At 42.4% G+C, this 144,179-nt stretch overlaps 2 protein-coding genes across 6 annotated transcripts; both read right to left on the reverse strand.

Moving 5' to 3' along the window:
• Positions 1-20,359: 20,359 nt before the first annotated feature.
• On the reverse strand, positions 20,360-77,348 carry LOC128781606 (neuronal acetylcholine receptor subunit alpha-7-like). Its single transcript, XM_053931287.1, has 10 exons — positions 77,270-77,348; positions 61,210-61,349; positions 48,160-48,204; positions 46,378-46,487; positions 43,931-44,010; positions 42,593-42,760; positions 40,734-40,928; positions 39,349-39,435; positions 26,701-26,810; positions 20,360-21,409 (listed from the first exon to the last, which is right to left on the reverse strand). Exons 1-10 carry the CDS (start codon positions 77,346-77,348, stop codon positions 20,888-20,890), a joined length of 1,536 nt encoding a protein of 511 aa, XP_053787262.1. The 3' UTR covers positions 20,360-20,887.
• Positions 77,349-89,425: 12,077 nt separating this feature from the next.
• SLC49A3 (solute carrier family 49 member 3) lies at positions 89,426-119,430 on the reverse strand. Of its 5 annotated transcripts, none has more exons than XM_053931290.1 (10): positions 119,261-119,430; positions 110,786-110,947; positions 109,697-109,916; positions 103,821-103,897; positions 103,566-103,703; positions 102,896-103,012; positions 101,180-101,332; positions 99,198-99,355; positions 98,069-98,181; positions 89,637-89,716 (listed from the first exon to the last, which is right to left on the reverse strand). In XM_053931290.1, exons 1-10 carry the CDS (start codon positions 119,387-119,389, stop codon positions 89,706-89,708), a joined length of 1,278 nt encoding a protein of 425 aa, XP_053787265.1. In that variant the 5' UTR covers positions 119,390-119,430; the 3' UTR covers positions 89,637-89,705. The 5 variants fall into 5 exon arrangements, with proteins under 5 accessions (XP_053787267.1, XP_053787265.1, XP_053787264.1 ...); XM_053931289.1 differs by lacking the exon at positions 89,637-89,716 and adding an exon at positions 94,592-96,661 and having other exon boundaries at positions 110,786-110,944; XM_053931288.1 differs by lacking the exon at positions 89,637-89,716 and adding an exon at positions 94,592-96,661.
• Between the last annotated feature and the right edge of the window lie 24,749 nt (positions 119,431-144,179).

Consider the following 144,179-nt stretch of genomic DNA (forward strand, 5'->3'; position numbering starts at 1 on the left):
TTTACTGCTGTCCTCTTTGAACTCTACCATTATCTTGTCTACTGAGTGTGTTGGCCATTACCCAGCTGATTATCTCGTTCTTGCTTTCACAGAAAGAGCATCCACAGAGAGAATCTTCATGTCATTGCAGAGCAGACAGCAGCTGTATGCTCTCACCCTCTGCAGCAGGAGCAATTGACGATTGCTTGACTTCATACCTCCATGACATTCGCAAAGAAATGCTGTCTGCTTATTTTTATGTCTGAAGTTTTCCCTCCAAGGCTGACCAGGCATCTGTTCAATGTATTGAGGGAATCAGTGGACAGATTTAGACAATTTATTTCTGCCACCATGGGTTACTGAACAGGGCATTCACAATATTTCAATGTTTTCTACAAGGTTATTACAGTTTTTCACTCTTACAAATATCTCTCTTACATTCCATTCTAGAATTGGTGATGTATTACTCATTAGTCTTCATACCTGGTACTAAATTCAGGCTGCTTAAGACTGTGTCGTTACTACCCCAGCTTCCACTGGAGTCATAGCTTCCACCTATGATTGTAATGGTAAGGGAACCAAGGTAACTGTGTGTAGTATAACAGAGAAAAATGGCTGCAAAGATGAAGCAGAGCTTCTATCCAAATGTCTCCTTTCTGTTGAAATATGAAAGTGCTTTCTTTGCCCAATACTATATATTTTATTTAGTCACCTTCCCTATGTGCTAAAACATACAAACCAAAAGCTAGGCATAATGTTCTGAACTCTTTTGCAAAGAATTGAGATAAAGACCCTTATGTATTTGTTGAAATAAGTGTTTTCAAGCATCCTTCCTAAGCAAAATCCATTTTGATCTGCAGAATGCAGCTCACTATGAGTTTCAAAGATTCATTCTTTGGCATAAGAGAGTAAATGCTTGTTTAGATTGCAGATTTTGTTTGGACTACAATCATGTAATCACAGAAAGGTTTGGATTCGAATGGTCCTTAAAGATCATCTGTTTCCAGTGCCCCCCACCATGAGAAGGGACACCTTCCACAAGACCAGGTTACTCAAAGCCTCATCCAGCTTGGCCTTAAACACTTCCAGTAATGGGCTATCCACTGCTTCTCTGGACCTGCCCCAGTGTCTCACCACCCTCACAGTAAATATTTCTACCATCTTTCTACCACATAAATGACCCTCTTTCAGTTCAAAGCCATTCCCCCTAGTCCTGCCACTACATACCCTTGTAAAAAGTCCCTCCCTGTACAGATCTCTAGTAGCCCCTTCCAGGTACTGGAATATGCCCTAAGGTCCTCTAGAGTCTTCCCTTTTCTAAACTGAACAGCCCCAACTCTTTTAGCCTGTCTCTGTAGGAAAGGTGCTCCAGCCCTCTGATCAACTTTGTGGACCTCCAATGGACTTGCTCCAACAGGTTCATGTCCTTCCTGTGTTGGGATCTCAGGATAGTTGGACACAGCTCTCCAGGCAGGATCACACACAGAGAGGCAGATTAATCTCCCTTGCGCTGCTGGCCACTTGTTACACACAGCCCAGGATGCAGTTGTCTTTCTGTGCTGCAAGTGCACATCAACAGGTCATGTCAAGTTCCTTGTCCAACAACACTCCTAAGTACTTCTCCTCAGGATTGCTTTCTATCCATTCCCCACTGAGACTGATTTTGTGCTTGGGATTGCCCCAGCCAAGGTGTAGGACCTTGCACTACACTAAACTTCATGAGGTTTTGCACAGACCCACCTGCCCAGAGTGTCAAGATCTCTCAAGATCTTGTGTCAAGATCAAGTGTCAAGATCCCTTCCCTCCAGTGTGTTGACTACGCGCCACAGCTCAGTTTCAGTGGCAAACTTGCCCTCAGTCCCACTGTCCATGGAACAAAAAAGGTGTTGATGCCAATTCCAGTACTGAACCCTGAGGATACCGCTGGTCACTGCTTGGACATTGAGCCATTGACCACAACACTTTGAGTGTGACATCCAGCCAATTCCTCATCCACCGCGTGCTCCGTCTGGCAAATCCACATCTCTCCAGTTTAGAGACAAGGATGTTGTATGGGACAGTGTCAAACACATTGCACAACTCCAGATAAGTTCAGTCGCTCTTTCATCCACCAACTTTGTAACACTCTCATGAGAGGCCATCACATTGCCTTTGAAACTGTTTTACTATATTAGAGAGAGCATATACATTAAATTCTGATTATTCTAATGATTCTTGTGCAGAATTAATTGTCTCTATTCAAATTTTTTTCTTTATTTCCTTTTATTTTGTTCCTTTCCCTTATGAAATATGAAATTGCAACTGTAATGCTTTGGTATTATGTAGCCCTGACTCCTAAAAAATTCTAGAGAAAAAAGGTAGATTTTCTAGATTTTACCCAAGGATTTCAAAGAAATGTGACATTCATGAGAATATCAACTCTGATAATCTGGTTTTCCATTAATTGCCAGACTCTTAAAAATGAAAATGCTAACAACAACAACAACAACAACAACAACAACAACAACAACAAAAATTGCAGAAACCACAAGGTAACACAGAATTAGATTCTCAGATGTAGATGTATTAGCCCTCGAAGACAAACTCTGCAAAACATCCCTATGTTCTAAACAGACGATATAAGGATTTCTTTTTTTATTCTTCTTCTAGCAGTCGTCTTGAAACAAAAATTAATTCTATTCCATTTAAAAGACATGGCATTTCTTTAGCACTTTCATATTCACTTTATTAACCTTTACTTCTTTTTTACTGTATCACAAATATTTGCATTTTGAGATAAAAGTCAGAGCACATAATACCTGACATAATTTTTCTTGTTCCCTTGAGAATGTTTCCACTTTTCATTTGACAAGCCAAATGAAAATGCATTTTGTGTCTTTCAGAAAGTCTCTTTGTGTGCCCATGTGTAATCAAATAGTGCCGATACCAAGTTAGTCATAGAAGGTTTGCATGTCTAGGAAGTTTCATTTATCTCTTACTAAGAAACTAGTATTTCCATATAGAATTCAAAACCCTTTCATCATTATCTGAAATTAAGACAAAAATAGTTTATGTATATTGATGTTCCCACTAAAGATCATAATTTGAAGTTGCAAGTGAAGAAATTGAAAACAAATATTTATTTTGCACATGCATTGATTCTGTTCATATAGGAAATTGTGCATGTATACAAGTAGATGACCCAAATTAGCTGATTGTTCATATGGGTGATGAGGCAAATAAAAGCATAAGTATGCAGCTGCACCCATGACCATGTTCAGGTCAGGTATACAGTTGCTTATGTATGATGTCCAATATTCAATGTTTACATCATTTTTACTGTTTGATTTTATAATACTACCAGTATTGCTTTATACTTTAACAATTGAAAAGAACTGATTCTGATATGAAGGCACTTTCACTTTTGTGCACATGACATGAAAAAAACATGCTAGATCAATCAGAATACTCAGAATATTTAGAAATATTAAATAATATTTCTTTGTGCATTTTTATGTTCAGCAGAAATCTGTCAATACTGCATCTGAAACTGCTTCAGCCTTTATAAAGTCTTGAAGATACATTTTTGCTGGCACATTGAAACATGACAAATATACAGAATATATATAGGTACATATATTTCAAGGAAAGAATGAAAATATTTCAGTTATCTGACAATCTGAGTAGAATTATTTATTCAGACTTAGGTATTATGTTTGTACTCCATGAATGTGAATAGCTGTGTGTTTTCATACCTGTTTTATTTGATACAGAGAAGCAATAATCTTCATCCAAGATCAAGCTGACTCAATGCATCTAAGCAATATGCTAAAATTCTGTTCTAGTCTTCACAGGTTTTTATGTAGAAAACTATTATTTTCTATGGTGAATTATTGCTGATGTCCTTCATTTTCAATATGCAAAGCTTTCTGATCAGCAGGCAGAGTTGCAGGGAGGCATTCTTGACCCAAGTTTGGCGTTACCTAGCAATATCTATCTATGAATCATGCTTGTAGATTATTTGAGCATTACTTTATTAAGCATTATCTGCAAATACATAAACTGACCTAATGGTTTTATTTAATTCCTTCTTCATGTCAAAGAGCAGAAAAGCAATAAATAAATTCTCTCCCTTTCAGTGACCACCTTCAGGTGATTCACTTGGCTCTCTTTAGCTGTGTGATTTAATTTTCGATGCTCAAACTTGAAACAGATTTTGGGATTTCTAAATCTTTTTTTTTGTTATCTGTGTGTTGCTTGCAGAACAGTTGGGGGATGTGTGTGACACAGTGGCAAACTTCAGATTGTCCTCTATAGTCAAGACAGAGTATTCCAGAATAACATCTGTGTTTTTAAATGGGAGCAAATCCCTCAATTTCAAGGCTCCATTTGAGGCTGTCAAAAGCTGATACTGATCTGTCCACCACCTATGTAAAAGTTTGCCATCCGTGTCTTCCCACTGATATTTTCTTATGGTGAATTACATATCTCTTCATATACTTCAAGGAAAATCCTTGGTTTATTTTGATAACATATGTATAGGCTGATGTTAAATTTTACCTGTATAATTAAAAAGAAAATACTGTAATATGGATGTTATAAATATATGGATGTTTCTGCAACAAGAGTGTACATTGCTCAGTGCATGGCAATTGCTGAGACTTTAAAGAATACATTGAAACCTTCTTTTGAGTGTAGAATCAGGATTCCTTAAAATGCCCAGAAATGCCAACCTAATGTTTCAATTTTGTGGATTTTTATTAAATACATTTCTAAAATAGTTTTGTTAAATGAATTATACTTTGTTGATTAAAGGGCGAATTTGATTTAACGATCACAGTTTGTTAAGCATAAATAATGAGAAATGGCTGTGCTGCTTGTTAGATCTGGCTTCTCTTGCATAATAGAGGATTCTTGGATGTTCTCTTCAGCCCATTTCCTACCAACTCAGGTTTTAATAAATAACTTCTTAATATTTATACATTTTACGTTCTATGCTACTATATATATTATCCATGGCTTTGTGCAAATCAATCAATTTTTGTGGGATAGTGGTTTTATACTTTCTAAATTCACAAAGGAGCACTCTGAAGGAATACTAAATAGCTATTCATATTCAAGTTCTCAATATTATATTTTTTTAAATCCTGTTCATTTTTCCTACGGGTACCCTAGTAATTCTCTAAATTCTTCTTAAGCAGGACATTTATAGCAGCTGAATCAAAGTAATATTATATGCTTAGAAACACACAGGATAGGAATTTTGAGACCTTAAATACAAACTAATGGATGCATTAACAAGAAGGAAAAAAAATCTAGTTTATGCTTAAGGTTTTTGGGTAGAATTGCAGGCATTTTGTATAATTCTTGATTGTACTAGAGACCCCCTGGGTAAGTAATTTCATCTCTTTTTGTCTTTGTTTCTGCTTATCATAAGAGATGATAAGATATGCTTTCTTCTTATACATGTTGCATTTAATAATGACCACTCTTGACTTTAGAAACACTGTTACATTCACATTGTATCATTCTGAGTAACCTGACCTATAAATCATTATTCTGCCATTTGTCTGACAGTTTCTACAGGATTTTTAATTATTTAAGTTCTTATTCTTAATCCATTAGGCAACAAAACACATACCAGTTCTTTTGGGAAGATGGTATCAGCTTCAGCTTTTAGAAGCAGTTTTTGAACCAAATCTATATATGGATCTCATAGCTCTCTATTTGGGGAAAAAAAAAGAAAACTCCAGTATGTGTGTTCATAAGTTAAAATTAGTTATACCAACTAGGCTTCTGTAGCAATAAGGTGAAGTACTAGCAAAATAAAGGAGAACCCTTCCCACAGAAAATAGGGAAGATAAATAACACAATATTTAATAAACTTTGTTCCTCTGGGCTTGCAACAAGGATTTAATAACATTTAAAACTAAGATAATGAAGTAAAATAATTAAAATTTTAACTCATTTCCTCATGTTTAAGGTCTCATTTAATAATATATATAAGGAGTTTAATGGTCAAATTAGAAACATACTGAGAAGAATAAGCTTCTTTATGTAGAAATCAGTGAAAATTGTCTTTAGAACGATCAGCTTGAAGTGTTAATAAACACTTTAATCTGATTATAAGCATCTATTTTGAATTTAAATAGAATTCCTAGTCTGCAATTTAATGGACTAGAATGGTGCAGAATTTTAAAAAATACATTCTATTTCTGGGTATGAAATTTAGGAAATGCATTTTTCCTGTGTAGGTATTCTTTTACTAAATAGCTGAGAAAGTTGGTGCATAACTAGAAAGTTGGTGCAGAATACTAGACCTAAATTCTGGAGTAAGCCGTGTAAATAGGATCATAATCCCAAACATTCCATGGAAATGTGTCCTAAGAACAAAGAAAAAAGAAAAGACAGATGAAGCTTCTAAAAAGTTCTCTGAAGGATGCCTATTTTTTCTTCTTTCTCTTCTCTCTACAGCATAAAGAGATAAATACTCTAATGGAAATAATCCTTGAGTTGCAGCCATGAACAAAAGCACAGGGATCAGGAAAAAACAGGGATGAAATTGTTCAAGCACTGGCTAGTACAATCTTGTCCAAACCTCTTGGTATGACAGGTTCACTTTCATCCTTCCTGGTGCTGCTGTTCTATATTGTGAATATTCTTGATTGAAAAAAATGAAAATGGGTTTTCTCTTCAATAAACTTACTCCTAACAAAAGTGCACTTGTGGTGATCCTGATCTTACTTAATGAAATAGTATCTATACTTATAGCATAAAAAGTTTCTAATACTCAAGATTTTTTTTTTGTACTTTGAATGTTAAAAGGAGAAGAAATCCCAATCATAAATCATGGTTAATCAATGAAAGTTGTTATATAAAGCATCCTTGAGCATGAATTCTCATTTGTGCTTTGAACATCTTCACAAAGACATTTTGACTGGTGAATATAAAGCATATATTATTAAGCAAAACACTTTTTTTTTTTCTTTAAGCTAAAGTTCTTTTGCTAAGCATAGACAGGTGATACACGGCATAAATATTAGGAGTTATAACTCAAGTGCTTAAAGAAATAAGATCCCCAAACAGTAATCATTGTTAAGACCGATGCTAAAAAACATACTGCTGGGACAAATTGTAGTGCTAGCAGCCTCTTGCCGGTGCCCCATGCTGGCCAGTGCTGCAAACCACTGTATCGGAAGAGATGTCAGAGCAGGTGGGTGGGATAAACCATTTAAACCAATAAATTAAATTGTGTTGGCTCCTGCTACCTTGCTGCCCTCGCAGGTGCAGGGTGGAGCACTTTGTCACCAGCAGATCACAACTCATAAAAGCAGCAGGACAGAATCCCAGGTTGTGGTAAATTCAGCTAGTTAAGTATCTACTTTCAGGATTTCCTCAGGCTCTCTAACCAGAAAAAAAAAAAAAACCTCTTACACTTCATAAAATATTTCTTGGAAAAATGAAGTGCATGAAATTGAGTTCAACCTGGGTTCAGCTCTTTCTCTAGCTGAGCTCTTCCCATTTCTCCTTTTTTCTAGAAACTACTGTTTGATGGGCCCACCACCTGTATGGGAACAGGAAAGAGGGACCAGACTCCTGGGGTCACAGCAAACACTGGACATTTTGTGGTAAAATACTGAAAATCTCAGGGCTGGATTCAGACAAGCCAGTGGAACTTTTCTCACCAAGTTCACTGAGACTGGATGGTGACAAACACCAACCCTCTTCAATACATCAGTGTAAGTCAAGGCAGGCAAATCTTTTCACCGGCTCTTCTTATGGGTGATCATATAATCAGCTGTGAGATTTATGCAATTTAAGTGATGTGTTAAAATTTTCTTTCAGAATATAAAATGTGATAAGATATAAGGAATATGAAATGTAAGCTGTTCACCAGAAACAAGGTATTCTCCCTAGTGGAACAAGAGTTGCATATTGTTGCTATGATACCTCATCAGGAAAATTTATTTGAGCAATAGAGATGATTTTTCTAATCACTTAAGACTTCCAAATCCTTTTAGAAATACTGCTTTATGTTTCCAAATAGGCATTGCAGTAATATTGTGCACTTGATACATAAACAAGGCCAATACACTCACTCTCGTGTCATGTTTTTCTCAAAAACACTTGCCCCTGTTTGCCTATAGGAATACTATTATTGGTATGACTATAATTCTGAGGGCATTTAATTTATTTCTGTTTTGTAGTATGTTTGAAAGGATGTTATCTAAACATTGTTTTCTGAATAGAACATGATGAAAAGCATTGTGACTAATAATTATTAGACTGCATTATACCCAGCTACCCAGCTAACTGTATGATTACACAGTTAATAATTTTCATTAAATCCTTATGTTGGAAATGTTTACTACATTGTAGTGGAAATCACAATTGCCCTGAAGTGTATTATGGTTTTTTTCTTTAAGAGATGTCTCTCAATATTTAGGACATCTCTGATGATGGCTCTGAAATAGCTGAAAAGCAAAACAGATAGTGGAAGTAACTTTTGTATTATGCTGCTCTTACACAAATCTTTCTGTTGCTTGTAATTTGAAATCATTGTCTTAGCAACTTATATGTCCATCATACACCAAGAGTTCTTTCACCCAGTCCATATAACAAGTGCAGGAAGAGTTCAGTCTACAGCTTTCATATTACACAAATCCTTTAGCTTGTACTTTGAAGTGAATCACCAAATGTTCCAAGTTAATTTTAGAAAGGTGAGCTTGCATGGGGTCCATAAGTTGTTGCTGAAAATGCAAGATGAGTGTTTCCATACGAAACTATAAACGAATCCCAGCATATTTTATGGAGGTCAAAGCACTTGCGCGATTTGTTTATGTCTGTGGAAAGCAAAGGTTCTGAAGATGACTCAAAACAATGACAATCTGCATTTAGATGCTGAGGTGTGAATGCAGACACCTGAATCAAAGCTCTCAATCACCCTTCAGATGCCCTTGATAAAGGAAAGCAGGGATCCACATTTAACTAGAAATATGATTGTGCTCTGGTATCTAGAACACCTCAAACTCAAAGCTACTTTAGCAAACCTGCTTGTAAGCAACAAAACCATCAGTATTTCATTACATTCATGCTATTGGTAAGAAGTGTAGAGAAGATGTGCTGGTAGTGTTTCTTAGAATAGAGCAATTCAAGAATAAATTAACTGATACTGAGAGCTTAAGCATTCTTTCAATCAGTAAATAAAAGTAACTTCGCAGTTGCAGCCTTTTTACTAAAGTCAGATCTAACTAATTCTTCTTTGAGTATAGGCAGCATGGTTTTGGGGGTTTTTTTGGACAGTCAGTCTGTATCAGACAGCTCCAGATCTGTCCATCAGGAGGCATCCATCTCCATTAAAGCATCACGATGGGTCGCTACGGCAGACTCTTTCAGAGTTACCTTCTCCATGCTAAGTACAGAGAAGTGCACAACTCCTGTAATGGTGGTGCCAATGTCGAGAACGGGACGTGCCCTGGCTTGTCTGGCCCCTGGTGCTGGACCAAATAGCGGCAACTATGGTGTTTCACCCCAGACACACTTTTGGCTAGCTGGATGTTGCAGCTGGGCACATGGAGAGAAGTCCAGGCAAGCTGGAGCTCAGGTGGTGGTGCGATGGAGCCTCCTCTCACCAAGGGTCCGCTCCTCAGGTTTCCTGCTGCTGGAGAATCCTTTAAGGCTATGGTGAAGGAAAGGAGTCAGTTCTGATGGAGGGTTTAATCCAGAGCTTTTATTCTGACCCACAGGCCTCTGAATGTAGCAACAGCTCCAAGCAGGACTCTGAATCCTATCACTGCTCCATCAGAACTGCCCAGACTGCGTGGTTCCCTGGGGGAGGGGAGGGGGGAAGGGATAGGGAGCCCACTGACCAGGTACCTGAGAGGAGGTCTCAGGGGACAAAGGACACCTGGATGGCCCAATGCCCTCTGGGGGTGGAGGGCATCTTTTGAATCTGCCCAATCACTCGACACCCTTCTTGAATTCCAGGAGTGACAGACAGTGCTCAGCAGGGGTCAGGGTGGGGAAGGGAGGAGTGATTGACACACCTGGGAGGACAACTTCAAGGGAGAAACCAAGGTTCTTGGGAAACCATGAAATCACACCGCAACACTCCTGCACTGCAGTCAGAAAAGAATATATGTGTTCTACTTCTCTGTATGTTGTGGAGAGAATAATTCCCTGACATCTACCACCAGGAAGCACACCAGTGATTCTTACCATAAGGATGTTTATATGTTGCACTTCTGGGAAGGGGCAATAAAATATTTGCCTTCTGTCTGTTAAAAGTGGTGAACACTATGGCAAAATGATGCCTGTGTTGAAGACTAATCCCCGAATGGCTGTTTCTACCACTGGACAAATTCCCTGTTTCCTTTCATTTTTCTTTTAGGGAATCCATGACACAGACTTCAGTTGTGTCACCTGGAAAACCCTATCTCAGTGGAGAAGTAATCCACAACCTGTCTGAGTGAAGAACTGATTGTCATCTTGCTAAGAAGACACTACTAGAATGTGGTAGAAAATGAGATACAAAAAGCTGGAACTATTTTTTTTATGGTTGGTCAATGAGATAAAGGCCAAGCTCTTTTGTTGTGTCCATGGGAATGACAAAAGTTACTATATTATAGTATTTTTACATCAAAATCATCAAAATTACACACTTAATTGCTGTCTAACTGTAAACAGTGCCTCTGTTTCCATCTTTTAACAGCCATGGAAGAAGAGCATGGACACATGTGTGGTTTATTTTTTGCCTTATCCAGATTTGGAAGATCAGTTGGTTTTTATGTCAGATGGTCTTCATGCATCCCCAGGAACTATGGAAAGGACATTTCTCCTTACAAACACATCTCTTTCTCTCTCTCACCACTGAATTCTGACAATTTCGTAGGAATCTTTAGTGTTTTGCAGATGCTTGTCATTGACCCTTCCAAAAGCCTAATTTTTACTTGGCCATCTTGCTCATGGTATAAATCTAACTGCTTTTTGCTATTGAAAAACTCCTTCAAATAGTAAAATATCAAAAGCTGAGATTGTTATATTGTTGCATAAAAAGCATGGTATTATCCTGTGGAAACAATTACAAAAAACCAACTATGAGTAAGGGACAAGTGATCCAATTCTGATTTTATGACAATGCTTTTAAGTCTTGTTTTTAGAACTCAGGGGGAACTCTCAAAAAAGGTAATGCTAGTTTTTTGAGTATGTAAGAAGAGATGCAGAACTTCTATAGTAGTTTTCTAAACAATCAGGTTTCTGATCTGTCAGCCAGTGCAGCATATCCTCTGAAGCCTTTAGGAAGCTTTGTACAAGATTCACCTCAGGATAGCCATCCTAGATGGCACATGCTGAACCTGACCTTTCTCAGCTTTAACTAGGAGACCTGTCCAGAGATATTAAAGAAAAGGCTGGCCCAAATTTCCTTTGTATTCCTTTCTCCAAAGGTAATTTGGAATTAAAATCTTAAATTCACACAGCTGACTGAAAAGTCTGTTAGTTGAGGCTTTTCCTGGACATCTGGTTGCAATCTGCTGCCATTCTTCAAGACAAAGACTTCTGGGCAGTGGGGAGAATATGCTGAAACACAGACCTGGTGGAATACGTGGTAGTCAGCACCTCCACAGCATGAGCCTTCCAGGTCATTGCACTGCATCAGTCTCTGAGATAGGGTCATTCCCTTCATCTGTCTGATCTCTCTGGAGCTATTGTTTCGTGTTCCACTTTGAATATCATGTGCTTAATGCCATTTTCTTAGGTGTGTGGTCTAGAATGTTTCTGGCAGCAGTATTCCAATTAAGGCTGAGGACATCTTAACATAATTAGAGAGAACTAAGTCTCTAGGTGTCCTACTCATTGCTACAAACACTAGTTGCCTTTAAAAAAAACTCCTGCTGAGAACCTGAATCTCTGGCAGTCTTTTCTGCTGACCTTAGATCTGTTTGTGGGGAGTATGCTGTGACAGTTAATCCCAGAGCATGTTCATTTTAAATTCAGCAGCAGCAGGAATTTAGTGGAGAGGTTTGCTGGAGTGGTAGTGTTCAGTGGACACATCTTCAAAGAACACCCAAGGGACTTTAACAAACACGGCATGTCAAATTTTATGTTTGGAGTTGAGCTAGTGCTTGAGATTATGTATTTAGCATAGTCCTAAACCCTCAATTTCTCCCGTTCAGAATTTTATGCACCCAATAACTAATGCAGAAGATTCTTTCTTGCCACTTCCACTTCCTTCTGCTCATTATTGTATGCCTATGCATATGTAATATGTAATAATCACATAATTTTGCAATAGGATTTTGACATCTGGTTGCACATAATGATAAAATTGGAAACTTTCTGAACTGGCCAAAAAATATGCTTCAGCTCTGACTTCCTTGTGAAGTCAAGGTATCTTAGCATTCAGAGTGCTGAGAAAATTCATTATTTAAATACTCAGGTCATATGTGGAGATGATCAAATTAACCATAAACATGTTTTATATTCTCAGTTCTTTTCAACACATAATATGTGGTCTTTTATTTCCTCAAGTACTGCTAGCTGCAAAGCTGTAGGAACGAATTTCTGTTTAGGAAGGCATAATCAGGTCATAGAAATTGTTGGGACACTGGTCTAGAAGGACATGTCATCATCACACTATGCATAATTTAGGTATGTTTCTGATGGGCTGAACTTAGCTGTAAACTTCCCAGTACAGTTTAAGTACACAGTGTTAAAAACGGCAAATTACATTCAGTAAAATTCTCTGAGTTTGTAGTATCATGGTCAAAAATGTCACCAAAAGTCTTTCTGTTCCCTGATTTTGCTTTTCCCCAGGGATTTTTGACAGGTTATAAAAACCCCATCAACAATCCAAAACTAAAACCAAACCAAAACAACAATAAAAAACAATTAAACAGCCAAACAAAAACCTCACAACAACAACAACAGCACCACCACCAACAACAAAAGCAACGCAGCACCACCTCCAAACCAAACAAACAAAAACCAATGTCCTAAATGGAAATACATTTGTTTGCTACAGAGTTCCAGAACATGGATGTTAGTTGTTCATATGTCAAGATGTCTCCTTTTCATTTCCCCTAGATAAAAGGAAAAAGGGAGCCGTCACCTGTAATTTTGGATAGTCCTCATGGCCAAGGTTAATTATGCATCACTCTTCTATTGACTATAAAGTGAAAAATCTTGGCTTTTGCTTAGCAGTAATTTTTCTTTATACAATCAAACTAACAGTGCTAGCAAAATAAAAATGAATTGTTAACAACTAATCATATGCCTTCTCAAAAGATCATAAAAACTAGTGAAAGTTTTTCATCAGAATTATTTGTAACTAGAATGAAATTCAGAATAATACTGGTACATCTATTATTAGAGTTCTGTGTGGCTTTGACCTTATCTCTTCCTTCATGAACTTCAATATTTTATGCTGTGTGGATTCTCGATTTCTGGTTGTTTTTTCTTGTCTCTGACATTTTAATGATTATTTTCACTTTCTGATGTTCTTTTCAGTGTCTGTGTCCTGAGGATATTCTATTGGTTCATGGAATGTTTTTGACTGCAAGTCCTTAGGATAATGACAGCACTATATGTTGGTTTTGGATTTGGTAGGGTTAGTTTTTTCACACTGTCAGGTATGGTGCTGTGTTTTGGATTAGTGCTGAACACAGGATTGATAACAGAGATGTTTTTGTTACTGCTGAGCAGGGCTTACATGAAGCCAAGGCCTTCCCTGTTTTATCCTACTGCCAAGCTGGTGAGGAAGCTGGAAGTACATGGGAGGCTGGGGAGAAACACAAGCTGACCGAAGAGATATTCCAGACCGTCTGATATTCCTGCTCAGTATTCCAAGCTGCGTGCAAGAAGGAGGAAGGAGGGGACATTTGGAGTGATGGCATTTGTCCTCCCAAGTCACTGTGAGGTGTGAGGCTGCCCTGCTGTCCTGGAGATGCCGAACACCTGCCTACCCATGGGAAATGGTGAATGAGTTCTTTGGGGATTTTTGCTTGTGTGTGTAGCTTCTGCATTCCCTATGCAACTGAATTATTCTCCACCTGTGAGTTTTCCAGCTTTTACCCTTCCAATTCTCTGCCCAGTCCATCCTGCTGCTGGGTCATTGTCTGAGAATGACTGTCTGTGGTGCTTGGTTGCTGGCTGGGGTTAAACCACAGCACACAGTCACAGGAGAATCCTCATCTACACAAATGAGTCTATTGGTCCCAGAGACCTGGAAATGCAGAGGAGCTGTGAAGCTGATCTGGAAGTGTAACATTCAGCATACATAACCAGAGAAGGTACCTGCCAATGACAGGCAGATAAGGATTTCTTTGAAATTCCATTTTTCTGTTCAAAACCTTCACTTGTTTGACCTGGAAAGTGAACATTTGAATGCATAAAAGATGGAATCTAAACCTTTGCTGAGTGAAAGGTTGCATCAGTGTGTACTGACATAGGATCATTGAACCATAGAGTCACAGGATCATAGAATGACTTGGTTTGGAAGGGACCTTAAAGATCATCTAGTTCTAACCCTCCTGCACTAGACTAGGTTGTTCAGAGCACCATCTGAACTGGCCTTGAACACTCTCAGGGATAGGGCATCCACAACTTCTCTGGGAAAGCTGTTCCAGTGCCTCACCACCTCACAGTAAAGAATTTCTTTCCAACATCTAATTTAACTCTCTTTTTGTAGTTTAAAACCCTCCTGCATTTTTTCCTGCATTTTAATTGTATTTGTGTTTGGGTTTTTTGTTTTGTTTTGTTTTGTGGTTTTTTTTTTTGTTCAACACATTTTTTCCTTCAATCAGACAAGTCTATCTGGTCTATGTCAAACCTATGTTGTACTTGGAAAGGTCTTCATCAGTTCCTTCCACTAAATGAAAACCTACAGGGCAGTGTGTTGACAGCCTGTGTAACAACTCAGAGCCTTCCATTCACAAAATAAATTTTCTATGTGTTGAAGAACTAGTAAACTTTCTTTTCCAAAATTGTGCCTGTTACATGAACAAGGTATTCCCAACATTAAAAAAACTGTGGCATGATTAGGACTTTGATTGCTAATAATGATCATGATTATCACCATAAATATTTTTTTAATTCATCCTTAATCAGCTAACAATCTTGACATTTTGCTTTGTCACATGAAAGGTGGGTTTTTAAAGTTACTGAGATGACTAGATTCATTTATATGCTAGATATTAACAAGGAGTAATAAATATGCCAATAATTTATCAGGGAAATTGAATTCTCTGTTATTGGAAGTTAAGCACCTTTTGAAAGCACTTGAGATACAGCCACTCTTGCTCCCATACTGGGACAAGAGAAAAATGGTGTGAATTATTTGCATGATTAACAGACTTGACAAGGAGTCAGAGATCTGAAGACCATCTGAAATGGTGTTAGGAAGCAGTTGTGATGGAGTTTAGCTTTAGCAGCTGCAGTATCAAGCAGAAACCCAAGATGCTCTTCTACTCTTGTCAGTGCAGAGCTGTTTGTATTTTCTAGATTGTTCATCTAGAAAGAAAAGGAGGCAACATTCTGAGCACATGCTTTCTTACCTATGCTGAAACTTGGAGTTTCCTATGTTGCATGTCCTTTCTTCCTTAGTATCTTTGTTATCAATGGGAAAAAAAAAAAAACACCCCAAAAAAAACCAAAACCAAACCAAAAACCAAAACAAAAACAAAAAACAAACAAACAAACAAAACAAAAAAACCAAAACAAAACAAAAAAAAAACAAAAAAACAAACAAAAAAACAAACAAAAAAAAAAACACTAGAAAACTTGTTTAGCATCTAATTCTGAACTGGGTATGTAATTCTGGAAAACATTTCAGCCAGAGGATCACTGCTTAGCTCAATCTCTTAACCCAGATGTAACCTCACCAAGTGTTTTAACAGAATTCTAAATTTTTGTTCCAAATTCTGCCAAGAGGAACCTCACAAAAGGGAAGGAATTTCAGCCTTCAAACCCTAAATATTTTGCCTTTATTTATTTCTGTAGGGATTTCACTGTATTTGGGGATTTCTCAGTATTTGACATTCTTAGTGTCTAAAATCCCAGATTAGTCCTGTTCTTCATTAACTTTCTTCTCATTTATAGTGTCCTCTTCTCCTAGGCACTTAGTAATTCAGATTAATGTGTTTAGATCATGATCTTTATCACTTCTTTATTGTCATCAATACTGAAATGTTAATTTCAAATGAAAGAAGTATGCAACCTTACTGTAATATAGAAATACTTGATATTCACTGTTGGAAGTTACACAGCTGCATTTCTCATGGTGGCAGATAAATTAGAAAACCTGCAAGACAAAAATGTTCTACCAAAAAAAAACAAAAACAAAAACAAAAACCCACAGACTTTCATGTGTATATCTAGATATATTGAGATAATTAATGAGTCAAAAGTAAATAATATGTTTGATTATATGAACTATTGTTTATGTTTGAATTATAAATCAGGGCAGATTCTCATCTTGTTATGCTGAATAGCTTCATAGCAGAAACCTATCATGCCTTCTGGGAAATAAGGTGCTCCTCAGCAAGATAAAGTGCACAAGGACCTTTACTATCATGTTCTGTGTTAACAGGGGACAGTAAGGTCACCACTCCTTGTGTAACATTTCTGTAAGTGCCTGGATTTTGGAAAGGATATTGTGGGTTAATTTCTTGATGCCATTTAACCTTTGCAATCAATTTGGGATTTTTTCCTTCTCTTGGAATTAAATACACCACGACACTAACTGGTGATGCCATAAAGAGCTGTGAATCAGTATGTATCAATCTTTCCAAGTGTACTGTAATTCTCAGGAAAATCTTAGATTGGTTCACATTTTATTCTGCAAGGTTCTCGATGCACAGTAGCCATTTTTCTGTGCTATTTTACATAGATTGTTCTACGAATTTTGTGTAACAATGTTATTACCTTTCAGAAGGTCAAGTGATAAGTGGATAGCAAAAGGATCTGTCTCATATGCAATCTGAAAGAGTTATCAGCAAGTAGTTTCACTCCATTGTAAAGAGTTGTAAATTGCAATTTCAGTTTTAGGACATGTCTATAAGAGCCAATCCAGCCCTGGCAATCTAACAGTACAAAGTCATGGCCTAGAATTGGAATTTTTTTTATTTGCATTGACTTTTATATATGAAAAAAAGTTATTTAAAGCACTTTTTCACTATTGCCTTCAGATAGTTTCCATCTTCCTTCTGATCCTAAGGTCTATGCATTGAGTTAAAAATACTCTTAAACAACAACTCATTTCATGTAAGGGAACAATGCTTTGCATGAGGACGCTAAGTTATTTTGACTGTGTGATTTTACCCTTTTTATCCTGTCACTGAAAATTGCTTTCAAAAATGCTTTTTAAGCAAAAATATTACTGGTCCTTGAACAAGTGCTCCAAAGTTCATTTAGTATACTTCATCACAAGCTACAGAAATAATTGGATATTTAGATTTTTAGCTAACAGAAAAATGAAATTAGTATTTCAGCTGCTCTCTAAGAGAAGAGCCAAACCCCCAAAATAATCCTGCTCTTCACTGAGGTTTTAATATTAGGAAAAACCCTCCTGAATTATATTCTGTACCTCAGCAAGGACAATTTTGTAAGCAGAAGCAGCAAAATGTGCAGGAGAAATAACCAGGTATCAGGAGTTTTCTCCTGCAGGCTTGGAGTTAGTTAGAGCACTAGTGCTCCTATAAAGAAGAGATCTCTCTGAAATATGGATAGAATTTTCAGTAGGGGATTTTACCACTGTTACCATTTGGAGCTGCATCTGCAGCTGAAGTAACCAGGAAAACTATGTGAAATATAAAAAAGGTCACTGTAATTAGGACCTTCCTAAGTTGACCTCCTTAGGTGCTTTTTTGAACACAACTCCAAGAAGTACGATAAATCCATGGTTGTGATGATCTAATCTTACTGCTACAGAGATTTAACATTCAAAATAGTGAAGTCTCTGTTTAAAGCCAGTGATCACCACCTAATAAAGGCCATAGTGGAAAAGCTAAGAGATCTTTTCCTTAAAGAAATAGTAGCATATTGCTTCAATCTGTAGAACTACCAGTTTCACCATCCATTTTAGATGGAAGTACTGCCCGTTGAGTAAAATCATGATCATATTCTTCCTCTCCAACAGTGATGGTGGGTAGGATCCCATCATGCAAATAGGGGAAATGTAAATGTTTTACTAACCCTGGAAGAATAGGAAGTTGAAAAGTCAGCCAGAGATGAAAATAGATTCTTATTTTTTTCTAGTGTACATTCAGAGAAGTGTTGTGTTACTCCAAAGGGGAAAAGTGTCTACATCAGACCATGTTCTTTTGTAGCTCTACAGTGGTCAGTAGGGAAAATAAAATCATGCAACAAAGGCATCATTCCCACCCACACTATTGGGTAGAAAAAAGTTGATATTGAGAATAGTGTGTTTTTCCCCCCTATATTCCAGGAAGTGGTATACTTCAATTTTGTTTTATTAACACATAGACATTATATTAGAGAATATTTAGGGACAGAAAATTGACAATAAACATTGATACATTAAAGCTGAGCAAAATAAAATTAGTCTTTTATGCACTCCTGTTGTGGTTTGACATGGAAGTGAATTTTTTCCAGGAAGTTGGGTCAAACCAATCAGTGGTCAAGTTTGGATATTGGCACCTGGAGTGACCACTGAAAGTATGGACACGCCTCTGAGAACACAGGGGGTTAAAAGCAAGAACTCCCAGGAGAACTGTCTCTTTGGTTCCGGTCGTCAGAGTGTGCAGACTCTCTCCTGCCCAGCCACAGGCTGGGTGGTGGAGGGGAAGCCATGCAGCTTTGTCCAGGTAGGCCGAGGGGCTGAGGGTCTGGAACCGAGCCAGCTCCTGCGGACGGAAGGGTGGAGAGAAGCGGAGATGCCTTTGTTCCCCCCCCACACAGAGGGAAAGTGACAGAGAGCCTGGCGGCACCTGGAAATTTGCTGGCAGAGGAGAAGGAGAAGGGGGGGGATGATGTCCAGCGTGGGAGACGGAACGCTGGACCGAGATATCAGCCGTCCAGGGAGTCTGAACTTTTAACCCTTTCTGGGAAATGAGGGCTTTGTAAAATATTACTCCTCCTTGATTTGTAGTGGAAGAGAGACAGTCCGGGACCTGAGATGTTAGAAGAAGAAATATCTAGGTGGGACGAGATGATGAAGTAGCTTTTGGCTGGACTTTTCTTGTTAGCCATGGACTGAACCAAAATCTCCTGCAATAAAGACTGCATTTTAGGGGGATGCAGTGGTGACCCAAGGAGACCTGCTTCAGCTTCTAACAGCACAGGAATGGCAAGAACAGAAGAAAGCTGAGGAGGGAATGGTGATGCCCTCTGTCTTCGGGAAGAAGATGATTTCTGTTCTTGGACCCTTGGCCCCAGGGGAAAATGGGGGGGACTGTAGTCCCAAGATGAGAAACTGAACTGTTGTATCTTTGGGTCCGTGGCAAAGCATCCTTAAAGGAGCCCTATGAGCAGTCTGTCCATGCACAGTGGTGAGAGCACTTTGACATGGAAAGGAGAGTGTCACACTGGCAGATTTTCTCTGGGCGGTTGCCATGTGTGACAGGGAAACACAGGAGGTGGCAACTGTGTTTCCTGGGGGGTCTGTGGTGCAAGAGAGACTTCTCTCTCCCTTGATAGCTTGAGTATTGATTATCTGAAGGGTGGTAATTTGATCAGGAATCCCGGGTGATGTTTCATGGTGGGTGTTTTTGGAAATTGGGAGGAGGAGGGGTGTTTTAAAAGGTCTTCATCCTGGATTTAGTTTATGTGTTTTCTGTATTAGTAGTAGTTTAATAAAGTTTTTTTCCCCTTTGTTATTAAGCTTGGGCCTGCTCTGCTCTGTTCCTGATAACATCTCACAGCATTTATTTAGGGAAGGTGCATTTTCATGGGGGCGCTGGCATTGCGCCAGTGTCAAACCATGACAACTCCTTTTAACAAAGCCTAGTGACCACATAGAAACGAAATTGTACTAATAGAATTTAAAAAACAGAGACTACTTTGTTGATGGTATAGGAAATCTGAGCCAAATTAAATCTGTGGACTATTTCCTAGATATTATGGAGCCACAAGATTCTGCCCTAATTGCACAGAGTTAGTCAGTATTAGGTTGGCAACTGTGTTCCAAGAGAGCAGTGATATTTAAATTAAGCTGACTTTCAAGGTGACAGAAACAGTTAAGCAAGGATTGTAAATTACATATATGATTGTCAACAAGGAGAAAGAATTTTCTTTCCAATGTCACAACCAATATTTCTTAATAAAAATTTTTAAAAACCAACCAACCAACCAAACAAACAAACAAAAAAAACCCACAAAGTGATTTTCTGGGAAAGACACATTCCTGACAAATTTACCAAGAAAGCATCCCAGTCATTGTGCTAGCTTGAGGTAATATGAGGACAGTTTATTTTCATAAATACAATATACAGCATCATGAGACTGTGGAGATATGTCTTTCAAATCTGAGAAGTGCATGTCACAGCCACACCAAACAGTAATTATAAAACACAGATATACTGAAACCAATAAAATGATGCAAAAATTATAGTCTTCAATGGTCATTTAAATTACAATATCCAAAAGTTCACAAATTCAAAGTAACACTTTGATATTAGTGTTAACTTGTAATACACATATTATAGTATTGTAATGTATTGAATTCTTGTCTATCACTTATCACAGATCATGACATAATGTGGCACTAGTCTATGAAATAAGTAATGGAGTTCAATATATTTACTATTCAGTAGCTACAATCACTAACATCAGGAATAATTATGTCCTGAAATTATTTTAATCCCCTTCTGTGTATGTTAGCACATATAAGTACACTTCTCTATTTGAGTTAAATTATCTAGTAAAATTACTGGCAATATTCACTTTTTTATTATCATGCTCATCTTTGAAAACCTTATGCAAAATCCTTTGAAACAGCTTCTATAAAATTTGGAGCAGACATGAGTATTGTAAATGTGCAAATGATGGCAAAAAGGGTAAATGCAACCAGACATAATCTGTCTATGACAGCAGCTGCAAACTTCCACTCACTGCAGATCTCTTCACCCTCATCTTGTTTCCTGAACCGCATCGCTATGAACTGGACTTCCTCCAGGATTTTCACAATCACTGGAAGAGTGTCCATTAAAGCTTTCTTTTGCACAAGCTCAATATCTTCTGCTAAGGGACAAGTCATCTTTCCACCCTTGCTGCCCAAGTTGTTCTGCTGTGGGCAGCACGGGCTCTCCATGGTGTGGTAGCTGTAGATGGTGTTGCCGTTGCTGGACTGGTGCCCGGGAAGGACATTCACTTCCATGCTGTTTACACTCAGCTGCTGCTTGGAATAGCTGTACTTGCAAGAGAGGGACTTTATATTTTCCCCAGGTTTTTTCATTCGTAAAAACCAAGCACACCAATTCAGCAGGATGACACGAACCTGAAAGAGTTACCATGGCAGAAATACAGGACACTCTACAGCATTTTAAAAGTTTTTGTGACTATTATAGTCAGTCTGCACAGTTTCTTAGAAATACTGATGGATTTCTGTGTTCTCCAGCTATCTGCTTTCAAAATGTTTCTTAGAGGGTCTAATTTTTTACCAAGGATAGCCCCTTTTTGGATCTCTCTTGAACATAGGGGTGTTCAATGCCCACTTAGCTTATAAAGCAAAAGAGATGTAAAATCTTACTTTACAAAATGGTCTTTGGAGACCCATCTTTATCAAACACTCCGAGATCTCTGCAATTGAGCAGATAGCACAAAATTGGCTGTATGGTTTTCAAACATTTCTCAGATTGTAAAGAAGGAGATGCAGTTGAATACTTTTGGGGGCCAATGTTTAGATTTTGCTGAAAAAAATCCCTATACAACAGATTCTAGAACATCTCCCATCCCCATTGCTATTGTTTACATCTAAATAAAAGACCTTGGTCGGGTTTTCGTGGTTTTTTTGAAAGCTATTTTATACTCTTTTGAAAGCTATTTTATACTCTTTTGAGGAGTTCAACCATGTAATACAGCAGTTTTTTTTTCAAAAGAGTAAATGAATTACATTTAGCAGCTCAAAATCTAAGTGCCACTGTTAACTGTTGTCATTGCCCTGTGTGCTGATGCATCACAAGATGCTCTAATGTGCACACAGCAGATTGTGCCTGGTATGTTTCTTGTCAAGGTCATTAAGCGAGCTAACTCCTGAGAGTGCTTCCAGAATTTTTTTCCAGTGAACTGACCTTCAGATGTTTGATCTGAGTCTGTGCCTGAGCCGGCTGGAATTCCTATTGGTAACATTGTTAACTGCGAAAAGCAGGAAAAAAAGCTGTGGATTCAGTAAGGTCTTGTGTGAAGACCAGCAAACTAAATTTGCAAAATCTTGTAATTATAAGATACTCTAGGTGTTATGCATACAAAAAGGGCATTTACAATGTGCTTGAGAGGGACCCTTCATACAGATAGGCCTCTTTGATAACTGCAAGCCAAATAAATTTGGCTGCAAGCCAAATAATCTGACATCAAGGAGGGAACAGATGTGGCCTCTGGTTTCCCTTTTGAGGCTCTACTCACAGGGATTCCCTGTGTAATCCTGCTCCTGTTACTTTGGTTGTGTTTGACTCGGGACCACACTTTGCCTCCAAAGCTGTTTTAGATGCAGGAAAAGTTGACTCCTGTGTTTGCACAGTACAGATACAGGAATGGGGAAATTACAGCTAGCACTTGGAGTTACTGCTGTAATGACAAGCATAATTTCAGAAAGGAGGAAGTCTTAGTAATCACAGATAGGAATAATAATAATAATAGCCAAAACCAATGACCAGTGAAAAGCAGTTACACAATTTTTTAATTCTGCAATGTGAGCTCTTCTATGTCACAATCCTGTATCATTTTCTGTGAGCCACTTTACTTCTCTCCCACTAGCAAATTTTTTGTTCTTCATCATTGTCATGGTTTTGGCTGGAGAGAGTAAATTTTCTTCCTAGTAGCTGGTACAGTGTGGTGTTTTAGATTCAGTATGAGAATAATGTTGATAAAATACTGATGTTTTGGTTGTTGGAAAAATAGTGCTTACCCCGAATTAAGGACTTTTCAGTTTCCTGTGCTCTGCCAGTGAGTACGTGCACACAATGCCATGAGGAAGCATGGCCAGGACAGCTGACCTGAACTAGCCAAAGGGATCTTCCAAAAGTATATAAAGTGTGGGGAGTTGGTTGGAGGCTGTCAATTGCTTCTCAAAAATAGGCTGTGCATCAGTTAGCAGGTGGTGAACAATTGCATTGTGCATCACTTGTTTTCTTGCATTTTATCACTCTCTCTCATCCTTGCTGCTATTATTTTTTTATTATTGTTACCCATTACTATATTATTATTATTATTATACATTATATACATTATTATATATACATTATTATTATTATATTATTCATATTATCATATTTTATTCTGTTTCAATTACACAACTGTTCTTCTCTCAACCCACAAAGTGCTGCAGTTCTTATCTTATTCTCACCATCACAAGAGAAGGGAGCTAGGATGCGAGCAAGTGGCTGTCTGGTACTTAGGTGCCAGCTAGATTTAAACTATGAAAGTCCTGAAAGACTGTTTTCCATTATTCATACTATTTTGCTTTAAATATTTCATTATTTCCCCCATAGTCCCCACAAACAGTTACCCACAGCACTGCAGTGTAAAAAACTGATTATGCCTTTAATTGAACTTACTTAATTATAATGTGCTCAGACTGCTCATGGACACAAAATGGGACAACATGGAACAAAATAAAGATCTTAATTGCTAGCAATGTGTCAACCGTGTCACTTGCAAAGGGGAGAGAGAAGTTAATTCTCTAGAACTGTGAAATTACAAAATACTTAGTCAGGCAAACTTTCTTATTAGAAAATGTTAATATGTCTGCCTTAACTCTGAAAGGAGATGTGAGGTGAAAAAGCACTTTTATATAGGAATGCTGCTTGTTCCTTCAAGACAGAGTTTTTATTCCTTAGGGAAATTACATTTATAACTACAGTCAAACCCATTTCCCATAGAAGAATAAATACCCAGAAGACAGTAACACAGCTTTTAATTAGCTTGGATTTCAAATGCCCTATTTCCTTGAAAAGACAGACACTCAGACATCAATCTGTTCTTGTCATACCAATTAATTCAAGAGACAGCTGCATCATACAGGTTTTTGGATAACAGCTGAGTATGATAATATGAATCTATATTCTCACCTGTATTGTCATATATGGATTTCTATGAAGGAAGTACACAAGTACAGCTGTCTTCAGAGGTCAACAACCCTTCTGTGAGCCTCTCCTAGCTATAATACAACTGTACTGCCAGCCTGGCCTAGTCCAGAGCAGAGAGTCTCCAATTAAAGCTCACTTGATAAGGGACATCTGCACCTGAGCAGAACTGTGCATGTCCAGGTCTTAAGTATATCAAAAGAGAATCCTGAAACATAACAAACCTGCCTTAGGCACAACAAAGGGCCAGAGTTCTCTTGCCTTTTCCCACAAAACCCCTTCTTCCCTCAGTGCTTGGTCTCTCCATATCTCTTCCCCATGAAACAGTCTTGGCTGTCAGCAGAGAAAGGTCAGTTGAGCTGTAGTCCATACCTGATGTTATTCACTCCCAAACAGCTCCTTAGCTGGGCCTTCTTTACTGTTTTTTTCCATGCTAGCTCAGAAGACATTACCAAAAGTGTCCACCAGCCAGCAGCTCTCATTTCTCAACTGAGTAGCCAACAAATGCCCTGACTGAACAACTTGGATTTAAATTCCTCCCTTGGAAAAAGCTGGTTTGTAAGTCATCCAAGATTAATAGAAAGGAAGGCACAATTCTAAGCAGTGGAATAATGAAAGTGAACACCTACAGAGAGGATAAACACGAACAGGCACTCTCCTCCCTCTTCTGTTGCAAAGCGCAAGGACAGACCCCTTGAGAAACAGGCAGGGAAAATAAATTGCTCTACAGTAAATAGTTTAGAAAGCAGCTGTGTTTAGGAAATGCATCCACTCAAATCTTCTGGGTCTGCAGAAGCTCCCACACATGCCCAATTGTCCAATGCCTTCCCCTGCAACTGACTCCAGCAGACAAATCCATTTAAGCAGCAGGTGAGAACAATCGTGTAACAATATCCCATTAATCAGGGTTAGAGTTTGCAATAAACTGAGGCCTGGCTTTGACATGAAGAGAACATTGTGGAAAGCAATTAAATGGTAAGGGCAGCAGCTGGTACTGGAAATGCAGAAAAATGTAATGCAAAAAGTTTTCTTCTTTCTTAAGTTACGTCTTCAGATTTTTTTTTTAACTGAGCAAAACTCATTCAAGGTGTCTCTGTAAGAAACACCTGACATAGGTGGACAGGCAAAACTGAAAAAAACCCAAAGAAACCTCAAAACAACAACAAAAAGAATAGAGACGAACATGAATTCTAACAACTGAGCTTTGGCCATGGCTGGTAGGGTAAAAGTGCCTACTTTTGTGGGATCAGCCTCTTCCCTACACACTTGGCATTCACTCTTTTCCTCCTGAGATCTTTCAGCCCTGTCAACTTGTCTGGTCTATACCTTTTACAGTCTATGATCTGCACTTCCCAGTAATGCTTTCCACAGTTTTTGCTTCCTGATGGCATGTTTTGTAATGTATGCCAGTTCAGCTGTCAGGCCACTGAACAAGGTTTCTCCTGAATGAGAATTTCCTGCACATTGCGTTTCCAGCCAAGAAAACATGAGTCTGGTAGAGAGCAAGAGTTGATTTGCAGGGCCTGTGAGGAGGACTAACATGGGCCATTGTGTTGGGCTCCTCAAAAAGCAATCAAATAGGTTCTGTTATACTGCTGCAGATTCTATCCATGAAGATATCTGAAGCATGTTTCCCAGATTTGTGCCCTCAGGTTTTGCCTACAAGCAGGTTCATCCAGAATTCACATTCTCTGCTACCTTGAAAGTAAGAGGTTTTTTAATCATACAGCACTTTGGGAAATAATTGGGAAATGTCAAGGTAATAGTGTAGCATGAAAAATGTGGTAAACAAGATATCAGAGGATGTTGTACAACTGGACTCCTACAAACAGGGTGGTGTTTGTCCCTTTTCATTCTGTAAACAAAAACATACCTTGCTTATTCTAAAATCTATTAGAAAAAAAAAAAGAGAGGGAGAAAGAACATAATTTTCTTTTAACTTGAAAATCTAAAGGAAACATTCCATTTGAAAGCCAACTGGCATTGGTGCCAGACCTCACTGAGCTGACAAAGTCTGCTGCTGCAGAAAAAAGAGGGTCCACATGCTAATACACTGGGAAGAGATCAGATGGCAGTAGACAAACTGCCCAGTAGAGACTAGCATTTGTTTAGCACATTCTGTCAGTACTGGTGTCTGCTGGATATGAAATTAAAGGTTTGCACTTGCAAAGTAGGTGGTGAATGCAATAACTTTGTAATGACTCAACCACTCCATCATGAGGTTGAAAACAAAGGCCAAATTGTAGAAACTACTTTAAATAATAAGAGAATAAGAGAAACTGGTTTTAGTGGGAAAGCACATTTAGTTTCCTTGTTCTTCCCCTTCATTTGCAAACATAAGCATCAACTATGTTGTTTGTAACTAACTCTTCAGAGTAATGGAAAACAACTTCTGCCTCTCACCTATAACAAGTTCACTGTAGTTTTTAGATAATTTTCTTTTCTTTCCATAGTAACCTCCTGAATGTTTATAACCAAAACTGCTTACCCATTTGGGCATCTTTCCTGCTTGGGGGTCATGATGGTGAAACTGCAGAACCAGCACTGTTACGACCACAGACAGACCAACGATGACCATTATACTAGCGAAATACTGAGCTGCAAGCAAAAGGAGGACTTGGTTAAGTGGGGGGAAATACAAAGAGCCCATAATATTCCTTGGCCATGTCCTGAGATCTACATTTGGAAGCACTGCATCAAATCTGAACATTCTCTTCTATGGTCTGCTGCACTGAAGCATTTGAGGTGTGTATCTGCTCAGCTCCATTCTCTCCTGTGAGGGAAGGCCTGGAACACATGAAAGGTGAAAACTGTTTGTTTTTTGTCCCTGAAGAAGAGTGTAAGGACTCACAGTAAGAACACCTTTGTGCCTGCTGTCAGGACAGTGAGAAGTTGAGCTGACAACACCCACTGAACACCAGCATTCCCAGTCCTAGGCCTTCCATGATACCAGCAGAGGTGTTGTAGGGAGATGCTCTCATCATGGTGCCTCTGGATCCCTTCAAAAAGTGTCACCAGTTCCCCACCTTTGCCCCACTACTGCTCCAGGTGGTTAGGCATATTTCTCATTACTCTTCTTAGCCCTTAAGACCACTTCTTCTAGTTCATATGAAAGTACACTACAGCCTCCTTGAATGTTAAATTTAAATCTGCTGTCAGGAAAAAAAACAATATCTTGAAAGCCAGAACTGAGGCTTGAAGCCACATCTCCTAAGTGGCTGTACATCTTCCTCATGCCAGGAGTAAGGTTTATGTGCTGGAGTGTAAAGCAGAATTACCCACAGGGGTAATGGCATTTGAAGGCTTCAGTGGGAAAATACCAGGGAGCATTACTTTTGGCTGACATAATGGTGCAATGTGGGAGAGCACATCACACTGCCCCAGACTGCAGCCTCCTGCAACCCACAGCGTTCCCTCCTGCAGCTTGAAGGAAAAGAAAAAAATTAAATCAAAACTCCAAAGCAAGTTTTGTTTTGCCTGTGTTTCTTAATACCGAATCCCACTGCTTCAGCAGCAAAAAGCTTCAGGAGCAAAAATCTACAATAATGAGATTCTAAGGCCTTCCTGAAAACAAGGCTGCGATTTCTTCAAGAGGTATGGCTTTTCATGACAAAATTAAATATGTATCTAGATAAGAACAGTCCCAATGGTGAGATGAATTTAAAAGTCTCTATTGCACTTATTCACAGAGAGGAGAGTCAACAAGCAGGCAGAAGCAGAGCAAACCAGGTTTCATGGAAGTTGTTACATGCCCCATGTAAGAGAAACACAGTACTGTTGATATTGTTGGTTTAATTACTGCCATGAGTCAGTAAACAACTTCCTTAAACTCTATGAATTTTGATACCGCCAGACTTCAAATGCCTGAAATGGTCCATTTAAAATGGCTTTAGCTAAGATTTTTCACATACCCTTGGAAAATTAGTCACCTGGTTAGACTTGGAAGCACCCTGATGATATCTGACTCAAGATCCTAACCAATGATTAGCAGAGGAATTATGCTCCCAGTTTTGGTTTTTTTTTTTTTTTTTTTTTTTTTTTTATGCTGTAAACACAGGAACAGATGTCAGGAAAGTGCTGTATAGAAAAGCTATTAAATAGAAAACAGTTATTTCCAGGACAGACTGGGAACCAGAGGGGAGCCAGGGACCCATAAAGAAAGATATTTTATAGTTTTGCCTGGTGGTAGGCAAAGAAGAGGCTGGAGATGTGTCATCTGCATTTTGAGGGGAGGAGTAGGGTGCTCCTGTTCAAGGTACACTGAAGTCTTCAGTTGGAAAGTAAGGATGGAGGACATAGTGCACAATACTTGAGCCCTGTGTGTTAGTATGAGGCAGTCAAATGTGTACAAGATATCTCTGAAATCTGGCAGTTAGATCTATGCCCACCTACTGGGTAGGTGTAGGTGCTGTATTCAGAGAGAAAGTCGCAAAGTCCTGGAAATGCCCAGGACTGCTCTAAGGCTGGATTTTGCCAGTCCTGAAGAGACAACAGTGAAAGTGGAGGGAAAATATAGCAATGACTGGCACAGCTGCTGGTCTTTCACATCTCTAGCTGGAGATATGTTAAAGGCTGTTGCCTCCTTTTGTGAGAGAGGAGAAGGTAGAACTAATAGCCATTGATCACAAAGGAATTGCTAGATCACATGCCCATGCATCTCCTTGATTGAAAACCTGACTGTCCTTACAATCTAGAACCAGGCAGGGATGGCCAAGACCCTGGGTCTAGACTCAGTGACCATTCCCCTGTAAGGGAAGAAAAGGCCTCAAAACTCAGTGGGTATGTCCACAAGGCAAAAAAAAAAAAAAAAGTATATGGTGTAGGAATATGTCCCCTGTTGATGGAGTAAACAAGTTACCCTTTGTCTCCTTAAAAAGGAAAAAAGCCTAGAAGTTTCTCTTCTCAATTTGGTTAAAAGATACCTTATAGGATCTTGGGGACTCCACCTCAAACTTAAGGATAGCTAATTGGACAGGAGCCAAAAAGTCCTGCCTAAGCAATTCACTAGAAAAAGAAGAGAACAAAAGAAGTAATTGCTTTTGTGAAGTGCTTTAGCAGGAGCAAGAACCTCTTGCCCTGGCTTGGTTTTTCTCTGTAAAGAGCTTTTTTATTTTGCCTTTTATTAAAACTTTTTGTTTCCAACACTGTCACAGGAGCCATCCTGCTTCTTTTATGCCACCTGAGGTAGCTGAGCTATCAAGGTTATAATGCTTATCTCTGAGAGCTTATAAGACCTGGCTTGAGGAGAAAAAGCATTAATATGGCTCTGAAATTATATCTTTACTTACTCAGCATTTTCTGATCTTTTCTTCTAAAGGTTTAATCCTACATCCTCTCCTTCCTGGCAGCAGAAAAACATAGTCATACTGCAGCAGGAGAACTGTTGAGGAGAACTTCTGTGCTGTCCTCCGTGAACCTCCTTAAAAGCATGGCCTAATCTTCCAGTCTGCTCATTTCTGTTCCTGACAGTCTTTTAACCTTGCACCAGCAAGGTCAAACCCATCACTTGGTCACAGCTGCAAGGGCTGCTGTCCCTGTTCACCCGTGAGAAGCCAATTCAGTTTTGTTATGTCTCAGCAATGGTTGTCAGAGGCATGCAGGGGAGGGGTTGTACATGTGCTATGTCCAGGAGACAGCCACGAGAAGATGGAGGAAAGCCTTGTCTCTGAGGAGACTTTGCCTGGCCACCAGTTCATGTCCCACATGGGACAGGCAGTCAGCAGGGGAACACTGAAGACCCTGTACCCCAGAGACACTGCGATCAACAGCAAAAGGTCTCTGCCAATGGACTGCACTGAGACATCGGACTGGGCCAATGGTCTCCTGTCAGCAGGCAGACTTCAGCAGGATCTGGAGGCATAAAAAGTAACTGCATCATAAGCCTTGGTGGCTCTTTGGGGTCTGTTCTGTCCTTTGCCTTTTGTCTTTTTGGGGATTTCTTGAGGCTTACACTTTTGCCCTGGCCCCAGCTGACCTTTTGGCTCTCCCACCCTTGCAGCTCTTGCTAACCCACACATCTGTCCTGCCTTCCTTTCCTGCTTAACCTGTGTGTCCCGCCTGGGCCACCTGCATCCAACCAAGCCTGCCCACCACTGCGATTTTCGCTGCAACCCTGTCCAGACTTCTGGACCTCCTGCTGGATCCTCCCTCACCTTGTGTCCTGCCGCTGCAGGAGCTGTCCACAGGCAGGTAGCGTGTGCAGCCCCACCTCGGGACATTAAGGGCACTCCCCAATCTGTGGAGGTAACACCCTCTTTTTTCCTCTGTCTCCTCTCTCTCTCCCTCCCTCCCATTATTCTTCCTCTTAATCTGTCTTCTCTAGCCCTCTTCAGTCAAGTAAATCTTTTTTATTTTGTATTTTTGTTACCAATAAATGGTTCTCAGACACAATGTTTGCCTCGTTTGGCTTAATTTAGTTCCTAACCATCCATTATTAAAAGAAATCTTCGCTGTTCCCCACAGTGGAATGCAACATCACTTCTGGCATCCTCTCTGGTTATGACTATGACTCAGCCTTCTCCAGCAACCCTGTGACCAGAGAAGCCTTGCTGCTGAAAGGATCAAGCTACAATGCTCATGGATAATACTTCCTTTGGAGCCACAGGACTTCAATCTTCATTCATTCTACCCTAGCCCCACACTGCCCTGAATTAGCAAACTCTATTTCTGGGTCTCCACTGATGTTGCTGAGCACAGAAACAGAATGCTGTCCTGTGAGATGGGGCATGGAGGGGACAAGTAATGAGCTTTGGTCTCCCAAGGAACAGCCTTGGCCTAGCCACCAGACCTTTCTGGCAGTATTTTAGGAACCATTCTAAATCCTTTTTATTCATTTAGTGCTTTGAAGCTGCTGCTCTCTCAAAGTCCTACACCCATGTGTCTGTTGGTAGAGGTAAAGGCAAATCTGATTTTACAAAGAAGCTCAGCCACTCTCACTTAAACTGCAGGAGGAAAATGCTTAACAACTCCCACTAAACATCCCTCTGTGTCCTACTTGTAACTCCTAGTTACTAGATTAGCTTGGAATCTTTAACAGTTCCCTTCACTGTGGTAAGTATCAGGAACAGCAATCCCAGATCAGGGTGTATGTGAAAGACCAGGGATCTGGTTGCTGATAATTCACCAGCTCTGAGGCAGAGCTTGGAGGTGTCTGACACCATCTGGAGAGGAAGTAGCTCATTTACACTCTGCCTGTGGTAGCTGCCACAGGCCAGAAAAATGCACCAGAAGACCTGTGTTTGGAGCCCCTCAATATCCCTGACTTAGACAGCAACATTCCTCAGGGATACTGAGGTCTGTACTGATCATTTCTAAATGCTCTTCATAGGTTTTAAAACCCATATGATGCTTTCTTCAGCAGAGATGAGTGAGCAGAACAGCTAGTTTGGGTGCTTGACTGATCTTCAAGAAGTACGAAATATTTGCTCTTGTACAATTGATTTTTTTTCATTTTCTTTGCCAGAGGCATTATGTGACATACTATCTGGACAGCAGTTTTAACATCTAGGAGTTGTCATCATCTGTCCCAGGACAATCAGAAGATGATCAGGCGCCATTGTCATAACAAATATGGATCTAATAAAACCACAGATAGTCAGAAGGTCTTCTAAAAAGTCAGTGAGACCAGCTATTTGTTCTTTGCAGGCATACTCTGATGTCACCTATACCAAACGGATAGCAGTGATTTGCAATTAATAATTTGAAGAACATTCAGTACCATTTTTGGATGTTTTGTGTCATTATCTGATGTTAGAGAAGCACCTTAGGATTATTTTAGAGATATTTTGGAAGACATACTGCTGAAGTGAAACTGGATTAACTTCAAGGACTGATTAGGGACAGGGTAAACAAAACAGAATCGCTAAGATGGATGTTTCACCTTGATTTTGTCATGGAACAGTGATATCATTATATCATATCATATCATATCATATCATATCATACCAGCAGTTATCATCTGACCCTGATTTGTTAACATATTCAATCACAAGAAAGACAGTGTATCTGCACTATGACCAGTCACAGTCTTCTTGTTCCTGTGAAATACTAGGGGAAGGAGAAAAGTGTTGTGCTCGAGTATTCACATTGATCAAGTTGGATGTTGGATGTCTCCCACTGGTGTTCCTATTTCTATTCTATCTTTTCAGAAAACATCAGGTTTTGCATGTGAAATGAATAAGTGGGTTAGAGCCTCTCTAAGTCCAGTAATTTCAGTCATTCAGGGCTGAATGCTTTGTGCTTCTTTGAGCTCAGAATGTGATATTTACTGCTCCTCCTTCTGGAAATGGTCCAGGTGAGAACTAAAGCCTGTGTAGGTTGATGAAAACCTCAGATACCGGCAGAGGGGCTTACAATCACCCTTCTTCTTTTCTCCTATGGTAGGGACCAGGCCTGGTGCTGGGCAGATGCCGCGACAATGGCAGAGGTACTCAGAGACCAAGAAAATCAAAAGATAGAGGAGAAATGTCTTTATGACTTACTGTTGTACACAGACAGCAAATAAATACATAATACATACGATTATGGTACTTGTGTTTTGAAACTCTTCTCCTTCCACATGCTTTTGAAGAATAGAAATGGGAGTTTGAAAAGTAAAACTGTTCTCTTATTTAGTTTGATTGTATTTTTCTGTAAAAAAAAAATATCCAAGACTCTTGGCTTTGGGAAAAGCATCACTGATCATGGGGAATGAAACTGTAAGAGCTGCCATGAATGAGAATTTCTGTTTCATGAAAGAGATTGAGTAGGGGCCTGATTCTGACAAGGTACAAGGCAGGACCATGAAAGGATATAGGAGAAAAGCACTCCAAAAATTCAAACAGGGACAGAGTAAAGTGGGATGGAATCAACTGAGAATATACTGTAAGATGACAAAAATGTAATAGGGATTAATCTAATTTTCTCTCTAGTCAGAGCAACTAATGCCTTATGTTCAAAACTTAAAACAATCTGTAACTCCTGAAGGTGACAAAGCACCACATTGCTTCCCTGTCCTAGTAATTTCCAGTCCCATTTGCTGTATGGCTAAATGCAAGAAATCACCCCAAGCATCTGCTGCAAAGGTACTTAACTACAGTGCAAAGTGTTTGTGCTTACTGAAATGGCGTAGGCATGGTAAGGAACAGCAAGGAGAGGACACAGCTGGAAAATATCATCATAATGGAGCCCTAAGCAGTAAGTAAGTTGTGATTTTTAAAAAAGCAGAGTAGCTTAGCAAAATACGACAGAGAAAAGCTGCCCCGAAAGTTTTGCCTCTCTGGAGGTGATATTACAGGCCGGGGAAAAGAATAGTCAGGACAGTGTACTGTGCTTGGCCTAAGTTTTCCAGACCAATGGCTTTTGGCCATGTCTGACTTAATATGGGCTGTGGATTGATCTGTCTTTCTGAAAAACTGGCAGATTTTGGTAGGAACTAAGTATTACATTAGGAGATTAATTTTTTTAAGTCTATGAGTTCAACGTAGCAACTTATCCTGAGGCATTATTGAAGACTTTCCTACAGCAGTGCATGATAAATTTGATTCTGGTCACTGCTCTATTTGGTACCACTGGATGTGGGACCACATGACCACCAACTGTGTAATCTTAAGGAGGCTCTAGCCAAAGGATAGTAATGAAAGGTAGTTAGGAATCTGTATTGACTTTGATGAATTTTTTCCTTAGTGACTTCTTAATGCATGATTTCCTAGTCTTAATTATAAGGTTGCTTTAGGATAGAAAACACAGTTTTATGAAACAGATCAGGGATATGAAGACTTAAAGGAATTCAGGTGTATATCTATTGCCTAAGGAAAGAACTCATCCTTTCCTGAGAAATGGTCATATAATCATTACCAAACCAGATCCTTGCCCACTATTATTTACCTAGAATAATAGAATCATTTAGGTTGGAAAATACCTCTAATATAATAGGTTTCAACCATTCACCTAACATAGATCACAATGTTATTATAAAAAAAAATAGTCCTTACAGTGTAGAGCTAAATACCTCTAATATAGTTTTCAGACGAATTACAAGTCCTTTAATTTCAAAAGGCAGAAACTGATCTTGTACAAAGGCTCTAATTAAAATAACAGGACTTGTTAATAACAATATTTGTTTAATTTTGATTTATTTGCTGAACCAGGAAATCAACACACTGGGATATGGTTACATCTTCCTATGTAATGCACTGGATGAGTTTGATAATAGGGACTGGAAGGTGCACAAAGTCCACATGAAATTACTGGCATTTATAGTGCAAAACACATCTGCATAATTACATAGGTTTTTAGAAAGAGAAAAAACAATAGTGTTATACCTGAGCTGTGTCACGCAGGCTTTATGATTTTACCCAGTGATTAGCACAGTCAGACTAGTAATTTAGTTGTGTAGCACATCTGGAGTTCTCAACAGTTCTGTACATACTTTTAAGTAGTGAACTCCTGTTTCCTGGACTCTTGGTAAAAGTAACTTTAAAGAGAAAAATTAAAAGCAAGTAAAATGACGACTGCAGCAAGATACACTTCCCACAAGCCATGATTAAGCTACAGTAGGAAGGGTAAGTAGGGTAAGTTTAAGGACACAGTTGCTGTTGTAGAGCCATGGTCTGAAAGTCTTTTAAGAGCTACACTCTAGAGGCTTTAAGTGCCAGGAGGGACTTCCAGTACCCTGCAGAGAAAGAATCTTTGTTCATAAATTTGACATGTGCTGGATTCTAGCCAAACAGTTGTGTTTGTAGATGTCATGGGCCTTCAACTCTTTTGATTTAAATGGTTGAACTTACTGCTATGCTAAGGGTGAATAATGTTTTAAACAGAAAGAGACATTGTTCCCTGGTTTGGCCTTCTCCTTTCATTGGCATCTCTGTGGAAGGGCAGAATTCAACTTTTGAAATATTGTGGTGCCTTTCCTTGCATAGATGTGTGCTGTTGAAAACTGGGCTTTGAAAAAAAAATTTTTCCCCAAAAGGGAGGGTATGCTAGAGAAGGATGGAAGCCAACATGCAGCTGGGCAAGGAGCTACTGATGTGGATGCAAACCCCAAGAAAGCTGAGTGAGAGCAGGTGGCCAGCCTGTCCAACTGGAACATACAAAACCTCTATGAAAGGTTCTGGTGCTCTAAGGTACTGAGCAGCCAGATACTGTTTCCTAGGCCAAGTCTTATCACTTGCTCTTTACAGAAAAAGAAGTTTACCTGTTTTAACATATATTAACATGATAGTTGGTAGGCTGCTGAAAAATGGGAATCTCTCATCTGGGGAAGTTGGATGTGTGGAGCAAGAGACTCTCTGCTTTGGGTAGCTTTATAAAAAGACAGAGAACGAAGTGCACGTACCAAGGAAGGGGTGACCCACTTTGCAAAGGTACAAAAAAGCAACTGTCTTGTCCCACTTGCATCCTTCTGATTATTTAATCTGATAGGTGCTTTGTTTGTTATTAATACAATTTGAGGTTCCCCTTAACTAAGAGGAACTAACTTATGATTTCCACATTACTCTGTAAATATGTTCCAGATTGCAAAAGCTAATACTTTTCTTGGTGTCATGTTAGACCAGTTCTCCTTTGCTACCTCAATAAAGACACTCCAACAGTGATATTTTTCCATATTATTCGAGTTCAGTAGTTAAAGCCAAGGTCAGAAGGAGAAGAAAGTACAGCATGTTAGACATTAGTGGCTTTGAAATAGCAAAGGCTGTGAGAATGCATGCAGACCCAGAGAGGTATGGATGCATGTTTGTTTCTAAAAACTCAGGCCCTAAAAATATAATGCAGATTTTTAAAGCATGTGGAATCACATTTTCAAAGTATCTCTGCATCCACATGCACGAAGACCAGTAACAGTGACTCTTCAGCAGATCAGCAAGGGATCTTTCTACTCCAAGATCAAATTATCTGCATCCTTCACAAATCACATGCTTTGGAAGATTTGTTTATTCCTGAGACCTTCTGCTAACCATGCTGATTCTTCAAAACTGGAATGAGGTTTCCAAATGTACTGCTTCTCTTCGTATTAATTCTGAGGATTTTAACTGAACTAGAGATCACTCTGAAAAAAACTGTGACCATGAGCTGGCATATTCAATTCAGCAGCTAAAATATCCTTTGTGAGATCACCTGTAAGATCACTATGAGGAAAAGATGCTATGTCACTTTGTTAGACTAAGGATAAGGTTTTCAGAACTCAAGATAATATAAAAGGGCACAGACCAGCTTTGAGCACTTACTGAAAAAGGGCTGTTTGGGTGCAGAAGCCAAATGGATAAGCAGTCTCCCTGCAAATTTGGAGTGGAGCAAGAAGAGAGGGGCAAGGTTTTAAACTAGAAATAATGTTGAAGGGAAATAACAACCCAAATGTAAATGCAGAAGTAGCAGGCAAGGATGGAAAAAAATGGTATTGGGTAGTCAGAGCAAGAAAGACTTCAAGAATGGTGAAACAAAGTGGAAGAGCTCACTTCCAGAGTGAGAAAATGCATTAAGTCTGAGGAATATGCAGGATCAACTGAAACTCTGCACATAGCTGTGAAAAAATAATGTTACTGGAAAACTGAGATGTTGTGGGACATTTCTCACTACCAGAAGCTCCTAAGGAAAAGTTGTATGAAGGAGCCATTTGGATGTGAGGGGTTTCTGTCTGGATGGATGAGAGCTGCTGGAGAGTTTGTGGATCAGCTTCAGTGAAGAGGCCAAAAGGAGTGATTCTATGGTGGAAGTGCATAATCGACCATCCAAAGACAATGGACATGGGGACTTCTTAAAACAACTCAGGGAATCCTCTGTCTCACAAACTCTCATTGCCATCAGGGGCTTGATCCACCCTGATGACTGCTGAGAAGGTAGGACATATATAATGTATAACCAGCAGGGGTGCACATTGTGCTTCACTACCAATGAAAACTGTTCGGGAACATAATAATCAGTGGCAACCTAGGCTGGAGTTATTGTGAAATAGTGAAGCTCAGGACCATCAATTGAGTGAGGACTAAAAACAACAGAGCATAGACCTTGGACTTCAGGTGAACAGACTTGTCATTTTTGGGGGGAACTAGTAGCTGGGATCTCACCAGGGAACGCTCTGAAAGTAAAGCAGCACAGGAAAACTGCAAGGGCTTAAAGCACAGTGCCTCCAAATGGAAGAAATAGGTAAGCACACCAGTAGATGAATGTGGCTAAACTGTGAACTCATGGTAGGGCTTCAGTGGAGAAGAGATGGAGTTGTGGGAAGCAGAGACAGGCTACAAAATTAAAATTTGGAAGCATTATCTGGGAATTATGGCTGGTGTCAGAAATCTTAAAACTCATTAATTGAGGCTGGTGTGGGAATCAAAGGCAACAGGAAGAATTTCTATCACTACACAAACACTATACAAACAGCTAAACAAGGCAAACACAGACTTGCTGCTGAAAGTAGGGGATGATTTAGTGACAGTGAACAGTGATAAGGACAAGAGAGTGTATACTTTGCCTCAGTTTGCATCATCAAGATCTTTGACATCTCTGTGTTTAGAGATAGTTCAAGGATGAGGAACACGACCAGCAATAGGTAAGGAAGGACTCATGGATTGATTATGAGATCTGAACCTGCCCAAATCCATGGGATAACTGAGAATCCTAAAGGGATCATTGCAAGACCAAGGAGATGGAGAAAGACAGATGTTGCATCCACCTCTCAAAAGGACAATCCAGAGAACAAGAGCTTTGTAGTTCTGACTCTGTCCCTGGGTAAATCAGGCAGCAAGTCCTCAGGGAATATTTCTGGACAGATGAGGAAGTAAGTGGGGACTGGGAATAGCCATCCAATGTTTCATATGAATAAATCATGTCTGACCAACATGATTGCCTTCAATAACAAATTCAAATATTTGCAGAGAATGAGAGAGTAGTAGATATCATTTACAGCAACTTTAGGAATTCTCTGATAAGCAGAAATTGTCTGTTATTACAACATCAAAGTCCAGAAAAATACATAATTATTCATAGCTTTTCTTGGTACAAATCCTACCTTCTATCATAGAAGACTGTATTAGTAGAAACTGTTCAGGTTAAAGCTAGTGGACTGGCCATAGGCAAGTGTACCCCTTTACAAATTCTAAATGGGATTTGTTATGTATTATACGCAGCAAAGTTATGTCAACAGTAGGTCAAGATGGCTTGTGTCTCCTCCCTGCATACAAGTTTCTCTTAGAACTGTTTCTGTCTCCATTGTGTCCCAGCTATATGCTCAGAAAGAGATTTTATTAGTTTTTTTGGAAGTTCCTGTATGACTCAAAGCCAAGAGTCCTGCTGACTTTCACTAAGATGTGTAAGTTTTTTGGAAGCTTTCAGAAACTCTTGCCTGTGGCTGCCATTGTCCTTACTGTTGCGTGCTTATTCTCCTTCCTCAGAGTCAGGCCTAGTCTTAAAGCCTTGAAGAGAGATAATGAAGCTGTCTGAGTAAATGCTTTTTTTTTTGTCCTAACCATTATATAACTTTTTTAAGGCTTTCATTATACAGTTGTGGGGTGCATGGTCCATCAGCACATAGATATATTGTTGACTATTTTGTTCATATCTGCTGTCTAAACGTGTACTTTAGTTGTGATTTGTACTTACAGGTCTTTCAGGTAGTGTTCATTCTTTCTTACTTTGTAAAATAGGACAGGTTTATTTTCTCTGCCCTGCAATCAGGCCCCATGAGACCAAGGTAAAGGGGCGGTCCTATAAAAACAGAAGCTGTAACAGTATCTGTCTGGCCCACAATCCCAAGATGATGATCTGTTCCACAGTTTTCAGTACATTTTAAAAGTGCTCCAATTGATATACTTGAATTTTGACTGCTGTATCCTGACTTGCTCTTCAGATTGAGAGGGAAGGCAGGAAGGATTTGTGTCATAGAAGGGAGGAGGTGTGATACAGAAGAAGAAAAATTAATTTTCTGAAGTGTTGATTCTGTGTCCTCTCAATCCTTGCAGTTACCTGCTTATCTAATATTTCCGGTGCCTTTCTGTAACCTCATGTAGGTCCTTTTCATACATGCACATGGTGAGGTCCAGGCTGACATTCCTGACATTGCTGAATACAAAACTGGAGTAACAAAGACAGTCAGTCCTCAAATTGATTTTGAACAGCTCTTGAGAGGCATCATACAGGGTGCACAAAGCAGTGAAAATCAACTTACCTATTAGTGGGACAGAGTCAGAAGTTGCAGGCATGATCTCAGCCACAAGCAGCATGAATACAGTCAGGGAAAGAAGGACAGTAATACCTGAAGGGAATTAATATATTTGTGAAGAATGAGGAAAATGAACTCTGCAGCTGCTCTTCTGATGTCTTTGCTGTTAAATATAGCATTGTCCTGATATATAGCTAAGCCAAACCCATGACTTCATGTCTGTCAATGAAGATTAGAACTTCCACAAAGTGCAAGTGTTTTTAGATGCAACTCTATCCGCTCTCTTTCACTTTTCTCTAATACACACAAACCCTTGCTTCTCTCAAAGTAACAGAGAAATCTTTTTTGCTGAGTGAAACAAAGCTTGCAAAACTGGTGAACTACAGTGCTTTCCCAAAACATTGCACAAAGCTCAAATGGTTGTTAAGGGCTAGGAGAGACTTGCACAGACAGCAGCCTAGGTTTTGCTATCACATATTATATAACATCCCTCAAAGACATGCAGTCTGTTTTAAAAGAAGCTCTTTATTCTATCTGGAAAGGCTTTTGCTAAATCTAACCATCCTGATACTGAGAAATCAAAAGGTCAATGCATGAACATTAGCTCCTATTTTTATGTCAGCATTGTACTTCAGCTCAAATAACTCTTTTCTGTATCCCCATCCTATATTTCATAGACAGCAATTGTACCCCCAATAGCCTGTGTTTTACTTGTAAGGCAGGCTGCTCAGATACTTTTTTTAACAAAAAAAAAGTCCCACCAAAGACACTTCATATGATTTAGAAGTCCCTGTCCTGAGACAGAATCATGCACAATTAACTCTTAAGATCTCATCTGGCCCAATCTGGTGTATTTACAGCTCTTCCCTATCTCCCCTTAGAAGGAGACCCTTCCCATTTTTATCAACACACACAACAAACAGTAAATCTCATTTCGCCCTTCCATGGCTGTGCTCACAGGGGACACATGGCTAGGTGTTTGGGAGCTAATTTTGAAGGTGAAAATCCAGTGCCAAGCTGCTGCTTGGCAGCCCTTCACAGCCCTTCACCCTTTGCTTCCTAGTATGTTCCATCTGAAAAAGAGAGTCAATGAGCTGTGAAATGCATTGAGATGTACTAAAGTAGATAACAACAGGCATGACAGAATATTATCACTGCCACCTGTGCCAGCAACAAGTTCAGCTTCCTCTCAGTCCACAAGATATTATATGTGTAGCAGAGGATGTGTAAATGCCATACAGAAAGCTGTTATCCTCGTTCCTGTAACCAAAGAAGTACTTCTATTGCTCTTCTACTGAAATCTTTCTTCATCAAGCACCATAGTGCCATGAGGTATTTATTTTCCTATTTCATAGGATGCTTATAAAATAAATGAATATTTTAGCACTTACCTAAAGAAATCTTCTCCCCTGAATCAGCTGGCAAAAGGAATACAAGCAGTGCTAAGCCAGATATGAGAACACAGGGAATGAGTAAGTTCAAGCCATAGTAGAGGGTGCGGCGACGAATGATGATGGTGTACGTCACATCTGGGTATGGTTCTTTGCAGCATTCATAGTACATCTCATTCCTCTTCCCTGGGACACCTACAGAGAGGGTGATCAGAGCAGTGGAGAGAGGTGCAGGATTTCTAGTTGCCTCCCTGAACTGGACTAAGTTTATGAGCAAATGTGTGTCATCTCTGCTATTCTTGTTTCACCTTCTGTGTTTTCTAGGGTTTACTTTCATGCCTTCTGAGTCATTCAAACCTATTAGCTTAGCTAATAAAGCTCATCTGAGCCAGAACAAACCAGTCCTGGGCATCACAACCTCAACAATGTGCATTCTGCGTTTCTACATTCTGTGAATGGCAACATACTGTTGATGTGATATTCACTAGCACATGCAGTGTGCTAGTGTTTCTGCGTGACAACTTGTCACTTCTTACTTTTCTGTGATTCTCTATATATATTTGCTCTTTTTTTGTCAGAAAAAACAGACAGCCTTACTTTTCAAAAAGGTTGCCAAGTTAAGCTCAAAGTCTGTCATATCTGAAGTTAAGAGACATAGCTGTCCAATACAGATGTACTGCAGGGTTGCCCATGGTGATCCCGCTGCAGCACATTGCCTGATATGCTGCATGATGGGACTGCAAGAGCACTAGAAATGTCAGGAGAGCTGGAAGAAGTCAGTACCTTGTACTTTTCATGCCAAAATTCCTCACTTCTCCTTTGATAGATGATATGACAATGTGTGCATTTTGGCAGAGGCTCAGCAAATGTTTTTTTAAAGGATATAGCCATGGCTTGCCTGAGGTGCTATTTAATGCTTTTGCTGTATGAGCTAAATAAGTCCCTGTTTTGTTCTCCCCGGTCAGGGTTGAAGGCAGATAAACCACAAACTCTTAATCAGATATGCAAAGTTATTGGACAAAAATACCCACTGTAAAGGAGGACTGGAAGGGAGTATTGCTCTGAAATAGATGGAGTTTAGAAGACTTCACTATGGAGTCTTCTGGCTTCTCATAAAACTGAATATAATTTCTCAGATGCCCTGAATGGTAAAAATACTGCATGCAGCTGGGCCCAGTTCTGATTTCCTTGTCTGTATATCCAGATCAGAAGATAAAATGTACTTTTTGTAACCTCTCCTTGCAGTTGTCTAAGTTCCATCAATTTCTGTAACATTGCTTGTGACTTACAGCTACATAAATTAGTTCAAAATAACTTACTAGAAGTTCTCTGAATAACTAGTTCTGGACATAAGTTCTTTTGAAAATACTGGTATCTTCCAAAGCATAGAAGAGAGACATACTAATCTGTGCATTTTATGAACTGGCAGACACTTTGATGCTTTTCTGGGTGATGAAGATCCATTTATGTAAAAGAGTTGCTGAAATACTTTTTACACCAATCGATTTTGCAGATGAGTTAGAGTAAATGTGATACTAGTGTTCCACGCACCTACATGAGACACATCCAAGTTTAGTACTGACAAACTGCTCAGAGGTGTCAGGACTAGTAGTTTATGTAGTAGTTCATTTATGTAGTCAGTGGCAGGCATTTGCTTCAGAACAGTGTTTTCAGACAGTTCAATGAACGTTGCTGAAAGGCTGTCTCTGATATATGATTTTTTTTCTATTTTTTTACTTCTTCTTAGATCTATATTTTTAATATCTGTATTCCATGTCCAATTGATTGATTATTTCTATATATTTGAAATTTGCCTTTGAAAATTAGACTATTGAAAAATTGTAGATTGCCCAATTTACCCACTAAATCCCATTCTCCATTTGAGATGTAGTTGGAAATATCAGCCTCAAGCATCTGCAGGTCAATCAACCAGCCACTGTGAGTCCAGGAGCCAAACTTCAAGTCACACTTCTGCACGTCAAAGGGGAACCAGCGGACATCAATGTAACATGTGCTCTTCAAAATGCCTGTAGATAAAAATCAGTCACGATCAAACATGTGCAGGGTGCATTTCATCTTACCCTTATCGGTCTCTGATTGTGACCAAGTTTCCTCTTCAAAAATTCTGTCTGATACAGTCATGGGGTAACCAAACAAGTGGAAGTGGATATGCAGGTGGAAGATGCTCCCATGAGTGGAACAACCTCCCTTCCTCCACTAGTGAAGATCTCTCTCACTGCATCCTTGAGGTAGGTTGCCTGGGACACTGTGGCCATCCAGGAGCAGCCCAGCCTGTTTCCCAATGCCAGCTGGCCCTGGCAGTGCTGCTTGGTGTGACAGGAGCAGAGTACACCCCAGGGACTTACTGTGTTGTAATCAGCTCTTTGAAAGGAGTTCCTGGACAGACCATGCCTCAGACCCACAGTCCTTTGAAAACACATTGTTATCCTAAACCTTGCTCAGTGCTGGCCTTTATCATCTGTGTGGTAACTGAGCCTTGAATTTAACTCTGGATGTGCCTAGTTCATGTTCTGGGATGTTTTAAGGGGTCTAATGGGTAGGGAACAACAGGGGAGCAGCCATCAGGGAAGTCATTGCTGATCCCCACTGGGCCCTATGGACCTGCCTGGGGACAGTGCTATGCTATGACACAAAGTCTAGGAATTTTTTGTCCACCACAGTGAGCAACTGTGGGATAGCCTCTGTGTTTGCTGGTCAGTCCTGGATGCTGGACCATGCAGTCATGGAATCAGCAGCACAGATTAAAAGAGACTGAGACTAGGGCTCAACTGGCTGAAACCGATCCTGGTTTGCCTTTTCACCTGGATTTTTAGGCTTAGCCTGGCAAGAAGGGCTTCAATGCTGAGCGAGTGCTGCTCTTGGGGTCACCTCTGCTCACACACATCTCCACACAACAGAGACCTAGCAGGACTACACATGAAACATGATGACAGGGTGCACAACACCTTAGGTGCGACTCTGAATGTTCTGAACAAACTGCTCAGGAGAACATTTTACTACTTCATAAAGTGTAAATGCCACTGATAGTGGACTTAAATTTTCTTAGTGGGTCTGTCCCATTATTAGACTGGTTGCAAATTTCCACAGATGGCTTTTAAACACCTTGGTTTCATTCATGAAGGAAACCTGCTTGAAATTACTTGATTAAAAGTAAACAAATACTCTCTGTGCCCTACCTGGAGGAATATATTGGCAGGATCCAGAGTAGTTCACCAGCACATTTGTGTGAAATGTTGCATCAAATCTTTCATCTGCACTGTAACACAGTATAAACAAAACAGAGCAAAATAAAGAAAAAGCAAGCTGATGTGTGAGTAAAGATTTAACTGTCAACATAGAAATAACCTTTTGGCTGAATTAAGTTCCTACATCTGGGTGAAGTATCTACTCTTGATAAATATTCTTGAAGTATCTACTCTTGATAGGAGGAACTCAGTTCCTCCTAGTTACTGTCAGCCTGCACCTGGGCAGGCTGCTTGCATGCTGCAATGTTCTCAAAGAAGTGAGAGGCAGAGTGTTGCATGTCTCAGAAAAAGGGCAGAAGGAAAAGAAGCAAAAGTGTTACATTAGCTGTATCCAAAAACCGGACAGTTGCAACAATGAGGCTTTTATAGGGCACCTGTCAAAATGAGGCAACTCACCACATAAATCAGGTTATCTGTTACCTTACCCAGATATCTGTTGTAACAGATACATGGTAACTGCAATGGTGGTCTGACATAACAATTCTGCGGTCTCCTGAGATGCAGAGAGGACAAGAGCTTGCTTCTAGCATTGGAAGAAACCACTGGAGAGAAGTTATTTTAGGGACTTTAGGAGGAGATTCATTGAAACTCCAAGAGCAAAAGGGACCAAGAAAAGAGAATTTCTTTACTATTACAACAATTCTGAGAAAATTAAAGGGGTAATGAGCCAGACAAGGACATGGTTCTTCAAAGAAGCAGGTCTGGGGGCTGGTTCCAGAGGGTCTCTTAGGAAGAGATTAACCACAGAGGGATCCCCTGGCTTGTAGAGCCTTTCCTGTAGTGGCTATGTGTAGGTCTATATTGCATGACTACACCATCCTACATACCCTGTCTTTCAACCAGATTTTAAAAATTCAGAGCCTCCATTACTCTTCCGATATGCTCTTTATCCATGTCTTGAGTCCTCAGTCCTCAGTATTGTCCCCAACACAAAACAAAGAGGATGACACTGAAGAGCCTAAGTCCAGAATGAGTGATAATTATCAAAGACATAAAAGACAACAAAAAGGGTTTTTTTAAGTAGAAAGGGACAAGGAAAAGAGGAAAGGAAGGGAAAAAAACAACAGGGTGAAGAAAGCTGCAGTATCCTGTACCCTGTGTGCCTCACTCTTTGCAACTCATTCTCACACAGTGTCAGGAATCCATGGCAGAACAGGGATGAAAAGGTTAAGGAAATGTAGATAAGACAGAGTCTACTCAGCAGAGCTGATGAAATTTACTCTTGAGAACTGAAAGGATGGGCTGAAATACCCTCCGAAGCATTAACAATTATCTGTGAGAGCTTGTGGAGAAGAGGGAAGGGCATGGTGAATTAAGGGAGATCAAAGAGAATTCTGACTTCTTTTAAAGGTGAAATTATAGACACATCAGCCTAACTTCAAAGAAAATGGGGTGAAACATCTGGCACAGATTTGTGAAGGGCCAACTGCATCAAATCAATCTAATTTTCATACTAAGAGGAGGCTGGTATCTATCTGAATTTCAGCATGTTCTTATAAACTATAGTAATATGGACCAAGCTGTATGCCTCCTTTTTAGAGATTGAAAAGGAATAAAGAGACAGTAAGAAGCAAAGCTGAAATAAAGAAGAACACTTAAACATTCTAGGTCTTTCCAGGCCTCCCTTGGATATCTTGTAATGAGGGTTTAGAATGGAATATAGATCATGGTGAACTCTGGAAATTAACAAAATGAAATTTAGTCTAGGTAATTAGAAAGTATTACCCTGCAAACAGTCAGAGAAAAACATAACAGGGAAAATCTAGTAAGACAGCAGAACTGAATGATAACATCTGGGGTTTGCATTAGATCAAAAAATAAGTCCAGAATCCCATGTCCAAAAGTACAAAGTACAAATAAGTACCAAATCCCCTTCTCCTGGAAAGCATTAAGGAAACAGCTGTCTAGAAAGTTTCCACTTCATTCAACACTGCAGCAATGCTGTCTAGAGAGCTAAATTCATCTCTGTAGAGGGAAAAACAGATTAGAGAATGTTCAGAGTAGAAGAATGACAGAGAGGTTTATAAAATATGTGATAACAAAAGTGAGATGAAAATCCATTTGTTTACTTCAATCAGAAACACTATGACACACATAGGACAGTAGTTCTCCTGCAGATATGGTAATTTTGAAAAGACTGTAATAGTTTTCTCTCTGTGTTCACTGAGAAAAAGTTAAAGAAGACATCTGCAGAACTACAGCAAGGAAGAATAGACTGGCTATTAGAAAAATCTGTTATCTGATACTTGCTTGTTTTTGTTACTCTTAAGAGTGAGACCAAATCCATAGAGGACAAAAGGCCCATAGTATCAGTGAAGCATGGCTGATTTTCAGCACATATTTCTAGTTTCCTACCAGCCATTTTACATCTTGCTTACCTGTTATACAGAAGAATGTCTGGTACCCAAATCTGGTCGGCAGGAAATCGCAAGTTCTGCACTCCTGGGTATTCATATTGATCCCAAGACAAGTAAACATCAACCCAGGACTGTTGACGAACACATACATCAGATTATATGAGCTTTTAAAAGTCCTCTAAGTTCTTTGGAATATTATGGAACAGAATAGATTTTGACAATAGCAAAAGCCGCAGTATGATAATAGTTAAATGCTCGGTTTTAATTATTAAGAAAGGCTGGCATATATTGAGGAAACAACAATGTGACTACTGAAGACAGTGTTTAGCTCTTCATCTTGTGGCCAGAAGTCAGACATCCCAAACCTTTCCTGGTGGGCTGGCAGAACCACTGGCAGTAGGTACCTCCATGAGCTCTGCTGGCTCTGAAGTGGTTTTTCTGAAAAGGTAGTTAGTGGTAGGTGGACCATGGTCTGAGACTCCCCATTGGGTGGAAATAATTGAATCTATTACAAAGGTTGGGTGACTATTTTACTAACCACCTTGCTATAAGAGGTAGGCAAATGAACTTCATATGCCAAGGGGCTGTTTCTGATCCCATCTCCTCCACCTCAACACAGTTAATTTGGGAAAGGTGCAGGAACAGCTTTTGGGAAGAACCTTCTGACTTTCAATGAAGCTCAATGGGAGGCTTGCAAGGGAAACCTTAATCAGTGGAACATCTGAACCTGTGGAACATCTCTGCAAGGCACAGGACACCCACAGGCTCTGACCTAACAATCCTGTAGTCATACAGGTTTGTCTGGGTTAGCTTTTGCAATATAAAAATGCTAATTTCTGCTGCAAATCCCAGCAGGTAGCTGAGGAAAAACCAGCCTGCTCAGCTGAACATATTAATATGAGATAGTGTTTGGCTGTGAAAATCAAAGTGGAATTAATTTAATCATTCAAGTCTCCCACTGGTTTTTCCTTCAAGAACTGCTTCTTTCCTGACCACAATCCCTTAAGGAGATTTGTTTGTGCAGCATAAAAAAGAAACACTGTATCCCTCACCATAGGCAGCCAGGTAGACCTGATAGGAAATTCCGTCCTGCAAAGGAGGTCCCTTCCCCTAGTGAAGTTTTGCTTATTCTGTGTGAGCATTCAGGTGAACCCTCAGCTGGAGCAGGTTGCAGAAGAGGGAGGAGGAATGTTTATGTAAGAGGTTTGTAAAGCATGAGGGAAGACAATATCCCAGAGAGCTGCCTGGGTGCTGCCAGCAGCAAAGCAGCATCAGGCCCTCTGTGGTCCCTGGACTATCCACCACCCCCTATGAGTAGTCTGCATGTGGTCTAGTGACCACATCCATGTTCAGGGACAGATGCCCTGGCTCCTAATTTCAGGCAGAGATGGGATTTTCCCAGAAGTGGCAAGTGCAGGTGCCTGTCTTACTGGGTGTTTGGCTCGTTTGTAAGTCCCCATCACTGGTTATGGAGAGGGCCTTGAGCCTCTTGAAGATTCTCTTCTTAGCTATGACTCTTCTTAGCTTAGTCCCTAATGCTGGACTGTTTGTTACTAGATCACTACATCCACTGCCAAAACATGCTCAAAAGGTCAACAGGTCTGTCCAAAGGATTAGTATAGTCTCCTGAATTTAATTTTCTATTCTAAAAGGTGCACTAGGGAAATTTTAAAGGACTCAAAATCCCTGCTTATATTGCATTATACATGAGCTGTAAAATAGCTGTCTTGCTTTTCTGCTAAGAAACCACATTCAGTAGTTTTCAATTAGAGTTTCTTTACTTTACTGACAGAGGTTACTCACCATCTGCAGCCAAGCATTGGTGATCAACACCTGATTCTTCTCATCCTTTGAACAAAAGAGGGGAGGGAAGAAAAGACAGGATAAAAAGGATTGAAACAGTTTGATTAGAGATGGAAGAGTTTCTGTGTCTTTTAGAGAATCCAGACTTTTGGGGTACATAAACCAAACTCCATGGAGTAGATTATGAGCTCACTAGAGCACCACTATTTGGCCCAGACAATAGTGGCTCTTCTTCTTATCTTTTAAACTACAGACTCCCTGTGTTTATCATAACTGATCAACAATAGAAAGGAAAGTAAGAGATGATTTCTCTTATTTTTCTGGGGATTAACTCCTTACCAAGTTTTACCTTCTAGCTACTTGCTCAAAACAAGATGTTCTCCTGTACCACACTGCATATCACAGCTGGAGAGATTTTATGTTGTATTTGCTGCCACTGCAAAGCAATGGTGAAATAATGCTGGAAGTACTGTCCTTTTCAAGTGCCATTGCTATGTAACTTAGCTTTGGCTAAAGGAAAGAAAGGGCTGGCCTTGGGCAGAAGCTATCACTTGGGTAAAAGGACACAAATGCTGTGTGAGAGGGAGCTCACACAACACCTACATAGAGCGGGAGTCTGCAGGTTCATTCCTGCATGCAGAGGCCATGGGGAAGAATCTCTTAGACACAAAGATGCTCTCACCACATAGTTGGTAACCAAGTTTTTTGGGGAGTCACAAGGTGCCCAGTTTTCTGCAGTTACTCTACAGGTGCAGGACCCTGCACCCTGGGGATAGAGAAGCAAGGCTGCAGAGTCACTGTGGTGCAGATACACAGGTACACAAACACCACCATAGCCACGGCCCTGCACTTCCCAGGAGCTGAGGCTGTGCTGCTCACAGGGACTGGCTCACTGTATGCCCAGCTGTCCCTGTGTGTGTCTGTGCCCTAGGAAGCTTACATGGTTGTCTGCAGCGTTTCAGGTGGGAGACATTGCAATTGCAAGCTGCTTGGTAGGCATTTAAACTATACAGAGTTTCTCAGACATGCATGCCCTCTCTGGTCATGTCCTTATTGCAGTACTTACTCTCTAATAAGGTAGAAAAACCTAAACTCCCTTATTCACGAATAATGAGGTCTGCTTGAGGTCTGCTCACCTCAAGCTACATTCATTCTGCCTTTCCTCCTCTCTTCCCTTCCTGAACCTTGTTTGCAGCATGATCTCCTCTTCATACATTTGGATTGTTGCAGCTTCAGAAATACCACAACCTAGAAAGGGAGTGTCATGGTTTGACACTGGCACAATGCCAGCGGCCCCATGAAAATGCACCTTCCCCAATAAGTGCTGTGAGACACGATCGGGAGCAGAACAGAGCAGGCTCAAGCTTAGTAATAAAGGAAAAATAATTTTATTAAGCTACTACTATGATAAAAGACACACACTAAATTCAGAATGAAAACCCTCCAAAACACTCCTCTTGCCCCCACTCAAACTCCAACAAACCACAGTGAGACACAACTTGGACCCTCAATCAAGTCATCACCCTTCAGGTAATCAATACTCAGTCCACCAAGGGAGAGGGGAGTCTCTCTTGCACCATAGACCCCCAGGAAACACAGTTGCCACCTCTTGTGTTTCCATGTCACACATGGCACCGCCCGGAGAAAATCTGCCAGTGTGACACTCTCCTTTCCATGTACAGTGCTCTCACCATTGTGCATGCACAGACTGCTCATAGGGCTCCTTTAAGGATGCTTTGCCAAGGACCTAAAGAACAATAGTTCAGTTTCTCATTTTGGGACCACATTTTCTTCCTCCCCTGGGGCCGAGGGTCTCAAGAACAGAGATCATCTTCTTCCTGAAGACAGAGGGCACCACCACACCCTCCTCAACTCTTCTCTGTTCACTCCATTCCTGTGCTGGTAGTCACTGAAGCAGGTCTCTTGGCTCATCATTGTACCCCCCTAAAAATGCAGTCTCTGTTGCAGGAGGAATTGGTTCAGTCTATGGCTAACAAGAAAAGTCCAGCCAAAAGCTACTCTATCATCTCCTCCCACCTAAAAATTTCTTCTTCTAACATCTCAGGTCCGGAGACAGTCCGGGGACTGTCTCTCTTCTCTTTCAAATCGAGGAGGAGTAACATTTTGCAAACTTTAATTTCCTAGTAAACGGTTAAAAGTCTCAGACTCCCTGGATGGCTGAAATCTCTGCCCAGGACTCCAACTCCCACGGCTGAGCACTTTTCCCCCCACTTCTCCTTCCCATCTACCAGCAAATTCCAGGTGCCATCAGGCTCTCTGTATCTTTCCCTCTGGGGGGGCAGGGGGACAAAAGCATCTCAGTTTCTCTCCACCCTTCCGTCCGCAGAGGGTCCACCTGGTTCCAGTCCTTCAGCCCCTGGCCTACCTCTCCCAGGCCACATGGCTTCCCCTCCCCCACCCAGCCTGTGGCTGGGCAGGGGAGAGCCTGCACAGCACTCTGACCAGAAGCAAAGAGAGAGTTCCACTAGGAGCTCTTGCTTTTAACCCCCTGTGTTCTCAGAGGTGTGTCCATGCCCTCAGTGGTCACTCCAAGTGCCAATATCCAAACCTGACCACTGAGTGGTTTGACCCAAACTTCCCGAGAAACTTCACTTCCGTGTCAAACCAGGACAGGAGACATCATTGACCTGGAGGATTCCTGATTGTTTTGGCACTGTGGCGAGAGTTAGGCTCTGCCACCAGGCTCCTGTCTCCAGGAAAGGTAAACTTCAGACATGAAACAGGTCTTTGCCATAGTGATCCACACCAAACTCTCTACCACACTACCTCCTCTTGAGCCCCTTTGAGACCTGACTGCACTGCTTCTGCTGCTATGAGATGCCACACAAAAATCAGATGTGAGTTTATATTGTTATACTGATCATACATTTCCCTTTCTCCTCTCGGCTGCTCCAGCAAATGTACTTCTCTCTCTATGTAAACTACAACCCACCTCCAGAGGCCTGGTCCTTCTGCACCCCCTTTTGTTCCCTTGGTTGCTGTGGTTGAAGGATTGTAAGAAAATCTGCATAAAAATAAGAAAAGGACTGTGCTTGTTGAGACAAGTTTTTTAGATGCTGAAGGATTCAAACACCACCTTGAAAAATAAAATTCTAAAGTAAAGAATAACCCCAGAGCTGGTAATTGAGAGACTCATCAGAGCTATCTGTGTCCACTGACCTGTAAAATGAAAGCAACCCAGAAACACAGCGGTTGTGTCCCAGGGATCATCAGAGGCTAGCTATCAGCCCATCTGACTGATGCATTCCTGGCCACCAATGACTCCTGAGGTGTCCTGTAGGGCTGGCAATCATGATGGTCATCTGAATTGCACATCACGTATTAACAATATTTTGTGTTGTTACCAAATAGTGCTTTATACTTGTAAGCTGCACATGTCCTCCTAACAAGACTTTCTGTGTAGTGTTAAAAGAGCTTGAATAACGTGATTAAAAAGCTGGTCAGCAACAATCAGCCAATGCCGTTGCTGTACAAAAACTAAGGATTTTCCCCATCCATACTGAAACCTACAGGGAAGGAGAAGAGGGAACATTCCTCATTTTGTCATCTACCTATGTAAACCTTACGGGAATGTGTTAAAATCCAATGTACATCTGTGAGGCTGGGTGTTTCCAGCATATCAGATGCCTTCTATCAGGAGCCTTTCATATGTGGCTCTGATTTACAAGGAAACTAATTTTTTTCTGGCACAGTAAGTTTATACTTGACAGCTTGCAAAGGAAGATATCTCGGGCTGACTTCTGTATTTCACAAAACTGTTAGTTGTCCTTATCTGTTTATCTGTGTGTCAGATACTAATGATCTGGCTAATCAGCTTTGATTCCAAACAATTCATCAGGCAGGTATTTCAGGTAGCATTAAATTTACTGTCATGGGTCTGCTTTGCCTGCTTTTCACAGGGTTACTGTGCTTAGATATGTTTTGTAGTCAAAGCAACACTTACAGTTTTGAGTTCTGAAATGCTTATCTAGAGAGCGACAATGGTCTTCCTTGTCTGGTGTTTAGATAGCAGCAAAACCACAAGGTCTAACTAGGGCTTTGGACTGCTTATGTCTCTCTTAGCTTGGATGAAAAAAAAAGTCACTTCAGGATGTTTTCTTGGCCATTCAGAGACTATTCCCATCCTTGCCTTTAGGCTGGTGAGCTCTTAAATGGCATCTGACATTTTGGCAAAACACAGAAAATGCTTCCATATGTAGGCCTGGTCAACAGATGCAGCCTGATAGGTCCTTCTCATTGCACAGCAGAACAAAACATTTTCCAAACAAGGATCTGAGTTTTCCAGAAGTACCTGGTTTGCAGAAGCAGCAAAGCTGACTTTACACTGGGCAGGCATTTGTCCAGGTGCAGCTCTCCTGCTAAGTTCTTTCTAGAGAAGGACCCTGAGGAACCAAGGAAAAAGTGCCTGCTGGGGCTGCCGAGGAGATGAGGGCCATGGGAACCTTGAGTCTGAGTCCACCCCCGGTTAGAGTGAGAGGCATTTCAGAGCTGAGGTGTTTATGGAGCTTTCGATCTTTGTGGTGGTCTATTGAGCCACGTAACTTTGCATTCTCTAAGGAAATACTTCGGCCTTTGCAGTGGGCTGGTTACCTTGCCTTTCCAGGGCTGCAGAAGAATTACAGCTCCTGCCATCTTCATCATGACCTGTGTGCAGTACGCACCTCTAAAATACCTTGGCATAGAAGGGACTGTATTTTTCTGTTACATGGACACTCACAAACAAATAACATGGTGAATGTGTGTGCTCTCTGTCTCAGGAGATAACCGCTCACTTAGCTTTGCTTAAGTTAAACGGTAATTATTGAGCTTGGGAAGTGCTGGAGGCAGTTCCCTCATTCTTTGTCACTGGTTTATGCAGAGGAGTTTAAAGGTTAGTTGAGAGGATGCCTTTCCTCCCAGGAGAAAACTTGAATAATCTATCACACAGATTTTTCTGTTCAAGATTCCTATCTTGGCACTGTCAGCCTTGGGGATGGCCTTCCCTCTGCATTGGCCAGCTCTCAGCTCCCATTTTTTTGTGTAGTAAAGCATTAAAAGCAGCCCTGCAAAGATTCCGGGTGAGGCTGAAAATGATCAGCTCCCAGAGGTGCTTTTCCATCATTCTCTTGGCAGTTCTGTTTTGCAAGTGCTCAGCTCAGACAAACAATTTGCTTCTAGTATTTAAAAATGCTGGAAAAGCTGTGGTCACTAGTGAGTGCAACACTTGTTCTCTAAATCCTTCCTGGATTTATCTGGGTCATTTTCTCCCCTTTCTATCTCTAGCCTGACTCCAGTTAATCCTCTGCCCTGGATATCTGCTTATTTCTACAGCCACCTTTGACCCATGTCAAGTGACAGTTTGGTTTGTTCTAGTGCACATGCTGTGACATGTGAATGTTTTAGTTTGGTTTTCTTTTCCCTGGCCTAAATTCAAAGCTTACAATGTATGTACATCTGCCCGCATTGTGCACCACTGCCTGTCAACAGATTCTCCCTTGCCAGGTCAACATCTAAATAAAATATAATTGCCCTTAGCCACATAATTACCTGGGTCATATCACCTGAACAAAAAAACCCAAAACCCTTCCTGGTTCAGTTGTCATACCATATGATTACATGTCATCAATGTAGCAAGGCATTTGTTGCCAGGTTATCAGCAGGAATCAATAATTCTTGCCCTCTCACAGAGCCACAGAAGTGGGAGTAGAATCAGCCACTGAATTATTTCAAGACAATGATCAGAAAAGTCCCTAATTGAACAGGTAGCTCTCAGTGGTCATGTGCAACTACTTTGGTACTACTTCAGGTAATTTTAATTTTTTTTTCCCAATGTTTTTGTACCTGAAGATGAGAAGGGAAACAGTCAAGTGACATGAAAATATTAACATGGAGAATTGGAAAGTTTTGTTAGCAGAGACACTGATCTTTGAGTGGGATCTTATTCAAAATATCCAAAGGAATTGATCAAGCTTTCAAATGCTTGTATGCTCAATCTACAACAGCACAGGCACTCCTTTCCATTGCTGAGCCACCAATCCACCCACAATTTTCAGCTGATTATCTAAAACTCAGCTCAAATGCATTGAATGATTGAAGGATCACAGACACAGTAATTTTGAGGAGTGCTCAGGTTGCCCTGGCAACATTCAAGCATCGTTGGGCAGCCTTTGTATTTCAGGGCTCTCATTAAAAACCTGAAATAAACCTTTTCATTGTAACATCAACTATGTAGGGATAACTTAAGTTTAAATACTTCATCTCAATCCCTTTAACAAAGCACCCTCAGGAGGAAGATGGAAATCAGACAGGAGGGCCCAGGGTTAAGGTGAAAGACTGGGGAGAAATACAAAAATACAGAGGAATAACAAAAGAACACCTGCTGAGTATTTTGTTGCCCATCAAGATGAAGATACATCTGGGCAAGTGCTCATAGCTGGACATTTTCGTTGCTCAGGATTTCCTCCTCTGAATGGTTGGAAGTGATGCTTAATAAGTGTTTTATAATTTTGAATCACACTCCCATCTGATGCCACTGGCTTCTCCTTGAGGTCATGCTTCTCCTTGGCTTCCCTCCTGTCTTGAAGAGGAATGTGTTCTTTCACTGTTGACAAGAAGTGCAATCTGCCTTTGGTCTTTCCACTGTGTAGCAGCTATTACAAAGGCAGCGTAGTAGGCTGTGTAGGCTGTGTGGTCCCACTGTCTTTAACCACCCGCATTCTTCTCCCCCCAGTTTGGGGGCAGTACCATTGCATCTCTATCTGCTGCTTTCAGCAGAGTCTGTTCACTTGCTTTTGGGACAGGAACTTTAAGTATTGGAGGTTTTGGCCCCTGTCAGATCACACTCCTCCCCTTACAAGCCCCTGAGCAAGGAGCAATTATTTGTGGTGACAGTGGAGAGTTTAAAACCTGTACTTAGAGAAGCACAGCATTGAAAGAGGGACTGTGCCAGAGAAGCCAGCAAACACAGGGATGCCAGCCATATTCGTTAGGCTGTGTAATGCATGGTTATAAAAAGTCCTCAGGAGGTATTCCTTGTGAAAGCCTTGGCTTCCTGTATGTCAGAGACCAACCAGACATGGATGTTAAATGCAAAGGCCTGGAAACAAAAGTCATTGCAGCAAGTACTGAACTCATGCATTCCCCAAAGATGAGAGTAGAAGTAAGAAATAAGGAAAGAAATGCCAGTTTCTGTTGCCAGTCAGGGCCTCAGAGTAGACAGCCCTCCCATTCACTGGCACAACTGGTGACTGAGAGTGTCCCAAGCCTACTTGATTTGTGTCTTACTTTCCTTGCCCCCCAGCATTTTCCAATTTTACAATTTCCATTGTGGTGAAAAAAGGCAGTCTTGTTCTTGCTCTGCACATGCAACATGACTTCCAACTACTGCCTGGGGCTGTAGGTACTTGACTTAGGAAACTAATTTTATTTTTCTAGGTTGTGGCTTTGCTCTAGTCCCTGAAGATTAGGACTGGTGTGAACTGTGACACAATGTAGCCTCACTGGTCTTGAGAGTTCCTCCACAAAGACCTGCAAACGGCAGGACTCCCTGCCCCCAGAGTTCTCTGGGATCCTGGGAAAAGTGAAGCCACCAGCTTTGTCCCTCCATTTCAAAGATAATTCTCATGGAAACCACAGAAGCTAGGTCAGAGTGCCTCACATGGGCTTCCAGCACAGTGCTGCTCTCTAACTGCTTGGATAAACTGACATACATGCTTAGTTCCTGGGGGAAAGGGTGTTATGTCACCATACAAAAGCTGTCAGTCCTCCATTAAAATCCCAAAATATCCACACATAGCATATAGGTGGTTTTTATATTCTTCAGGATGGATACCTCCTCCTGAAATAACCCTCCATGTATTTTGTGCGCAGTTGGCAGGTGCTTCAAACAGACAGGATTAGACACAAATCTTTATTCTAGGATATTAATTATTAATTGTCTTTTTCAGCATTTGAAGTCACAAGGAAAACAGCAGAAGATTGTTGAGAAAGTCAACCCTGAGTACTTATCCAAGACTCACACTTAGTCTGTCTGCAAGGTTCCCTTTGATTTTTCTTTCTTTATTTGCATGCTGGTGTGACAGCACAGCAAAAAATAAGGGAATGTAGGTATGTTCCAAAGCTCAAGTGACCTCTTAAAGCCTGTGATTAGGGATAGAAAATGGGGGGAAAGGTTTTCACTCAGGAGCTGAACTCACTGTCTCTCAGGACTTACTCTCAGAGAACTCAGAGAAACTAAGAAATACTAGGTTCAAGGTTACCCCAACAGCTTTGGCTTAACTGTTTTACTGCAAATCTTTGATGCCGCAGATTAGTTATCCAAAATTAAGGAATATATATGAGCTCAAGATTGAAATTCCTACATCTACAAACAGCAGAGTACAGTCTTTTCACCATTCAGACAGAAAATTGTTTAATTATCATGAAATGCCCAAGCTGGATGACCACAACCAAATATCTCAGAAGGAAATCAGACTTTCTTTTGTTAGAGCCACTGCCACTAAGTACAACTTGGGGAACCAAGATGAAAGAAAACAAACCATGGCATTTCTTCTCACTAAGTGAGCTGCCTCCACTCTGAGCTGAGCAGAGCAGAAGTCATACAAAATAAAAAGATGCCAGTAAGGTTCAGGTAATTAAAACTCCATCATAATGTTTTATGCAAGCATGTGCAAGTAGTATTAGTCAGGAAGCCATACTACCCATGGCACTTAACTTCATTGTGCTAACAAATTCAGATGTTGCATGTTTAATTGGTTTAGTGAAACTGGCATTTTAATAATGTCTGGCACATAGGGGACAGCCAAAATAATAATTCATGGCTCAATTAGCCTTGAATTTCCGATTTTCACTATCCTGCCATGCAAATGGAGAGGAATTTTATTTTTTCTTCCTGGAGTTGAAAACTGGTCACACTAAATGAGTTCTGTCACCAAGAGAGATTTTTGGATTTAACTCTAATGAATCTCTGGGTCTAGAATCCTTTCTGTAATTTTTCTGTCCGGAATTTTAATGATCATGATCATGAATTGATTTTCAGCTTTTATAATGGAGTCGAGTCTGTTTTTCTTCTCAGTGGCACCATTTTGCATCAGCCTTGCTGCTCTGGTCTGATCGAATTGTCTCTTGCAAGATAAGAGTGAACAAAACTTTCCAGAAAGATATGTGGTTTGGTAGAGTAGGTCTTTCAAGGAGAAACAGAGTAAACATCGCTCAAAAAAGCTATGCAGGAAGCCCACAAATAATATAAAGGCATTATAAGGAAAGAAAAAAGAAAAAGATACTTTAATCTAGAAGAGCTGAAAGAGTCAGTTGAATGGTCAAGCTTACATAGTTGAAGATATCTATCTGTAAAAGATTTGTACAGGATGTACTATAGGGATTATGGTTTAATCTAGTAAATACTGATACTATATTGGGAATAACAAATGAATAGGTGCTTATGTGCACTGCATATTTTTGTTTCCTTGAATAATTTGTCTGTTGATCTGGGTTTCTTACATAACACCCAGCATAGATTTTTGTATGTGTGAGAATGCTGGCATGAAAGGTGGGAGGGAATGACCTAGTAAAGTCATTTTAAGAAGGAAGAGGTGAATTAAAGCTAGAAAATAAACTTTGAACTTTCTGGCCTTTCAATACACCTGCAGAATCAGCCCTAGAAAGCTTATGAAACAAAATAATTTAAAAGCAAAGATATCAACTGCTAAAGGAATTCAGATCTGACAGAGATTTTGTGAAGACCCAATAGTAGGAAGGCTGTGTCAGAAAGGATGCACCCCAGGGCCAGGCATAGCCTCTCCTCCTGCTTTCTCACCTTTAACTTCTGGCACAGTATACTGACAGGCAGCCTCTAGTTCTGGCAACTCTCACATAGAGAACTCCCCAGCAAAAAAGGTCTGAGCTCCTGAGGACTGAGTTCAACAGCCCTACTATTTGATGAACAGATCTCCTGTGAAATGTAATGGGCCTGTCATGGCTGCAGTTATGAATTAATATAATTTTGGGAAAAAGTCCGAACCCCAAAGTCCTTCATTTGCATTTGTCTACCACAACTATGACAAGTAGAGAATGTGTTCTTCTCAGCTTTGAGTATGATGGCTGGCTTTTAATCCTAAAAAACATACATATCCTGTGTAGTTAAATACATGCACAAAGAAGCAGAAAAACATAATCCAAAGGAGTCATGCTTTGACATTTTCTTTGATGGGTTTTAAGAAGAGGAGGTGAGATTTTAAGTAGTTACTTCTACTACTGCTTGGAAAACTACAGCGGTCTCAGAGTAGTCTTTTCTCTCTATGTAGCAGTGTGCAACTAGATTGTCACCAATGCTGTTTTCAGCAGCCTGTCAGCAGAAGCTGAATTTAGGATTCATCACATTTTAATATAGTTTGTGTAGGAAACAGACTTATGGAGGCATGTGATGAAACCTGTCCCAGGTAGAAGTGCTTTAGATGTGATGCCAGGTCTTGGCATGGGTAAGGCACAAGGTTCTTTGAGTATCAGTGGCAGACCCCTTCTCAGATCCATGCTCCAACAAAACAGATTTGTTTTCATCTTCTTCACGTTGTTTTCTCCTGTAGGGAAACCAGAATAGGGTCTACTGTCTCATGCTCATTGCAGTGACTGCTTGCAAAATATCTGAGTGAGTCCAGCAATGATGTAGTATGCCTTGGCACATGACACTTTTCTGAGCATGGAGTGCTTTTCTCCTCCCCAGGGAGTATTGTGTAAAAAGTACCCTCATGCTGGGGCCCTGCCTAGCACCCTGCTCTTTTACAGCAATGGACCACACCAGACACACAAGTCCTCAAAAAGAGCAGTTTTTCACTTTGTTAATGCATACACCGTTGCCAAGAGTCTTTCCTCTTCCCAAGGTGAAGAGCTGTGCACCAGCTGCTTTGTCTTCCACAGGCAGGGCAGCTGAGGAGGTAGAGTCTACTCACCCCACTCCCATCTGATTGAACAGAGATGGCCTCTTGGTTTGCCTCATGGTGTCTCTGCTGATAGAGGTTACCTGTTCCTTGACTTCTTCTTGAAGAAGATTGACTTCTTCTCTTTACATCACTGTGGCTATAATGAGCCTCCTTTTAAACAGATATTTACTTCAACAGCTGGAGCAGACAGATACTGTAATGTGTCCAGCCAGCAATGGAGGATGAGGGGCTCACAAGTACAGTGCTTGTTGCTGGCGTATTTCTGCATTGATTCCTGATTTAAGGACCCAGGGAATCAGGACTTTCAGGTTGGTTAGTTTATGTTGATGCCACAATGACATTTTCAGTATAGGGATTCAACTGCAAGTGATATTTTATCCTCCACTGAGGAGACTGGCACCTTTTCACATCATCTAAGATAAAAATTTCAGGTAACGCTGTGTGTTTTTTAAAACACTTTGGGTGCAGTTTGCAAGACCATAACTGTAGAACAGGCTCTGATTAAAACAGATTAGCATCTAGCATCTGTACTGGGTACAAAGATGCACGGAAAAAAGATGTAGGGAAAAAAAGCTTCATTTTTGAAAGGTATGAACATCTAGCATAGCTATTGTGGACAACCAAAAGGGAACACTGGAACTACATTTCTTATAATAGACATTGATCTAATGTAGATAAAATACTTCAAAAAAATACCAATTTCCTGAAAGGTTTGGTTTCATATATGAATGTGAAACACAGTTGAAAATTGTTTTATGTAACTCCTCCTGACTTTGAAAATGTACAGTTATGCCCTATGGCCCTTTAGTACCACCAACTTTCAAATTAGGTTGAAAGAAAATGCCACAGATAAAGAAGGACTGAAGGAAGATTTTTGGAGCTGACACCTCTGCTAAACCTAGAATTGCTTGCTGAAATTTAATTGAAATTAGCTGCAGGAAATCTTTGCTCTTTCACTCATGTAGAGGCCTTTGGTTGACAGTACAGATCTCTTCTCTCTTCCAGTTTAATGCAGTTGGTAACATTTCAAAACAGAAAGATGCATACCCTATCTGAGTGGCTCCTGCCTGCCTCCAGGAATACCACAGCTGACTGGACCTGCCACTTGCATGTTGGGGGGCTACACCTTCAGGGTCCTGCTTGCCTCTCCAGGGAGAGTACCTGGTGTACTACACATTTTCAGAAAGATTGCGAGAGCTTTAAAAAGTTTAAATATTTGAAGCTCCTGTTAAATTGCTTTGCAGCTGCACAAATGTTTTCACATCTCTCTCTCTATTCCTCATTCCCTCCATGACAGTGACAGTGTATTACAAACCAGCTCCAAATACTGTTTGTGGAAAAGGTAGGATGAAGATAAGAGCACTAGTGTGTTCATCTGTTTGCTCTGCTGACAGGGTGAAGATGGTCAAAATTGTTCCCCTGGCTTGTTTTTCTTACAAGAGGAAAGAAATCCTGTCTATATATAGAATGGTTTATCATACAGAATCCTCTTCATGATGAAAAAAAGGATTTTCATTATTAAGTTAAAACTTTCCGTGGGTCAAATCTCCAATTCTGTAAAAGCATGTTGCAGTCAAGACAATTAGAGGGCTGTGCATCCAGGTTTTACTTTTATGTATTTCTAAGCTCATCTCAGGGCAGACTCATTCAGTTGCAGTGCATGGTAAAAATATGATGGGAGAAGAGGCCAATGCCATTATAACATCTAATGAAAAAGTGTAAGTGCAGTGATGGTAGCTTTGAATGCTGCACACGGTCTTGAGTAACTGCATCCCAAACAGCTCTGAGAAGAATGTATCATGAATAATTTGAAGTAACACATAGCTTCTAATTGATTGAATTCTTTTTTTCTGTTTAAAACAAATTGAAAAAAAAATACATAATTCATCTCCTTGCAGCTCATGTTGTGTCAGAAATGGCTGTGCTTTTAGGACAATATTCAGTCCTCTAAAGTGTCAAAGCATGTATTCCAGCATTATGGGAGGATGCTTAGCAAAAGACAGACTGCTTTCATCTCTGATAGCCTGATAAAGAGGAAAAATATGTTTCCTAGATGAGAGATCAGATTTGTTATGCTGAATGGGTGCCACAGAGAAGAGAACAGCAAGTAACTTACCACGTCAATTATCTGCAGCAAGGAAAGCTGGAGTTCAACTATGAGTGGTTGGGAGTCATTCACAACAGGTCGTTCCAGACGACTATAGTTCCGCAGCAGATCTCTGTACAAGCGTCTCTGGCTTTCCCCCTGCTGAGAGACTAGAGGAAAAGAAAGAAGGTGTCTGTCATTCACATTGTCACACAGCCACCATTGCTTGTCTGTTTTGTTGAAAACTCCCTTTTACCAGGTTTGTAATTAGAAAGCAGTTCCTAAAGGTATCACCCAAATTCTGCACATGGATGTGACAGACACAGCTTTTCTGCATATGTGAATGAGAAACTCTCAAAAGAATTAACTACTAACACTCTAACTCATTAGGAACATTCAGATACTACTGAACAGAATATGGGGCTCTGGCCGAATGTCCCCATTCTTTGGAGTCCCTCCTGATGATAGACAGTAGAGTAATGGCTCCAAAACTACCAGACAGCTTCCTAGAAGGTAAGCAAATGAATTAATTAATTTGCTTGCTCTTATTTCCTAGACACTGGCTACTGTGAGCCAGCACTGGTCTTACATAGCCATATTGTGTTTTTACCAAGCATGGATAAAAGGTACTAATTTCTTGGAGCTGATGTATCAGGCCTTTTTCTATGCTCAAGAAACAGTAACAACTGTTCTTCCCACCCTCATCAGTTTTGTGCAGCAGTCTTTCCAGGTTTTGGGTTACTTTCCTTAACTTTTTTCCATCTAATGGCAGCACACTTTTTTAACACCTACACCTACTGAGGCGGTGGTATGAAGGCTAGAGTATTTAACAGTTATTATAGGGATATTGAATTTCTGGTGGTACACTCTTAACTCAGTTTGCACTGGGAACAGACTCCACGCTGTCTGTCATGCAAACAGCTGAGCATGTTAAAGATAACCAGAACTTCAGTCTAAGCTTAATTTCCAAGATGCTCTAGTTCCCTTCTTTGGGGTGGGTGAGCATCCGTCTGACCTGCATGCTCTCCGTCATCAGAGAGCATCCGTCTAACCTGCATGACCAGGTTTCTTTGCCATGACAGCTATAGATGGTAAAGGTTTGGGTATCCTCCCTCAGCAAAGCAAGAAGTTTGCTGGGATAAACTGCTCAGAACACTAGTTTCCCCAAAACTGTGTCAGTCTTGGTGCTGTGGCTAGTGGCAGCCTGAGCTCTACTTAAGAGCTGCACCTAAGAGAGGGAAGGTCATGGACTGTAGGTTCCCTGAGGTCAACCAGTCCTGTCAACATGAGTGTGTATTCTCTGAACTGTATAAATTCAATCCCTGGGAGAGAATCTGCACTCTAAATCATATTACTTTGGACTGACGCAATTTTTATCCACTGCAGTTCCCACTCGCTGTATATGATGGTTTTTACTTCTTGATCAGAGCTCTGCACATTGAGACCAAAATTTCTCTCAGAGAGATTGTGATGAATATTTTCTTGACAGGGCACTCAAAATATAACAACTCGTTCTGCCTTCCCAGTCTCTTACAATGCTTAGCAAACTCTTCAAGCCTGAGACAAGCTGCCCTACAACAAAGCAGCCATGCCTTTTAAAACTAATAATAAGTTCAGTTTATAAACACTTCATAGGTGTGTTTAACTTGTGTTCTTTTCATTTTTGCTGACACTCAAGGGAGCTTGTGATTTTCTAGCATGGAAGTGCCTAGTAAACAAGAAAGAAGAGTATTTTGTTTCAGTTTAGTAAATTATACCAATTTCACATCAATTTCATGGGCCCTTTCTCCTCTTGCATAATAGTCAACATGATCACAGGCACCCAGAGGAGCAAATGCTGTAAGCAGCCTCCAATAGCCCTTGCTGACACCTCAGTATTGGCTGCTGTGTTTTCACCAATGGCAAAGATGAGCTCTGACCACAGTATCCCTCCTTCAGCATCTTAAGTAATCTTCCCTGCTTACTTAAGCAGAGATTTAAGTTCTCTGTTATGGCCTTAGTACCTTCCAGTGCCTCAGCAGGACTAGACTCCATCATAAAAGTCTTGTGTGTGAAGGAAACCCGTGAAAATCACCACATGTTGTCCTATGGAAAGAGGCTCTGAGTTTGGAGAAAATTTGCTGTCCTTTCACTCACCTACCCACCCACGCTCCTGTGCTTTAGGGAAGAAATTACTTCCTGAACTATTGCTCACATCTTGAGTACTTACATAACACTTGCCTTCAACCTTTCTTTTACTAGCTGCCTCAGCTTTTACAAAGGGAAAAGCACCCTTCACCAGTCTCTGGACCAAACCGGGCTGCTAGGCTGCCCTGCTACCTCCCTTGTCGGGATACATTGAAGCAGCCCCCCAAGGGAGGTCTGACTTGCAAAAATCTAAGCACAAGCCTTTGCTCTAGGCTTTGGAAAGCTGTTTTTACACTGTGTGCTTCATCCATGCTGAAGTCACACCTCTTTCCCTGTTAAACTTTGTGAGGTGAAGTAGCCGAGAACTGCACCTAGTTTTCCACCCTTTCTTCAGCTCTCCTCTCTGTAACGTGATCCTGATACTTTGCAATCTCTTGTATTCAAAACTGTTAACATAGTCGTAGCTGATCTATTCCTAGTCTGCCGAGTTGGCATTGGCAACCACGTATTTGTGTGCTGCATGGTTTTTGCTTACAAAATGACATATATTTAGAAGCGATGGAGCCCTGGCAAACTGCCACAGCAGCTGCTGGTACCACAAAGAGCTGGCAAGCCTAATCACACTGCCATCTCTCTGCTACAGCTGCTTTGGAGAAGGGAACTGAGGTCGAAGTCTAGTCTGACTTATATGTTCACAGACTTTTTCCTTAAATTATAATTTTCAAATATTTAATGTTTCATACTCCAGAGAGATTTCTGCTTTTTTCTCCTATAATGTTTGTGCTAATGCATTTTGACACTACAACTCTGTGTGCTAAATGGACTGCTGGTGATGGGGAAGCCTGAATCTCTCAGGACTAGTGGTACAATAAGCTTTACCACTGACTACCCCTCAGTAACAGCAAGTTTAACCAAAAGCACTGACACTGGTTCATCTTTTAAACTAGGCTAGATGATGGGTGTCAATATTTAAGGCTGCCAAGTCAGTCTCCCAAAACCAGTGCCAGACTTGCTTGCCTATGTTACTGGTAAGTAAAAGCAACTGGCAAAGGGCATGTTTTCTAAGGAAACGATCTGAGAGTTCTGATAACCCACTGCCTCTGATAGTGTTTCTCTTGTCTCCAAAATATCTTTGAAGCAGTAGGAAAACATACAGAATCATTAAAATTTGAGGGAAGAGCAGTGTAGAATGTTTACCTCAAGTTTAGCAAGACTTGACACCATCTCTGAAAAATTCTCACACACATTTGTCTATGCCTTGCAGACTAGATAAGTGAACAGTGGACAGAAAAGTGGCTGAACTGTCAGGCTCAGAGGGTTGTAGTCAGCAGCAAAAGGTTCAGCTGAAGGCCAGCCAGTGGTAGAGTACTCCAGGGATAGATACTGGGAACAATGATATTTAATCCTGTTATGAATGATGGGACAGAGTGCACCCTTAGCAAGCTGGGATTATTTTTCAGATGGTGCAAAACTGGGAGGAGTGGCTGATACAGCACAAGGTTTTCTGCTACTCAGAAGGACCTTAAAAAAACTGGGAACCCCATTAAGTTCAATGTAATAAAGTATAAAGTGTCCTGCACCTGAGGAGTAACCTCAGGTACCAGAACAAGCTGGGGGCTCACTGGCTAGTGAGCAGGATAGCAGAAAAGCCCTGAGGAACCTTATAGTACCAAGCTGACTATAAGCCAGCAATGCACCCTTGTAGCAAAGGTCACCAGCATCCTGAGTTGCAACAGGAAGAACCACACAAGCAGATCAAGAGAAGTGATTCTTCCTCTCTACTCAGCACTGGTGATACATACCTGGAATGCTGGATCCAGTGCTGGGGCTTATCAGTAGAAAGGAAACATGGAATTACCAGATCAAGGGCTGGATTGTTCCTCAAGATTTACTCTTTAATAATCTGAAGTGTTCCCTAAACTGCTCCTGAAATTTGCAGACAACTGGGAAGCACAAGGCAACCAATCCTCGGATTGGCTGTGAAGAGCTCTATGGAAAGCAGCTACTCATGCACTATGTTAAACTTTTAAACACCTCTCTGAATTCCTTCCAAGCTTCTGCATGTGCAAAGAAGTCTGCAAGAAGACTTCTTGCAGAAGTCTTGATTGAATGATTTATATAAACTATAAATTGCTACTAATCTTTTGAGAATAGATGCTATCATTGTATTTCATGTTTCTTTCCAGGATGTAATTGCTGAGAATTGCACAGCAAGGGAACCTGCAGCTAGGTCTGGCCAGACTATCCATATGGCATCCCCAGGAAGGATAGATGCTCTCTTCTTTCCAGAAGCTGTGCTACCATGTCTGGTCTTGGCTGGCTGATTTTCCTGCTCTGCTTTGCTTGCCAAGGTCCCCTAGCTATAAGGCAAGAGTCCAGTCCTTCCAGTTCCCCAGGTTTGTTCACAAAGTAGTTAGCTTCTTAACTGAGAACCCTGGTGTGAGACACATTCTGGCTGGTTGTGCACAGTAAAGAATAAATAATGAAATATTGACAAGATGATAGGTAGCAGAACATGGGTTTCCACTAGTTCAGCAATGATACCTGTATTATCAACCATTCTATCTCTGTTTCATAGTGTTCCCTGGTTTTGTTTTCATAATCTCTCAGCTTTTTGAGAGGGGGAGCTTCTAGCTGTTTTCTAGCTGTTGCTCATTTCTTTAGGCAGACACCTGAGTCTGAATACACAAGTTATGACGTTATTCATACAAGATTATTGGTACTTAACGTGATGGCTTTCGGACAAAATATCCTATTCTTTCCATATCACTTTATATTAACATATATGCATGCTAACATGCCTCTGAATTACAAAATGTCTCTTTGTTTTCTTCTTCTGTTTTCAAAGACAGTTCCTAGAATCACTTCCATTTATAATCTTTTTGAAGAACATGGTAAGTTACAATCAACAGCATGTTTCTGATCTGTCACATTGTTGCTTTTATATATTTTGCCCCCAATACCTCATGAAAAGTCTCAAAATGGAGTGATACTGAGGTTGTGACATTTTTTCACTCCCCTTGTACCTTCTGCAGGTATTTCACCACATCTATGTCACTTTTTTCTCTCTGCACTGTTACTTTGACATGTATCTTTTGTTTTGGTTTATTTATTTATTATTTGTTTTGTTCGTTATTTGTTTCATAAAAGAAAATGAGATAAGTTCTGGCATTTATAAAAAACAAACACAACAGTGCCATTATACTGTCAAGTACTGTTAAGTTTAGTTCTGTAATGATTGTATTTAATTTTCTTATAGCTGGAATATTTACAGAGGAAAAATCCATTAAAAACTGGTTATTACAGTTAAAACCTAGAACTTTAAACTATTTTCCTAAAACCTTCCTGCCACAGCTCCTCTTCTATTATTTATTTTCATTTTAGTTTATCACTGTACTCTTGCAGTGATTTTTAGCTATTGCTGTCAGAATCCAAACAGAATTATCACAGGAAACATACACACACACACACATTCTACAATGCAATAATGAATTATGGGGAAGCAACATGAGAAGTATCAGGAAAAAAGCAGGTTGTTTCACAGACAATTTCATTTGCATAAAGAACTGCAATGGCAAGAACATTTACAAAATGAGGCATGTTCTAATTATTTGGTAGCTATAAAGAAAACAACTTATTTTGAATATTTTGCAGATTTTTGAGAATGTAAAGCATGTCACTGCCACATGTCACTTAATCCCCAGAGACACAGATGTGTCCCATCTGCTTTTGTTCTTACGTGCAGCATTGTTACTTTTATCTGTGGCTGCAAATGCACCATTTCTTTCTATGCCCTTTGATTTGAAATGTATGCCATCATGCCTTCAGGGAAGCGGATTCACATAACAAACAATGGAATCACATCAGCTACCTCTACCCTGTGTGTGTCTGTGTGTGTGTGTGTTTTTATGTGCCGTGTATTTTAATATTTCTCTTATTTAAAAGCTCATTTTAATCTACTTCCCTTCTGGGTAATCTTTGATTCTAATCTTTGTCTCTTGCTATGCAGATTGTTTCTGCATCTTACACACAAAATTCATCAGATATCCAGATGAATGTGAGAAATTACTTGATTTCCTAAGCAAGAAGGGCCTAATATTCCTGACACTGGTAATTTCTGTTCTTTCACAGCAGATAAAGACTCCCCAGCAGTGATAGGTATCAAAAAGGTATGCAAGGAAAAGTTTCTTCTTAAAGACTCTAGGCCCGTGACAACATGCTAAAACTATATAATGAAAGAATGAGCTTATAGTTTTGGTCCTACTGACTTGGTTGCAGGTGTTTTAAAGGTTGAGTAATGTGTGTAAGGTAGAGAGAGGTTTAACAGTGTATTAACAGTGGGATACCTCTCAATTATAGTTATCATCATTATCTAAACTGCCTCATTACTCCAGGTCAGAAACCTAACTAGCTACAGCCAGTAAAGGCAAAAAATGTACTTTTGGTGTAATGATAGTTTACATTAGCTATATGCAATAAAAGTGTCATTGCTACAATACTAGATGCACAAGGAGCAGAGGAGGAGGAATCTGGAGCAGTGATGAAGACATGCTACACATTACAGAGTGCTATGGCTGTCTGGAAGCAAGTCTTGCCAGCCCTCCTGGGATTTGTGGAGAGGAGTAGTAATGGAAGCCAAAGGAAAGAAACAAAACCATAAGATAAAAGCAAGATACCAGTGCTACGGTCATCAGTTCACTGTACTGGCCTTCTGCACTCCCTGCTTCCACTGGCTTGTAGAGCATCTTGTCACATCCCTTCATCTCTATGTATTTCAGCACCCAAAGCAGTTAACCCAGGGAAAGCCCTTCTTGGGAAAGCACTATGAGCTTCACCCTCTAAGTGCCATCAAATGCAGCAGCCATGGCATAATGGACAGCATTAATAGATGGCTCTGAAAAGCGTCAAGTCAGTCTGCACCTCCCCATCAAAAGCCCACTCTACACCATGCCAGGCACATGTGGAGAGCTCAGATCTGGGGAAGTCATAAGTGAACTGACAGGTGTAATAATGATTTCCGTGGAAACAGACAGGCAAGTCTGATTAGGCTGAGAAAAACAATAGGTAAGAGGAGTTCTTTTTCCTAAACCAAGTGCAGATAATAGCAGTGGTGGAGCCTTCAATGATGACATGGTTTAACCTCACACTGCAACTGAGTACCATGCAGTCAGTTGCTTACAATCTCCCCTCCCCCAAGGGGATGGAGAGAATAATTAGAAAAAAATTACAATACCATTAATGAAACAGATTAATAATAAAATGTAATGAAACATAGTAATAATAATAATGAAAAGGGAGACAACAAAAAGAGAGACAGAAATAAAACCCAAATTTGAGAAATTATGCACAACACAATTGCTTGCCACTCACTGATCTGTGCCCAGCCCACCCCTGAGCAGCAATCAGCCTCTTCTGGTCAGTTTCCCCCAGTTTATACACTGAGATATACTAACTTCCCAGGAAGAGAAACGTAATGATTTTGTCCCAAGATGTGAAGAGAGCAAAGATTCCAAGAGCTATTCCTTAGTCACAGGCATGTCTTTAATAGGAAAAATAGCTTGTTCCCTTTTTTATGGTTCAAACATGAGGGAGAGATCTTGCTCTAAACCATTGCCTCAGTGTGTTGTTGGTGAAGTAGGGGTAATATGGTTTAACTCCTCTGGGCAATGCAGAGGACAGGCTGGAGTGGAAATGATACAGACAATAATACTGTGAAAAGGAACTGCCCAGTGTGCTCAGAGATGTTACAGTGCTTCTCTCAATTTTTCCTTCTGCAGTGCTCATCAGCTGGTTATGATCCCAGAAACAGCTAGTTTCCCAAACTATGACTTTTGCCTTGCCAGCCTGCCACCTGTACTTGCACAGCAAAGCTAAGCAGCAAAGGCATTGAGGATGCAATAGGCAAGGCTAGAAATGGCTTCTCCTGCCTTTTTCCCTCATCACTCAAGTCGCAGTTGTTGCCCATGAACAAAGTGAGAGCTCCACTTGCTGCAAGGCACAGACAAGACACAAATATCCTTACTGAACACGGATCTGAGAATGCAAAGAAAGTTCCAAGTTTGTCTTTAAAATACCAGAAGTCAAATGATGGATAATGAGAAACATAGTGGAAGAGCCCTCTGAAAGGGATGGGGGTTAGTCTGATGACAATTTTGACTGCACCTTGAATGACTCCTAATTTGTTCAGTGCTTAGTATGTGAACTGGGAAACATGGAGATAGATTTTCTAAATGTTTCCTAAATCTCAAACAGTTTCACACTTGGGGAGCAGAACTTTCATAACACACCTGTAGATAAGACTCAGCCCTGTTTTAGGCAGCACCAATGAGCTTTCACTAAGTCAGGTCAAACTTGCTGCCTGTCTATGTGAGATATTGTGCTGCCAATCAGGTGGTGACAGTTTGGAGGTCCTGGCAGCAGAAGTGGCTGCTATCAAGGGATTTTTTCTAAGGGGAAGAAGTCTGAGGCTTTGGTGGTTGAGGTCTTCAAAGACAAATGGAACTGTAAATAATGGCGTGAAAATTCTTAGCAAGGAGTCTGAATTTATTTCATATTAAACAGAAAAGCTGCTTCTAATACTGTCTCAATGAAGTAAATGACTGGCTCTGAGCAAACTAGACTTGTGACCAATCAAGCATGGTTTGTGGAGGTCTGACCTAAGACACTTGAAACTGTATGTACTATGCTTTGGCTGACTCAGTCCAGATTTGCTTATATGCTTACCAAGTGGCTTAAAACCTTACATCTATTTTGTTGTTTGATTTTTTTTTCCAGACTTTAAAGGATTCAAGATCTCAGTGACAGCTGAGTGTTGGTTAGCCTTGATCTGTTTTCAGAACACTAGATGCTATTGTCTTTTCCTTGGGTACATGGCTTATATCCTGGTTTTGTTAGTGGTTATATGAAATATTGGTCTCTCCCTGCTGCACCCTGCCAGCCAAACCTGCATTGGCTAAGTCACTCATCCTGACTAAGAGCAGAAATAAATCACAGTGAAATTGAAGTACTTCTAGAGAATGATGATCTGGGGAGTGTGATTTTGTCCTGTCTTTACTCTGTTGCTTTTAAGCTTTGGTAACTTCAGTCTACTGCTCCTGAATTATGTTGGTGCAGACAAAACAAAATTAAAATAAAACTGGTGCCCTGTGCATCCAGAGGGAGCATGAATGTCATCCTGTAATACAGTAGCAATGCTGCAGATGTGGGATACTCAGTCTCTGAGCAAGACCAGAACAAGCCTGAAAGTCAGAAAGTGATCCTGTGCTGTCTGGCCTGACCTCTTTTATTCATCAGAAAAGACTTCCTGAGACTGCTAGAGCATTTTGACCCAAAGGTGAAGTAATTTGCCCACTTGACAGAGACCTTCTCTGGAGAAGAATGTCTCTTCTCCTTACCCACAGACTGGTTTCCCTTAGATCTACCTTCTCTTTACCCTGCTGCCCCCTCTTTCATATCATCCGGCAACACATAAGTAGATCTGATGGCGCCAGGAGTGCTGAAGTGCTTGAACTGAGATACCAATCCAATAAATTTAAATTATAATGGGTGACCCTAATATCTTTGGAAATTACAATAGAAGTCTTAGACCTTGAACAAAATGCTACTGCAGAGAGTATGCTACAGGATAACTGGTTATAATAGAAAGGCAAAGCTTTTGCTTGGAGCTTCTGGAGCTGCCCAGTTGCCATTTATGGATTGTGTGTGAAACCTGAACATGAATAGGTTTAATTCAAAGTTGCTGTCCATTTGCCACTTGAAACAGTGGGAACTGCAAACTATCTAGCAGCTTTTTATTTAAGTTTTGATCTCTTCTTCCCATTGTTACAATTGCTCAAGCTGGATTTCAGTTTGCTGACTACCTTTCTAAAATGACAAAATATTAACGGAAAAGCACTCCATCAATTGCTTTATTACTTCTGCAGGATCTTCAAAAAAACCCACAAGATGGCTAAGAATTATGTAAAATATTATCTGCATGATTATATGACTTCCTACTTTTGGTTTTTCTCAAATGCACTGACTCAGATGTAATGAGAACATTAAGCAGCATCATCCTCTACAGCCAGCCTGCGCTTAATGAGACACCCACTGCATGACACACAGTTAGCTCTGTGTCATGAAGCCTCCATAGGCAGCACTGATCCCTTGGAGTGAGCGCAGTGGAGGCCACAGACAACAGGCTGCTGTAACACAGCAGATAGATTAAAGAGATATGCATTTGATCCGCTTCGAGATGAAAAAACAAGGGTGAGTTCTTTTGGCTGCCTTCAGTTTTCATGAGGAAGGGCTCCATCATGAAGAAGCCAGGCTCTCCTGGGAGGTGCACAGGGACAGGACCATTAAGATCAAGGTCCATGGTGGAGCATTCCCACAGTACTAAGAGAGCCTTTTTTTTCTCAAGGGTACTATGCATAAGGAACACCACTGTCCTTGAAGATGTTTGTAGTTTGACTCCTCAGACAGCAACCCAATAGAGAAGAAGGGTTGGACTGGACAACCTCTGGAGGTCCCTTCCAGCCAAATTATTCTACCACTATATGAACCTGTATAGATCAGACCCTCTCTCACCTCAGCTGCCACAGACACAACTTTTCCAATTTACAACTTAATTTTCTTCCTTGGTATGGTGAAGATCTAAGTGACCAGTGATGTTTTTCCACATAACCACAGATCAGCTTCAGGGAACACAGTGAACAGTCATAGTCCAGTCTGCCAACTGACTTCAGCCTCTTTGAGTTCTCAATAAGAAACAAGACCTCCTCAAGCCTGCCTGTTTCTTCTAAGTAATTTTTCTGCCCAAATCTATGTTGCATTAAGAATGGAAATGAGGACTGTGGTTTTCTCTTCAACCCTACGGAATGCAAAAGTGTTGAAAATACCCATTTCTGAATGGTGATAAGGTTTGCAGGAATTTGTTTCAGCACTCCATTAACCACAGGTTTTCTAATTGAGCAAAGCCAATTGATAGCAAGGCAAGACGGAGACACCTGCACCACACTGTTTATGTGCATAAGTACTCATGTTGACTACAGGTTCCATTTCCATTGCAATTTACTGACTTAATTGCAAACCCTGGGTGGGGAGATTCTTACTTCCAAACACTCCATCTGATTCTGGTTTCAGCCTTTTCATCAGCTGTTTTGCTCAATGCAGAAAGTATTTAATAACCAAAAATCTTTCTTCAAGCCATATTTTCTCAGGACTGTGTTTTAAAACAGCAATAAACTCCTGCCTTTCTCATTTCCTGGGTTGATACTGATTGCCAGTGCTAGCCCTACCTGTCTCAGTCAGATTTGATCTCTTTCTTAATTAGTTCATGTAGGATCTCTAGGCAGTAGACATCTTCTAACAACCATGTCAGGACTGATGCAAAGGGTTTTCATCTACTTTAATCACACTCTAGAGCTGAAAAGACTATATCTCCCTCCTTGCTTGTCACATACAAATGAAATTATATATGCTACCACCATCACTAACTCATGTTCTTTTCCACATGCCTTAGGAAAATAAAACAGAGAGAAAAAAGAGTTCTGAAGCTGCCTTTAAGAGATGAATCCTCTGCCTGGAATGAGAACTTCTGCTCTGAGACCATCAGAAAACTCTATGAGCTGAAGCAAGGCTGAAGGGACCCAAGGTGCCATCTGGCATTATCCCAAAGATCAGATGGCTGCTACTTTCTCATGCTTGTATCTGGTTCTGGACCGCTCCCTACATGCAGGACTGCTATACCAATAGGTACATGTAACAATAGGCACTGGTGATGTCATGACTCAGTTGCTTTTTCTGGACCTGCCCACTTTTTCCAGTGATATTTGAGAAGAATTAACACAAGATTTAGCTCAGATCACTATCAACAAATGCACATAGAAATACCTCCATCTTTCCTGGAGCCTGGCAACTTCTCAGAAGCTTGGGTCAGCTCCACTGTCGTAGCTGTGCCTATGATAATACAGATAAGCCTTAGAGCTGTGCCAGTGAATGCACATAGAAGATTACTGACTGAACACAAGGTCTGGTTCATTGAACTATAAAGTCAACCTCAAGAAGCAAGCATGGACAGCAAGTTACTGTAGCAGACAGTAATGCAGAGGAAATAGGGGTTTGCTTAGGACCCTGCCTGCCTGTCTTAAATGTACTGACACATATGAAGGGCATTAGTGCTCCTGATCACAGAGCATATGTACAGATGCCATGGACAAGTACATTTATACCCTTGGCTCCATGCATATGTGATGCCTTAGCACGCTCTCAGCATTCAGAGCGATCAGTCCTGCTGTCTGTGCTATTAGATATTAAAGTAATGGCCGGGATCTGACAACAATTTCCCATGTCTGCAAGTTGCATGTGTGGCATCTTTTTATGCCATGAATATGGAAGAAAAGAGCTACCAGTACAAGCTAAGGCCTAGCTCATATCTTTTCTATTTTAAATGTGTATCAGCTGCATTGTTATCTTTGAAACTGTATGATGATATGAACTGCATCAACATAGAGAATGTGGAGAACTGAGGTGAATACAACCTTCAGACCTCTAATTAAGAGTATGAAAGATTCTAAATTACTTAACTTTCACACCTGGTTCTACTCTGATAACAGTTATGAGATGTAAAAATACAGCTACTTCACCAACCACCTAAATTATCAATGATATTACACTGTATTCTCTTAAGGCACAGGAATCCTTTTATCTGTTCAACTGTGTCTCTTTGGAGTAAATAAGTTTGATTAAAACACATCATTGCAGTTCTATCAGGCCTAAACAGCTGAGGCCTGAAATTTAGACTCCATATATAGGTATTTAAGTAGCATTATTTGTTCTTCCTACTACATAGATCTCTAAACTCATGTCACCTCAGTCTAATTAGCTCACATTAGAGAAATTGTAGCTTGGCAGTGGAATCTCGCCTTCTGAGGCTATCTTGCCAATGCTTCTGCTGTTGCAGAAACAGCACCTGCTTGCATGGAAGTGAACCAAGAAATTTGTGAGGATTTGCTCCAAGAGATCATCAGTTCTGTTGTGATGTGATCACTTAGACCCCACTGAAATAAGCAAAGGTGTGAAAAAGCATGAAATTGGGTGTAGCACTGCAATTCAAATCTCTATTGTGAGTCAGCCAAAGAAAAGCTGCTTTGCACCAGTGCGGTACACCAAGTCAGGCTGAATTACTTCATCATTTACATCTTTGAGTTGGTTAGCTCACTTGTGGCATCCCCTGCCATAGGATTTGTCCCATACAACTGAGCACTTATATTCCCACCAGACTGCAGAGAAAGGTTGTTGTCCTCAGCTTGCCTTTGCCTTTGTTGGGCTTTTCAAAGCTACTTGGCCAGATATGACCCTGATGGCAGTCTGTATAGAGCAAAGAAACCAAGAGGCCTGACTCTGCTCTGTGTGACATGTGGGCATTGTAATGGTCTCACTCAAGAAATAAAAAAGGATATAAAGGCACAGTAATAAGAATACATGATTTGACTGCAGACTAGCCAAGTGCATGTTTAACTTCCCTGGCTGTTCAAACCCTGTAGGTACCTGTGCCCTGAGCTGAAGGTAACTCCTCAGAGAGGCTATGTGTTTTTGTGGTCACTGTGACATGTTTCTCAGAATGTCTTTGTAAAGTTGTCTGCATCCTATCTCTCACACTGCACCACACTCAAAAAAAAGGAGCAGGAATGGGTCTGATCTCTCCTTTCCAATCAATCCCTGGACCAGGTTTTTCAAGTCCCTCCATCCAAGGTTGTTAGGTAGCTGCTGAGACTCACTGGGTCCTTCTACATCCTGGATGCTCCTCAAGGATTGCCCCTGGCCTGGAAGGGATATCTGACCCTGAGAGTATTCACCTGGGATATAGGAAGGTTGAAAACCAGTTTCCTGATTTTTCCTTAGACTCATGTCTCAAAAAAAGGATCATCAGCCCTTCGAGAAGGAGGGCTGCAATGACCTAGCTTAAATGACATGACTACTGGGGCTCCTAGCATTATTGCGAGTAAAGTCAAGTTGAAGCAGACAGTTAAGGAAAGAACTGGGGAAAAAATTGGGTTCTTCATGTGTTGTTTGTGTTTGGGTTTTATCTAGTTCTTGTGACAACTTTCCTGTCAAATAGCCCCACTGGAGTTCCCAGTACTTGATAAATTGCTATGAACAACGTTGAAACAACTCAGTGCTATGTCAGAGTGATGTTAGCTATGATTTGAATTTGCCATGATTTCCATGTGAGCGAACTAAGGAACCCAGAGGGGAGTTCATCTGGATTTACTGTTAAAAAACTCTGCTACTGATAACATGCTAATATCATCTTGACTTATTTCTCTTCTGCCCCAGCTGCTCAGTTCCCAGGTCTTTCTGGGTTTTTTTTCCCTTTTTTCTTTTAAGTTAAAAAAATCTGTAAAGCAGAAGTCAGTTACAGACCAACTTTATCAGAGATTAATTTTATTCTGCTTTAGCATTTTTCTGTAGAAGTGCATACTTGTAAGCTGTTGGTAAAATGACCTAACAAAAAATTCTCTTAATTATTTATAAAAGCAGTTTCTCTTCATGTGCTGCTGAGAGAAACTAGGCATCCCCCGATGAATTAGTGATTACTTATTATTTAAAAGGCAGGATTTACATGACTTTATGACATGACATTTAAAAGGCAGGATTTACACAACTTCTCAAAATGGGAATGTCCAAAAAATTACTTATCTCATAACTAGATGCTATAACCCGCCTGTTAGTTCAGCTCCTACAGTAGCACAGAAGTGTCTTGAAGATAGCAAGGTTCTTAATTTAGTAAGCTGGGGAAATATTTTTCTGCAGTACCATTACTACATTAGGCAGATGAAATATGATTCTGTAATAATGAAATGCCCAGATGTTTTACAGCTTCAGATGAATTAATGAGGAATTATCTATGTAGCATGAATTATCCAGTGCAACATCACATTTATGCAAGTTTACAGTGCCCTTGCACTTCTGAAATAGGTGGACAACTTTCTCTGCTTTAAAAAGACAATCCTGCTTTAGATATAAATTGTGAGAAACAAGACATTCACACCTAGAATACTCAGTTTTAGAATTTTTGATTGCTGCAGGCATTTATGTTTCAGCTGAAAAGGAGCCATAAAAAAACATTTTGTCTAGAATACTGAATATCTTTCATGACTGTGGCTATTTCAACATTCTTACTTAAAAACACTTTATTGTCAGCCTTGCTATCCTGAATGTTTTGAAATAATCATACAGCTCCTATTTTTGTTAGCACCATGCTGAAACTTCTGAAGATAGCTTAGTCAGAGCTGACACCTTAGACTACAGAAGCCCATTATTCTTCTTATTAGATATTTCCAGATATATATATCCATCTCTGTCTTAACTGTTTTTTTATTAAGCATACTTAGAGTATGTTTAATAAAAACAAACCAGGATTAGTAAATGTATGTATTTATACAGATTTAATCTTTCCACATGATGCACAGCAAATAAACAGCTATGAATTTTCTTCTGCTTGTATTGCTCTGTAGAATTCAATTGCACTCACACACCTACAGGGTTCTCAAATCATTCTGCCCAGCCTGGAGTTATAATCTCCTGTTGTCAAAAAACCATGGGAAGGTTACATTTTTAAGGAAAGCAAGAGCATATTTCTTTTGAAACACAACAATTTCAGTTAATTTATGGAAGTTAAAATTACTCACCTTTATTAAAAAAAAAAAAAAACAACCAAAAAAACAAACACACACGCTTCTTCCTTCTTAAAAAAAATATGCCTAGCACTGTAAGATCCACAAACTTATCCAAACTGATTACAAAAGTCAGTTAAACCAGCATGGGATTCTAATGAATTTCAAAATACAAGCAGATACAAGACTTCCTGAAAATAAAAGTTGGGGTTGGATGTAACTAGTACTTAGAAGATTAAAAAAAAAAAAATCAAAACAACAGCAACAAAAGTTCCAAACCACAACAAAAATACAGATAAGCTTACCTTTAAAGAGTGAGAAGAACAAGGATGACCAGAGATACAGTGCAGAATAAACAAATGCCAAGCACTTTTCTGTCAGCATTTTCAAAATAAGCTGGCTCTCCTTCCTGAGCAGAGGGTGAAAGAGGATGAAGTCTTGAAGACAGCTGGCAATGACTGATGGATTTGGCAATTACGGTAATAAGGCATCTAACCAGCTTCCCACCAGGGGAAAAAAGTGCATTTGCTCATGTGCTTCTCTAGTCCCCAGGAGCCAAGTCAGCTCAGTTCTTGGTCAGTAAATCCAAACACAAAGGAACAGGTTACATTCCTTTGGACTCACACTGCTCAACACACTCAGCCTTTCCCTGGTCAGGAGCAAATACAAGTGATTCTCGTACACAGCTGTCTGTGTACTACAAGAAGGGGGAGTGTGCTGCCTCGGAGACACTTTCCACATCTCCACATATTGTACCTAACTCGAGACAGCACGGCTGCAGTGTTTCCACTGCTTGCACTCGAGTGCCTCTAGAGCTGTTTCCCGGTGAAATGAATTAGTGCGTGTCCCCCTCTGCTCTCTCCCAGCTCCCAGGGCAACTTGCAGCAAGCTCCTGTCACATACACCTGCCTTTTCTCCCAGCAGAGATGGCATGGGAGATTCAATAGTGCAAAAGTTTGAAGAGATGAAAATAGCCAATCTCCTGTCCGTTTTTGGTGCACCCCTTCGTGTAAACACTTCCACCAAATGTAGGGAGCTGCTCCGAGTGCCCTCTTCAGCTGTCCACTGTGGGATTTCACACACACCTTGGCTCCCTTTCCTCTCCACAATTTTATTCACCAACAAAAGAAAGGCAAGGTGAGGCAAAGTCTTGAATAAATTATATTAATCATTTGGGCCTTTCTTTTCTCATTTGCCACTCATCCACTTCTCTTTCACTGCAAGCAGGGACAGGACTTCGCACTTAGCGTTGTTGAATTTTGGGGCTCCTGCCTTGACAGGGTACAACCCTGGACGGACGCAGAGAGCAGCAGGAAGTCGTGACTCAGGGCAGGAGGAGGAATTTGGGCGCGCTGCCGTAGTGAGGCTGCAGAGGGCAGTGCAAGCTGGTAGGAGCCCCCGGGATTTGGGACACAGGGTGCACTGAGGAGGAGGGCTTGTGAGATTTAGTGGTGGGACACGGGCTGACCGTGGAGACCCCCTGGCTGGAAACATCTGTTCTGGGATCAATTGCAGAAATGCAAACTTATAATGCTCAGGAAACACGTGAGAAATCAGTGGTCAAAGAACCAGGAAAGGGGAGGAAAACAGTACAAGTGGGGAGAGCAACACCACCAGCATTAGTTAGTAACACTCAAACGTCTTCTGCAGTTTTCATGCTCTCATTTTCTTTTAATAAATGTTAAATAGATTTGGAAGGCTGAGACCACAAGGGGCTGGTGTATACCTCAGCTGCAGCCTGGACTGTTTTAGCTGTATCCTAATGCCCACTCATCCTGTCACTGGATGGTGGGCTGTCTTCCTGGAGGTCTGGGAAGGGTCCTCAGAGCTGCTGGCTCTCCCTTTGCAGGCTTGCTGGGGTGCCCCACGTGAGCTTTCATTGACCAGCTGTAAGTGGAACACACCCAGGCACAGCCTCCTCTGGGTTCTCCCAGGCCCCTTCTTGCTCCCCATGGGTAGGAATGGGGACAGAATGGAACTTGCTGCTAGGACCGCATGAAGACTGGCCTGGGAGACCCCCTTGGGTGGCATCAGGGCCAGGGACTGTAGAGGGGCTGCCCTCCCACTCTCCAGCTGCACCGCAGACCTCCAGGCCCATTTGATGTTGGACCTCCCCACTGAGCCTGTGTGTGATGGTGTCAATAAGCCAGTGGGCAAAGCTCCTTATGTGCCTGTGCAGGGAGGCCCATAGAAGCTGGAACAAAGCCTCATTCGGGCCAAAGTAGTGCAGGCTGGATGGGACAAGGCACTGCACTGTTGCTGCTTCCTACCATCCTCAAAGAGCTGCCCCAGCTCCCAGTGCTACTATGACAGCAGGTGGTAGAGAACAGCAAGGTAGAGAAGGGATGCTGAAATGTAGTACAGGAGATGCTCACTGACCCCAGGGCAGTGGCCACATGGCTGATGGCAGGACTACTGCAGTGCTGTGGGATCTAGGGGCAGAAGGCAGTCCTACTCTCAGGTCTGATAGTGCTGCAGGGCAATGGAGATTGGGGGCAGCCAAGTGGCCTCATCCCAGCTGTCCAGGTAGATGGGACAGCAGTTGTCTAGCTCCATGGCCATGCTTGCCATGTGCTTTGGGGTCTGAAGACCGCTGGAGATGACAAACCACTTCACCGCCTTTCAGTGACACTGCAGCAACAATTGTTGCGCTAGAAAAGTGAGGCCACAGTTGTTGTCTGGTCTAAGGATGGATGGAAGTAATACCCACATCCCTCAGGACGCTCCCCAGATAGTGTTTTCCCCTCCCAGATAATTTCTGCTTCTGCAAGAGTGACTCCTGAGTGCCTTGGCTGCCTCAACAGAGATCTCTATTTTGCAAATGACTCACAGGGGCACAAGCTGAAGGTCACTGATCTCACAAGGATGGCAAATCTACCTGTATCATGGCTCTCTGCAAGTAGGACACTTGGTGCTGCAACATCCCACTTTGAGCCTGCAAATGCAGACAGGCAGAAACCAGAGGCTTTGCAATCCAACTCCTTTTCTGCACTCCTCAGCTCTTAACCACATTTCAAAATTAGGCTACAAGTGAATTCTCCAAAATGCCTGGGTTGCTTTATTCCACAGACAGTCATTTAACCATGTTGCATGGTAAAAATGAGCATGTCTGACAACCAAATATACACCGTGGAGTCTAGAAAACATAACTTACTGCACTACTGAGCTGCAACCAGGTTCTTTGTTCGGATCGCTGCTCACATAGGCTTTGTCATCAGTGCAGGGGCCTGGAGGTGTGTTTCTCTCACAGGCTGTTGTTAAGGAAGGATACAGCCAGAATGAGATTATAGTGCAAGTCTGTTGTGCTCGTCCTCTCCCATGTTCACCTGAATTGTGCTGCAACTGCAAAAGGCTTTCCCAGAGAAGATAAAACCAGGCCCTTCTGGCTAAGATCCTATAGTAAGGATGCACATCTGCTCTTCAGCTCTGGATGTTTTCATTGCTCCATTTGTAGGAGTCCCCATCTCCTACAGAAGCAGGTGACATGAATACAGAAATCAGGATTTTTCACCAAGGAGCTGGGAGGCAGACATTTTCTCTCACTGCCATTTTCCTGGGCATGGACTGCTGGGATGGACTGCTGCAGACTGGGGCTTATAGACAAGGTCCATGTCAAAGCTCTACCTAGTGGTTCAGACTGTGTTCTGATCTTTTGAAGTTATGTGACTTGTTCCTTTTCTTCTTGAGGCTGTGTCTCCTCTGGGTCACAATGGTACAATTCAGCTAGGTAACCTTCCTCTGTGAATGGGTTTGTCTGCAGATGAGACAGATCTTCTTCTACCACCTTTCACCATGCTCGCTGCTGAGTTTGCCCAGTCAGCCCTCCTAGCACTGACTTGACTTCCAAGCCAAACCTCAGCACCTCATGCTGTGAGTGAACAGAGATAAAGGACAACTGGCCACAATCACACTTTAACAGCTGAGCAAGAGGATGGAGAAAGGAGGATGAAGAAAGCCCTTGTAATGCAGGAGGTGTTGGAAAGTGTCTTATCCCAGGAATGGTTTGGATGAGTTATGAGTGATTTGGGGAAGTCTGGCAAAAGTGTCAAGTGCTGGAGTGGATATAGTGGATTGTTCAGAAGTTACATGACCAGGGTTTCACCATGCATGTCAAGCTGCAGAGACCACTCAGTGGGTTCAGCTCTTCTCCAAGGAAGGTGCATGACACCAGGCCACATATGCACAGGCCAAATGACCTTGCTGGTGAGGCTGGAGATGCTGGAGGATAGGAAAGTACTGCAGCATATGAATACTTGGCTGGTTAAGCAGGGAGCTGGGTTGGAGTGATCCTAATTCTGTTGGATGCTGGGATGAGGAAGCCAAGGAAGTGAGATATAGAGGGGTCCACTCCTTTTGTTGGTGCAAAAGGAGGCAGATGGTGTCAGGAGGGTCTGCATGAACTAGGGATCTCATGGCTCCCCACTCTTGCAGGCAGCAGATGCCTTGTGGGTGGGTGGAGGTAACAATGGAGCTGAGACCTGAGCTCTGCATGCTCCAATGACACATGGAAAAAGCTGCACAGCAAAAGCAAGGTGCAAGAAACTCCAGCCCTGTCAGGCAGGCCTGCAGTAGCCTCTCATCCTCAAGGGCTCAGGCTCTGATTTTTCAGTCCCTGCTCTGTACTTTCCCCACACAAGAGGAAAAGAATAGAGGTGTAGGGCATCATACCAGAGCTCAGCTGAAAGGATGATTTCCCCTCCTTGGGTGCTGGGGTCTGCACCACTGGGCATGGTGGATGCTGAGCTGGTGAGGGAGCAATGCCAGCCTCTGGCCCTGCTGACAGAGACTCAGCCAAGATGGGGTCTGTGCTCATGTGCAAGTGCATCCCCGAGACCTGCAGATCTTCTTATCTGTCCTACTTCCCATCTCTACATTTCTTTCTCCATATCAGTGTTCCTCTCCTGCTTTTCCGTTGTGCTTCCTTCCTGCTCTCTATCCCTTTTCTTCTCTGTTTCTGCCCCACTTCCTGTTTTTTTCACTCTGCCCCTCTCTTTCCCAATTTCTCTTCCTCCTACTACCAGGCTTGTTTCTGTATCCTTTTTGTGTATTTTCTTAGCCCTTAATTTCCCTGTCCCCAGACTTCTTTCCTTATCCCTGCTTCCCTTTTGCCCTCTCCCCCTCCTTCTTCTCTTCCTCCTCCCTTCCTTGTCCTTATTTCATTCTCTCTATCCCCACTTCTTGTCTCACCATCCCTTTTCTTCTCCCAGTCCCTCCCTTCCACTCTCGGACACAGCCCCACTCCTCGCTCCCTGCCCTTCTTTCTCCCTCTCCCTCTCGTTGCAGGGCAGCGTCCCTCCACCGTCCGTGTCTCTCCGTGCCCGGCACACGCGCGCTGTCCCCTCGGCGCCCGCGGCGCTGCGGGTACACCCAGGGGTATGTGCGCGGCCGCGCGGCCTGCGGAGCCGCGGCCCCATGGCCACCCTCGCCCCTCCGTGCTCCCCGCTGCAGCGGGGTCTCCGCCTCCCCGCGCTGTTCCCGGGATGACCCGCGCCGCACCGCTGCCCCTCTGCGGTGGCCGCTGGCACCCCGAGCAGGGCCTGAGGCGGGGAGAGCGCCTGCCTGAGGCGGCACCGCAGGGAGCCGGTGCTGCTGCGGCGGGAGCTTGCTGAGGCGCTGAGGGACAGCGCGGGATGTCCTCTGCTGGCGGGATCTGGAGGAGCGGTAAAGACGTTCCCGGAGCATGTCCCTGCAGCATTGAGCCAGCCCATTGCCACGCATGTGCTCAGTTTAAAAAGGCTCCCCACACTACCTCGGGGTTCTTGGTTATCGCTGGGGCCCCCAGGAAAGCCCGAACCAGCCCCACACCTCAAACACCAAGAGCTCTCTGCCTGAGGCCCCCAAGACTCGGCCTCACATAATCACAGAAACACAAAATGTTCTGACTTAGAAGAGACCCACGAGGATCATCCAGCCGAGCTCCTGGCCCTGCGCAGCACTATACCAGAGAATCACACCAGGTGCCTGAGAGCACTGTCCAAATGCTTCTTGAACTCTGTCAGGTTTGGTGCTGTGACTACTTCCCTGGAGAGCCTGTCCCAGTGCCCAACCACCCTCTGGGTGAAGAACCGTTTCCTGATATCCAAACTAAACATCCCCTGACACAAGTTCACCCTATTCCCTCAGGTCCTGTCACTGGTCACCAGGGAGATCAGTGCCTCCCCCTCCACCTTCTCTCACAAGGAAGTTGAACAGTGGGGTGAGGTTTTGCCTCAATCTCCTCCAAGCTGAACAGATCAAGTAGTCTTTCCTCATATGGCCCCTCCTCAAGGCTCTTCAACCATCTTTGTAGCCTTCCTTTGGATGTAAGAGCTTCAGGACCCAAATCCCTGCCTGACTAATCCCCAGGATGCCTGCGTTGTCCCAGGGCCCCAAAGCATCCCCAACCCTACTCTAGTCCCCTCCCTCTTAGCCTTGCTCAGCAGCTTCCCCACCCTACCTAAATGTCCCCAACATGCCCTTGCCATGCCAGCAGCCCAAAACCCTCTTAAGTCCTGTTCCAGGGTACCTCCACTTATCCCCACAGCCTACCTGAGTATCTGTGGTATTCTCCAATCCTGTCAGAGTACACTCCCAAAACTGCTTTCAAGGCATCCAAATACTTCTGAATGGTCCTCTGAATGGGACCTGGAGAATGTCATCTAGGTGTCATGAATACCTGCAAACCCTACTCAAGTAGGGTACCCTCAAAACCCCCCCAAACCTGCCTCACAACCCCAAAGTTCCCAACCCCATCTTCTGAATCCCTGAAAGTCGTTCTTCAAAGACCCACAAACCATAATTTCCTACAAATACCCCATAAACCCTTTTTGTAGTCCACAAAACATCCGTAAGTCCCTTCCAGGAGCCACGAAACAACTGCAAGCTTGTCCATGGCTCCCAAAAGTTCCAATACCCTGTGTCCAGGTCTGCAGCTACTAAACACCCTGAAACCTTTCTTTTGGGCCAGGAATGCATCTCAAATCACAGCCAACTGCCCCCAAAGACTCATCTAAAATGTCTACAAACAACCTAAACCCTAAACCCTCCCAAGACTTTCTCAGACTTCTCCAAGGCCAAGCCAAAGGTTCCATACATGTCTCACCAAACCCCAAATATACCACAATGTGCCATAGCTCTTGCTGGTTCCACAAGATTCCGTATCCTGCCAATTCTACTCAAAGCACCCAAAATTTGGGTTCTTTTCTATGAGGAGGATTGTCTAAGTGGACTGCTTTAAACACTGAGGTGTGCTGCTTTCCTGCAAAATGGAAATGGCTCACAATGGCCATAAAGTTTTACAACTACCTGGTAGGTTCTGTGCAACTTTTCTAGATAAGATAGGTACTATGATAGGTGTAAGATAGGTGCTACCTTCACACCAAAGGATTTTGCACAATGCCTGGCTCCCCAGGAGAGCTCCTCTGCCTTCCCACTCAATACAGTTTTATTCACCAGCCAAGAAAAGGAAAGGTTAACAATGGCTTGAATAAATTATATTAATCATTTGGGTCTTTCTTTTCTCATTTACCTGTTCTGAACACTCACTCACTTCTCTTTCACTGCAAACTGCACTGTTTGAATTTTTTGGGGCTTCTGCCTTGGCAAGGTACAGCCCTGGGCCAATGCAGCAGCAAGTCATCACTCCAGGCAGAAGGACGGATTTGGGCACTGCTGTGGTGAGGCTGCAGTGGGCAGTGCAAGCTGGTAGGAGAGCAGAGCCCTGGGATGTAGGGCACAGGGTGTACTGAGAAGGAAGACTTGCGAGGTTGAGTGGTGGAGTCTGACTGTGGAGTCCCCTTGGCTGGAAACATCTGCCCTGGTATCAACTGCAGAAATGCAAACCTGGAGCAGAGTCCATTATTTTTGTGTTAGATCTGTTGGGTTTTTTTGTGGTTTTTTTTTGTATTTTTGTTGTTTTTTTGTTTGTTCTTTTTTTGTTTGTTTGGTCGGTTTGTTTTGTTTTTTAAATTTCTCTTTGAATGAGGGCATATGCCAATGAGTACAGCTTCACACATTGCAGTTCCAGTTGCTGTACTCACCTTCAGCCGCTGGAGGTGGCTGTCTTCACACTTGACAGCCAGGGCGCGGCAGGGCTGTGCAGATGGGGGCAGTTGGGTACGGGGGACCTCCTCCTCTCAGGTGGAACATGTCTGATGGTGCCGTGTGGGGTGGAATGACATGCTCCTCAAAGCTGTCATCCCCCCACACCGAGTACAGGATGGAGGTCACCCTCCTCTTGCAGAGAGGGTACTCAGGCTTGTTCCCACTGCAGAAGGCACACTCAGCAGAAGCAAAGCAGCCACAGCAGTGCACAGCTGGCCTCATCCTAGCTGCCCAGGCAGATGGGATGACAGTTGTCCACCTCCTGTCCAGCTCCATGGCCACACTTGCTGAGTGCTATGAGGTCTGGAGGCAGCTGGGGATGTTGAGCTGCTCCATCACTGGTGCTGCAGCAATGGGTGTCATGATAGAAAAGGACCTTACGAGGGATAGAATAAATTCCCAGGTCTCTCATGAAGGAATTTTTCTTCCCAGATCACCTCTGTTGCTGTGAGAGTGACTCCTGAGTGACCCAGCCAGAGAAAATCCTCTGAAGTCCCTGGGGCCAAGCACTGAGAGCAATACTGCTAAACAACAACAGCTTTGCATGTCATTCCTTTCTGGCTGTGGTAGCAATGCTGTTGGCTTAATAAAAGCCTTTGGGAAGCTCTCTCTAGCCCACAGGCAACTACAAAAAGATCTTGAAATTACTGTGGAGTGACAAAGTGATAGACTTAGGCAAGGGATGCTTCAACAGTTTGATGTTTGGATGTGTAACTTTCTCAGTTCTATGTTCTTTTCTTTCTCCTCCAAGCAGGGGAGGAGCACTCATTTGGGGGGAGGCCAGGCCATGAACTCCCCGAGCTGCATCATCATCCCCCATTCCTGCTACATCTGGAGGATCAACAGTATTGTGCTGGGCATGCACAGTCTCTGTTCCTGGTGCAAACATTAAGCACCAAGTCAGAACAGGTAGGAAGTGCTGTCTTCCCTCACTGGGGGCAAGAATGGGAGTGAAGACTGCTGGACAAGGAAGGGAGGGAAGAGACAAAGCAGTGTGCATACAAGTGCTACCCATCTATATGGAGGGGCTGCTGCTTTACGCACAGGAGCTTTGACCATTGTGACAGCTTGGGGGAACCCAGGGAAGTATTGGTGACTGTCAGCAGAGGAACAGCTTCAGATTGACTCTCCAGCTCCTTTGCAGCCTTGCTGGTGGGACTAGTCAGGAAGCTGAGGACACCTTCAAGACACTTGCAAGCTCCTGAATTCATGTGGAGTCAGCACCTCAGGGCTGAAGATGTCTTTAGGAAGCAGAGCCCCTCTGCCCAACTGAAGACTCTGCCCTGTTGCAGGGTGGACAGCTCACTCATCCCAGATGACACTGGTAGAATGAAGCCTGCCTCTGTCAAACCCCAGCTGACTTAAAAAGCCTGAGTGCTTTTGTCTTGTCCATGCTGACACCAAGCACTGCCCATCAGTGCTTCCTCAGCCCCTCCATGTCTCCCCTTTGCACACCTCATGCTTCCAGAAACAGCAGCCCCTGAGTGGGACCTCCCCTTTTCTACTCACAACTTGCTTGGCAAGGAAAAAGTGGGTTAAGAAGAGGTTGCATGATAGGTACACCAGCATCTCTTATAGTTTCTTTTCCTCTGCATTTCCTCAGTGCCAGACAAGGCTCAGTGAAGGCTGTCACATTTCTCAAACTTTTCTGAGAATCTGACCTGCAGGAGCCTGCAAAGGGAAGTGGCATGGAGACCTGTGGAGGAAGGTTTGGAGAAACACAGCAACCCAAACCAGGACTGATGTCTGGATATATGTGTATTTATCTATCAGGTGGGGAATTGCAGATCTATTCTGTAACAACACAGTTTTTGCTAATGATTCATTCTTGCATGCTGTTCATCATATCTTCATTTCCCACCCTGTGAGTATGCAGCTCAGTGCTCAGTCAGCTATGAGTACCATGTAGCAGATGCCACCTCTTTAGCATTGCTGCCTGTGGTCCTGAGTGGCTGCTAGTCATGGAGAGAATGGTGTTAAGGCACAAAAGCACTTTGAGGAGAGAGGTTAAAGTAAGTTTGTTTTATGTCTTCTGATTTTCCTCCATTGTGCCTGGCTTCTTTTATGGTAATGTGTGAGACAAGAGGACTCTTGCAGAATGCAACTGGACCCAAAAGTGACCAACCCTGACTTACCTAAAGATACTCTGCAGTTTCATACCTGACGGTGGAACACATGCAATTAGATATCTTCCACAGAACATGTGGCATGGTGTGCTTTTCTGTTACAAGTTTGCAATGGTTTGTTCCGTTACTGCTATGCAGATGGTTTGTCCCTGAGTCGTATTCTCCCACCTCTGTTGTCCATCTTCCCAAAGACCTGCCCTTTGTTCCAGGCCTTTCCATGCCCATCATGGTAAACCCTGCCCTCCTCCCTTGTCCATCACTGTTGCCCCATCTTTGCTCCTAGAACCTTCCATGTCACTTGTATATCCCCTGAGAACTCATTGGTGTATTCAAACTGTTCTCCTCTCCTGTTACTCCCTATTCGTCTAGGCACTGTATTCCCCGCCTTGTACTCCTCCCCTGGCTCCCTGCAATTGGTTGAAGTCCATACCCTCCCCTGGTTACCTCCCCACTTTACACTGTACTCTGTTGTTCTTGGTTCTTTGCCTCTGACTCCTCTTGAGAATAAACCTCTTGTGAACTCATGCAAGGGAGCCCTCCCTTTTCTTTATTTTGATCCTCGGTGCCTTTTAAGATCGGTAACTGTAGAGAGCAGCTCAGCTGTTTTGGGTGCCAAGCAGCCCTTCTCATACCGCTACCCAGACCCACCTCAGGGTGGATAGGGAGAGGCCACTCTTGGCGCAGTCCAGGAGAGGGCTAGCCTGGGAATATCTCCAACGGAACCACATCAGCTGGCGCCCAACATGTGGCCCTCCCCCTTTTGTGGGACCTTGTCAAATAGGTGTCCCCTGGACCAGCGTGGTCGGGGCTGTGAAGCCTTATGGATTATCAGCACCCCATGTGAGCATGTTGCCTTTTGGTCAGTGGTGCTCCCAGGGGAGGAAGAGACAACTCTCCTCCAGGCACCCAGGAGGACCTCTTCCCAGATCAAGGACCTTCTTCATGGTTTTTCTTTCCAGGGGTTGTTGGTGTGGTGAGTACTCTGGCGGCTGGAGTGGACCCGGCCAGGGGCTCAAGTGTAGGGTGGGTGCACTCCCAAGGGAGGGGAGGCATGGCGCACAGTATTAGCATTCCACCCCTGGTGATTCCCTGGGCCCTTTTTTACTTTCAGTTTTCCCCTATTTAACTCCGAGAAAGGGTGGAATTAGTGCTGTTTCGGCAGTATGGGTGCTCGGCTGTCGGCACAGGAGAGGGAGGTTTACTTCCAAGTTGAGGGAACCCTGGTGGGAGGGGGAATGATGTTTTCTAAAGATTCATTAAAGAAGTTTTTTTGATGGCTGTTTTTCCACTTCCCGAAAGTTACCTCTGAGGAGGTTAAGAAAGTTGCATTTTGGAATGCCATGGGCACAAAGCTCGCCATTTTGACAACAGAGGACAATCCCTCAGTGGATATAGATTTTTTTCTTTGTTCAAATCGATGCAATCGTGAAAGACCAGGAAGGAAAAGTAGGAAAACAATCTTCCCAGTTATCCCAAATTCATCCAAAAACCCCTCGTCCCTCACCCCCTTCTCCCAATCCCTCTTGCCTTACACGGGGTGGGCTGGGGGGAGCAACCCGCCGAGACGCACAGAGTTGCCCCCATCTCCCTGGCTCTCTGCAACCTCCTCAGTACCTTGGCCCCGACAGTGATGCCACACTTTCGGGGATCTTACCCTAGCACCTCAGACCTCTCCTATTTTCCCAGTTCAAAATCCCAAAAGTTGTCCCGAAGACGGTTTTCTCTCCATCCCTAAAGAAAAGGCACAAGATGGCGGATGCCAGGTGGCATGGCCCCCCACTTATGCTTCTTCTCCCCATAATCCCTTTCTCCCTGTCCCTTCCCAATTATCTGATCCCTTCCTGTCCCCCAACTCTTCCCATTCCTTGAGTGCCTCCCCTTCCTTTGAATAAATTAATTTGGCTCCTCCCATTGCTCCACCTATCACTCCTCCCTCCATCATGTCACCTTTAATTCCTTACTCCTCTATTAACTCTGCCCTAGTCTCCACCCCTCATCCCCTCAGGTCAGCCCACCCTCTTCTGGATTCCCACACCACTCCTTCCAGTTCTCATGATGTCATGGGAACCGGAAGTGAGGTGTCTGGGAACGCAGAAGAGAAAGATCTATTCTTTGCCACACCAGTCATCTACAATAGTAGGGGAGGGCATCCCAAATGGGAGCCTTTCTCCTAGTAGAACATTAAGGAACTCTGCAGAGCACAAAAGGAATTTGGCCACAAAAGTGAATACTTTAGGAGCCTTTTAACGGCAACGTTTTCATCCAATGTCCTGGTCCCTAGTGATTTGAAAAGACTTTTCTTGTGTGCTCTCTCCATCAGAGTACAAATGGTGGTAACGGACTTGAAAGAGATTACTTGGGGACCTCCTTCCAAGGCTTCTGCAGGTTCCTGCGTGTGCCACCGATGCCAATGGCAGTGACATCTCTTTAGACCACATAGCCGATGAGGATGACTGGGTGCAGGCTCACAAGCAGGTGGGGGGACTTCCAAAGTCAGTGTTGAAGCAAGTCCAAGAAACAGCTGAAAAGCTTTTCAAATCATGCCTAGAAAAGAACCCATGCAAAGTTATATTTCCCTGAGGCAATCACCATCTGAGCCTTTTCTACATTTTGTAGACTGGGTCTGTGCAGTGGTGGAGAGGAGAGTGGAGAACCTTGAGGTGCAAGAAGAAATCATCTTAGAGGTGGCGATGAGTAACACCAACAGTATCTGCCAAAAGATCATCTTGGGGCTCCCTTCAACACCACTGCCGACCCTGGACCTTCTTATCGAGGACTGCACTAAAAAGGCAGTACTGAGACAAGGCGACCAACCTAGGAGACTCGGGCCAAGAAAAAAATTCGCAACACCAGCTACTGTCCCCTTGTTGGCGGTGCCATCAAAAAAGAAATGTTTTCATTGCAAACAGGAGGGACACATGATGTTTCAGTGCCCCTTTCTGGGGAAAGCACCACCAGCCGTAAGGGGAGGGGAAGGAGGAGGAGAGACACGGGCAAAAAACTAGATAAAGAGCACGGACCTGCCCCGCATGTTGAAATAAATGGGGTGGACTGTGATGAGGTTGCAACAGAGGATGCTTTCCCAGAACCCTCTGGGTTCATTACTACCAAAAGTAAAAGAGAGCCTTTTTGATTTGAATTCACCCATTCCATGACTTTTACTTCACAGGACTGGCATGAAATAAAGGTTGATCTTGGACATGCCTTAAACTTACACTGGACTGACTGTAGGTACCTTGTTGGGACCTTGGGGACACCAAGTACACTCCCGTAGAGATTAAGATCACTCTAGGGGTCTTACCATCTGACCCAGAATGAATCGTTCTCCTGGCACGCTGTGTCCATCCCCCACCCCTTCCTACCTAAAGGCCAGGTCATCACTCAGGGCATTCCTTGTTGTCCCTGGCCAGATTTGTGTCTATGAGGACTTGTCATGGTTTGACACTGGCCAAGTGTCAGGCACCCATGAAAGCTGCTGCCTCACCCTCCTCTGCTACAGCTAGGCAGAGGACAGAAATGACTTCATGAGTTAAGGATCAGGATCTAAGGCTTGGCTTAGAGATACAAAGTGAAATTTATTACTAAAAAAATCAGAGGATAATGGGAAGTAAGATAAGCCCTTAAAAACACCTTTTCTTCGCCCAGCTGCTCCCTCCTGCCCACTGAAGACACAGGGAGATAGGGCATGCATTTTTGGTCAGTTCATCACCCGAGGTTTTCTTCTGTTGCTCACGGAGAGGAACTCTTCCCCTGTGAGACCATGGGGTCCCTTCCCATGGAACACAGTTCTCTGTGAACTTCTCCAGCATGGCTCCAAATCTCACAAGCAGCAGTCCTACCAAAGCTGCTGCAATGCAAGTCCCTCCCATGGGCAAACAGTCCTCCCAAAACTGCTGTGGGATGGGTCACACTTCCATAGGGTGCAGTCCTCCAAGGACAGGCTGCTCCAGCCTGGCAGCAAGGGCCCCCTTTCTCCACCAGGTCTCCCACAGAATCACAGCTCCTCCAGGCATCCACCCACTCCTGGCAGTGGCACCTGCCCCATGGGGTGCGGGTGGATCTCCCGTGGATCCCCATGGGCTGCAGGGGCAGAGCTGCTGCACCATTGTCTCACTACAGCCTGCAGGGGAGTCTCAGCTCCGGTGCCTGGAGCAGCTCCTCCCCCTCCTCCTTCACTGACCTTGGTGCCTCACATGTTCTCACCTCCCTCTCTTCTCTGGCTGGAATTAAAACTGTGCTCCCACCATTGTTTTGGTTTCTTCTTAAAAATGTTATCATAGAGGCATTACCATCATCTCTAGCCTTGGCCAGTGGCATATTCATCTTCAGAGCCATCAGGGATTGGCTCTGCTGGACACAGTGGAAGTTTCCAGCAGTTTTTCACAGATACCACCTCTGTGGTCTCCTCTGCGACCAAAAACCAGGCCAAAAACTAGCTTTCCTTACTTGATCCCTGGCAGTTTGGACAATCTCTCTGCACTTTTCCAAGGCTACCTATGCTTGCCTCCATCCTCTGTGTGTTTCCTTGTTGTGTTTGAGTTTGTCCAGGGGTTCCTGGCATCTGTGTAGGCCTCCTGGTGTTTTTTTGCCTGACTTCCTCCTTGCTGGGGTGTACTGCTGCCGAGCTTGAAGGAGATGATCCTTGAATTATCAACCAGCATTCTTGGGCTTCTCTTCCCTCCAGGACTTTATCCCTAAACACCCCTGAAGAAGCCAAGATCTGCTCTTCTGAGGTGTAGGGTAGTGAGCTTGCTGTGCGCCTTTGTCACTGCCCTGAAAATCTCAAACTCCACCATTTCATGATCACTGCAGCCCAGACTGTCCTGGGCTTTACATTCCCCACCAGCCTCTCCTTCTTGGTGAGAACAAGATCCTGCATAGCATGTCTCCTTCTTCTCTATCACTTGGAGAAGGAAATTATCATTGAGTTCCAGAAAGCCCCCAGATTGCTTATATACTGCTGTATTTTCCCTTGAACTGCTGTCAAGGTGGTTCAGGTCCCACCTGTGGACCTGGCTTGTGAATGTGAGCCTGCTCCTATCTGTATATAGAGGGACTCATCTGCTCAATGCTCCTAGTCAGGCAGCCTGTAGTGGGCTCCTGCTATAATGTCACCTGTCACCTGTCCCTGCCCTGCCTTTAATCCAGATCCGTGGGCTCTCAGTTGGCTCCTCATCCATCCCAGGGCAGAACTCGATCCACTTCAGCATGTTCTTGGTACAGAGAGCAACACTCTTTCCTCGTCTCTCCTGCCTGTTTTTTCAAAAGAGTCTGTAACCTCTCATTTCAACACTTGAGTCATAGGAGCCATCCCACCATATCTCTGTGGTGCCTGTTAGCCCATCTCTAACTCCTCTTGTTCATTCCCTGTGATGTGTGTGTTGGCACAAAGGCATTTAAATTTAGTCCCTGATGAAGCTGACTTACTGGCTGGAGTGTCAGGAATTCCTTCATGAATTTTCATGTATTCTCCTCCTGACCTGCTCCAAGCTCTGGGCATCTCTTGCTGACTTGCCATCAGACTGGAAGGACCAAGAGGGACTGAGGTTCCCATCTCCTGACATCTTGAATTTAAAACCCTCTTCACCTGCCTGGCAAGCCTATGGCTTTGGAAGATGCTCTTCCACTTCTCTGACAGACGGACCCCATGAGCCCTCAGTACAGCCAGTTTGTCAAGGTGAGTCATGTGGTCCAAGAAGCTGAAACCCTGACTGTGGTACCAGCCTGTAACCATTTGTTGATTTACCAGACCTGACTGGCCCTTTTGAACACCTTCCCTTTGAGAGGGGAATTAATGAAACAGCAGTGTGTAATAGTCAGTAGACGGTACAAGGCTCAGCAGCCTATCAGTGACATCCCTGTTATGATTCCCCAGTAAGCAGCACCTCTCTAGAGAGTGTGTTAGGTCTCTCAGTACCTCTGAACCTCTCAGAAGTCACCTACTGCTACCACCCATTGCCTTTTCTTAGTTGCACTGGCTGTGATGTGGGGCCAGATGGGGCTGCCTTACTCAGCTCCAGTGCCTCTCCTGATGTGACAGGTCTTTCCTCTTCAGTACACAGGGAAACACAGTGGTTATGCAAGGGCACTTCAGGCTTCAGGGAAGTCTCTTCCCCCTGTGGTCCTTGCCATTGCAAGCTTCCATTCTTCTGCATTATTAACTCCTCCCTTCTGTATGTGCTAGTGAGGGAGTTTTTCTGGCTGTTTGGTCGTCAGCTTATGGGGCCACTGCAGGCTGAGCTTGGGACTAGCTATCTAACACCTTTTCAGTCTCCCTGATGTTATGCAGCCTTCTCACTGCCTTCTGCAGCTCAGCCACCTGCTGCAAGAGGTGCACCACCTGAGCACATGCTCTGCATGCAGGTCTGCTGCCTGTCCATGCCCCAGGAGAAACGTGTCTCTTCTTGCAATCTGAGATCTGTCCTATCTATCCTGGTGGTGTCTGCTGTCACCACCCAGACAGAACTGCTGTAGGGAGAAGCTGCACTGCAGACCTCAGACTGCAGCCACAGCAAGATTGTATATCTCTGCCTGTTTCAGAGGGCTTCTCTCTGATCCACTGCTGTGATGGGACCAGTGACATGACTGTCCCATTGCCTCTCCTTTGACTTCACAAAAACAGAAGGGCTCTAGTGAGACCCAACCACAGCCAGGATGGTTCACCTTTGCAGGAGGCTTTCTGCAGTTTTCCAGTGACACCTACAGACCTAATTGTAGAGGTCTCTGCTGTGGTCATGGAAGGCCACTCCTTTGGCAGGGAAAGGACACAGGTCCCGAGCATACCTAGCCCATGCCTTAACATCAAAATCCCTCTGTTCTGCTAAGATTTCAGCTTCACATTTTCCATAGGTTTTCCAAGGAAAGGCACATCTATAAGTGAGCTGTGAGACAGATCAGTTATACAGTCTTGAAGAGAAGAGTACACAGCAGAAAGTCTCCTTCAGCTGTGGCGGTAATTACAGACTAGCATGGACACTCGAGCCTCTTTTGTTATAAATACAAAATATGAAGTTAGCTGAGCCAGCAGGAGGAGCTGATACTGCAAAGCAGGTACCTGCATGAGCTGTCCAGCCTCACTGCTTGGCAGTGCCATCACACCTTTGTGTCAGGCTGTCAGGGTATTATGGCAAACCAGAGTGAGGGAGCAACTACTCATTAGGAATCCAAAAAGAGCCTCACACACCTCTATGTCTCATGCATTAGCAGACAGAAAAGTCTCCCCTTTTTATAATCTCTTTTATGTGCTTGGATGAAGATAATAGTGTCTCAGCTGGCGCAAGACAGACTCTCTCACCGGGGTAACAGCAGGTTTTGGAGACAGTTGCTATCAGTATTTCTTTACTCCTTTAACCTATCCTTCAAAATAGAGCTAACCATAGTTTAACCTACAGCCAGTTTCACATGATCATTTTAAGAATCTGAGATTAATCTGAGATTATATTTCATACATTGTCAGTGTAAGCACATCTAGCAAACACAGGGGCCTTTGCTTTGTGCTGCACAGCAGATTCAACACACTTTTGCATCTATAAAATACTTTTTAAAAGTTGATACAGCAAAAAGAGGTTAATCCTTTCTTAAACCACCCTTTATTAAAAAAAACATAAACATTTGTAAATATATAAAGTTATAAAGTATCAAGTGCTTCTTGCTTCCCAATACAGTAGAATTCAGAAGTGGCAGGTAAATTTGGCGTTAATATGTTTGGTGTGTTAGTTCCAGGGCTGCAGAACTGACCACCTGGTTTTGCAAAAGAGAGCTCATTCCTCTGACAAGTTTAAACAATATTGTTTCACTTTGGTTTCAGACTTCTTTCCTGCTCCTTTTGACAAACATCAGTACTTACTAGTGAGAGCACATCTGGAGCTGTAGGAACAAGCAGGCTCCTTAGAAGGATGCAAATGTGTTTTTAAAAGTGAGAGCCTTCCAGTGGCTAATGGGGAAGAGAATTCAGGCACTGAGAGAGCTCCTTTTATAGTGTTCCTCAGGCACAGTGTATTCTTAGTATTGGGATTGTCTTCTAGCTAGACTGGATGAAGTTAGTCTCATGTTCAGTCTGCAACAAGGTCCCTTAATCAGCAAGTACTCAGATTCCCTTGAAGTACATATAACATGAAGCATCACATAATCCCAACTATCTAAATTTTTTTTTTTTTTTTACCACATAAGTATTATAAAGTAAGAATTTCTCAAAGAGTACACCCAGACCTGAACTCAAAGCAGGATATTACAATGTGGAGGTACTGTAAAATGAAAAATCCAGTCGTAACCACAGAAATTGTCAGTGTAACTGAACTCCAAATGGGATCTTTTATGTCACTTCCCATCTCATTTAACACTAAAGAACAGATGTCAGTTGCAGAGAGAACAGGTGTTTTCTGATGTTGTTTCTTACTTGGTCTCATCCCCAAACCCCCTGTTACCTGCAGAAATTTATGACAAGTCCCTGCACTAAAGTGTCACCTTTGCCAGTTCTTCTGCCAGCTTCCACCATGCCAAGCACTACAGTGTCATTCCCTAAGGAGTGATGCTGTATAGGAGAGCATCACATTAGTGATCACACAAATACTAAACCAGCAAGTTTGTCTTCTTGTGGAAACCTTAAACCACTAAAATTGCAAGAGAGGTGAAGAAACAGAATCCCAAGTAAAACAAACTAATCCTTAATGTCTCAGCATTTAGCAGGGAAGCAGAGGGGTGAGAAATGCTGTTGTATTTAACTTCTGCTGCTTACTGTTATTTTCTTTTATAGGCAGCACTAGAGGCAAGGCTTTTCTTTTCTTGTAGAAGAAAAAGTGACTTGTTGTAACAGACTTGTATTACAGATCACATACTTACATATCCCCATTGGAATGGAATGATGCTCTAGATTCTACTGCCCTTTAGCTAAAAGGCACAATTAGCTCCAACGTGAGTGGAAGAGCTGTTATGCTGTACCACAGTCCTTAAATAGAAGTTTTCCACTGCATTTGTGGTAGGCACAGCTTCCATCTTTCTGAAATTTTCACCTTTGTTCCACGTACATAAAAATTTTAAAATGGCTGAAATACGATGCTACCCTCCACTGTGACATTTCTTTAGCTTGAATCCAGTCAGCTAAAAATGTTAGTTGCGTGCATAGTTGTCCATTGACACTTTGACCTTCCTGGCAGGACAGCCTTTCTTAACAGCCCAGATCCCCAAATAAACAAGACTGAGAGATGCACAGCAAAGGTGCTATTTGCTCTAGTCCTCGCTTTTTGTGCAACTTGACACAGATATCCCAGTGTACCAGCTCAGGATTAGTCCATGCCCACTAGCCTGAGTCCTGGCCCTTGGCATCCCCTTTTTGGCCTGTTTAGGATTCAGGAACATGTGCTGTCGCTGCATCTTCTGCCTTGACCAAATCACTGCTTGTCTCAGCAAGGAGCCGCTTGTAGTCAGTGTGGAAGAAGATGACATAGAAACAAGCCATACCGCTGCAGAGGCCAGCCAGCACCAGTACTGGAGCTGTGAGAGAGATACACTTTTAGGCAGTGAGACCAAAACTCTCCATGGGTGCAGAAATATACAGGTCAACTCCCCAAAATGACACAGTCTGTCTGACCTCCTCCCAACAGATACCCCTGAGGACAGGGTGCAGGCCACAGTGGGACATTACCAGTTTGGTAACAGATAAATCTTGTTTTACCTAACTCTGGCATAAGAAGAGTATTTAGGTGAAATGTGGAAGGCTTCCAGAACACTTTGCCCTGCATGACCCCCCAGGGTGGAGGTCTTACATCAGAGCAGACATTGTATTTGTAGGAGTGTGTGTCCCTCTGTAAGTGTACGCATTTGTGTCTTGGGGAGTAGTGAAAAACATTACAAAAAAGATTGAATCAAATCAGTTGAGCTCCACAAAGGAACAGGTCCTCACAGGTAGTGCTTCTTGTAATATCATCTGAGAGCAAAGTGTAGAAAAATACATTGCATGAACTTTAATTAATGACAAATTTGTGTTTAAAGAATCTTTTCTGAAGGGAAAGAAAAAGTATCTCTAAAAGACTATGCAACAAAGCCTGGAAGTAGTTCTAATTTCACCACTGTCCCAAATGAATATCTTCATCCCCTTCTCCACAAAAGGAATATGAATGGATACCTAATCCCAAGATCCAGCTCTGATCTGATTAAATGGCAAATTGCAGGCTTTCAGAGATGAAGCAGTCAAATTGCTTTTTGGGGACAGTTATTATGAAGCCTTGATCCCTTACAGCTAGTAGACCTTATTCTGGGGAGTTTCTGCTCAGCCAAGCAGGATATATTTAATAGGTGATGGTCAGCCTTTGCTTATGGTGTCCCTAAGTGTCAGTATTACATAAACATGAACCAGCTGAGATATCTAGACTAGGGTTTAGCCTGCACTGAAAACACTTATGTGCTCCTGTTGATCTCAGTTGCTGTCTCTTCTGACCAGCTAAGAAAGGAAGGGAAATCTGGAGTAAGTAAGGACAAAGCTATACGAGTATGTTACAAATACAGGCAGCTGTGTGTGCAGAATAAAGGAATGTAGCTTTCAGTCAAAGCACTTGTAACCTCTGATATGAAAACCGGCCCTGGTTATGCTACATGGACAGTGTCTTCCCCTCAGAACAGCTGCTTTCTAGCTTTATGAAACTCAAGTCTCTGCAAGAGAAGTTTTAACCCAGAGCCAGCAGTGGCATTCACAGCACCTTAGAGTTCTTTCTATTTCAATCTTGCAGGATTGGTTTAGCAGGAGCAGCAAGGAGTGCACCATCAGATTCAGAAAGGGGGTTAGAAGATATGCTACAATAGGAATCAGACTTGCAGGGTTCCTCACACTGAGACCTGGAGGAGAGTGCGGAGTACATGGGGTGCAACAGAGTGTCCAGCATCATTTCCCAAGGACATACTTACTTGTCCAGTCCAGGGCTCCATCCTGGTCAAGGGCACAGGTGGAAAATGGATCCTCAGAAATATGGACAGTGAGAGCTTGTAGAAGAATCATTAAAATCACACCCTCAATCTGGCTGTGGGGAGAAGCCAACATGCAGTTATGTTACCTGCCTGAGGTACCAGAGCTGCAGACAGGGCCACCTTCCCCAGCTAGAAGAGAATGATGCCTCTTTCTGCAGCATTGTTCTTCTAGCAGAGAAAGCTACTGCTGGATTCCCTTGGCACAGGCATTTGGTTAACTGATTCTGTCCCACAGGGTGTCCAGGTCAACTCCAGACACAGGGCCAGTGCGGTAGGATCACTATATACTCCCTCTGAAGGCAAGCAAGTGTTGGACTACACCCGTTAAAAACCTGAGGCATATTCACTGGGCAGAGACTTGGAAACACTTCTCGCTGCAGGACTGAGGATACACAAAAGGCTATGGCTTCAGCTTCCTCCTCATTCACAGCTGGCTGGCAGCAGTCACTAAGTCCACAACCAGTGAGAGAGAACAGCCTTCAAACACAGTGTCTGATGCTCCTCACTGATGTTTCTTGCTGCTGCACCTCCACCTGACACAAACACATGGCATCAGACCACTGGTGTCACTGCTTAGAGCTCCAGCAAGTCATTCCTGCTGAAGTCCAGAGCCAGCCTTAGGCAGGTAAATTGGTAACTGGAAGGACAGTCACTGTCCCTCATTAACTTCTGAGCCCCATCTCCCTCAGCAGAGAACCAGGAACTTACTTGTCCCTATGCTGTTGTGGGAATGGGTGCCTCTCTCAGGCATGCAGTCCCCATCTACTTCAAAGGCAAGAGGTGCTGGGCATGGTTAAATCATACTTTGTGCCAACCAAGGGAGACCTACATCTTCCTTACTGCTTTTCTTGCACCTCTTCCACATAATCCTCCCTGTTCTAAAATATTTAGCTCTTCAACTCTATGGCTCAGCCAGCCAGGTCCCCTTTCAGGGGCATGTGCACAGACACCAGAAAGACATTCAGCAGGATGGCAAGCATTGATGTCTATATCTGCACCCACACTCCTGTGTGTGTGTGAGTGTTGGAACCCAAGCTCATCTGTCAATTGGATTTAACTGTCTGCTTACCTTGCAACAAAAATCAGGCCTGTAGATGTGCCCTCTCCTACGGGATAGGAGCACTCCACAGCCAGCTCCATGGCAATGGGGTAGATGGCAAAACCAAAGAAACCAAAGAGCGAGCTGGTGATGGCCAACATGATGGCCTGATGTCTGAACCGAGAAGTCTGCAGGCAAAAAAAAAAAAAAAAAAAAAAACCAAAGTCTCAATGTCAGCACTGTTGTGCAGAAAGTCTCTGAACCTTTAACCTGCAGGAAGTCTCAGGGGGTGACTCACCAGTATATTCCCTACCTTTTCCTTAAATCAATTTTTTACTTTCAGCCCTCTAGAGTCAACAAAAGGCTACAAAATGGAGAGCTATCTGTTGAATTGAAGTAAGGAGAGGATCAGCAGAATTATCTGAAAAGCACTGGTGTGGTTGTAATACAGTAAATTCACTGGTCAGTAACTTAACAGTAGTATGTTCAACATCTCTCTAGGGCTAAGTGAAACACACACCTTTGTCCCAAAGCAAAATAACATTTTGGAAATTATGTTTGCATTAGGTTATTTGTGAGAATTCTGGGTTGCTGCAGCTCAATGATAGGGAAAATCAGTCAGAAACACATTTGTAACACTAGGATTTTAACATCAAAAGACCCAAACAAAAAAGCAAACAAAAAACCACCTGAAATATTTACAAAACCTGGAGATTAGTTTAGTGCCTAGAACAGCCTTGTCCCTAACTCTGGAGGAAAGAGCATGACCTTGTCCACCCAATGCTTTGAGCATGGCTTTGAGCATGCTGCTGGTACCTCCTTCCTTGACCATATAATAAATTCCCACAAAGGAACACGAGGTGTCTGTCCTGCCATGGCAGCAAACCTGGCCCAGCTAAACTGGTTAAGTCAAGGAAAATTCTATGTGTCTGGAATCTGAGTTCAAAGCACAAAGGGATCAAACAGATTTGAATGGGTGTTTTTTGTTCTACTTCTTTGAACTAACAGTTCATCTGTATGGGATGAAGGTGAGAAGGGAAGGGCAGGAAGAATAGGTTTGCTTATTGCTCCTAACATAGCCTCTTACCTACTCAGTGCTTCACCTGAGTCCAGGCAAGCTGGCTTGTATTCATGTCATCCTCAAAACAAATGCCAGAATATGAAAGGGGAAAATGCATGGTGTGCTTTAGGCACCTTGTCCTACACTGACAAAAGGATTGCATTTATCTGTCTGTTCCAAATGGAGCTACCATCTCTGTGGCCTTGGTCCCAGGGAAGGTATAATCACCCTGTAAACAAAGTCGACTTTTCATCACACAAGAGAAATGCACAGCATAAGGCTGCTGGGAAGGCAGAAACCTGCACCATTCTGGGTCCTCTGTGGTGCTGTGTGCTGTGATCAGATTCCAGCTGTGTGATGTCTCCCATTGGCAATGGCTGTGCTCAAGTGCAGTACTTGTAACCTGGCCCCATGGGTGTAAAGTCTCCTCTCTCCAGAGGTGCACTCTTCTTCTGGCTGAATCCAAGTGTTCTCCTCTTCTTTCTCTCTCGTCCCCCTCAAGGAACCACTTCAGAACTAGAATAAAACTAGGTCCTTTCCACTAATGTTACAACCTTAACACTCACCACTGTTAAAGGCAGGAGTTGGAAAAACATTACATTCTTGTTCATTTTTGTGATATAAATACTTACAATTCCCTTTCTTTTTTTGTTTGAAAGAATGGTCTTAGGAGTCTGTAAGCAAACATGGTGATCCAGTATATGGATTTATTTTTATCCTATTTATCTTTATCCCAAATCAGTCTGTCTCAGGCTCCACAGTGACTGTCAAATCCTCAGTAAAGGGTTTTTCTTTAAAATAAGAAATTCCTAACCCAAAGAGATGATCCCAAAGCATAACACAGGGCTTAATAAACACTATGACATCAAATGACCTTGGTTTGAGTTGATGATTTATCAGATGGCAACAGAAATAAGCCCATGGGAATGGCACAATGCAAGGGAGAACTCACCACTGCGAACATAATGCTGGCAAGTGCACTCAGACAGAAACTGATCTTGGTGGACTCTATGAACTTCCTTGTCCGGTCGACATACATGCCTAGCAGGAAAGCACCCAACAAACCACAGACCGTGAACAGTGCACCATTCAGGCCAGCAAAATCCTGGAGAGCAGAAGAATAAGTAATGAGAAACTAGAGCAGTTAGGAAAGAGGTTTTAATGTCACTGACCCATCTGCCAGCTACCAGTGGTTCACTTACTGAGGTAGGAAAAGCTTCCTTGCCTATTGCAGTAGCTGAGGCCTTCAGAGGGCTCTGAGTAGCAAATGACAGAGACCAGGTGCTTTTACAAGTGTGTGGGGACAGCAGGGTGACAGCACTCCCAAAGGATGACAAGTACACCTGTCAAGGGAGGCTGGATGCAGAGCCATAGCAGATCCCTGGCATTAAATATTCCAGCCTGGAGCCACTGGGTTTTTCCAGGAGCAGTCAGGTGCTTTCTCCACACTGGTGGCAACAGGCCCAACTGCCTTGGTACCTGCTGATGATTATAATTACCCTCCTGGCCCTTTTCTTACCAGGAGCCTGCACTGGCACACCAAAGCATGTTAAGGAGACATGCTGTGTCAAAGTCTAATTAGAGAGGCAGTGAGCAGTGGCTAGGGTAGGGTACATGCTCTGTTGCCTCCAGTGATTGCCCTTTGCTTGTAGCATTTCTTCAGTTCCATAAGAATTCAAAGAATTCAAATGCAGACAGCAATTCTGAAAGCAAGATTTTCTTAACAAACTTGGAAAAACATTTTCAGGACCCTCAGGGGCACTGGAAGGAAAGGGTGTATGGAATAGCTTCTCTGGGCTAAAGGGCCAGGACAAGCCAGTCACAGAGAGACAAAATCAGGATGCACAGAAAGCAAGGCTGCAAAGTTTAAGAGGCTTCCAGTTAAAAGCCAATGGAGTGTGCAAAATGTGACCTGGCTATGGAGACCTGAGCCAGATATCAGATCTGGGAGCTGAAGAGGGGGTGGACAGGGACCAGACATATTAATGTGCATATGTAACAGCTGGAGAGGTGTTTTAAGAGGAGCCTCAACGCAATACAAACACCAGAACTGAAGTGCAGCCTGCTGAAACACCTGAACTGGGGGGTGGGGGGGGGGGGGGGGAGGGTTCGTAATAAGCAGGCGGGAGAGAGCAGCAGGAACCAGCTGAACTGGTGCTCAACTGTAAAAGCAGCACATGCTGGTGTCATGAGAAGGATGAAGAAACAGCTGTCACAGTACCACTGGCCTCTTCTGCTGCCCTAGCTTCTTGTACATCTGTGCAAAGAGGAAAAGGTGCTTGCATCAGCTGGTCTTCAGCTTCACTCTAGAGCCTGCCTGAGCCCCATTCTACTCTGGAGTAGATGATAGAAGGCTGCCTAGAGAGCAGTGCTCTGGAGTGGCTTAGAAAAATCACAATATTCTTTTTTCCTAAAAAAATTTTTGTTTGCAAGTGGGAGCCTGGCCACGGGCAGTAATGAAAATGCAGGTCATCTATTATACTAAGAGTCTGACTGTGTTCTGGACTAATCTGATGCTTAATCTATATTAGATAACATAAGCATGTAAAATATGAGACTGCAACATATTCAATTGTCTTCATTTTGCTCTGAGTCCTTTATGAGGGAATATCAATCTGATTGTATTATAGACAATGTGGACAATGGGGAGAAAAAGAAGAAGACTCACGTTTGAATACCCCTTTTCACAAAGGATCTGTTCTAGCAGAGCTGAAAAGCAGGTGAACATCCCAATTCCTCCTCCAAAACACACTGCCAGGATGATATATGGCTTGTTTCTCAGGAGCTAAAAAATAAATTAATGTAAATAAGTGGAGGAAGAAAAAGGCCTGTCTGTGACAGCAGACTTGAGGGTCAGTGGCTCTAACTCCTCAGTTGAAATTGCTGACAAGGTAAATACCACAATCATTGATGAAGGTGCGGCTTGTCCTTGCCAGAGGACAAGTTACAATGGGGACCATGTTAGGGAGGAAAGAACTCTTCAGTGCTCAAATTCTTCTTTTGCTTTGCTATGTGCTATCCTAACTGTTACCACATCTGTTCAGAAGATTCAGGTTGTGCACTCCTCTTGGATAAGCCCAAGTCTGCCTGTTTGAGCTGTCTGAATGGCTGCCAGCCCACAGCTGAATGGTCAGATAGCATCTCTCGCAGCTTTGCTGTGAGCAGCTTCCACTCCCTGAGGAAGGAAGGAATACTGATCTCCTTCAAGGGACTTCGATGGCAGGTTTAGAGGAGTGGCATTCAGAGTCTGCTTTGTAAGCAGATTGTTCAGCATATCTCCACCTTGCAGGGCTGCATCCCTCACTCCAGCATGGCAGTCCCTATGCTGCAACACTTACCATTTTAAGCCCTGTGAAGAATGGCTGTGAGTTGGAGTTGGTGGCACTGGCTGATGGAGGCGTTGGTGGGACCTTCTCGTGAATCCCCAGAGTTGCCAGAGCACAGGCTGTTACTGCTGGTACAGCATAAATACCCAGCTACGCAACAGAAGGAGAAAACAAATTACCAGTCTTTCCAGCCCCACCACCTCCAAACAAATGAATCAGCTGGACCCAAATCAGCCCAGCTGACTGATTAAAGCAGTTTTCATTTACCATCAATGGAATGTGCTTTCCTTCAGGAACTAGTGCAGGGGACAACAAGTTTGCTATAAGAAGGCCCAAGGGATTGGCTGGAAGGAAATAGAAGAGGAACATTTTTTTCATGCAAGCAGTCAGAATCACACATCTACCCCTACTGCCTGCCAGCATCACAGCTGCAGTGTGCAGCACTATAATGAACAAGGCATATATAGGGAGAACCAGGAGGGGAACATTTGGAGAAGTTGACTGTGACACATCTGTTGTCTCACCCCCATGAAATCCATTCTATAAAACCATCTCCCTTCAATTCCTAACTTCTGTAAACTTTTTCAGCTATGGCCTATGATGTCCTCACTCTCACAAGTAAATGTGAGTAAATGTCAAGCTGAAGGGACAAAATTAAAATGGGTGAATCCATGTCATCTGTCATGGTGTTACATAGCAGGAGTTACAGAGGTGTTTTTCTTTCTGTATTCCCCTATGCTATTAGGCATGTATACATTGTGTAGAGGATTCCTCTGCTCAAGGGTGAACAGCCACAGCTCTCTTAGCCTCTGCTGCCATGACTGATGCTCCTTTCCCTTAACTGTCTTAGTGACTTCTTAACTGCACTTACATTAATACATCCATGTCCCTCTTATATATAGGAATCTACAACCAGACACAGCTCATTAAATCTGGACAGGCAACCTCCCTCAAGCTGCTGGCAATGCTCTTTATGAGGGTCACCAGGATGCCATTACTTTTCTTTGTCAAAAGGCCATGAAGAGAAAAGTGACACTAGGTCATTCCTGAGACCTTTCAAGCCTTTATACTTCCTTTGCAAAGGCCAGGCAGGTGTACAAGTTTATCTCTGCTACCAAGTACAAAAATTACAAGGCAGCAGAGAATTGTGCAGATTTTGTACAGGAGGAGATAGTTGCATTATTATGGGGCTGGAGCTGAGGAGTGTGTGAAGCAGCACTCCTGGGACTCACCTTGGGAACATCCAAAATTGCAGACAACAATTTTTTAATGTTAAGGCAACATTCTGCAAATAGTCAAACAAGTAAAGCTGCTTTACTCCTAGTGTGCAGGGATAGGGTTAAGAAAGCCAAAGCCAGCCTGGTGAGTCTGATGAAGGGCAATGAGAAAGGCACCCTTAAGTACTTTAGCAGCAAAAGTTAGAGAAATGTGAGCCTGTTGCTGAATGGCGCAGGAGACTCAGTGATAAAGGACACAGAAAACATCAACATATTCGATGCTGCCTTCACCTCTTCTATGACTGGTAAGACTGACCTTCAGATCTGGGACCAGAGGCAGAGTTTGAAGCAATGAAGATTTATCCTCAATGGAGAAAGACTAGGTTGGAGAACATGAAATAAGCCAGACAGACACAAATCCATGAGACTGATAGGATGCATCAATGCTGAAGCAACAGAGTGTTTCTGTTGCAAGACCATTTCTGGATACCTTTAAAAGGCCATAGCAACTCCAAGAGGTTCCTGAGGACTGGAAGAGAGCAAATTGCACTCCCATCTTCAAGAAGAACAAGAAGGAGAATCCAGGGCTTTTCAATTTTATTTTGTTCCCTGGGAAGGTCAAGGAACAACCAATCCTTGCCACCATTTCCAGGCACAGGAGGGATGACAAGGTGAAAAGGAAAAATGCTTAACCAACCTGGTAGCTTTTATACAGTGAAATGACTACTGGATGGATGAGGAAAGAGCAATTGACACTGCAGACAAGCTGATGAAGTACTGACAAGTGAACAGCGAGATGAACTGAAATCCAGCTGAATGGCTGGGCCCAGAGGATTGTCATCACTGACATGAAGACCAGCTGGAGGCCCGTCATCAGTGATGCACCCCAGGGGTGATACTGGGGCCATACAGTTTACCTGGATGATAGGACAGAGTGCACCCACAGCTAGTTTGCAGATGATGTGACAATGGGAGGAGTGACTTGCAGAAGAGATGGCCATATTGACAGTCAGAGGCACTACAACAGACTGGAGAAATAGGCAGAGTGAAGTTTGACTAAAGGAAATATAATATGCTGCACCTGGGGAAGAATAATAACTCATCCACCAGTGACCCTTGAGACTCACCAACTGGAAAGCAGCTCTGCAGAGAAGGACCAGAGAAGGAGAGGGCAGGGTGTCCTCGTGCACACCAACTTGACCATAAGCCAGCAACACAGCCTTCTGATAAAGAAAGCAACCGCAATCCTGGGCTTAGTATTAGGTAGTGTTGTCAGTGGTCTTTACCCTCTAGTCAGCACTAGCAAGTCCACATCTGGAGAACTGTGAGCAGTTCACAGGTTCCCAGTGCGAGACAGACATGAATTTACCAGTCCAGAAAAGGGAAAATATGATTAGAGGACTGGAGTTTCTGTCATGTGAGGATCCACTAAAAGAGATGGGACTGATCAGCCTGGACAAGCTGCTGGAAAGCAGTTTTGCAGAGAAGGACGTGGGATCCTGATAGATTGCAAGTTGACTATAAGCCAGCAATGAATCCTTGCAGAAAGGTGTTCAACAACATACTGGGCTGTGTCAGGAAGAGCAGGTGGAAGATCATGATACTCCTCCTCTGCTAAGCCGTGGTGAGAAACATACAGAGTGCCAAGTCCAGTGCTGGGTTCCTTGATACAAGGTACCAAGTTAGTGGAGCAAGTCCAGTCAAGGGCCAAAGACATAATTAAAGGTCTGGCACATCTCTCATATCTAAGGAGGCTGGGACAGCTGGGACTGGTTAGCCTGGAGAAAAGAACATTGATCAGCAATTATAAAGATGGAACCAGACTTTTCTCAGTGGTGTACAAAGTGTAACACAGGAAATTCTACCTGAATATAAACTTATTTACTGTTCAGTAAAGAAGTAAAGTAAAGCGCTGTTCAGCACTGAAACAAGATGCTCAGAAAAGCTGCTACACCTCCATCCATTGAGATAATCAAAACCTGTCTCAACATAAACCTGGGCAACCTGGTCTAGGCAACCATGGTTGAGTAGGGGGTTGGACAAGATGATCCTAAGCGGTGCCTTCCACCCCTGTCTGTTCTATAATGATGCTGAAGCATCATTAATAACCCTATAGCAAACAACTGTAGCATTTCTACTCTGTGCTTGGGAAAGTACTAGCTTATGATGCTGGTGAAATATTACCTGCTTCTAATTACATAGAAACAATTAAACAGCAATTTCCAAGGAGGTGGATTACATCTTCTCTGTTGGGGTAAAATGCAACTAGACATTGTAGGGGACTGCCTATAAACTAGTCAGCTGTTTCCATGAACTATCAACATGGAAGCAGTTCCAGAAATGTAGATGAGGCTTAGAAAGGTATAGGTGAGCATTGGGCTAAATTTGAAAGGACTGAGACCACCTGAGTAATTACATGGTTTCAGTTGCCTTTTTTTTTCCTGAGAAGAGCTATTACATGGCCTAGATTATGAATGGAAAGGAGGTCACTGAGTAAATCAACTATACATCATTATCAAGGGGTCCTGGAGGACTAGCTTGCAGTACTCTGCAGTGGGGCTGTATGTTTTGTGGTCAGTGACCCTGATGCATTGTAACTCTTCAGGGAGAAGAAAATGACATACCAAGAGACCTCAGTAAATGAAGACTCCTATGGATGAGGCAGAGGTCACTTCAGTGGACTCAGACAACTCTCCCTCCTTCTGACACAGAAGAATTTCTTGTGATCTTCACAGGGGATGAGTACTTGGCCCTGCACTGCTTCTCTCTGAGTAAGTCTCTACAAGTGATGGGTAGAACAAACACTTGAGCTGAGTCATTAATCATTATGACAGCTGAGTCATAGTAATTTCAGCTGCTCAGCAGGATCCTGGGTGCAAGGTGCATATTTATCACAAAAGCCCAGGGAGGCTTACCTATAGGCATTAACAGTAGGAGGCTGCAGAGCCAGTTTCTCTATGCAGCACTCATACTGACAGTGCTGGAATGCTGACTGCTGCTCAGCATTAATTACACAGGTAGTGGGCACTGATAAATGGGAGCAAGATGACACAAAAAGCTCACATCAGCAACAGGAAGAATGGAGACAAGTGGGAAGAAGCAAAGGGAAATTTGGCTATAAAGTGGCTGGGTGGGAGCCATTCAGTCTTTCAAGACAAAGAAGAGAAGAGCTGATTCTGTCCATAACTACCTGACAGGTGCAACAAGACTGAATACATGAATACAAATAAAGAGCATCAAGATTTGACATTTGCCATGAGCTAATTAGCCACTGGATTAAACAACTGGGGCTGCAGTAGATGCTCCTTCCAGACAGTATTTAAATTTTCTGGAGATTAAATCCTGATATTGTACAGCAGACATTATGGATGAAACCAGGTATTATTAATGGAAGCCTTCCATAGAGCAACATGCAGGTGTTGTAGCAGACAACAATCACATCCCATTCAGCCTGCACTCTGACATCCCAACATGCCAGACACTGCATAGCTTCAGGTCCTGGGATTCCACTGTTCCTTGCTCTTCAGGTTTATTCTTTGTCATAGTTAGATTCATTTGGTTCTGTAAAGACTGAGGATGCTGTGTGAACAAAATGCTCTTTAGCTTCTGTGGCTGTTCGCTCACTTAAAAGAGCCTTTTGTTTGCAGTCCTTCAGGGCAGTGAAGCACTGAGTGCCCAGTGGTCCTTGATAATGCTTGTATCATGCCATACTGACAACAGAGCTCCTTCTTCAGCAGCGAAGGTGAAGGTCTGTCTCAGCACTGGAAACCCAGGTGAGTCACCATATCCACCCTATTCTAGGAAAAGCAGTGCAAAAATAATTTATTCATTCTGACACCAGGGATCCATTCTTGCTAAATAACAGTGCCCATGCTCTAGTCTAACAGCATCATTGGAAAAGCTGCATAGGAGTGCTCTTCTTTTCCCATGCCTAACTCTTCCTTACAGCTTCAAGGCAATGGGGAGGCAAGGCAGCTGCTGGCTGTTTCAAGGGAAGAACAGATGGGGCTGCCACACACATGCAAGTACTGTGAGACTTCACAGCTGGAGCCAGTGAACCAGCCCAGTTTCTGGAGCAGCTTTCAAGTCCTTGGAGAAAAGAAGAAAATTCTTTGGCTGCTGGGTAAAATGTTACATGAAGAGAGGAAACAGGTCTATCAAGTGCAGTATCCTGTCTCTGTCTGTGCCCAAAGGAGCCAAGAGAGGAATGTGATTAGATCAAGCTTATCTGGTGCCTCTCCTCCAGTTTCCCGGATTCCAGGCACTTAGCAAGGCAAGTGTGCTTTTGCATGGATAGTGCTGCCATTTAGCATCCCCAGCATGTTTGTGCAGACAGACAAGTATATTTTGTTTGTGTGTGCATACATACCAATTAGGAATACGTGCTTAGCCTTCCTACTGGATGAACGGGTGGGCAAAACTGCCACAGCAGCCTCGCCTCACCTCACCTCACCTCACCTCACCTCACCTCACCTCACCTCACCTCACCTCACCTCACCTCACCTCACCTCACCTCACCTCACCTCACCTCTATCCAGTTACAGAACTTGGCAACTGTGACCATTGGCACTACAATGCTATTTAAGACACCTTCCTAAGAAACTGCAAAATTAAGGCCACTAAACACTTAGTAGCATTAAGGGCTGTTGTCAACCTATATGATATTTAGGCAAAGATGACAACCTGGTCCTGGAAGAGAGGAAATTAGGAGTCTGGGTGGCTTATACTGAGCACTGCAATTGGATGTGGCTTATATCCACTTCTTGTTCACCTGTGTTGCTGCACATGATTACAAGACTCTTGGGTGGAGCTGTATTTGCAAGGGCAAAAGGCTGAAGTACAAAGGACTTCCTCTGCCTCTGAAAGGCAAACAAATTGCTAGCAAGTTCTGTGAGGCAGCAATGTTACTTTGCAGCTATCACTTACACATTGATGCAATCATATTTGCTGTTGCTCTCTGGTGGTCTGGGAACCATACTGCTGCCAGCTTTGTTGGTGAAAAGATGATAAGAGGCTGTGCTAATGCAGAGAAGCATTGTCCAACAAACAGGTACCAGTAACTCTGGGAACCCAAGCTCAGGAACTTCAGAACACTGAACATCCGGGTGATGCTACCAACCATGTTCAGCCATGCACTCAGGACCACCTGCAGTGAGCAGAAACAAACAGGGTTTGTGTGCTGAAGCCTGAAGGGCAGAACTTAATACACTAGATTAGCATGAGCAAGGTCTCAAATGCACTACAGGAGACACTGGGTGTTAGTAATCACTGCCTGCAGACCATCCCCACCCCTTTGGGCCACTGCAAGATGCTCCTGATCCTATCCGCCTCCTTAGGGAGTGTCTTGAGGTGACAGGGAGCAAGGTGGCTGTCTCAGCCCCATATAAGAAGCACATTGATGAGAAATCTGAAGTTCACTAATTACACCTTGTTATCAAGTTTGTTTGTGCCATCACCCATATTTTGCTATGACAATCCAAAGATAATGGCAATGAATCATCCAGCTTATGGATCCTGCAAATGTTCTTCTATTCTATTAGCATGCTAGTGTTTCAGTGCGGCATTCCACAACACAATTCTGGAATTGTGTACAGATCACAAGCTGGCTTAGCAGAGGCCAAGCTCTAACCTGACAGGGGTCTCTTGCTTGCACTCTGTCCTGCTATTCCTTAAACTGGCCCAGAGACAGTGCTAAGACTTTTCTACAGCAAATCTGACCCAATTACAGAAAGCTCTTCACTGAGTCAGCTCACAGTATCTGTCCCTATCAGTTAGCTAAGACAATGAAAACTAAAGCTGGAAAAGGCAAGCATGCAACTTTATTCTGACTTTTCCCACTGCTCTCTCCACCATCACCACAGAGATGATCTTACTGAACTAGGATAGAGCTTTCAACTTGCTAATTTTCTGCAGCATTTGGCAAGACTCCTATTAAACCATGTATGTTACTGCTTTGTGCTTCTACTGCTACCTCCAGGATAAACTTCCTCAGGGAAGCAGAACACTTCAACTCACAGCACAGCGGAGCCCCACGCTGTCAAGGACCCATGTTGCCACCAGACCAAATGGGATCGAGATGAGGAGGTACACCATTGAGAGCCAGTTGACTGCCTCCAGGGAAATGTGGAAGTAAGCAGCTGTCTTATCAGCCACAGGAGCAAACGTCAGCCACAGCTGCTGAACAAAGATCAAAAATGGGTAAGCATGAACACCCCTAACAGAAGAGTAATTCAGCATCCCCTCAAAACTAAGTCGTGAGGAGGCTTGCTGTCTTAGTCTCTCCTTGAAATTGTGATGTTAAGGCTAGTAATAAAAGTTCAAACCCTCAGTGTCTGCAGTTACCTGGCCCAGAGCACCCCATACATTTCACTGCCTCATCTCCAATCCCCTAGTCCTGATTCTGGAGGCTGGCAAAAGTAGAAGTCAGTACCTTTTTTTGTTCCCATGTTGGATAAGTTGGCCCTGATGCATTTACCTGATGGACTCATTCTATGCTAGCATAAACAAAATAGAATATGCCACCTCCTCTCTGCAGCTAAGATCCCCTTAAACTTGGACTGGTATTTTCAGTTCCATTTGTAATACCAGGTTGTGGCCTTGTAAGAACAACTTTACTATGTGTCAGCCAAGAGATACATTATTCCCTGCCTTCCTAGACAGGCACTCAACAGATAGAAAATTACGAGAGATTGAATTATTTAATGTACTAGAACATGTAATAGGGAGGTACACACAGAAGAGGTACTTCAACAACTATCCACATTTTTCTTCCAGTGCCATATCTGAACACAGCTCCCTAGACTTTGTTTTAGACACTGATTTCATGGTTCCTGTCTCCTTCTGGTTTCTTATGAGAATGACAAGAACTGCTTGATCCTAAAATCAGGTTCTAAGATCACATCCACAAGAAAGAAAATGAGGTACTACAAGTTAGAGGATGTTTCTGTAGATTCTTTGCCAAGATGCATCCTGGTGCTTTTCAAAAAGACTGGTCTAACCTGTCAAATGGCCTAACCATTCAATAATGTCAATTACAGGCTACCTCACTGTTAGAAGATGATCTTGCTGCTGCTGAATACTCAAGGTTATAAAGTTTGCAGAAATGTGAACAAAAACTTTAGTTATAGCTTTCTACAAAAGAACTCCACCCACAGTCTCTTTCCAGGTACACCCCTCTGTCATCACAAGCTTCCCCTTCACAGTCTGCATCCTACAGCCAGCATCAGATGTGGTGTTTATGTGTAACTGAAAAAGGCTTGGATAATCTCAGAGGAACGTGTGCTCCTACAAACTGTTTTCTGTTATTTCCAGTGTTCCTGGTTTTTTTTTTTTTTCTTACATGATAGGCACCATAAAAACTACCACATTAGACAGGAGCAGAAGGGAGATGGGCTTTTTTCCTCCCTAGAGTCACCGTGTGACAATAGCTACATGCAAATGATTCTTTAGCTAGGCTTTTCACCTAGCAGGGATGCAATGAGTAAATGGTAGTAACAGAGAAGTTTTGAATATATTCTCAGCAACCTTGCAAGGACTCCTAGCATCAGCCCTTTCTTATTTTTCGAAAGGAGCTGCCATGCTGTACCTTCTGTATTCAATTCAAAGCTCACATCAGCATGCTCGGCGCAGATACACTTATGTGACATCATTCAAAGGTCTGGTAGGGGATGGATTTGTTTACTCAGCTTCTACAGCCTGGTGAAGGAAGATGCTAGGTGGTTAAGGAAACTGTACTCTTAAGACAACAAGGAGAGGAATCCAGGCCACTTTCCAGACTTCCATCAGACTGGCATGGGAGTTTAATTGTTTAATACTAATGTAACTGTTTAGATGTTACAAGCATTAGTAACATCTTAGTAATCTAAGGCGTGAGCATTAGTTTGCTTATGGGATGCTAAACTGCTGCCTAACAAATCCCAGCTGTGTATTTCAAAAAATAGCACTTCTGAGTTCCTCAATGCTTTCTACATAGGGGTGGTGGTGATGAAACACTCTACCAGGAAACAATTAAAGAGATGACACATTTTGTAAGCCAGCTTCAGGTACATTTTCACCCCTCCTGCTCCTCCACAAAACATGCTCAACCACGCATTACATCATTAGGAAAGTGATGCCACAAGCGAGATCACAGCATTTTCTTTTCAGTGACAGTATGCATCTAGATGATCTGGGATCAAGCACTGGCACAATTCCATTAGATCTAGTAAAACCATTTTATGCAGAAAACCAAGTATAGGGGCTGCCCCATATTCCTATCCTGTGCAAGAGCTCCAGTCCTAGCATATCCATGTGAGAGCATGGAGGATGAAAAGTTGCAGCTTGTCCAAGAATGAGCTTGTCCCTCAAAAAAGGAAGTGGGTCTATTTATGGGTCTGGAGAGAAAAAGTATGTTTCATTGTTTACCATGTCTTGCTCTAACACAGAAATTCAGAACTGGGCAATGGATCTCAAGATACAACTGTAGTCAAAGAGGCTACCAAATGCCCCTGCAAAAAAGAGGCAACATTGTGGAGTTTTGCCTACACAGGGAAATACACAGTCAGTATGCCACCTTCTGCTTTTGGTTTTCCCAGTTATGGTAATTTCACCCACAGCAGTGAATTAACTCTTCTGCTGGAAGCTAGAGCCCTTATCCAACATGCTTTTCTGAAACTTTGCATTGCCAAGGCTGGCACCTACACAGGGGCTGCCCTGAGGTAGGCCCCCTCAGGTAGAACAGGTAAAGAAGATGCAGCTCTCTCTTGGTGAGGTCAAAGTCCTGTAAGCTCCAAAGATGCAGAACAGAGATAGAAAGAGATTCCTCCACCACTCCCCACAGGCCATTTTCCTCACTCATCTTTGGCACACCAAAACCACAGAATCACAGAATGACAGAATTTTCTGAACTGGAAGGGTGCCACAAGGATCATCAAGTCCAAGTCTTAATTGAATGGCTTGTAACAAAGCTTACCACTGTAGATCACAGTGACAGATGCAAGGGGAGAGACAATGTGTGGGGTTGTAGGATGTCAGACCCCAGAAGCTTGTTGCTTCTGAGACAGATAAAGGAAGGAGAAACAGAGAGATACCTCTTGCAGAGTTGTTCAGTCCTTGCAATTTTCAGTCCCTGCACAAGCTTCATTTTCTGGAAATACACCCTTGTGGTCTGGTCAAGCTGCACACTGCCCCAGTGCCTAAGAGGCCACACAAAACCAGAGCCTCAGTGTGAGCTGCAGAAGGCATCAAGGTAAGTCCTTGCTACACACTGCACTGCTTAATCCGTGCTTACGTACACTTCTCTGAATGCAGCTCAATTGATGCCACAATGTCAATTCCTGACTGCAATGCTGACAAGCAATTTTCACTCACCTACTACAACTTATAGCCCTTCAAACACCTGCCAGTGCTACAATTAATGAGAATCTTTTGCCAAACTTTGACAAAATTCTCAATTTGGCACAAGTTAGAGTAGATGATGATGAAAGTCAGCAGCAGTTCACTTTCTGGGCCATTGCATGTTAATCAAAAAATTTACATGGAAGCCCATGCAGAGCCACTAAATCACAGCGACTCTTGCCTTTGCAAGCCAAAAAGCCACAATGAGTTTGTGAGCTCAATCCCTTGACACCTGTCAAAACTCACTTCCCCAACAATCTCTCAGAGATTTTGCATTAGTTGTTTTCAAATTACAGCTCCTCCTGTAGTATAATCCAATATCATTCATTATTTCACTGATGTTTTAGATCACAGTATTTGCTTCTTCAGCATTTGGTATGGACTTTTCCCTCCTTTCAGATATGCCTCCAGCAGGATGTTTGAACAACCAGCATAATAATAAATGCCACTTCTTCTCCAAAGGCAGGAATTTTAGTTCCTACACTCTTCTTCTGAGCTTAAGCCTTAGAAATACCTTCATGTCACTGTGGTTTCTAGGTTTAAAGATAGCAAAAGCTACCATGCATGCTAAACTGGTCTGAAAGACATACCTCAGCATACACTCTTCAGTATAAAAACCTGTGCTCAGCAGCTGAGGAAGAGGACAGAAGAGCCCCTGATGATCCACAAGCCTGTTCCAGCTGTCACTGGAGTACAGCTGTAACTCCCACTGCACGCAGCTGTCTGATTGGGGAACCATGCCTCAACAACAGAAGAAAAGGACAGAAGTGTTTTCTATCCACAGTTGACTCATATCCTCAGTTACAGGAGGGCCCCTCCACACCTTCTTTAACAATGAAGCTTGCACCAGGGCCAGGGCACCGACACTCAAACTATCTGACCTAATACTGATGTTGGGAATGGTTCTGGCTCCACTTTCAGCTCTCTTGCCCTCTGCTTTAATCTTCTTCTTGCTGACATTTTAATTCTCCTGCACTTGCCAGAGACTTGCTTGATCCCTGCTCCATTAACTGAGATTTAATCTTCATTAAAGGTGGCTGAAAGGGAGGATGGAGAGGGACTTTTCACACAGCAAATAGTGGTAGAACCATAGGGAATGGCCTTAAATTAAGGGAGGGTAGATTTAGATTAGATATTAGGAAATTTACTTTAAGGTTGGCGAGGCACTGGAACAGGTTGCACAGAGAGGTTATGGACTCTCCATGTCTGCAGGTGTTCAAGGTCAGACTGGATGAACAACTTGGTCTAGTGGAAGGTATCTCTGCTCATGGCAGAGGGGTGGAACTAGGTGATCTTTAATGTCTCTTCTAACTTACACCATTCTATGATTCTATGATCATGATCTTATGACAACTGCAGGCCTGCATGGACATTCCTGTCATCAAAACAGGTTACAGCTGTTCTCATCCTGATTCCATTTTTAAGTTTTTCTGTTGTCCTTTCTGATATCCTTGTAAACCCTTAGCTGATAGGTAAAGGTTTACAGGTATCCCACTCTCTTCCTCCCAGAATCAGCCCCACTCCTTTTGTTTTCCTCCTGCACTCCTTCCCATTATAACTCCATCTTCTCCTTGTTCAGTTCTTCCACCCTACTGCCTTCACTGTTTCCACTCCCACACAGACTCTCCAGGACCAATTTCACCTGTAGGATCTGGTTTGCCTCCACCCATTCGAAGGGAGCCCAGTGTTTGTCCTTCCTCCCATTTCTGCAGGAGGTAGGCTGTGAGACAGCAGTTCTCTGTCTGCAATGGTAGAAAGGTGGTGGCTGAAGGCAGGAGTATGCTGAAAACAGCATACATGACAGACGTAAGATCTTTGGATCTCAAAGCGCAGCAATGATATATTGATGCCTCACACATATAACCAGGTACAACCCTACCAGAAGCAGTGCCAAACATGTTCTTCACAAAAGGCAAGCTGGTAATCAACACCAGCTTGACACAAATCAAGATTCGAAAAGTGGAAAGCAAAGTATTTACAGAAAGGCAAGCATATGCAATCAGGCAGGGTGGGAATCACGCCACTTAGCCATGTCAGTGATGGTATTAGCTAGGAAAGGTTGCTATATGGAATGCTTCTCATTATCACTCATACTGTATAGCTGACTATAGAAAGAGACTGTAGAAATGCCTCTGCAGTACCTTTTATGTACAGTTTTAAAAGGAGGAGCTAAGGGGGTTGTCTTGCATGAAATGGGAAATTCTGCTTCGTTACAGGGACCAGCACAGCTTGCCAGTCCCCACACAGGCTTTGCCTACAGCAATTCTGCCAGCTCCCTGCTTTCTTTCATGCACCTGAAGACAGCTTACAAGGTGATGTAAGAGGTCTTTCTGTGACAAGGATGCTGCCTCCTTCTCCCCTGAAACTGGACAATGAAGCCCTTATACCAGAGTTCTCATCTTCAAGGTTAAAAGGGCCACACAGTTTGGAAGCAAACAGCCCCAGTGCTCAGCTGAAAGCACCCATGCTGACAGAGGAGTTTAGGACATTAGGACAGAGGTGTGATCTTCAGAAAAGGCCAGATCCTTGTCAAGATGTCTCTCTTAGTCGCTACAGTTCTCAAGAGAAGTAGCAGGAAAAAAGAGCAGCAGCTGTGTGCGCATGCGTATCTACAGGGACACTGCTGCAGCAGACAGGTGTGGGTGAGGAGTATGTGCACCCTGCCCTGGAGCATGCCAGGCTCCACTTGTGCAGCTCTCCTTCCTCTCCCAAGTACACTGAGTGGTGGTGTAAGTCCTCCACTTAGTGAGTCAGGAGCCACTTGGCCAACTGTGAACTAGCGCCAACCCTCTGCTCCCCTGCTCCTTCCCAGCTTGCTCATGCTGGTGAACACAGAACTGGGCAGTAAACACTCTTGGTTTCATTTTTCCATCTTTTTCTGTGTCCCCAGTGCTAAAGCAAGAGAAAGTCCCTCCTGTGAAACATGAAGTTCCCACCTGTTCAGCTTCACAGGAAGGAGAAAGGAAGGAGCTATGTGCTACAGCAGCTGCAAGCACAGCATGAATACTCTTAAACATTAAGCCTTCAGATGAAAAAAAAAAATCATACCCATAACCACAGCATAAGTTTGGCAAAACAAATCTGGGGAGAAACCACAGGCAGAGTTATGTCAGGCCCCCATTAGCAGTGCTACAATAACAGCTGGGGATAAATCATCTAAACTTAGCTGTGGTCACAACATCCTCTCTGCGCACAACTTCAGGCAGCAAGCATATTATGCTGATGTCTGATTATGGCCTTCTTAAGGTAAGGCAGGAGTTTCTTACACTATATTGTCAGCTAGGAATTCCCAGAATAGCCCTATTTAGGAAATGACAACAAATTCCTGCTAAGGTAGTACCCACTTTGTACAGCAGGGAGAGACAGAGGCTTTTAAACTCAGATCAGTAACAGAAGCACAAGTAAGGGGCTATATTTATTGTTGGTGTAAAAGCCTCTACATCATATTAACTCCACTCTGAACAGGTCAGTATTCCAGGGCTACATAGTTTTCAGCAACACACTGAGGACACAGTAATACTTGCAGATGTACTGAAAAGATCTGTTCAAGAAACCCTTCAGTTTCACCTTTAAGATTTCAGCAAAGTCAAAATCTTTGTCAGTCAAAGTCAAAGACAAGACATCCCGGAAAAGGCTTGGTACAGTTTTCTTCACCCATGCTGTCACTGTTCACTTCTAGCAGGGTGGGTTTATTTCTTGTCACATAATGTTCTTCTGCTGTGCCAATTTAACTGCAAGCAAGCAATGGGGCTTTTCTGCAGTACACTTTTTTACACTCTTAAAGGATATGCTGATTTTCCATTGAGAAGGTGCACTTACTTTTTTTTCCCATATACAGCCAAATTCTCACTATGTTTTTCCATTTCTCTACTCCAGAACTCTTGCATCATGGAATACGTAATCTTCCTTCAAAGCATTTAAATGTTTGCAGGTTGCAGTGCCTGATCTTTTCTGCCAGACAGCCTGCATTCACAGCACGGTAATCCTCAAGAACATGAATAATTCTATACCAGTCTGATAATTATCAACAATGTCCTCAATGACTTGATGAGCAAAGATCTGGGTTTCTTTTTCATATACTAAGCCTTGGTAAGAGGAAACTTCATGGGTTTATCTCTGTAACTACTGAAATTAAATCTGCTCAACAGGTGGGGTATGATCTGGCATCCAATTTTTTCAAGTCTTTCAGAATAAGGCAGTAAGAGTAGGCAAAAAGATGTTCAGACAACCATCTTTTTAGTGCATAATCACTCCTGTAGTTCTCTGTACATGCTACAGATCATGAAAGGAAGCTTGCTTCTTTTCCTGACCAGATAAATCTGCTGTCACGGGCAAGCAATGCGGCAGAATTAACTCCTGTTCCTCTCCCACGGCGTTTCAACACTGCTCTGCTATTCTTAGGCTAGAAACGTATGACCCTCAGAGAAGATGAATACTTTCTCTGTGTCCCCATGGCATAAGAAGTGGACTCGGCAGCAACTTTTGCTGTGCTCCAGGACACATTTTGCTTCATCCCAGTCTAACTTGACGCTGCGGTACTTCCTGCTGCGCTCGTGGAGATCCCACACACCCTCCCGCCCCATCCTGCCCTTCCCCCGTCACTACCCCTCGGTGTCTCGGATCCCACCGGTCAGAAAGGAAAGCGTGAAGGCCAAGGTCAATAACCAGAACGACAAAGTTCAAAAGTAAAAGCCGCTTATTCTGTCCATAAGGCATGGCCAGGCTGACGCTTCTCTGAACTGTGCGCGTACAACCGATTCCGGTGCTCCAAGGATGAGGGAGTGGATCTGAGACAGGGCACTGGGGCAGAGCCCTGACGATTGCCTGGCTGCTTCTAGGAAGAAACACGAGATGCTTTCGGCTCTGGCGAGCCATGTCAGCCCGCCTTCCCTCTGCAGCAGCAGCAGCAGCGGCCAGAACTGCTCTCCAGATCTGCTGCATAGAGAGGCGGCAGGGAAGGGCTGTGTGCCCTGCCTGCTCTGTGCCTCCACCTGCTGCCCGGGCACCCGGGGCTGCCGGCAGCCGTCCCCTTCCCCATCACCCCAGAGAGGCGTCCCAGCCCCAGACCGGCTGCGGGGAGCGGCTGCCCGCGGCGGGAGAGGCGGCCGCACTCACCATGGCGTTGGAGCAGTTCAGCAGGCACACGACGGCCAGCAGGAACCACCGCCTCCGGTAAGTCTTGAAGCGGGCCGGCGGCCCCAGGCTGCGCTCCCCCAGCAGGCCGGCCGCCTCGGCGCCCTCCATCGCGGCTCGGCGCGGCGGGGTTGGCTCGGCTCGGCACTGCCCTGTCCGGCCCCGCCCCGCCGCCCTTCCCGGCCTCCCCGGGGCGGCCCTGGCCGCGCCGCCGCCCGGCTCGGCCCGGTTGGGGCTGGGGCTGCGGGCGTGCCCTCTCTGCGGAGCCGCCCCGGGCAGGGCGCCAGCCCTTCACCGCGGAGCCGGGTCTGACCGCGCTCCTCCCAGGAGAAAGCCCGGCACTCCGCGTCGGGGCTGCTGAGGTGCGCGGAAGGGGGTTGCCCTGGCGAGGAGACGCCTCTCCTGCTCGTGTGTCCCTAAAAAAAAAACAGTATCAGCGTCGCCACCATCACTAACGCCCGCTGACGGCTCCGCGTTCCCGTGGGAGTCACCGTTATCTGTCGCCTCCGGGGAGCACCCGAGCAGCATCTGGCGCAGCTGGGGGTGCTGGTGGTGGCATGAGCCGGGAGAAGCCTTGCGGGAACAGCCCTGTCCGAGGGGTGATTGCTTACTGGAGTGGAAAAAGGACTAGAGGAGAATAAGGGGAGAATGGTAAGACCCACAGGGGTCTGTCAGCCGCAGGATATATAGGTTGGTTATGGATTTTTATGACTGGTTTTGCTGCAGACAGCACTATTTTCTTTTCCCCATGTAGAGACACCCCACTAGATGTTATCTTCTACCCAAAAACTCACCAAGGGAAAAAATGCAAAGGAATTCAAAAGAAAAGCCTCCACTGTTTCCAAACAAGACCTGTGACTTCAGATCGGATGAACACTGGTAGTGCGTGGGCATCTTTATGTCAACTCTGAGATGTAATCACCCTCACACTCCCACCACACACCAACGGCTCTGTCTCAGCAGTGCTGAGCCGACAGGCAGATGGATTCCAGAAATGGCCCCAAAATACTAACAGACAGGCAGATGGATTCCAGAAATGGCCCCAAAATACTAACATCCACCATGTAACCTCTTGCTCAGGCCTTTGGAATCCTTGTGTCATTCCTCACCACAAGCTGCTAAGACCATATGACCCTCTCAGTAAGAGGCTGAGGTCACTTACTTTTAGAAGGACTTTATTCCAAATGCTTTGAGCATATTTGGAAGAGTGGGTAAGGAAGGTTATTGTGCATGCCAGTATTCTCTCATGAACAATTTTAGCTGAAATTTTCTGGGGTGGGAGAGGAGTAGAGAATGGAGAGAGGAAAATAAAGAAGAAGAAACCATTTCTAGCCCATGTCAAGCCTGCTGTTTCATGGTAGAAAGAAGCATGGGTCATTTGTGCTAGTGAGCAAGCTAGTCAGCTTTACTGAGTGATAGATTGTGCCTTCTAGTCTCTCTCAGCTGGAATTAGGGGTTGACTTTAGTAATACCAGTTGACATTTTGTGATAGCAAGTGGGAATATTAAGGTAATATTATTGATTGACATGTTCATCTGCCTACAAATGCCTGACCTGGTTTGCCTGGTGTATGAGCTTCTGACAAATAGGCACTGTTGTTTGTATGTTGTAGGCTGATGCACAGCAGCTCCTGCCCTGCTCTGGAAAGACATGCAGTGATCTGAGTTGAACTGCCCTCCTGACTCAGCAGTGCTGTCACATGCAGAGAAACTTATCCACCAACATGCTGGAAAGAGCTCAGGTGTGTGGGTCAGCAGAAAGGCACAGTTGCCAGTGTTCACCAGGAGAACCATCATTCCCTCTTCTCCCTGGTCTTTCCTGGCAGACAAGCCCTAAGTGAAAATCAACTTCACTAAGACTCTGTGTAGATGAACATCACCATGCTCACACCCTTTTCTGCTTAAAATCTCTATTATCATTAAAGATGTCTGAACAATGCTGTCAGAAACTAGGATCCCAGATGTCTGAACAATGCTGTCAGAAACCAGGATGTGAAATTCCTTTACTGATTCATTTTGTTAGTAAAATACGTTAAAAGCTCAAATTGCACATATTTGTAGGACAGATCAGAATCAAGTCTGCCCTATTTAGCTTCTTTCTGTATTATTTATGTCAAAATAACATGTGCTGTTTACTTGAAATAAGGTCCCAGAAAAAAATTGGAGCCGGATGGTGAGGAAAATACTTTCTATGAGAGCTCTACAATTTGGGTGCAGACATCAGAAATTCAGTGTCAATCAGGGCTACAGAAAGGGAAAAGGACAATGCAGCAGAAGATAACTGCTTTGATGTTTGGAGCAGAACAATTTACTCCCACACCTGGGAGTAAAATTAATCCTGTTCTCCACTTATCCTTCTAGATATATTGCCTTGCTGTATGCACACTGTAAGGACTGGTCTGGGGCTGCAGAAAGGTAGGAGTAGCTTTTGAGCAGCTCTTTGCAACCTTATTCCTCTGCTCTACACCACAACCCCTATGAACAGGGGCACCATTTGTACTGGGAACACAACCAGGACAGCAATAGGATTAGTTTTGAAGGAGAATGGCTTCATCTGCCCTGCATCTTCTCATTTTTAACTGGTGCTCTGTTTGTTCCTAATATCAGTCTCTTTCTCTGCAGTGTCACCCTCTCTTTCCCACACCCAAGCACATCCTATCCCTATTTTCATCCTGTTCTTGTTTCTATGAACTGGAAGCATAAGCCAGATTTCTGCTTCTTAGTTAAGCAGTTTCTTTTTTTGTAGGTACTTGTACTGGGATACCTGTAGTCTCTGATGTGTGAGCATATCTAAGATGCACTGAACAGATCTAACTATGCAATTGATACAGTAAGTAAGGGAAAGAAAGTTTCCAGTAGCGGAGTAGTTGAAGTCTATGTACCTTGGTTGAAAAATGGATGTGAAATAACTTCATGTCAGAAGAGAATTCAGCACACATAGCACTTTTCAAGTATTCAGCCCCCATGATGGTAATTACGGGATCATCCAGGTTCAAAGCAGGGTCAGAAATTGTGGCTTAAGGGGGAGGGGAGTACCCAAGATTTGTAGATGCTCATGGTTGAAAGAAAATACAAGTCAGAGGGGCTGCAAAAGCTTACAAAGTTTTATTAGTAAATGACACTCTTGGTGTGTAACTTGGTATAAGCACATGGCATGAGATTTTGGTAATGGGGTAGGTTGAATGAGAAGAGAGAACAGAGGCATAAATTGGAGAGGAGGAGACAGAGTGAAAGGAAAAAAAAAAAGGGAGAAGGTGAGATCATCAGTCCTGGCTTCAGCACTGATCCAGCTGATAGTATGTTCAGGGTTCTGGGAGCACCTGCACCAAGGCTTTATGGGGGTACCTTTTACAGATAAATCTTCCCATATGGGAGATAAGTTTCTCACTTTCTATACAAATTAGTAATCCTGTGCAGTCCATTCCTCTAGACTTTTCTGGAAATGGGTTGGAAGGCTTTGGGGATCTTTGGTAGTCTCAATCCTCTCTTACAATCCATGCCCACTTCTCAGCCTCATCCCTGCACTTGTGCTGTGTTTTGCTCATTTCCAGGAGCCTTGTTCTCCAGAAGAACAAGGACATTTGTCCCAGGAAAGTGCTACCCTACCTCCTTTTGGCCTCTTCTCCAGCCACATCCTGTTCTTTCTCAGTGTATTATTGCCAATAATTCTTGGCTGTTATCACCAACAATCCATGGTTGGCTCCATCTGGCTATTGGTGTTTGAGACATACACAACAGCCCTCTTGTCTCCTAGGATTCTACAGCAATGAAGTCAGACCAGTTTGCTGAGGACTCAATCTGGTCTTGAAAACCCTCAGCAACCTGAAACATAAACTTTAAGGGATTTAGAGATTTTAGAGGAGCTAAGATTTTAGTTAGAGAGAAGCCTTACTAAAGTTATTTAAAATAAATGAGTAGGTCTCAATGAAGTTAAGAGTTAGTAGTTAACTAATAATTGATTGCTTGTCAACACAATGTTTAGTTAGCTGGGTTTATAATGGAGAATATAGAAACTGACAAATAGCTTTTACGAACATAAGACAATTGTGGGCCTCCTCTGTTATGAAACCAATTGAAGACAGGGAATGGGAGTTCTACCAAGAGTTCATTTGTCATATTTGCATTGAAAAGGTAGAAAGGTCAGAATGAGGAAGACTTCATTTACTTCCTCATTTTGGGACCCCTCCCCATGAAAGGGACCAGCGACCCATTTCAAGGAACAAACTACGCATGCTTAATAGCTTTCAAAATGATTAGCATAAGAAGCAAGGAATGGTATGTACCAAAATTATGAATATGTATTTGCATATTGGGTATTCAATACTTGTATGGATAAAAGGACTCTGTAATCATCTGAGAGGCGCGGTGTGTATTTGGGAGTTATCCCGCACGCTGCCCTGCATCGTAATAAACATACACTTGCTAACTTTAAACTGTTAGAGAGCTTTTGTCCATCACGATTGGATATCGGTACTAGATCAATATCCACATTTCTTTAATAAATCAAACTGAGACTGCATAACCTCTTTGGGCAATTGATTCTCCTGCTGGATCAGTCCTAGGATAGATGCCGCAACACAGCCCTCAGATAGGGTATAGCTCATTAAGCACAACCCTCTGACCTCATTCAAAGTTGGATCAGTTACACATCCAGACCATGATGTCTTAGCTTAAATACAAGAACACTAGCAGACAGAGTTGAAAATGTTGCTACATTCAAGGTAAATAACATCCAGTGCTCTCACCCATCCACAAATCCTATTCTTTTATCAAAAAAGGGCAATCAGGAACGTTCACTGTTATGACTTATCCTTGGTGAACCTGTGCTGATTATGCACAATTGCCTATTTCTCCTTCATGTGTTCAGAAATATCATGCAAGAGAACTTGTTTTATGGTCTTTTTTGCCAGGAATTGAAGTGTGACCGGACAGTCTGCAGTTGCTCGGCCTGCTCTTTGAGTTCTTTTTAAGTGTAAGTTCAATATTTCTACTGTTGGCAGGGATATCCATGGGTCCTCAAAGATGATTGAAATCTTGTGGTGGCATCAGATGGTTCTCTCAGCATACTTGGACACAGCCCTTGTATTTCCATGGACTTGTATAGGCCAAGTTTTCTACAGCAACTCCTAACTCACCCACTCATGATCATCCCCCCCCTCCATGAATCCCAGTCCTGAAGTCCTAGAAGACTTTGCTGTGTAAAGAAAGCATTGAGTTCCTCAGGTTTGATTGTGTCCCAGCCTACTAAGTGACCAGATGCCATTTTCCTTGTTCAGCTGCTTACCATGTAGCAGCTGAAGCTCTTTTTGTTACTCTTGACATGCAAGTTAAAATTCCAGCTGAGCTTTTACTTTCCTGACACCTTCCCTACATGCCTGGGCAATGTTTGTAATTCCTCCTGTGCAGCCCATCCCTGCTTCCATTTTCTGTATATTCTTTTTTTGTATTGGAGTTCTGCCACAATTCCATATTTACCCAAGTCGGTCTGCTTATTTATCTATTTTTTTTTCTGAACACTGTTCTTACATTTGGTTGAAGCTTCAGAGATCTCATCACTGCTGGAAGGAGTAACAGAATGAAAAGCAGCTATGCTGCGCAAGAGGTGGGGAACAAGATGTCCTGAGCTGCAGAACTAAGGAGTCAGATACCTTAGGGCTGTACCTTTGGGTTGACTAGCACTGAGTATTTGCAACCCTTTCATCATGGTTGAGGCATTAGTAATATCTTCCTGAATGGATCATCTGCTTGCTGCTGACACTGCATGTTTCTGTGCTGCAGTGCTAATAGGTTCTTGTCTCTCCTTAGCCACAGGTTTTCAGGAAACTGTAGGGACTTTCCTGATGTTAGGAATGCTGTCTCTCTGCCATGTATCATTAAAACTTGGTGACATTAAAAAAAAAAAAGAAAGAAAGGAGAAGGAAATAGGCAAACTTACTAGTTTTGTGCATTCTGTACTATCTAAGGAGCCCGCATGGTACCTGAAAGTATAATTAAAGGCCATGCAGGCTCATTAAATACAGAATGTGTGTATGGGGGTGGAGGTAGAATTAGCATTGCTCAAGCAATTTTTATTCTGCCATTTCCTAATGTTTTAATGTTTAAATTAGCAAGTCTTAATTAATTTTCATTGCACAAAAATATGGTGAAATGTGCTGTTGTTACATAAATAGATCCACTGTCCATTGCTTTTTTCTTGCTAGATCTCAGAAGCAAAAAGAGGTTTCCCCAGGGAATCCTGGATTTTGTTTAATCTGGATGTTTTAATGCTAATTAAAGTGTGCATTTGTTTGGTCTTTAGCAGAGAGGGCTCTGAAGATGCATTCTGCAAACCTGGAGGCCAGTAATCATACTGTTTGCTTCCACAGTGCACAGTGTGGAAGGTGAATTGAAAGAAACTAGTTAAATCTTTATATCAAAGACTGCCATGATACAAGTCTAAGACCCTTCATGGAGCTGATTATAAATTAAAAACAAGAGCAACAACAAAAGATTTCAGAAGGGAGAGCAATTGTTGAATGCACAGAGCAGAACAGCAGCAAATTATCTCTCAGACTGCAAGAGAGTTTTGCATATGCAAGTTCCACATTATTGGCAGGTATGGAGAGGAAATAGGAATGCAGAAGTCACTGCACTGGCATGTTTGCAGACTTCTGAACCAGACACTTTCCTCCAGACATAGATTAGCTGCTTGCTTCAACAAACAGAGCAAAACAAGCCAGTCAAATCACAAAAAAATATCATAGGAGTCAACAAAATGCATGTCCAACACTCCGGGTAGCAAACCAGTTGTCCAGTGGCTGAATCTCTTCACAGTGAGGCAGGTCCAGGGAATGATTCCATGTGTTGCCATCACTGGCAGTTGTGAACCTGGAAAACCAACTGTAAGGGAAACTGCAAGCAGCTGCCAAAATCATGGGAAGCTGTGTCACCTCTGCTGCTCTAAGTGCCAGTGCAAGACAAGACCTTTATGCAGTCTCATCTCAGAATAACTTTTCAAGGTAAGTTTAAAGACTTGTCTACACTTTGTCTCGCTCCTCCTTGTGGAGATGTTTCTTCTCCCAAGGGTGAGTACAGATTTATCTTCGTAGCTACAACCATTCCTTCAAATGGGAAGATCCACTCTCACAACAGGTCTTTTTTGGAAAAATAAATTACATATGCCTTAGAAAGTGGATCCTGTGAATGCGAAGTAAAACACACTCCTCACTCTGTATTTCTGCTGCTAGTCTTTTCTGAAGCCTAAGATTACTCAATGAAAGATGTAAAAATTTCCAAGTATTTCAAGGTATTTTCTTATTTTGTATTTAGTCCTCCTTGAGCTATTTTGTTTCCATTTATAGTTGTATCAATTTTTCCCACTTATACAAGACAAGCAAGTGGAATTATAGTTTATCTAAAAATTTGTCCTTTGTGAACTCACAGCTTCCTTAGTTCCTTACAGAATAATTTTTTCAAGAACAGAAATGGAAATAATACTTCAATTTGCTATTTTATTTTATTTTCTGTGTAGAAAGACATAATAATTTTAATTTCAATGGCTTTGCAAACATACATAGCTGAAACTATTTCAGAATCATTATATCAGACCATACTTCATGCTCCATTTAAAATAAGCAAATGCAAAAGCCAAACAAAATAGGTCCAATTTACATTTGAAGTAAAAGGAAATTTTAACAATTAGCTTTCCTGATAACATTGCCTCTGCTCTTCTTTTTTCATTTTTTCTTTCTTATTTCTTTGTCAGCACAAAGGTGGCTCACTGGGTCAGCGGTGTCTGGACCTTGTCCCTCAAGTGTGGGCAAGCCAAGACAGGCTTTTTCTCAGAAACATTCCCAGATTTGTCCTTTGTTCTCTGCACAAAGAAATGTGTTAAATGGGAGCTAGTAAGTGAAGTAAGGATCCACATATTGCCAACACTATTAGATGCCTGATGGTTCCAGAAAGCAACAGCTACAATTCCAGGTGCACTGCAACAAAGATGAAGATGAGAAGAGATGGTCAGTGCTATCCAGGTGGGGCACATAAGGGACTTAGTTAAATCTCCTTTAAGGATACTGTGCAAAGGCCATACCATTACTGTTTTTAAACACCTCAAAACATTATTGTTCATCTTCCCAGAAAGCAGTGATGCCTGTGGACAGTAGCTCCTTGTTCTGCCTTTCTATCTCCTTCTCCCTCTCTTTCCTCATCCTCTTTCCTTTTGCTTCTCTCCGCAAAACAACAAAAAGGTTGAGTGATTTATCTAGGCCTTTCCTGCATATTGATCATCTTAGTTCAATTTCTAGTGTTTGGAAGACCTATTTTGTGGTATTTTCAGTTTCTCTTCAGTAGATTTTACCATGTCATTCAAAATACCAAAGAGGATGTTGTCATTTTTGACTGATAATAACTACAGAGTTCTTAAAAACCTTTTTTAGTTTTGCCTTTCAATAGTCGAATGCACTAATGCATTCCTTCTGCTTTATACAAATATGCAGATGTAGAAAGCAGCTCAATTATATAGGCTGGGTGAGGCATATATAGGCTGACAGAGGATTTTCCAAAATCTAAGACCTTTGCAAAAGTGCAAAGGTCTACAAGGTTACTTCCCTCCTCTTCTGTTTTGCCTATATCTGTGCATGCCAGAAATCCCTAGCAGGGGAATTCTTAATCTCTCTGCAGGAGGACACACAGTATGTTCTCACACCCACAACACATGGAGGCATGCATGCTTGCTTTGCTCCTGGTGTTCTGATGTCAGTTTGTGTAATTGGAAAAGAGCAATTCAATATTTTTATTACACAGTAGTGGCAGAAAATGGCCACCAAAGTGGCTTCTGTGAAAACTTCACAGAAGTCTGGAATTAACCAGTTAATCTCAGTCCTTCTTTTATTTCTGATATGGCTGCTGACCAGTAAAAATAGAACAAACCAACTGGACCTAAACCAGCCCAGAAGGATGAGAAATGGCAAAGTAATTATGTTTGTCATGGATGTAGTCAGTGTTACTGAAAATGAGAGTTAGCAAGTATTTGTGAAAGAAGGACAATTTGCTTAGTGCTGCACTAGAAGACTCATCCTTTTGCCACAGGAAAAGTCTGTGATCTGTATAATTAACTTTTTGTGTGTGTTGACCTGTTTCAGTCATGCTGAAAATCCCAATGGCTTTCATGTCATATAAATTTTGTAAAAATTGGTCTTTAGGAAGACAAGAAGGAAAACACAGCACTGTGCATAAGGGAAGGCAGAGAAGGGTCAGGTATTGTGTCTTCTGGTGGGCTCCCCAAAAGCTCAGGGGGAGAGTTAAGCTGGGATGTTGGCACCCTATCTCTTGTTCCAAGCCAGCCATGGTACACACTGCCCCTTGGCCTGCTCAGCCAAAAAGAGCTCAGGGTCATGAGAGACACTCTAGGTCTTAGAGGGAGACCAAAAGAAAAGATTCATGTGGTAGAGTGGATACTGGGAAGAAATGCATGAAAAATACGTGGTTTCTGCAGAAAGACCAATTTATTTAGATTTTTATTGCACCAGGCCAGAAAGTAAAAACCAGCTGGTTAAAAACCATGCCTATTTTCTTGCTGCTTTTTTCAGCTTTAATGATTCTTTTTTTCACCGTATCACAGATTTGTTAGGAAAATACGTGGAGTATAGTTTAGATCTGTCTTCAAATTTGTTAGACTCAAATAGTATTTCACAAAGAACCTATTCTGTGTTCTGCTGAATTTCACAGTTGCTTCCCACCTTGAGCAAATACCTAGTTCTTATTTCCATGTATAACTAACAGATCTGAAGACAGAATTATTTAATATATATATCCCAATTGTTATGATTTTAAATTCTCTTTATGGCCCTGCAGAATTACTGAAATGCCTTAAAATTCAACTCCTGTTAGAGCTTTATCCATCAGAGGCTGATTTGTTCTCTATCCTATGCTGTCACATGTGCTAATGTATCTGAAAATGCAATTACACCATTTAAATGTTCTCAGCAGCATAAATTTTTAAAATCAAAATTTTAAATACTTTTAGCTAATAATTAGCCTCTGTGTAAGTGATGGGGTGTTTACATCTTGTGGCTTGAGACTACAAAACTGGAATTATCATTTGATTTTGAAAAACTCATAGACTGCATGGATGGTAAAGCTTCCATGTGACAGACCTGAACAATTTTTTATTCCAGCAAAAATAATGAGATTGATATTTGATTGTCATTGTGGCCTTTGCACATGCTGAAGAGAGATACTGTAATGTGTTACCCAGAGGGGTTTTTCAAACAAAGAGCATGGGATAAATTACATACTACAGAGGCCAGTGAAGGTAAGCTGTGTAGAACTGGTTGCTTGTAGAACAAAGGTCAACTGTAATAGCAGAGCCAATGCCGTGAGCCATTCAGGCTGGTGCTGCACTACATTATGCTGGCTCATCACTAATGTAAAGAAAAAAACCTACACAAAACCAATTTATTTTATTGTATTAATGCTCTAAAATCCAGCTGTTCAATTTTCACATTGAACACATCATCAATTGCATTTTTAGATGAGCTTCCTTGTAAGGTTTAATGTAAGAGGGGAAATGTGCACAGTCCTTTAATTAAAGTGAGGTTGCTTACTTTTCACCTATGCACTCAGAAAATAACGAAAAAAGCATGCCCTTACATTTCTCATGTCAGAAGTACTGTGAATTGCAGCAGGAGCTACTGTTGCCTCCTCAGACACCACATTCCCACACTGGAAAAAGCAGCTTCCTGCTGACAATAAATCAAGCTGCTCTCCTCTGCTTTGTCTCCAAGTACAGTCAGCATGAGCTCAACTGTTTAGTCTGCCTAGTTAACAGTCAACATGGTACAAGGAAATTTTATTTGTTGAGGTAAGCTTCTGATTTGGCACTGAAATCTAGAAAGAGGACCAAAAAAAGTTGAGAAAGATGTGTCTTAAAATTAAATCTCTCTTACATGACTTCTTGGGCAGAGAAGCTGTCTGACTGTGAACTACAAGTGACTTAGAGACTGCCTGGCTCTTGTGCTTCACCACAGTATGCTCACAAGCTTTCCTTGCAATCAGCTGCTATACACTCATCACTTGTGACACTGGTGCAATTTATTTATATTCCTGAATTCCCCTTGCGTTGTGGATAAGACTGTAGCTTCTGATAGCTTTTCATAAAAACATATAGGCCAGGTTTTCTCCCCTGACCCATCTAAATCTTTAGCAGTCTGCATTTTATTTAAAAGATAAGGATTCTCTCTATATTAGAATAAGTATTTCAAACACTTTTGAGAAAGCAAAAAGCCATCTCTCTGCAATTTAGCTATACAAGCTTTCTCCCACATTTTCATTTTCCTAAGGAGAAGTATTTTGTGTAAGACATTGATAACATTCTTAAAACCAAAGCCATTCATACATTCAAACTTAACTAATTTTCTTTTTTGACCTCTGACTATCTTATTGAAATCTTGGCAGACTCAAAGGTTGACCTGTTATGCTAATTATAATGTAAAAAGTATAAATAAGTTTCCTTTATTTAGGTCCGACATCTAGGTTCACTGCAATAAAAGACATTATAATAAAATAATCACTGAAGATCTCAGGGAGCTTTTCAAGTATGCATTTAGGTCCTGTATTAATAGTTCATGTTCTGCTCTTTAATCTGGTTTTAACTGGGTGAACTACCACCATTTCAAGTAACAGCATATTCACTAATTAAGGAAATAAAAACTAAGTAGAATTGTATCACTGAACAGTAACTATGCTAGATAACATTCAGTGTTTAAACTAGGGTAAGTATGCAAGCCAATAGTGAAGAAACTGTGAATGGAGACACCTATTATAATGAAGAGTATTGGTAAGGGCAGGAAGATAAATCATAACAGCATGGACATGCTCTTGCTGAGAACGTGCATATGGAACAACACCACTCAACAAACACCATTGAAACCAAAGCTTCTTGTGCTCTATGGCACTGGCAAATTGTTTGCCTTTCTTTTTTGAAGGCCTTCTGCTGTGGATTGTTCTGGATCACAGGGTCAAATACACAGATCATCTGCCTTGGAAACATGCTTGAAGAGCTGTGGAATAAGAGCCAGTTACATACTGGCAGTCAATTCCCCTTTGACCTGTAGCTCAAAGGCGTATCAGAAATGCAGTTTAACTAATTTTATTAATAACATGATGAAACCCATACCACACACATTGGAGGGCAACTGTTAAGATAAAACTAATTTGCATGAAACTGTAGGAGTTTTCAATAGTCCCAGTGGAGAAAGAAGTACTATTTTAGCATGTTTGTCATATATTGCTGATGTCAAATGTCTGGAAAAGGTATTTGGTGTAGTGTGCCCGATTACAAAACAAAACATCTGACACAGGCGTGTCGGCTGTAATTAAGCCATAGAGGGTTCTGATGTGAAGTTGCTTCCCTCTTTGCAGGATAAGTTTCCATCTATCTGTCTACACAGATATAATGTCTCTTGAGCATGTGTGAAGGCCACAATCAAAGTAAAATCTCAGTGAGATTTCTGCTGGAATAAAAATATCATTCGGAGCTATCTCTTAGAAGTCTGCACAGGCAGATGGAAACAAACTAAGGTCTCTAGGCTGCTGAAGCGTTACTGCTTGAGAAAATGAAGAAAAGCTTTCCAAATCTGCTGCTGCATCCCCTCTGAAGAGCATGTAGGTAGCCTGGCTTGCATTTAAAACAAGCAGCAAAGGCACGTCATAGTAATGAATCCTTTTGTACAGCAAAGTACCTATCTCCACCAAATCCTCCTAAAAAAGACTTCTAACAAGATAATTTACTTAGGCCTGGCCTAAGTGGGAAAACACCTATTATAAAAGTCTGCTCTGTCCTGAGCAAACTGGGGAAAGACCAACTTTTGGGCAATAGCACATCTGGTATGGCAATATGGTTTATCATTTCCTTCTTCCTTCATTTGCCTTAATAGCAAAACATGAACATGTCTAGTGGTTAGCCCCACATCTGCCTGACCTAAACATTCAGTAATGAAGATAAGATAATCCCTATGCTTTCCATTTTCCCTAATGCTACTCAGATGGTAAATCACTCATTTAAGATAAATAAAATGTGAACTTTATCGTTGCCTCCTCGTCATCAAGCTTTTAGGATCTCTCATTTGATTTTGACATTATTTCCAGAAGTCTGGAATTTTACTTATGCATTCAAGAGGTCTTTCTGGTAAAAATTTTACATTCACATGCAGTCATACATACAATGAGAATTAGTTCTCACTGCAGAGAAATCTGGAGTGCATGAGAGTGAGGAAACCCCAATGCCCATTTGCACTAATATCTGCATTGTCCAGTGTGTTTTCCCTTATGGGTATTATTACTCAGACTCATGCTTGGCATAAAATTTAACAATGTATTGTTGTCATACCCACATCTCTAAATCATTCCAAGTTCAGGAATTTTTTCTCTTGCTTCTATTTAATGAGTCAGCAGTTGAATTATGTTTGTTTAATTTATGTCCATCAAGAATGATTTGTTAGGCTATTTTTTAGCATCCTTTTGAACAAGGTTCATTGTACAGAGGAGAATGACAAGATTGTTTTTGTTGCAAGAACATTAAAGAACATAATAAATTAGATCAGCCATGCCCAGGTAATTTCTGCATATAATCTGTAAAATTGCTCTTTAAAGTAATTTCAGGGCAGGAATGTATTTGTTCAGATTAACAATGTCTTAAAGGGTATGGAAAATAAACTCACGTCAGCTCCTCCCATCCCAACAAATGTTCTACCTCTGATGTGCAGCCTGTTTTTCCTGCTGGTAGTTTGTTGTGGGTGGGTATGGGAGGATGTTTGGAGCATGGAAATGTTATTACAAAGGCAAGTCAGTACTCCAGAAGCCAGGGCTCCCAAAGTCTATGGTGTTTGTGAGGGTTTCTCATGTTTATCACTCTAGCTGCACTTGGGTCTGCTGTTCATGACCCTGTCAGCACAGTGCAGCTCTGACCCTTGAATCATGCTGCCTGTAAGCCTGTGGACTTGTGTTTTCTCTGTCTCACCACTATGTCCCAGAGACTGATCATAGCTTTTCCATTGAGGCCAGATGGTGGTTCAGTCTCTGCACAGGCTTCCTCCCACAGGCAGGGACACCCAACAAGGAGTTCCTCAAGAACTGCTCCATCATCACCAAGCAATTTCTCTTCTTCCATAACAATGTAAAGCTACCCTCAGCACCAGCACCGGCCTCCAGAGAAGCAGCCTGTGTCACCTGAAAGACACCTTTATCCCATCTTAGCTAGGAGTCTATGTTTTCTGGGCTTCTAAGCTTTGGGGTGTCCTTGATCCCTCAGTCAGACCAGGAAATGCATGGGGCTTCAGCTCTGGTAGGGCAGCTCTGCTCTGCAGCTTGGCTTTCCATGCTGAGGTGAGCACCTCACCATTATCACCCCACTTCATCCTTCTTCTGAGTGTGAGCTCCTACCAAGTGACTCCAGCATGTCAGGAAATGCTTCATCTTGCCCTCACCCTACCATTGCTGCTGGTAGAGGCTCTTGCTGGACTCTGTCATAGAGCAGGAATGAGGAGCTGAGACCTGCTGACCTGGGGTTTGACTGCTCTGCACAGGGAGAAGGGCTGTCTTAGGGTGGCTGCTGACCACACCTCCTCATTGCCGTGGTGGGGATCACAGCATCACAGGGCTGCAAAACAGCTGAGAGGGGCAGGGGTCTCTGAAGGTCCTGGTCTAGTCCAACCCCCCTGCTCCTGCAGGGTCACTGAGGGTGAGTTGCACAGATGAGATGTGAGTGAGCTGGATTTAATTGCAAAGAGAGTTTACATTAGACAGAGTCTGCAAACTCTCTGCAATTAAAGGCAGCTAGTGGCTCCAAGACTGTAGACAGTAATTATATGTGGTTTCTCACTTCCCCATCATATGAGAACAGAGGCTGTGGGTTTGCAACAATAAGCCCTTGCCACTCCAAGGAAAGAGCTGATCTTGTTTTCTCCACTCCTAGGGTTCTTTGTAAGTATTTTTTATCCAAAATGTTTACAGAAGAGCTGAGTTTAAACCCTGGGATTTACTCTGCTAAAGTGATTGATTTTAGTTTCTAAAATTTAAATCTTAGTCAAGCTACTTAGAATATAAAAATAACCAATCATTTTGAAGTCCAGCTCCAAATTCAACAATTATAAAATAAATAATAATAAAATTATTTCTGTGGATTTTTTGTCTAAAATTAATTCTGTCTTTTTAAGAAAAGAAGTTTCAGAGACAATTTTGGATTAATTCTTTAGTCCTGAAAACAATTTGTTTCAATGGAAGTGGATAGCATTTAGATCATTCTACAAAGACAAGTCTTTGAGCAGTTTCTGAAAGGTACTTACAAAAATGTGAATTAAAATACTTTTGTCAATGTTTAAGTATTAGTATGGAGTGTGTAGATATTCCACATAAGGGTTAGGGAGCCTTTCAATGGTTTTCTCATGGACAAGAAATTCCTCTGCCCTGGGTAGACAGGCAGACAGTGAGACAGTATTCATTTTACTGTGCTAGACTCTGGATCACTATTTCGCACATCAGCATCTGCCAGAAATGAAAACCAAAATTAATAAGTACAATTATTTAAGGGGTCTCATGGCATAAAATAGATTATAATCTAAAACCTGTCACTTTTTTACCTCTTATGAAGCCAAAGAAAATCAGGTACAAGGACTTAAGGCACAAGGAAGTGGAAAGAAACACATCTAGTCCAGCATCCCTGAGGAGAGTTCTAAATAATGTTCCCCTGCAGGGCTGGCACAGTGTTAAGGAACAGTTCTATACACCTGATTCTATGCCACTCACACTTAGATGTCTCCTCCTGAAAAAATCAGTATCTGGTACACAAAAACTTCTTACCCAATAATTCCCCTGTCAAGTTCAGGAGAGCACCAAGAGCACCAGTGCTTCAGATGACTCTAACAGACTCAGCTGCCTGAATTTGCTTCTGTGCCTCTTCATCAACAATTTAGTTGTTTTTCTCCTTGCATCAGCACCAGTGAGCCTGGCTGCATCTGGAGACCTGTGCCCAGTTTTGCATCCTTGAAGCTGGGCAGCCACTGACTCCATGGAAAAAGCCCAGCAGATGCCACAGAGATAGAGAAGGTGCTGGAGCACAGTACATCTGGAAAGGGATGGAGAAAAGACTTTCATACAGTCTGGAGACAAGAAGGGAGAGGAGGACTCTTTTGGATGTCTTCAACTTCCTTGTGGTGGAGAAATACCACAAGGTCTGGAAAGAGACAGGCCTCTTCTCTGTGGTACAGAGGGACAGTACCAAAGACACTTGCCAGAGACCAAAGGGGCCCATTTATTCCCCTGCAAGATGCTTGACTGAGGAAGGCAGATACAGAGAAGCCTTGGGATCTGCACTTCTGTAGATATTCCCTGCTCTACTGAACAAGTCCTGAGGCACCCTGGTTCAGCTGGCACTCCTTTAAACATGGAGTTTAAACAAGTGATGGGGCAAGTGGTGGATCACAGACCTCCAGAGGTCTCTTGTGAAAAAAATATTCTACAATACTATGTCACAGCTTCCTGAACACTGTTTCAGCTCATTTTCTGAAATATCCTCTGCAATCTGTTAGCATTCTAGAGCTAACAGGAGTAGTACTTGGTTCCTACTGCCCGTTCCTCATGAAACTACGATGCCTTGATTTATCCTGATTTCAAAAATTACTAGTGTTTTAAAAAAATAAACTTGTAATGTGTCATATTACAGTCAGGCAAATAAGCTGGGATTCTTACAAGTAAAGCTTTAAGAAAAGCTTACAGGAATAAAGGGAGTCAGAGGCTTCTGCAAGTCAAGCTAGATGATGGCTACTGTAGAGGGCTAAAGAAAGTTGGTGGTATAATCTGTAGTAGCAGAACTAGGTGCAAACAAGAAAAGACTAATGGCCTAATCCAGGATGAAAGTAGCAGGAGACGACTGAAGAAGTTTATGAACATATTACTGGAGAGAACAAAACAAAACAAAACAAAAACCAACTTAGCAAGGAACAGGGTAGACCTGAAGTCTAACACAGGTACATGCTTTCAGCTTATCACAAAAATGGAATACTATCTGTTTGGCATGCTTAAAATATGAAGGTTTTTCAGAGGAAAATTATCACAAAGCTATGGGACAATGTGTTTCCCTTTATAGATAGCTCTTCTAAAAAATAATGTGTGATTTATAGTTAGATATGGACTTTGGGATTATTTTCAATTTCCTGAGTCTGAGCCTTGTATCCCATGATTTGCCCTGGCTTCCTTAGCAACAAAACATCAATGTGCAAGCTGAAAACAACTGAGCTGTGATATTTTCCTCATAAGAAGCTAAAAATACAGTCTTTGTATTCTTCTGGTATCCAGCTTCACAAATGCACCCATTGTTTCTGCTTGTTTTCTGTCTGTTGCAGTAGAAATATTGAAGAAGTAGTGCTGTAGTTTTAGAGCTGTACTTGGGAATCCAAGAGCCCTCAGATCTCAGCTCCAAACTTCTGCATGGCTAGGACAGTGTTTCTGTCTGTGTTTTTGCTTTGTTATCTCTGGGAAACACCTTCATCCTCCTTTTAAAGTGTACTCAGCTCCCTTAAAGGTCTGGCTGCTTCAGGAACCAGGATTCTGCATCAACATCTCTTATCACTGTAATCTAAATCTGATGCTACACTGGTCACCATAGTAATACCCTGTCACTGTGAGTCTTTCATGCATTTCTCATCATGCAAATACATTTCTCAATTTTCTTTTTTAAATCTGAACTGCAGTAAGCTAACCCACAAATGTCTTGGCATGATCACACTATTAATCACTGGCATTGCTTTTCAGAAGCCTGGCATCTTGTTTCATTCTATGTTTGCAGTTTGCACTTTGATATTAAAGCTGACTTGTGAGAAGGGAAGAAAGGTGGGCTGGCAGCTTTACTGCCCTCCAACTCTTTGCCCACTCAGGGCTGCAAAAGCTTATGGAAGTTCTATGCCACTGAAATAAACCTGCAGCCTGCAGATCCTCCTCCACATGCTTGGAAATGTGGCACAGATGGAGCTGTACTGTCTGTGGGGATTGCATACTGGGGAGAGTGGCTGTGCACGAGAACCTTGTCAGTATTTAAACCCACTCACTGGAGGCTCATGGGGTGAGTGGGTAGAAAAGAACATGGAGAAGATTTATGGTATCCCAGTACTGGGCTGGGTCCTGTCCTGGGCAGAGAAGCACAGATTAAGAGGTTTTCTTCTGACCAGAGAGAGAGAAGAACCTCTGGAGAACACATTGGAAATGGATTTCCTAGCATCTGTAGGAAGGCCACAAGTGGGGCTGAAAAGTAGATTTTTAATGGGCAAAAGACAGTCAGGAAAAAATCAAAGTATGTATGTTTTCTGTTTGTACAGAATGTGAGTTACAATCCAGGGACCTAAAAGGATCAGATCACGTCAAATGGACCTCAGCTCCTATTTTCAGGACACAGTAACTCTTCCATGTTACACCACTCGAAGGCTACACATATTAACAAATCAGAAAATGCCAAAAATTGTTGTTGAGATAATTTCTCCTCCTCAAAGGAGAATCATGTGCTGTTTTGTATTCAGGAGAGTTTCAGGTTGTTTAGTGTCCATCTGGCATTAGACATGGGGCTAATGAGGAGGAATTACTTCTGAGGCCACTTACTCAAGTGGGGGGTCTCTGAGCTCATGCAGATTTTTTGATTGCTGTGCTTTTTTTAATAATAGTTGAGCATTATATGTATTTCAGATAGCATGGTAATTGAGCTGGTACTGTTGACTGAAGAGGCTGTTGTAATGAAGTCATGGATGGCTGCTCAGTATGCAAATGTCATAATGACACTGAACTCTGGAAAGTGAAAAGAACCCGTATGGGAACTGTTTGCTCTAGCATGCAACAAATCTTTGAACTGCACAGTGTTAAATGAGCCAAGCTGAATCTTTAAATAAATGGGTGTAGATTAACCATTAGATTATTATCTTCAATAATTGATTAAATTCTAACCCACAGCACTCAACAGAATTCTCTTTGACAGAGATTTGGACTCTCCAGGAGAACCCCTTCCCACTCTCACCCATCCCTTCCAAAGAGAAAGGTCTTCCTGTAGGAATCTGCTGAGGGATTTTTGTTAATCTCTAAATAAGGAACATAGAACAGCTGCAACCCCAGCTCAGATGGCCCCAACATTGTTCTCAATCCATGCCACAGCCTATTGAGCAGATTGACCACTTCATTAGACTGGAGATAAATCTGAAGACTCTCTCTTTACATATAATGAAAAATTAATTTAAATGCCTTAAGCATAAATTTAATGCAAAACTTTGTATCCACAAACTTGGTTAGTTGACATTAGGAGCTGGATCTGATTTCAGAGAATGATGGCTAAAGGAGCCATATAATTGGTATTTGCCTTGTTAACTGCTCACCTTCTCCAAAGTCCTTTACTGTCAGCCTAGTTTTCTTTCAGGTTAACAGTGAGGACTAGCTCTCCAAAACCACCAAAACAGTGCTAATAAGGTAGCATTTGAGGTAAAAATAAGGAAGAAAATGTTAAGAAAAAAATCCAGATTTCAAAGCAGGCTAGTACCATGGTTGGTACTTCAGCAATGCTTGTAGTTTTGTTTTTTGTTCTCTTAGAAACATGATACACTTTCATTCAAGCCAAAAATTGAGGGCACCTAAAAGGGATGTAAGAATGGAAGCTAGGTTCTAACTCAATTTTGCTTCTTATTAAAAAAAATAATTAAAGGCCAATATATTTCAAAAGGGGCTAAAGGTATTGATTTAAGAAACCAAAACGAGATGCCTGAATTCCAGAGTGATTATGCAATGCTTCTTATACTGCACCAATTTGAAATACCCCAAGTCATTAATCACTAGTGATTAACATAATCTTCAGAATTCATAGAAGGAATAAATGTGTTGCTGTCCATGACTGGGAACCTTAGCAGACTAAGATTCATTAATCAGAGCTGCCTTTTCCTCAAGGAAAATGACAGCTCTTACAAATTTTATCTGTAGTTTTCATATGTGTGGGTGATTTGGCTGACTCATTAATCCAGGCAGAAACTATTAATCAGTGGATGACTGCTATGCGTGCCACAAAAACATGATTGAGATTTGCTCCTTTATGGGAATCCCTGATTGAAATAATAGTATGTCTTACATTAAGCTGTAGCCTTCTTATTTTGATCTTTGTTTTCCTAAGAAAAATGGCTTATGTCTGCCTCCTCCAAATCTTTGATTTCCTTTGCCAATCTCCAAGATATTCACAGCAATAAAGTGGTGACCTAGCTGTCACGAGGTTTATGATAGCAGGTGGCTGGGTTGAGACACTACATCACTGTAGCCCTCTTGATGGAAAGAGCTGCAGTCCTTACTAAACCTGGGAGGAAGAAGGGGTACAGGAGCCAGGCCTTCACTTCATTTGTTAGGCTCAGTGAGTATGTCATTAAGGGAAGCTCCTTTGTGGCCAATGCAGAAGGAGTTTTAGATAGGCAATTACAGATCTCCTGCTGAAATGCTTGCCCTTTTTCCACTCAGAGACCTGATTTATTTATTTGGTTTTGAGGGAACAAGTTCTTCTACAGTTGTGTAGAAAAACTATCCACGTGTGCAGTTACAGAATGGGGCAGATATTGTAGAAGTGAAGAGGACTTAGAGGAGATAGTTAGTATTCAAATCTTAGGATTCTTCAGTATAAACTACTGTAAAAAGATTAGTCATAAGCCTGAAAGTGTTGCAGGCTTTGGTACATGTTGCTAGACAAAGGCTAACTGCCTCAAATCAGCAATTCCTTTACTAAAGCTGTTTAAAAGAAATATGAAAAAAAAAGCAACCCAGAAATTCCTGGGCTTTATAGTGGCTGCATTTTAAAAGAAGGCCTTCATTCTAAATGTCTTTTCAAAACTTGTCATAAATTCACAGCTTCAACTATGTCGTAGTTCAGCATATGTTTTGAAAATAAGAAGAATGCACTACTGTCAATTTGAAAATACAATAAATCTAACAAGCCAGGTGGCTTTAGGTCATGGCACATAACCTTGAGGCACTGCCACATAACCTCTTAGGCTCAATAACAAAAGGGGGGATACCCAAAGTGGAGGACACAAACAGAAGGGGAGACACCCATTTCATTTTCCCTACCAATGCTTTCAAGTCTCCTGCAATAGAGAAGTGTGTTTGCAGAATATCTGAAAGTGATAAATGGGGAATTGGCTTTTACGTACACTTATTGCATTTTCTGTAAAACTTAAAATAAATCCAAACTTCATATGCTCTTTCCTCCACTTTCTCTCTTTGCCCTCTTTCTCCCCTCCTACAGATGTTCAAAGTTTGTTTTATTTTCCTCCTTCTCTGCAGTATCCTTTTCTCCCTTAGTATTAATTTGTGCTCAATTTTCCCCTGTTTAGTTTGCCTAGCAGATCTCAGAGTGCCTATCTCCCAGCCTCCTTTTATTCTTCTCACACAGCCCATTGCTTTGCTCCTTGGCCATTCTCTTAGATAAAAAGGAAAAATACTATGCAGTATCAGATGATGGAGAAGTGGAGGAACCAGGTAAAGTTTTATGAGTAGGTTCTGTGATTATAAAGAGGAATACAGTCCAAACACTTTCAGTGTCAATATCTACAAGAGATTTGCCTTCAATTTGAGATGTCTAAGACTGTCTTTGGACAATTATCCCACAAAATTGTATCAGTATCTCATCCAAAAGAAACAGCTACTTTGGGGATTTTCACTCACCATTGAACATTTCTCTTTGTCCAAGGTTCTATCTGTTCCTCCTTCTTGGTATAAACTCTTCCAGGTATATATCACAGAAGCAGGAAACTTGTTCCCCTGTGAGACAGGGTCACAAAGATCAACCAGAAATAAACTGATTTATATTAAAGGGCCTTGCCTTGCCAAGTGCCTTGCCTAGGTGGCTATTCTTCACTGAATCACATTATCTAACTGAATGTTAAATTATAAAAGGTAGTTCCTAGGTGTGGGTACAGCTCTTGAAAGGTCCAGGTCACTAGCAAACTGGTTTAATCAAGCAGCTTCAGACATCCTGTTGCCCTTCATATATATACACATTTGAATCTTTTTCAGTCCTGGGAGTCTCTGCCTAAAGTTGAGTAGCTCACATGCTTCTGTGGAGCTTCGTGGTAATTAGGTGGTGGTGTTAGTAATTCCTGCTTTAAGAAAGGCCGTGAGAATCACTACATGATGCAGATCCAGGTATTTCACGGGATGGTTTGTGTCACTTAGTACAGAAGGTCTCATACAGAATCCCTGTAGCTCTTTGAACACAATCACAGTGTGAAGTCCCATCAACTCCCATCTAAAGCTGCTCAGGACATGTTTTCCCCCTGTGCCTGCGGGTGCAGCCTATTCTTGCTATACTCAAGTCCAGGCATATGATGCAGCTTGTCATAAGATAACTTTTTCATAATGGACTACAACTGTTTCTTCAGAGTGGGGTGGCTGTTTGTGGCTGTGGCTGACACAGTATTAATATGCTAGTCCCCCAAATGTTTATAATCAGAAGGTAAACATATGAATTCCTGAGGTCTTGATGGCAGTAAAATATTATTATTGAGCCTTTTTTACTCCTTATGTCTCCCTCCTGATTCCTTGGTCAAGAGCATACTTCATTTCAAAAGCTGCAGCAGCATCTGGAAACATTTGCACTCCAGGACCTCTGCTATTGTCACTGATCTGACAAACTTTAGCATATCATCAGGATATCCCCCTGTTTTTCCTGCCACAAGAAACCTGATCATAAATTTATAAATCCTGTGGTGGACTTTCCTAATTACTTGTCCAATTCCATATGGATGAATTACCAGGTGTCCACATTTATAGGGAAAAAATGTTTTCCAACAGCATACTGGACATGTCCATCTACTTCCAAGATAATTCATTAATCTCTTGTAATACCATTGTGAAAAACGCTATAGAGAAGCCTTGCAAAGAATTGGAAAGCTTAGGAGGAAAAGTCCAAGGATGCTCAGGACAGGTTTAAAAAGGAAATTGTTAAAGGCCTCAGGAATCCCTGTGCCTTGCTGAAGATCACAACATGGGCTATATGTGTCTTTCCATGGAAGGAAGTATTTGCACTTCAGCACAAAAGACAATAAGTGATATGAGTCAGGATCAGCCAGGATGCCAGTGGTTTTCTTGGCCACCTGGGCACAGTCCTGGCTCATGTTCAGCTAGCCATCAATCAGTACCTCCAGGTCCTTTTCCATCAGGCAGTTTTCCAGCCTTTCTCCCTCAAGCCTGTGGTACTGCATGGGATTGTTATAACCCAAGAGCAGGACCCATCATTTTGCCTTGTTGAACCTCATAGAGTTGGCCTCAGCCTATCAATCCAGCAGCAGATCAACACTTCTGCTCAATTTGGTGTCATCTGCAGGCTGACTGAAGGGACACTTGTTCCTTTGTCCAAATCATTGATAAAGATGTTAAACAAGAGTGACCCCAATACTGAGCCCTGGGGAAAATTGCTTGCAACCAGCTGCCAGCTGGATGTAACTCCATTTGCCACCACTCTCTTGGTCCAGCTCTTCAGACAGATATTTACCCACCCAATAGTGCACCAATCCAAGCCATCAACATCCAGTTTCTCCAGGAGAATGCTGTGGGAAATGGTGTCAAAGGCTTTGCCAAAGTTCACAGAGACAACATCCACAGTCTTTCTCTCATCCACTAAGTGGGTCATCATGTAATAGAAGGAGATCAGGTTGGTCAAGCAGCACCTGCCTTCCCTAAACCTTTGCTGGCTGGGCCTGATTCCCCTGGTTGTCCTGTGTGGGCTGCATAATTGCACTCAACATGATCTGCTCCATTTCCTCCCCTGACACCACTGTCAGAGTGACAGGACTGTAGTTCCGTGGGTTGTGTCTTCAGCCCTTCTTGTAGATGGGTGTCACACTAACTTCCAGTCACCTGGGACCTCCCTCTTTAGTCACATCTGCTGGTAAATGATTGAAAATTATGTGACTCCACCAGCTCCTTCAGTACCCTTGGGTTGGTCCCATCTGGTCCCATGGACTTGTGTGTGTCTTAAGTGGTAAATCAGAAAATGATGGATAGTCAAGAAGCAATTATTTTTATCGCTTTTTCTAAATGTTCCTTTCTCCTGTAGCCTGCTCCTCTTTACAGATTTTACTTCTAGTTTACCACCTCTGTTTCTAATTTTGTACAGGTTGCGTGGAAGTGTATCTGAAAATGAATTGCTGGAATTTAAGTATTGATGTTTGTGGTTTGTACTTGTGTAGTCTATCAGAAGACTGGCCAGTGTTCTTCTCAGTGTTCAGTCTGGCATACTAGAACCAAATTAAAATTGATGATCATAAAGAAATCAGGAAGAGAACTTCCTCCTCAGTATCAATGCAGTATCTATAGATGACAGTCACAGGGACAACACATTGCCTTATGCAATGCAGTAGACTGCTGATAATTTTCCTCTTACTGGAGCAAGCTCCAGGTTCTGAGAACAGAATATCCAAGATGCAGAACTCCTGGGAACTGAGCAATAGTTTCTGTTTTGCTTCTCCCTGCTGCCCCCTGCCCTCAGTACAAATTTCATCATTTAGAAGTAAGTATATTGCTAAAGCTTTTGTGTTTAAAGCCCAGATCGTTGAAGGGATCTAAGCTGTATTTATATAAGTAATTAGTGGCAAAAGATTCTCTTTTTTTTGAGTCACTAAATCCCTCACTATTTCCAGTTTTCTATCTAATGCTCATCTTTGAAACATTAAGAGTTTTTCTGGTGAGGAAGACTTCATAACCAGAAGTTTCTAATTGCTAGCTAACATGTTTTGGCAAGAGCATTAATCTTTCACTTACCAGTGGAAATATTTGTAAGACTAGAGATACTTAAACAACTGGTATTTGCTTTTTCCTCTTTTACAAATGATTGCTGAATCAGTTTGTCTTGTACAGTTCAGTGG

This window comes from Vidua chalybeata, chromosome Z (assembly GCF_026979565.1).
Source record: "Vidua chalybeata isolate OUT-0048 chromosome Z, bVidCha1 merged haplotype, whole genome shotgun sequence".
In the NCBI taxonomy this organism is placed as follows: domain Eukaryota; kingdom Metazoa; phylum Chordata; class Aves; order Passeriformes; family Viduidae; genus Vidua; species Vidua chalybeata.

Bases quoted from the DNA above. Each gene is read 5' to 3' on its own strand.
- LOC128781606 (XM_053931287.1), bottom strand. From the start codon at position 77,348: ATGCTGACAGAAAAGTGCTTGGCATTTGTTTATTCTGCACTGTATCTC. The intron at 61,350-77,269 runs GTAAGCTTATCT...CTTTTCCTCTAG, and splicing joins GTTCTTCTCACTCTTTAAAG to TCTCTCAGCAGGGGGAAAGC. The intron at 46,488-48,159 runs GTGAGTAACCTC...GTTCGTCAACAG, and splicing joins CCAATGCTTGGCTGCAGATG to TCCTGGGTTGATGTTTACTT.
- SLC49A3 (XM_053931288.1), bottom strand. From the start codon at position 119,389: ATGGAGGGCGCCGAGGCGGCCGGCCTGCTGGGGGAGCGCAGCCTGGGG. The intron at 101,333-102,895 runs GTGAGTCTTCTT...TCTGCTCTCCAG, and splicing joins GTGAAAAGGGGTATTCAAAC to GATTTTGCTGGCCTGAATGG. The intron at 98,182-99,197 runs GTAAGCAGACAG...TTCTCCCCACAG, and splicing joins GGCCTGATTTTTGTTGCAAG to CCAGATTGAGGGTGTGATTT.